The sequence below is a fragment of the Vicugna pacos genome, chromosome X (genome assembly GCF_048564905.1).
Source record: "Vicugna pacos chromosome X, VicPac4, whole genome shotgun sequence".
In the NCBI taxonomy this organism is placed as follows: domain Eukaryota; kingdom Metazoa; phylum Chordata; class Mammalia; order Artiodactyla; family Camelidae; genus Vicugna; species Vicugna pacos.
The window spans coordinates 16,677,079-16,821,257 of NC_133023.1; the positions used below are offsets into that span (position 1 = coordinate 16,677,079).

Here is a 144,179-nt window from a genome sequence, read left to right on the forward strand (position 1 = left end):
GATCTGATTATTATAAAAAATTTTCCTGAGTGGTAAGTATAAATGTATTAATCCTTTTTTGTTTGTGTATCAGAAATATTCCATAATTTTAAAATAATTCTTATTACTGTGTACAGAACTAATTATTAGAGGGAAAGAGTGGAGATAGGGAGATGAGACAGGAAGCCACAGTATAATTCAGGTGATAAATGGAGCTAGAAGTAGAGTGGTAGCAGGTGTGCAGGAGAGAAGTCAACAAATTGAGGATGTGTTTTGAAGGTTGAGTTGATAAAAATTTGCTGATGGATTGAATATGGAGCATGAGAGAAAAAAAAGGAATCAAAGATGTGTTTTGAGCAATTGGTTTAGGAGATGATTCCATTTACTGAGATGGGGAAACTGGGGGAGCAGAGGTTTTGTTAGTGGTGGGGTGGTCAAAAGTTCTGTTATGGCCATCTTCAGCATGACATTCCTATCAGATCTTCAAGTGGAGATGTCAGGATTGGATACAATAGGCTGAAGATGGAGATCGGGGATCATCAGCTTATCAATGATCTTGAAAGCCATGGATGGGATGAGGTCTCTCAGCTAGAGTTCAGATACAGAAAGGGACCTGGGAGTGAGCCATGGACCACTCCAGTATCGAAGTCAAGAGGAAGAGGAGAAACCAGCGGAGGAGATTGCCAGTGAGATAGAGGGACAATCAGGAGAGCGTGAATCTGAGAAAAACACAACAAGAATATTTTTCAAGTTGCAGGGAAAAGTCAACTTTGTCTAAAGCTGCAGGTTTGAAACATTTTTATGCCATCATGTCTTTTGTAGGAAGTTGAGGCCTGTGGAACACCTCTCAGGAAAACATAGAATTACATAGAATTACAAAGGAGATCAATTATCTTGAAGTAGCATTGTAAAAATATTCAAAAAATAAATTTGATGGCAATATGTTTTTATTAACATATCTTACAACTTGACCGAGTGGTGAGTTAATAACTACTGTAATTTTGAAGTAGTGGTGAGCAGAGGCGATATTTGGAGATCTGCAACATCTTTAATGTAAGATGGAAGATGAAAATATAACACATAGAAGATGTGATATGAAAATATCTGTGATTTTGTGACAAAATCACAGGTACTGCTCATACTACTGTGGTCTGTTGGCTATGTTTAAAACTCGAAGGAATGCTAAATTTCAGTTAGTGATTAGTGAAAATAAAGATCTAATTTTTCCATGCAAGTTCCCAGGCTTCTGCCTTCAGAATTGCTGGTCTAATGTTAAAAAGTAAATCTTCAGAAATGGAACTAAGTGGTGTGGATTCTTGTAAAAAGTGACTTATTTTGCTATATTTGTTTAATTTTGAGCAATACCCATAGCATTGGCATGTCAGTGTCTTCATCTCACTGGTAGAAAATGACATTAAAAGGGCATAGAAGTGATGACAGAGCTAGTAGGTGGAGTGGGGAGAGGAATGCTGAATATTCTTTTCTCTCGTTACCTATGTTCAACAGCATTAATATTCATAAAGATGCCTAATATTAAAACAGATTTTGAACTGAATTCATTAGGGCAGAAAACGTTTAAATTTGCCTTTGCTCCCATTATTCAGTATTCAGAATACTTTACAGGGAAGAAGGGTAGACACTGGTACAAAGGTTCTCCCTTTGTTCTTTTGTTCTTTCTGTTGCCTCCTTTAAAGTTCTAGAATATCTATTCTGTTCCTCTCCTTCTAATTACATAATGATACACAAAATATTGGTAACTTGGGGTCTTTAAAATGCAATGCTCAATTTATGAGTGTGCTGTGAGCTTTAGAATTTCAGTGGTATGTGCTCAGAAAATATTTGTTGACTGCTGGATAGAAATGGTTTCCTTACTCCCCGGCTCTACCATGTACTTCCTCACTAGTGTAGTATTGTGAAAGTCCAAACACTTAGACCTGTATAAATATATCCAGCATATCACCAGTTCCACAGTGAATGGTCCTCCATATTCACTTTGCTTGCATTATACTGTAGCAGAGTGGTTGGCAAACGATGGCTCGTGGCTTGTTTTTGTACAGTCAGCAAGCTAAGAAAACTATTTAGGGTTGTAAAAACAAAACAAACAAAAAAAAACAAAAGAAGAATATGCCACTGGGACCTTATGTGGACTGCAAAAACTCAACTGTTTGCTCTTTGGCCCTCTACAGAAAACGTTTACTGATCCCTGTGTGGTGGCTTGCGCGCGCGCGCGTGTGTACACGTGTATGCCTAGGAAACTTTCTCAGTCCCCTTCTTTAAATAATAGATTTTGTCCCCTTGACCACCAGGGCAGACAGGTGATCTGACTTGGCCAATTCTAGTATGTCATCACCTTAATAACTGTGACTGGTCCAAGGGGTGACCTTGTGAAACCAGCAGAGGCCATCAGTGTCCCATAGGGGTGATATATAGATGTTGGTGAAAAGCTCTCTTTTCATTGGGGTTGCTGAGCTGACATGGGATAAGCCTGGCCATGCTGGTGGACATCATGGAAGCGCACCTGTAATGGGAGAGAATGGAGCCGACGTGCCAAGGAAGTGGGCCTGATAGATGGAGAGTAAGAGGGCACAGACCAAAGCACTGGAGCTCTGATGTTTGAGGCTCCATCCATTCTTGTCTCCCTGTGTGTTCTCTGAGTCAACAATTCCCCTCTGTTGTCTAAGCTCATTTGAGTGACCGTTCTACCACTTGTCAGCAAAACACCTCTTTGTAATTCAGGTCCATCACAGCTCTTCCAAAAGTTCAGTAAGAAACCCAACTTTTTCTTTTTTGCTTAACTGGAAAGCTGCAGTAATAATGTGTATAGCTAACAATTACTGAGCACTCTGGGTTCTAAGCACAGGACTGGATGCTTTACAACAGTATGGAGTATGTATTATTAGTGACACATGACAGAGGAGGGAATAAAAAATCAGAGAGTTTAAGTAATTTGATTAAGATCTCACAGCTAAGTAGGTGGCAAAGCTAAGGTACCATTCACATTCTCTGTAACCCCAAAATTCACATAAATTTTACTGTAGTCGTGGGATTTCAGTAATCAGGCAAAATCAACCTTATGCTCTTCCCTAGGAACAATGGCATAACAAGTCAATATCTAGGTCCTCATTGACATTTTAGAGTTTGAATGGAGTGACATTATTTTCTCATTACAAGTAAATATACACATTTCAAATACATGTTAATAACTTGACTCTTTTTGCTTTGGGGACTCAAAACATCAGAAAGATGTATGAAATGTACTTTGCCTCTTTCTTTGGCTGAGAAATGCATGCATCTGCAAATGCAGGGATGATTTCTAATGAGCTGTCTTAGCTCAGGTTCCCAAGAGCCTATGGCAAGGCTGAAGTACTGATACTAAATTGGAGAGGTACAAACCCAGGACAGTGAGAGTGAGGATAAAGGAGGTAAGGCAGGGAGGAGGGGAAGCGATGCGAGGTGATGTGACAGTGTTTTGCTATGAGCCCCAAAGAGACAAAGCAGATCACTTGGCAGATGTGACCTCTTAGAATGTCTGTGGATGTTGTGCACAAACTGTGTGGATAAACTGTGCCTCCAAACAGTTCATGGAAGAGAGGATCGAGGGAGAATTTATGTGCCAGTCTCCCCCACCCGCTCCTGTTTCCCACTGGTTAGTTTACCCCAAAGAGTGTGAACTCCCCCACACTTCTAGGTTGTATCATCCCGATCCTTTGGAGTCTAAGAGGATGCTGCATCCCATGCCCTGTGGAGGGTGTCCCATCCTACTTCAGGGTAGGAGGGGTCAGAAACACCAGGCAAAAGACTGGTCCACGGGCTGCATGGCAGAGGCCAAGGCAAAGCATCCAGGATTCCTGTGGCAAGTAGCTGACTGATCCCAGATGGCAACCACGCAGGCAGGAGAGGAGTTGATGGGCCAAGGAAGTGGTGGAGACAGGGTAAGCACCAGGTGGCAGTGGTACCGAGAGATTCCGAGTATGCCCGAAAATGTGGCATCAGAGAAACCTTAATAAACTCTGTAAATCATACAGTTTCAAGTTCTACTGTATTATGTCAAAAGATCACGAGCTCCTTAAGGAAATGAGTGCTAGCTCACTTTGCATATACAATAAGATAAGCAACTCAAATTTGATCTGGACCAGATATTAAAGAATTTTTCTTCAGTTCCAACAGTGATGATTTATCTAAGTCTGAACATTTACTAAAGCTTAATTTAGGCTGATGCGCTAGACTGGTATTTTTTCATATTTAATGTGGTGAACTGATATTATGAATTAGATCTTTCATCATGGAAACAGCAGCTTCCAATTCTTGAAGACAGCCAGTGAATGATTATTTAAATAGCGGCTCCACTAACAGTATAGATTGGATTCAGGGTGAGTGTGTGTGTGCATTTCTCCCATCTTTCCACTGCTAACGCAGTTGACAGCCACAGCACTTTCTATCTTCCGTCTCTGGCTTCTCACGAGGACACCCATAGACATCCACAGTGTCACACTGGTTTGACTCTTCGTATCTGGAAGGTTGAAAAAGTCATCGATTGTTTCAAATAACAAAAGCATATTCTCCCTCATAGTCTGAGGGGTGAAATCTGAAAAGCGAAACATTCACAAAGGCACGATTTGATCTTTCACATGAAGGCGTCTGAAGCCGCGGATACAGCCGGGAATGCACTCCTGTTGTTTTTATTTCCCCTTCCTGAGCGCTCTTCCAGCTCAGCTGCTGTGGGCATCCCTGGTGCTCCCTGAGCAGGGATTTTAAATGACTCCACAACAGATTGTTCTCAGGCTGGACTGTGTGCAACAGATCTTGGGAATTTTAGTTCATATCAAACAAATGGTAGCCCTTTAGGGTCAAGAAAAAAATCCCCATATTCACTTTTTAGAATATGTTCATTTCTCTTATAAATCAAATTGGATCCAAATGGTTTAGGATTATTTTCTGAGAAAACATGTTTTTGTGGACTTTTGGTTTATAGTCTTAATGATCCCTGCAGAGTCTAACATTTATAGTATTCTGCCCAGTGAAAAAGCAGCCAGTGTTTAGTGCTTTGATGACTGAAAATTCACAGCTGTATGTTCTTAAAGACTACTGGAGTGGGGCAAGGTGGGCGGAAGGCATTGAGATCTAGTGTGTGGCCTTGTCTTGAAAATCCCTCTCTGTCTCCTTTCAAATTAGACTTTTTAAAAAGGTTCAGCTCTAAAATAATGCTAACAGTCTTCTTCCAAAGCAGTGTCATTGCCTTCTCCTACTATAAACCTTGACTTAGTGACCCAAATGCTGGGAATTGCTTTGGCCTGGGCTCATAAGATAAAGAGGCCAATGGCCGGAAAATAAACTGCCATTGAGGATTTAGTGAATTCCAGGGAATGGTCCTGGGTCAGATCCATTAAAGTTGATTGTTCACATGCTTTTTCGCCTCTCCATCTCTATCTGAAGTATAGGCACCTTTGCAATGAGGACTTCAGGGCACTCTGTAGCCTTCTTTGATAAAGAGTAACTCATATTTATGAAGGTGAAAAAGGAGGAAAATCAGTTTTAAATGTTTGCAAATGGTGAATTAAAGTGGGTTTTCAGGTACATCTTTGTTTTCCGCAAACACTCCACTCCCAGGGCATTTTAGTTATTAAAGTCTTGTTATTAGTATTAACAATCCTATGCTTTATTTGCAAGATTCTACTTGTTAAACTTTGCCGCTGTGGCAGGCGAGGTCAGCCTTCTGGTTGGTAAAACATTACCTGTATTCCTTTGTAGCAGAGTGCGAATGTTCAGCCTCCCAGAAGCTCTATTCAAAACACATCACCCTGCTTTTAAGCCGCACATTTTGGCCAATACTTCCATTAGTGCAGGAATGATGACGTTACCGCGTACTTTCTAGAGGAAAAAATATATGGAAAATGGAAGAAGGCAAAAGACATTGCTTTTTTTTTTTTAAACACAAAATAAAGGAAGAATGAATTACCAGATAGTTCTTGCCTCTGCTGTGCCAATTTGGCCCCATTTGATATTAACATTCATGAAGAGCTACCTATAATTCTCAGGAGCCCAGGAGCAATATCCTTTTCCACTCAGGTAATCCATCACTCCGAAGGGTGGGCAGATAATAGGAACGTATGTTTCATTTATCGCTCCCTGCCAGTGGAGGAAATGACAGTCATATTGAAACTCTTTAATATCTTGCTTGATGTGCAGGAGTGGGTTATTTGCCCAGGTTCCCATTCTGCCCAGACACGGCCAGCATCCATCCTTTCTGAGAGGGAGAGCACAAGAAAGGGAGTCTCTATTTGAGCTATCTTGGGTTGGAGCCAAAATGAATCTGTCTAGATCTATGGTTATCAAGTGATGCATGTGCATGTGGTAGAGGGGTAGGTGGATGAGGGCCTAGGCTGTGTATAATTATCTGTGATGTGGGAAATGCTGTATATTTTGCAGAATCAGCACTACCACAAAAGATAAAAAATATGAATCAAGTTTGAGCAGGTATTGTTACTGGAAAAAACTTTTTCCATTGAAGTTCTAGTAGTAAAAAATCATGGGACATTTAGGAGTATCTTCCCTCTTTCCCCAAAACAACTGGTATGCGACATGGCAGACCAGAGTGATTGTGTTTTCATTCAACTACATGCCCAGAGTCTAGCATTTCATCTGTTGTGGGAGTTTGAAAGTCATACCCGGAATGATTAAAGTTAGAAATGTAATCACTGGGTCTCTGAATTATTGCAGTTCTTGTCACATGATGAAACTAGAGAAAGTGGTCTCATTGTACCACTTCTTTTTATTTGCCTCTCTTTTCTTTCCTGTTCACTTTTTAAAAATTGAAATACAGTTGATTGGCAATATTGTTAGTTTCTGGTGGACAGCAAAATGATTCAGTTACATATACGTATATTCTTTTTCATTATGGTTTGTTACAAGATACTACAGTTCCCTGTGCTACACAGGAGGCCTTGTTGTTTATCTATTTTATATATAGTAGTTTGCATCTGCTAATCCCAAACTCCTAATTTATTCCCCTCCACCCCCTTTCCCCTTTGGTAACCAGAAGTTTGTTTTCTATGTCCATGAATCTGTTTCTGTTTTGTAAATAAGTTCATTTGTGTCATTTTTTTTAGATCCTACATATGAGTGATACATGGCATTTTTCTTTCTCTTTCTGGCTTACTTCACTTAGTATGACGGTCTCCAGGTCCATCCGCGTTGCTGCAAATGGCATTATTTCATTCTTTTTTATGGCTGAGCAGTATTCCATTGTATCTGTATACCCTGTCTTCTTTATCCAGCCATCTGTCAGTGGACACTTAGGTTGCTTCCATGCCTTGGCTATTGTAAATTAGTGCTGCTGTGAACATTGGGGTGCATGTATCTTTTCCCATTGATTTTTTGATATTCACTGTTGGAAACTAGCCTTAACCATGTGGTTGTAGAAGAAATCCTTAGCAGGTAAGGAAGCAGAGGCTCAGTGAGGTGAAGTGGCTGATCCAAGGTGACTCAGTTACTGAGTGTCAGAACTGGGACTCAACCTGAGTCCTGTTTACCTTCTAGGCACTGTGTTCTTCTGCTTCCATATACTGCTGTGAAAGGATACTTACAGGATTTGTATTAAAAAAGTCATCATCTGTGAATTAATGAGGGTTCTGCTAAACATGCATAGAGCTCTTTGTCTCATGCTAAAGCACTGAGAATAAGATGAACAAGACATGGTTTTCCTGAGGCTTGGAAAACCACCTTCTAGCTAGGGCATCATTACCAGAACTAAAATACACAGTCATATCATAAAGAACTATAGGGTCACTGAGAATGGAGCCTTTGTTTGCCTGTGGAGTCTGGGAGGCTTCACAGAGGAGGTGATATGTAAAATTGGGCTTGAAAAATAAATAGGAATTTGTGAAAAAAATGAGTCCTTGCATTTAACTCTCCGGTGTGACCCTGGGCAAGACAGTTGTTCTCATTCTTAGTTTCCTCTCTGTCAAGACTGTGAGGAAGATGAAGTAAGATTTGGAAGCACTTTGAAAACTTCTCAGGTGTTATTCCAAGTAGTAGTTTCAAAAATTATGGCTCCCATGGATAAGAGGTGAGGCCTGGGGCATTGGAAAAATAGGATTCATACACTTTCTAGAAAAACATCAGGCTTTTGATGTTACTATTTGGAAAATTCATAGTCCCTGGTACAGCTGATATGTGTAATTGCCAGTTTTCTATAACATATAGATGGGCCTCTAAGCCACATTCAAATGACTTCTGGGAAAATTGCCTAGGAATCAGGAATAGACATCTTTACTAACGTGGGGTGGGTAAGGGCACACCTTGTGAGTCATTTCAGGCATCAGCTCTAGGGGAAGGGCTTTGCCTATTTTTCAGGGTAAATTCATCTGCCACTTTCACCTTCTTTTTGTCACCCAGAATAACTGATAGTTTAAAAAAAAAAAAGGGAGCAGAAAAATGACCCTGGGTCACATGAGTCAAGGATGTCACAGATGAGAGAATGTTTTAATAATGGTAAACTGTGAAGATGGTGGGAGCTGAAGTAGGCTGTTTGCAATCTCCGTAAAACAAAATAATAATTTAAAAGCTACCTTTTCATAAATTATGGGCAGTGTCCAAGCTTACCCTTTTCATGTTTGATAAATCACATAATAAAGGAACACAGTGTAGCAGGTTTTATATGTGCGCACGTAGTTTACTTAGTTATTCCTAGTATAAGAACACGTGTCTTTCTTCCAAGGGGCTGCTGTTTTTTTTGTATGTAGAGCTTGGGCTTTACATAGTGCTGGCTTGTTTATGATGAAGACCGAGCCCCACATCAGTTAGCCCCATATCAGCTGCTGTAAAACAAACTGCTCCAAACTTAGTGGCTTAAAATAACAGCTCTTTATTACTGTTCATGAATCTATAGGGCGGCTGGATGATTCTCCTGAAGTGAGCTAGGCTCTGTGGGACTGACTTATGCTTCTGTGGTCAGCTGTGTGCCAGCTGGAAAAAAAAGTTGAGGTTATTTTGATGTCTAAAAGGGAAATTAAAAGAGACCTAGTTGCCAGGGTTGAATTTTTTCCATTTTGGGGAGGAGCAATTTTCACTTTATATGAATCAGATATGATGAATGTGGTTAAATTTCTTACTAAAAGTTGCTACAAGTGCAGGCGTCTCCTCTGTTTACATACCCCGTCGGCGAACTAGATCACAGCCTCTGTGCGTCACTTTGAGAAGCTTCATCCTGACACGTGTCCTCGTGAGGCTGCCACACTGTCTTATCTCCTTTTCGGTTAAACGTTGTGGGGGTTTGGGTTTGTTTTGTTGTCACTGCTGCTGCTGCTTGGTCTCCTGTAAAAGGAAATGCCTTTGAGAGAGCTTCAAAACTTTAGTAATAATCAGTCATCAACACTGTCAGGTATGAGCACTTGAGAAGCTTGGTGGGGAAAGAGGAGGGCATTGAAAAGCTAAAGGACCACAAGAAAGGAAGGGAAAGATGGAATTCAATCTCCTTCCATAGTTTCGCCCTACGGCAGACCCCAGATAGAGCCATCCACCTCTGTCCGCCTTAGAGCAGTCCTGTTGGAGAGTTGAAGTTAAGAGGGTGGTTAGGATGTCTCAGGAGACAAGCTGGATGGATGTGTTTTCCTGGCGGAGAAACCATCATAGACAGAGGGATCCTGTAGGAGAGCAGAGGCGAGTTACACTAGAGTGCTAAGCTCTGGGAACATGTGCAATTCTACTTCTTTCTCTTCTTTTGAAAGAGAATTGAATGTTTAATGGGATAGGCTTGAGTATTATACAGGAAAAAGGAAATGGCTGCTTCTTACAACCTCCTACCCAACCCTTCTGATTGTAATTTGGTTTCGTAATTATATTAAATCAGGTTGTAATCCCTTAAAAACTCAGCACTCTTTACCTACTAATAGTGCAATCAGTCTAAATGCCATTTATAGTTAGTTTAAAGCAGAAAACAATATTTAAAACCAATTTTCAGTCTCAATTCATGAAAAAAATCCCACCACTCTATCTTATTTATAATAAACTCATTTGAGTAGATCCAGGCACAATATAAACAAGTGATGGAAAATCCCTAGGAGGTGTTGGCTCATACATTCTGAGCAGACATGCTCTGGAAAACACAGACATTCTCAGAAAACTGCAGTCTGCTGAAAATGCCAGGAGATTTCAGGAGACGAGATTCTTGATTAGGACTTGGCTTCGTTCACTGCTTTCGCATAGGAATGGGCCACCACTTTTTATCTGATCGCCTATATGTCCAACTCTTTCGTTGTTGCTGTTTCCGGATCCTGTTTCAAATGGGCAAGGTCTAAGAGTATAAGAAAAGAAGTATGCATGGGACTCAAGAACGTGGATGCAGACTGATCCAAACTGTGACCTGGCAGAGCTCAGCTCACTCTTGGTGAGTTGAAAAGGGAGGCGGGCAGTTTCCATGGAGGTCAGGCACGTGAAGGACAGCTCGGTGAGACAGAGTGCAGGAGGGCCAAGTGCAGAGGCTGTAAAGCTAGATGGACCTGTCTGAATTGGGGCTGTATTATTATAAGTTGCGTAACCTTAGGCAAACTCCTTAAACATTCTGAGCTTGAGTTCCCTGATCAGTCAATGGAGAAAAGCGTATCTATCTGCAAGGGTTGCCAGGAGATTTGGCTGAGGTAATATCACTAAGCACGTGGAAAACAGTAGTCTGCCCTTCTGCCCTTCCTCCTTTCTGTCTCTATTTCTTTCATTCAAGAAATACTTATTGAACCTGTGCCAGATGCTGTCAGTGCCCCGTCCGTGTTCCCATGGATCTTTTTGTAATTTTTGTGCCTTTGACTCCCTGAAGCCAGCATCTGTGTCTCTTTGTCAAAGGGTTGCCCTCAAGCTGCCAGAACCCACTTTGCCTGAAGAACCAAAAGGGCCTGGGAATTTACATCCCCTTGTGGGCATCCCTTAACCAGTAATTGATAGGTGAGAAGGAATAAATGTTCCAGCCATCATGCCCCCTCATGGGGACAACTCTGAAGTCAGACTGTCTCCCTGGTGGGACTGAGCCAGTTCCGATCCGTGGGAGTCACTGTCCTGCCCTTGCTTGGCCTCCTCCTCCTCTTAGTCTCATTTTCCTAGTCCCCTATGGATTTCCTGGGAACATCTCCTTATAAACCATTTTCACATGAATCCTTATCTCAGGGCTTGCTTTTGGGAAACCCAATGCAAGTCACACACCTTTTAGGTACCTAGGAGCATTCAGGGTGCTAGGCATGCAGCCGCGTGCAAGTCAGACACAGTCTTCCTCTCAAGGAGTGCTCTCAGGTCTTATGAACTGGAAACAATGCAGTGAGAACCCACGTGAAATAGGTTCCCACAATAAAGGCTGCGTTTCAGACATTCTGTACAATTCTGCACTTCCTCTCTGGGGGAAAGGATTATAGGCTTTAGAGTTAGAACTTCTGAATCTGTGTCCTGACTTGCTCACGTATTAGCCATAAAGCCTGGGGTCGCTGCAGCTGACTTACTGAGCCTCGCTTTTTCCACTGACAATGAATTTATTAATGCCTGCCCTGCTGAGCTCACAGGGCTGCTGTAGGGCTGACAAAAGTGGAATATAATGTGTGAGAGCCTCCACGGCGTGTAACCCACAACTTAGTCATTACCTGGTGCTATGATGTGAACAATCAGCAAGCAAGGGCTTTGAAACCTGAAAGTACGTCGTGTCATTTTGTAGAACATGTTACATATTTTATAAGGTGCTGCTTTAAAATTTAACTTTAATGGTTTTTATCCTGGCTGAATTAAACACGTGTGATTTGATAGGGTTAGTGTGTTCTAAGCTTGGTGTGGTTAAAATGAAGTTTAGGTTGATGCATAAAACAGGCAGTGCTACAGGTGACAGCAAAATGTAAACACAGCTCTTGGAGTTCTGCTAAGTATAAAGTGTTAACAGAGAACAGAGTAACGAACCAAGTCCCTTGAAAGCCCTGCCTCTGATATGTACCCTCCCCAGCTCTCCCACCTCCAGTGCTGGGGCATTCAGAGCTGCCTCAGGGTTACTCCATCCTCTGCTGAACAGCTGCCAATCCTCTTGTCTCTTCTGACTGTGCAGAGAAATTCCCTTTGATGTCCTCTGTCTTGCTATTAGAGAACCAGGCTGAACACTTCTGTGGGAATCTCTGTGCCTGCATGGTATTGCTGCTGGAGGCTAAAGCCCTGAGATACCTGATTGAGGTTTTTTCCAGAGTTAATTATCTCCTCAGGTAATTTTGCTGGTAAAATCCAAAGTGGGTTAAACTAAAAGGGGACATTCCCTGGAGGAATACAAGGGCATGTCGACAATGCCAAGGGCAAGGATGTATTCCCGCCTCACTAGGGACTGGAAACAGGACCTGGAAAGTCAACATAGATGGGAAGGCAGACCCCTCCTAGCTATACTCACTTCACTCTTTGGGACCATGTGGTCTTTTATATCTGCTAATCCCTGTTATTGGCTTCGTATTTCTCTCGCTCTTTAGGCTGATTCTTCCACCATGTTTACATATGGCATGTCATAGCTGCCTCTAAATGGTGGCCTTCAGTTGACTTTTTTTTAATTGAAGTATAATCAATTACAGTCTGTCAACGTCTGGTGTACAGCACAATGTCCCAGTCATGCATGTACATACATTTATTTGTTTTCATATTTTTTTCCATTAAAGGTTACTACAAAATACTGAACACGGTTCCCAGTGCTATACGAAAGAAACTTTTTTAAAAATCTATTTTTATACATAGTGGCTAACATTTGTAAATCTCAAACTCCCAAATTTATTCCCTCCCACCCCTTTTCCCCAGTAACCATAAGCTTGTTTTCTATGTCTGCGAGTCTCTTTCTGTTTTATAGATGAGGTCATAGGGTCCTATTTTCTTTTTTAGATTCCACATATGACTGATATCATATGGTATTTTTCTTTCTCTTTCTGGCTGACTTGACTTAGAATGACATTCTCCAGGGACATCCATGTTGCTGCAAATGGTGTTATGTTGTCGGTTGGTTTTATGGCAGAATTACATTCCATTGTATAAATATACCACATCTTCTTTATCCAGTCACCTGTTGATGGACATTTAGGCTGTTTCCATGTCTTGGCTATTGTAAATAGTGCTGCTACGAACATTGGGGTGCAAGTGTCTTTTGAAGTAGGGTTCCTTCTGGATATATGCCCAGGAGTGGGATTCCTGGGTCGTATGGTAAGTCTATTCCTAGTCTTTTGAGGAATCTCCACACTGTTTTCCACAGTGGCTGCACCAACCTGCATTCCCACCAGCAGTGTAGGAGGGTTCCCTTTTCTCCACAGCCTCTCCAGCATTTATTGTTTGTGGACTTTGGAATGATGGCCATTCTGACTGGTGTAAGGGGATACCTTATTGTAGTTTTGATATGCATTTCTCTGATAATTAGTGATATTGAGCATTTTTTCATATGTCTCTTGGCCATTCGTATGTCTTCCTTGGAGAGTTGCTTGTTTAGGTCTTCTGCCCATTTTTGGATTGGGTTGTTTGTCTTTTTTGCTATTAAGTTGTATAAACTGTTTATATATTCTGGAAATTAAGCCATTGTCAGTCGCATCATTTGAAAATATTTTCTCCCATCCTATAGGTTGTCTTTTTGTTTTGCTTGTGGTTTCCTTTGCTGTGCAAAAGCTTATGAGTTTAATTAGGTCCCATTTGTTTATTTTTGCTCTTATTTCCATTGCCTGGGTGGACTGCCCTAGAATATTGCTAAGATTTATGTCAGAATATTTTGCCTGTGTTTTCTTCTAGGAGATTTATCATGTCTTATCTTACACCTAAGTCTTTAAGCCATTTTGAGTTTATTTTTGTGTTTGGTGTGAGGGAGTGTTCTAACTTCACTGATTTACATGCTGCTCTCCAGCTATCCCAACACCACTTGCTGAAGAGACTATCTTTTCTCCATTGTGTATTCTTGCCTCCTTTGTTGGAGATTAATTGACTATAGGTCCTGCAGGTTTATTTCTGCGCTCTCTATTCTGTTCCATTGATCCATATGTCTGTTTTTATGCCAATACCATGCTGTTTTGAATTTAGCTCTGTAGTATTGTCTGCAGTCTGGGAGGGTTAGTCCTCCAGTTTCATTCTTTTTCTTCAATATTGCTTTGGCAATTCTGGGTCTTTTGTGATTCTATATAAACTTTAGGATTGTTTGTTCTAGTTGTGTGAAAAATGTCCTGGGTAATTTGATAGGGATTGCATTAAGTCTGCAGATTGCCTTGGGCAGTATGGCCATTTTAACGATATTGATTCTTCCAATCCAAGAGAATGGGATATCTTTCCATTTCTTTAAGTCTTCTTTAATTTCCTTAATAAATGTTTTATAGTTCTCTATAAGTCTTTCACCTCCTTGCTCAGATTTATTCCTAAGTATTTTATTGTTTTGGGTGCAATTTTAAAAGGGATTATTTCTTTATTTTCTTCAATCCACTTTACATCAGTTTACAAAATGAATGCCTACCATTATTTGTCCTGAGCTTTCTACGTCCCAACACCAAATGGTGAAAGACATTTTTCCTTGCCAATCTAGACTATGAATTGGTTTCCCTGAGTCAAGTGTCCACTTTTGGTCCAATTAGCTGGGGTCACTGCATGGTAAGAGCACCGCACTGACATGGCTTCAGAGTCTCACCTCTCAGAGGGGGAGAACTGTTAAAGAAGTAGAGCTCAGGATGGGCCCACATTTGAAAACATTTACTACCACGATTCAGATGGACTCCCGGGCTTGCTTGCTCTGTTTCAATCACCCACATCTATTTAGCTCTTAGGAAAAAAAAATTATCACAAACCAAGCAGCTGAAGACAAGTCTGACAGAACCATCTGGACTCCATGAAATTTGATATCATTCTGGCTTGTCTTAAATCCATCCTTCTTTTGAAACCTAGAATCTTTTGACAGTTTGCTCCCAAGCAAACAAGAAAGGGTACTATTTTACTTTTGCTAATAGAGAATCTGTGATTATTCTGGCATATTTTTCAAAGAGATTAAAAACATTTTTTTTTATTCCATTAGCTTCTTGGAAAGGGTTATTTTCCTACGAATTCTGGCGGAGCATTCCTTTCAGTGAAGAGTAAACAAGCCCACATTGCTGTCAGGGATTTCATCAGCACTGAAATTGGACTTCATTAAAGCCAAGATGGGACTTTAATTTCTACACTCTGATTCATGCTTTATGGCCAAAGCAAAATTAGACAAAAAAGGAGAAAAGAGGGAGAGAGAGTATCTGCTTTTGTGGCTCTGAGCGATCTTTCTAGCTTGTGTTCCCTCCTAAAGCCCTTTGGGGCAAAACCCTATTTCTTTCAAGCGAGAGGCACTTGCTAGACGCTACAGGAAGTTATAGTTCTCTGCCAGAATGCTTCCTCTTCAAAAGAGGAATCCAATCTGAGAAGACACCCAGGTTATTTTGTCTTCACAGAAGGAAGCCTGTAGACTTGAAACTCCACAGATTTGGTCATTGTAAGGAGTTTTCAAGCCAGCTGAGGTGTGACTGGGCTGTGGGCAAGAGCACGGACTCCAACGCCCACACGGCTCACGTCTGGAGCGCAGAGGCTTACTTATGCCGAACGGGCACCAGGGCTTTAAAGCGCAGGGCCTCCCACGTCAGGCCAGGCTCAAATGCGGTAGGGGTACTTCTCTGTGGCTTCAAAAGGAACAGACTCTGATTTTATCCTAGGCATGAGGACTCTGGCTCTTATTTTCTTGGAGGCCATTGTGTGGAGACGAGCGATGAACACAGGGTCCTGTGATGCAGGGGTCAGAACCGCGCTCTGCTGCCATAGCTGTGCGTGGGAGCTGTGCTGGGCATGAGTGGCCTGAGTAGTGGGCGGCATCTTCCCCATTGGTCACTCCAGGGCTCCTTTCTGCTTTTTCCAACCTACTCTGTCTCCGCAGGCTTATTTTCATAGATTGCCTCTATGGGCTCCCTTGCCCGTTGGTTTTGGCCAGGGTGAGGTCCCAGTAAGAGCTAGGTGGGCAGGAGGAGAACGAGACTCTGGGCTTTTGTTCTCCCAGATCCCTTCCTGCCCTGTCACTGGGGTTTGGCTTCCTCTGCTGAAGGCAACAACTCCTGTCAGGGGGCTAGGCCCCGGCCTTTTCCAGCCTGAGTGCTAATGGCTCCCTGCTGTGCTATTTCCAGAGTACTGGATTCTCCACTGTTGGATTTCCTTAAATAGACCTTTGTAAGACTCACCCCCATCTCTTTCCTGCCAGGAATCTGACTGACACAAGTAGGGATTGCCCTCAGTCTCCCAGGGGTTTCTCTTCCTAGATCTACTTCAGCTCTCTAACCTGCTTCATGGTTAGACCAAAATAAAATAAAATGAACCAATTTTTAGGCATACAGAAAGGATGCTATGTAATAAATATCCTCTATTCCCTAGTTCTCTTAAAATTTCTTTATTAGGAGATGAAATCTTTCATTCTATTTAGAGATAAGGTTTTAATTTAAAAGATGCTTGGGAGACACATCACATTCAGTAGTTAAAGAACTGAGAGGATGAGAGCTAGGGTCTAAACATTGAGAATACAAAGATTGTCTCTGATCTCGAAGCATTTATAGTGTAGGCCAATATCTGACAGTATCTTTCTTGATGGTATGTTTTGATAAATAGGAAGGCTCTGGGCTTTTGATGACAGAGACAAGTTTAGGGAGAGTGGAAAGTAGGGGCAGTTTACAAGCTCCTGAGACAGATAAGCTAATTACCTCTCTTACTCTTTTCCCCCCTCTTTTATTTCAGCATCTTTGGTTCTTCTCAGATCTCAAGGGAACCTTGATGATAATTTACTCTATGTCCCTCCTTAACAGATTGGAAAACTGAGCTTCAGAGATGAACGAGCTTACCCAAGTCACACAACTGAACCCTCGACCCTCTATCTTTTTCAAAAGGCCTTGATGAAATTTCACAGCACAGCTATTGAGGGACTGGGCTGTAGCCGGGCTTGGAGATGTCTGTGAAGGAAGGATCAAGACTGATGATGAAGAGGGAACTGCGTTAGAAAGAAAGGCATAATTGGGTACTTCTCTGGGTGAGTCAGTGTACAGAGAGGCTTTTATGTGAATCATTTATGACAAATGATAAGGAAGAGGAAAGGAAAGAACTCATATTTAGTCTCTTGAACAGTATGTACTACATCTTTTTGGAACTGGGAAATTTTTAATACAGGACTATGACAATGTAGTTGGTACAGTTTGCCCAGAGCAGTCTTACTGACGTGTAAGTGACAAAACTGGTATTTCAGATCCTTGCCAGGGAGCCCAGCTATGTAGACGTATACAAATTGAATTTTGGTATCTGGCCCCATTTGGCCACATTGTTATGGGCCTTATCAATGAAATATCTTTATAGCAGGCTCTCATCTTCAATTATCCCCTCATTTGTCTGTCTAACCTCCATATTCATTAGTGGGGAAGGCTTTGAAGAGACAAATGAGAAGCTGGCAGCCTGGAGATGGGACTCTCAGTGAAAGCCAAAAGCATGCAAGAGGAACACTCCTAGAGTGACGTAACCTCACAGTGGGCAGACGTGAGGCTGGGAGACAGGCCAGATGAGATGATGTCTTGGATGAAGGCCACAGTGATAAGGGAAGGATGAGGCATGACTTCCAGGTGGTGTGTTTATTGCTTTTAATTTTGTTTAGAGAGAGTATCTTTCTGAGAGGTGAATTTTGGGAGAAGCCCCAGCTGCACATTATGTATTTTAGTTAGTATTTTGCAGTGTTGAGATCACAAAAATCCAGTGAATGGATTTATCCACACATGTGTGTAGATAGACACACATGTGTCATTGCTGTAGTTTTGCCGGATGATTACAAGATGCATAGTTTACATGAAATTGCTTAGGTTATACAATTTATAGGGGCATGACAACTGCTGATGGGAAGCAGTGAAAGCTCTCTGTACCTCAGCACCTCAGGTGATGCACTGGGATGGGGTGACCGTGGGGGATGATCTGGAGAAGGATCAGGGGGCTGGGCACTTACTTGACTAGGACATTTTTAGAGGGCACCCACTGTGCAACTTATCAAGGGTTTATGATCCTGTGTAACGAACTGTGTACTTACTAGCAGGCAGGACTTCTAGGATGTCCATGATTTATCTGAAAAACTACTAATCCTTTCAGGTGGTGACTGAGCCCAGCATTTAGCCCACTCTCACAAGGACTCCAGGTTGAGGGACAGACTTACACATCCTACCCCCACCCTGATCTCCCAGCTTTGAGAGATTCTGCCCAAAGACCCACAACACACAACCATTTTGTGCATTCATCACCAAGTTGCTGTGACATCCTTAGAAATGCATGATGTTCAACTTTTATGGCTGTCTCCTTAAATGGGCTCTTAATCTCCATAGCCCTTGAATTGTGACACGGTCTCAAGGGAAGAGAGCACCAAACCAGTGGCTTGAGCACCCTGATGTTTTGAAAGGAGTGCTTAGTTGTAGCCATTTGCTCCTCAGCAGGAAGCTGGTGGGCAGCCGTCATACGCAGCACCCTATTCCCAGCAAAGGTAGGTTGTCAGGGAGAGGCTAGGGAAACACTGGTCTTTGTAGGGCCCGGGACTGCTTTATGTGGTAAAGCGTGATAGAACCTGTGAAATGGATGATTAGAGGGTCTGAGATTCTTGTCTTTAAATCTTGAGAAACAGATGCTAACGGAGGCATTTACTTCTGAGTCATTTCACAGTCATTGCCTTAATTTTCTTCTCTGCCATTACCATTTCATGGCTGTTCTAAGTTCCCACCTTTGGTCAAGTGATTCAGTGGTTCCCTGCTACTTGCTGAAAACAAAAATACAATTCTGGATGCAGGGTCCCTTTCCTCTGACTGAAGGCATCCTTTTTATGGGGTTAGATCATCAAACTTTTCTTTGTTCCCGTTTGTCACCCCATCTCTGTTGACTCTGCCTTCTAAATTAATCCCTGCCCACGTGACCTAATCTCTTATTGTTAACTCGTCTCCCTACACAACCTCATCTGTTTGAATTTCCTGCCTAAGGAAGAGAGGAAATGGAAATGATTTCTTACATCTATTTCATTCCCTACTCCTGCAAGACTATGCTACCTAGGGGGCCTTTTGAGAAGGTTTTCGGCCTATTCAAAGGCACACAGTATTCACAGACATGTACAGAGTCTGCTGCCAGTACTGAATCTTTGAAATTACTCGTTGCATTCAACTCTAGCCAGTGATCTGAGATTTCCTCAGGCCACTTAAATGAAGCCAGCTCATCCGTGGGATCTGCTCTGAAATGCTCAGAGTTGCTGTCTGTTCCTGCTCAGCTGACTCAGTTTCTTCCACTGGAGTCTCAGCAGGAGCTTGAAGTTGCCTTCCTGACCTATCTCGTGACTCACTGCAATCTTGGGCAAGTCACTACTGGAACATTCCCAGAGGCTGGCGCACTGGAACCTGCAGTCTCAGAGTAGCCGTCGACCTGCACCCTAACCTTACATGTTATCAGATCTCTTATTTTGTTGTAGAGTCACACGGCAGCGTGTAACTTAACTGTTCTTGTGTCTTAAGGAGGCGGCAGCCTGAGGAGGCCTGGCGACAGTTTCCATGTTGCTGCTGAGTAGCTGGTGAGCTTGAGCAAGTGGCTTCTTTGAAAAGATAGTTGGTTGATACTCCTATGGAGAGAGATTGCAATACAATCAAATACTTCCTGTTTGTCAAGATTCTGTATTATTGTGAAAGATTAGATGCCATTCTGAGACGGGCATTAAAAATACTCATTTTTGGAATTATTTATGTGAAACATGTGAAAGTTCCAAGTAGGAGTATAATCTCCAACTGTTTGTCTCACATACCTAATTTCCCCTATACGTGTTGCCAAAGAGAGGCCCTCACATTTCTCAGTGCTTTCTCAGCTCTCTGCTAAGGGACAATCAGTTGTTAACTTTCTTCCTTCAGTATTTTCAGCAATCTCCACAGTGAACTGAAAAGGCAGACACACTCTCTTTAGATCAGAGTGTCTGGGTATTTTCTTATTCTTTCTCACTTATGAGCAAAGAGTTTTCTTTTTACTCATCTTCTTCTGACCCATCAGGATTTACAGTGGAGGCAGCATATTTATCCAATGTGGAATAAGCGGGTAACCCAGAATCCTTTTAAAATGTCATATGTTTAGATGAAATGTCAGCAGTTCCATGTCCTTCAGGGTTCATCTGTCTAGCATTTGAGGGGGACACTTCATTGAAGCTGTTGAGGCTAATGTGAGTCGGGGCCATGTGTACCATAGATAAGTAAATGCTGCAGGCTTAGAAGTGGTTTCAACAAGCTGATCTTAAAATTTGTTTCTAACAAGTGGACATTGGAAACATGATTACGGCTTTGGCATTGTACAGTGGGACACTACCTGGGACCTATGAAGCAGGTTGTGGGGAGAATGATGGACTTATTTGGTAAGGAAAAAGTGGGACAGGAGGGGATACTAGGATTTTAAGTTACTAGGATTTTAAAAGTTGGTGTTTGGTTCAGTTTAAGGCCTAGGGGGCAACAAATTCTGTGTTTGTGATTACTGTAAATAGTCACCTATTTCTCCCTTTTCCTATTTAACATTCATTTATTTCATTTTATTTATAATGTTTGAGATTTATTTTTCAGTGATAGGTACTATTTTCCACTATTGTTATTACTATACTTAGTATTACTAACAAGTGTGCAATGAATGCTGAGTATGTGCCAGGCACTGTTTTACGTGCTTTACGTATATTATTCTACACAATACTCACATTAACTTAATGAGAATAGGTATTATTATGTCCAATTTACAGATGAGCAAACTGGGGCTTGGAGATATTAAATAACTTGCCCAGTATCACCAGCCAGGAAGTAGTAGAGAGAGTATTTGAACCCCAAGTGATCCAGGACAAAACTAATAGTATTGAACTATTTATTTCATGAGTGTGACTTCTGAGGATTATTTTCGAGTGAATGCATATTCAAACTAATTTTAATTTGCATGTATTATTTTTAATTTTAAGCCTCAAAATCACCCTCAGATACACTCTTATGGACTCTACTTATTTATTCATTGCCTTACATGTCACTGAAAAACCACTTGCCAGTTATTCCCAAACTAAGAATCTAAGAAGTATCATTGCCTGACACAGATGGCAAAATATACAGATTTAAAAAAAAAGTATCATTATGTGTAAAGTTTTATTAGCTCCCAGTGATATTAGAAAGAAGGAGATGTGTTTAGGTTGAAACTTAAGAGTAGTTAGGAATTTGATATGAAATGGGATTCACTCCAACATACATGGAGGCATAGTTTGTTACAGGGAATCGAAAGGCATATTTGTAGAGCTGCAATAAATTCATCTGACTGGAAGATGGGGTGAGTCAGTGGTGTGCCTGAGCTGAATCAACTGGTATAGGGTAGATAGAGCCAACTGTTAAATATTCAGGGATTTTTGCAAGCCAGTTGAAAATCCTTGGTAGGTTGAAACTGGTCACAGTGGGAGTATTAACAACATGAAAACTGGCAAATACTGCAAATCAGATTTGTTTCTTAAACTCTTAAGACGTGATTTTCCACATCACTGATAGTGTGTGAAGGAAGAGATTGAAAGGTAGTTTTTGAATGGCCCTGAATTCCAGCCCAAGGTATGTAGCCATTATTCAGTAAGGGTAGTTATGGAAGGTCATTTAGCAAGACATCAAAATAACTAGTAAGGAGAATTGTGATACTTAGATGTGATTCATTGACTCTTAGGATCTCAGGTATAAAAGAGACTAATGGTCCAAATACTCAGCCACTGTTAGAACTGTCACTCTGCTTTCATTTTCCCTGAATCTTCCAAGTTCGCCAATTAGTTGGGAGATTTGGTTTTCAAAATATTTCAATATTTGAATGTGTATGCTTTTTCTTTGCATATAGGTATTTTGCTTAGGTTAAATGAAAACTGAGGAGTAATTTTAAGCAATAAGGTACAGCTGTCTTGCCAATGTTAGTGCCAACCTCCAAAATGGATACTCTGATCATGCACTTTAATTTGTTACAAGCATTCCTGATGTGATTTAAAATTTTACTTATAATGTGTACAAAGGTTGTTGAAACTTTTTTTTTAAACTGAAATATATATAGTCAGTTATAATGTATCAATTTCTGGTGTACAGCTTAATGTCCCAGTCATGCATATACATACATATATTCATTTTCATATTCTTTTTCATTAAAGGTTACTACACGATATTGAACATAGTTCCCTGTGCTATACAGAAGAAATTTTTTTAATCTATTTTTATATATAGTGGTTAACATTTGTAAATCTCAAACTCCCAAATTTATCCCTTCCCACTCCCTTTCCCCAGTAACCATAAGTTTGTTTAGTATGTCTGCAAATCTGTATCTGTTTTATAGATGAGTTCATTAGTGTCCTCTTTTCCTTTTTTTTTTTTTAGATTCCACATATAAGTGATATCATATGATATTTTTCTCTCTTTCTGGCTTACTTCACTTAGAATGACTATGTCCAGGTCCATCCATGTTACTGCAAATGGCATTTTATTCTTTTTTATGTCTGAGTAGTATTCCATTGTATAAATTCACCACAGCTGCTTTATCCAGTCATCTATCTATGGACTTTTAGGTTGCTTCCATGTCTTGGCTATTGTAAATAGTGCTGCTGTGAACATTGGGGTGCATGTATCTTTTCACATTACAGTTCCTTTCAGATATACACCCAGAAGTGGGATTGCTGGATCATATGGTAAGTCTATTTGTGGCTTTTTAAGGCATCTCCACACTGTTTTCCATAACAGCTGCATCAACCTGCATTCCCACCAGCAGTGTAGGAGGGTTCCCTTTTCTCCACATCCTCTCCAGCATTTGTCATTTGTGGACTTTAAAATGATGGCCATTCTGACTGGTGTGAGGGGATACCTCATTGTAGTTTTGATTTGCATTTCTCTGATAACTAGTGATAGTGAGCATTTTTTCATGTGCCTATTGGCCATTTGTATGTCTTCCTTGGAGAATTGCTTGTTTAGGTCTTCTGCCCATTTTTGGATTGGGTTGTTGGTTTTTTTGTTAAGTTGTATGAGCTGTTTATATATTCTGGAAATTAAGACCTTGTCAGTCTCATCTTTTGGAAATGTTTTCTCCCATTCCATAGGTTGTCTTTTTGTTTTGCTTATGGTTTCCTTTGCTGTGCCAAAGCTTTTGAGTTTAATTAGGTCCCATTTGTTTATTTTTGCTTTTATTTCTATTGCCTGGGTAGACTGTCCTATGAGAACATTGCTTAAATTTATGTTGGATAATGTTCTGACGATGTTGAAACATTCTGATGCTTTGAGGTGGCATTTGCACTGAAAACTCAGCACCCTTTTTCCACCCCATGGTTCCTTGCAATTACTATCTGTACTAAAATGAGTCTCATGTATAACAGTAACCGCCTGGGCTTTTTTCCCCTGCCATAATCAGATCACACTGTTTTGTTTCTATATTATCAAAATGATTTACTATGTTTAGCTATCTTGCTTCCTGAATCAAGTATATGAATATGCTTTAGAACAAATGTGGTTTAGGTTAAGTTTTGGCTAACAGTATGTTACAGAGCATATTGAAAAGGTGATGGAAGTTTCAGTTTGAAGATCTCAGTTTTACTCTTAGACAAACAACTCTTTCATTTTGTCATTTGTGAAGTCAGAGTAATAGTTAATGCTTGTGACGATAAATAACATATGAATTCTTTTAAAAATCTACAAATTTAATTACCTAGGAAAGTAAGTTGTTTGGTAGATTCCATTCCAGAAACATACTGATCAATTGTTATTTCATTCCACTCATCATCTTGTTGCTGTTTTCTGTTACATTCTTCATATGTCATCGTATCTCTGAACAAATCTCACCATTAGTTTTGGAATCAGACATAATTTCTTATGCATACAAAATTCCTATTTCCATGTGCTATAGTCTACTCTGTCGCTATATTTCTTATGGTTGTTGTCACAGTTCTTTCATGCAGTATCTAAATTTGTATGCGTGTGTGAGGCAAAGATAGTTATGAAAGCAAACGAGAAAGGGAAAAACTCACAGATAAGGAAACAAAAACAGCAGATGAATGCTAGTAAGTATTTCTCTCTGGAAGGTAATAAATGTATTCAATATACCTGTAAATGTCAGGCACTAGATTAGTCACAAATAAGATGAAAGACCCTAAGTTTAGTTTGAGAGGCCACTAGTCTATTCTGCCACTAGTCTATTCTATGAGATTTCCAAAATGTCTTCTATTTAGATCTTGGGGTTTGAGAAGATGCAATCATCTTAAAGGATATGTTATAGTTGATTTGTTTATGTTGTTGATTGAGTTTGTCCAAGGTTTGTGAGTTTTTACGAGACACCAGGTCGGGAAGGCCAATGATATGAATTAAAATTCTCTAAGGCTTTATTCCAAGTATCACTGTGGACTTTGAGCTCCACCTTGGGCAGCAGCCTTGCAAGGATGTTTCCTTGCTATGGAAGAGAGGCTAAGATAAGGACAGAAAAGTGTGCAGCGAACTTGAGGTTTGCATTATAACCTAGTTCAGATGGGTCAAGAGTCTTGTATGTGAAGGACACTTAAAATAGAACACAGAAGTGATCTTTAGAAAGGCCCACAGAGTAGCTTGATCCTAGGCAAGGAAACTGGCAAAAGAACCACTTCACTTATCTATTGGTCCAGAGGGGAAGGCTGAGAGGTTTAGAGGAAGAACCTCAGAAAGAATTAGAACATTTTACACCCAGAACACTCTCACTTTCTAAATGAGGGAACTAAGAAGAGTCAAATGGTTTACCAGCAGCTGGTGCCATTCATGGAGCTTTTCCAATTCCAGGTGAGGACTTTTCTATATAGAATATTAGACTTGGTTTCCTTTGTGATTCTCTTGTCATGTTTTGTGCCAGTGCAGTTCTGATTATCTCCATTTTGGTGTCTTCAGGATAACTTCTTTTTTAATCTAGAGTAACTAGAGTTTATTTATTTCACAAGTAGTTATTGAAGGCCTTCTTTATGCCAGGGCCTGTGCTAGTCACAGGTGATACAGTGGTAAGCAAGACATTGTAACACAAACATAGTGCAGTTAGAGACCATTTTTCCCTGAGTGTATTCAATTTATGTAAACTCAACAGGAAACCACATTTTGAGATTACAAAAAGTGATCCAATCATCTGCAGTGTGCCACTCCCCCACTTCAAATCATCCAAAGAGCAAAGGTAATCTCTGACTGCTCAGTGATAGAGAAGGGCCATAATTTCCCTTTTTAATCTCTTACTGCGGCTTCCTAAGGGGCTAAAAGTGATACTCAGTTTTCAATTTCATGAATTTATGTCTTTGAGGTTTGGATGCAAAATGGTTTCATTTTTTGCAGGACTTCCCTAGAGACTTGGCTGGTTCTAGCTTATGTTCCAAATAGATTTATTTAAGAATCTCAAAACATAATGAAACTGTCCTATTCATGGCCATGCCACCTGACTCCCCCATTCATACCCGCCTGGGCCAAAAGTAGAACAAAATACAAATGCATTTTCCACACATAAGTAGCATACTGATGCCCACTGTAGAGTCGGAATATCTAAAGTGAAACTGTAATTTGCATATCAGCCCAGGAGAGCCCTGAAACGCTTTTGTAAGATTTAAAACAGCTTGACATTTGAAACCTTTAGAAAATGTAAGGGTGCTAGAGAAATGCTGTTTTGAAAGCAGCAAAGAAAGAAAATGATGAAGATGTCTTAGAAAAAAATCAACTTTCACTTGGTTTTCCACTAGAAAGACTATGGCTTGAAAGATTTTGAAAAGCATTTTTTTTTGTTTTTCAGAACTTGTGGTAACAGAATTATCAATGGGCTATATGATCCCAGATTTCCAATAAGGGGCTCATGGCATTAGAGAGCATTAAACATACCTCTTCTGTATACACCTGGTAATGTGAGGTACAAGACTTCTTCAAAGAAGGTATTCCAGCTCTGGGTTAAGAGGGCTCTTGTTTGGAACCAAAGTTCCTCTAGAAATGATAGTGACACTAGGGAATGCTCAGTGAAGAGCACTGTGCTGTCCAGGGGTGAGATCTGCCAGAAGACTGAAGTAGTCCTGAGGCGCTGCTCACCAGTGGGGCAGTCTAAATATGACAGACTTTGTTGAACTATTCTCATGTCATAATTCTGCATATTGCAGAAGGGTCAGATCAAAAAGAAATATTTCATATTCCTACAGTATATAAGAGAGGGGAGAGTATAGATTATTTACTAGATATTGCCTGATCACAAAATAATAAATTTATATACAGTAACTTTAAAAATGAGTACAAGAAGGACAAATGTCTATAATCCTATACCACCCAAAGGCAAATGTTGTTAACATTTTGTTATATGTCTAGTCACACTATTTTCTAAGCATATTCTTACCTATTTGAAATTGTCCCATAGGTCTAATTTTGTTATCTTCATTTGTTCCAGTTGTTATGCAAATACAAGTTGCTGCCAGCCTCCACTGAGGAGAGATTTAGTCATCGTCCTCTTCCTGGTACAGAGAAGGAGACAGTTACAAGATTCCCCTTGTAAATGTGTTTCTCTCTTTCACAAAGAGGTAACTTCTGCTTGGTTTTCAGAGTTTTTCCTATGACTGCTGTTTCTAAAACACAGTTGGCCTAAAATAGTCCTTATGCCAAAGAGGCATAGTTTAGGGTGACCGGTTCTACTCCCCTTCAGCTCTGCCTTTGAAATTTCCCCAGGCAGTTTCACAGTCCAGAAGCTAAGTTTACAGATTGCTCCATATGTCACTGACCAGTCTCTGACTGAACTGACCTATTGTCAAGATTAAAACAAACAGTATGTCTCATTTCAGGAGGTGGGCTCCCAAAGTTAGGCCTATATGGTATGAGCAATCAGGTATTTAATAAGGCATTTCTACGGAAACAAAAGGAAAAGAAAGGTTGGTGCACACTGAAAACCCAGTCTGAGTCCCGAGGGCAGCTAGCAGGGAAGAGAAGATACCTAGATGTGGGGGTTAAGCATTCTTTGCAGTTTGGGTCATCAGGTGTTCAGGTAAGTTTTCTGAGTGGCCCACACAGCAAAAGGCACAGAGATTATCTAAAAGCTATTACAGTGATTTCTCTGAACTTTACATCAAGTTCACATTCAGTTAGATATTGGATCCCACCATCACCCCTCCTTCTATCAGAGATAATTCAAGTTAACACTAATTGGTTTACAGAATATGCCCCATTTCAATAAACTTGGCCTTATTATTTACGTAAGTATAGCAAGAATAGTGATTGATCATATAGGCTGCACCGAAGCTAAACCAAGGATCCACCATCCCAGTTTCGGGTGAATTCCTTGAAGCATTAATTCTTTAGGCCTGTCAAGACTGGCGAAAAGGTGGCATGCCCATGAAAGCACCCAAATTAAAGTACCCGTCAGGCCGTGGGCTGGATGATTTGTGGAGCTCAGAGGATCATGGCAGAAGGACAGAAGTGCTTTTACCAGTGTCTGAGTTGGGCTAAGAGATAACTTGCCAAAGTAAAATGGATAGGCTCTGTTGTCAGTAAGTTTGTTCTCTGAGAAGACTGAATTCAAAGGTGAGTTTTTTCTAACTGTACAAGCCAGCTGCACTTAAGAAGGGAAAAGAACCCACCATCTTCTTGAAGGATGCACACAGGTGTGTAAAAAATGCAGTGTGCATCCTCATGTGATAAGGCTGGGGGTTGCTGAACCATTTTCCGGTAGAGTTGCATTCTTTTTGTAACCCCAATATCTTTTTAAACTTTTTTTTTGAGTTAGTATAGTCATTTTACAATGTTGTATCAAATTCCAGTGTAGAGCAAAATTTTTCAGTTATACATGAACATACATACATTCATTGTCACCCAATAACTTTTTAAAGAGAAGTATGAGTGAAGTCATATTGGGTGATCTGTGTAACCATGAAATACTCATCACTGGTAAAGTCTCTCTGTCCCATGTCTTGTATACATTTTTAAAAGGGGACAGTGTCCTAAGTTTTGTTTAAAAAGACAAAGAAATGAGCAGTCTAATCTTTTAGCTCACTGAGTTGCACACACTTCCTAACAGTTAATCTCTGACTCCTTCACTTCTACCCAATCACTCTGTAAAGAATATTTTATATTGTACTTATTTAACTTACCCAATGTTAAAAGGGTCCTTGGCTTCTTATTGTAGAATAATTTCAGACTTAGGGCAGAACTGCAATTAATGTAACATTTTGCCACATTTGCTTTATTTTCAGTAACATGTTTATCTATGTGTTAACATCTTTATAAATGAATATATATATTTTTTTATGTGTATTTTATCTCAGTAATGATTAAGTTTCATATAGCCTGCTCCGATTTGTCATGACGCTGACATTTTAGGAGAGGTCAGGCCAGTTGCTCTGTAGAATGTTTCTCAGTTTGGATTTGCCTGCTTGTCTAGGCATGATCAGATTCAGGCTAAGTATTTTATGCCACATTACTTACCCCATGGCGATGATGGTGATGTTGTGTCCATCACGTTCAGGCCGTCCTCAAGATTGCCAGCCCAGAACTCTCTCCCGAATGTCTTCTGGAAGAAGACAAATAAGGTATATAGATCCATATGATAAGTATAATAGCCCGGGGAGGGGTAAATGGACCTTATCATTGTAAGACTTCTACATTTTACATGAAGTAGTACAGTATCACCTCTAAGTGGACTGTGACCCCTTAATGATGTATATTGTAATACTTAGAGGAAGACACAACAAATGCCAGTAGATACACTGAAATGGAATTCTAAAAAATACTGGAATAATCCAAAGAAAGCAAGAGCAGGGAACAAAATAAAGCAAGCCAGAGGTACTAAATAGACAATACATAATAAAGTAGCAGACCTACAATAGACTGTACACTCCAATATAAGTCAGAGAACATCAGAATGTATAAAAAAGCCAGATCTAACCCTGTACTGTTTATAAGAGGTGTACTTTAAATAAATTAGGGAGTGGGGGAGGGGAGAAAGACATCACACAACATCACGATAATCAACAGACGTTGAAAACGAGATCTCCGGTTTGGGCACGGGTAAGCCTCTCTCCCATACTGGGAACGATGTATTGAATCCCGTCTCTCCCTTCCTGAATTAAACCCAGGACCTCCTGCATGCTAGGCCTACACTCTGACCCTGACCTACAGCCTCTCTATACCTACCTTACTTTCCCCAAACGCACCTTTATCTTTCCTGCCCCCCGTGCCGGTAATCAAAAGAGAACCGCACGAAGAAACCAAGTTTATGTCTAATTAAACTGTCAAGAGTTAATCTTAAAACAAACATACATCACGAGAAAACCTTGTTACATCCAAAGGAACCCCCTAGGTGCATCAGCAGATTTTTTTTACCAGAAACTTTGAAGCTATCACAAAACTCCCTTCTGGCCTACAAACCTACAAAGTAGGAACAGAAAAAAAAAAATTACCAACCAAAATACTCTATCCAGCAAAGTTGTCCCTCAGAATTGAAAGATAAAGAGGTTTCCAGACAAACAAAGCTGAAGAAATGTAGCACTCGTAGACCAGCTTTATTATAGGAAATGTACTTCTTTAAACTGTAACAAAAGGGTGTTAACTAGTAACAGTAAAGTTTCACCATTAAAGGGATTATATACTTACATTCAGAATATTCCACTGTTTTAACAGTGATGGGCTAATAATAGCTTATAAATCTAGTATGAAGGATAAAAAACAAAAGTAGAAAAAATAACAATAACCAAAGTAATGTCTTCACGGATATGCAAGATAAAAAGATGTAAACTGTGACATCACAAAACGGGGAGAGTAAAAATGTGTTCCAACTTACCAACTTAAAAATAGGCTGCTATAAATATACTTTATCTAAGCCTCACAGTAACCACATAGCAAAAGCCTATAGTAAATATACATACACAAAAGAGAAATAAATCTAACCATAACACTACAGACAACCTTCAAATCACCAAGGGAGAGAGCAAGAGAAGAAAAGCACAGATAAACTACAAAACAGCGAGGAAAACAATTTCTTAAGTGGCAGTAAGCACATACCTATCAAGAGTTACTCCCAAGGAAAAAATTATATATGGTCAATTCAGTGACCTCCTTATTAGGCAGGCAACAGGCCTTCATTAGAATTTACTGGGGGTGGAAAAAAACAGCAACTAAAAAATAACATAGGGAAAATAAAGTCTGTCAATCAGATTTATGTATTGTAATTATGTCTATTGATCTACTATATGTTTACATTTACAAATACTTCAGGCATTTTCTTGTACTAGTTAACTAGAAAAATCATCCTGTTAAAAAGTACTTAGAAATGTTGCAAAAGGGGACCGCGATAGCCTTTTAAGTGGATAGTTGAGCTTTTATGAAATTAGGGAAATTCTCAAGGGGAAAAAATCCAAAAGAAAACTGAAAACCAGGATCTAAGTACCTGAACTGAGGCTGAGTACCCTAGATGAAGACAGGATGAATGCTGGTCTTAGTAACTTAGCAAGCTGGTGTTTAGCACCACCTTGGGGACAGGCGACAAGGCTGTAGGCTTGGATAGCATGGCGGCTGGAAATGAAACATACATACATAATGTTGGTCTCGCAAAAGACTACTTCCTCAGTTAAAGGAACAGGAAGAGGGAGACAGAAAACAAGCTTGCTGGCCTGGATTCATGGGAGGAACTCTCCCATGGTATCCTGCAAATTTCATAGGTACTGCCAAAATACCCTTCGTAGTGATGATTCTGTTTTGCATTCTGACTACCAATATATCAGAATTTCTGTTACTCCATTGATGAAGAAGCCATTCCATTATAAAATCCTACATTCACAGTGACAGACAGGATCCAGAGGTAGCTATGGAAAAAAAAGACCCCAACTTGTGATTCTCATCAAGATTCTGGAGGCCTAAAAAAACAGTTCAGCAGCAGCCCTTAAACTGATGGCTTAAAAAAGCTTTATTAATTTTATGGAATGGAAGCCTTAATATTGTTCAGATGGCAGTACTCCCCAAATTGACCTACAGATTCAGTACCTATCAAAACTCTTAACTGCCATTTTTTTTTTTTTGCAGACACTGATACACTGATCCTGAAATTCTTAAGGAAATGTTACAGACTGAGGTGAGCTAAAAACAATCTTGAAAGAACAATGCTGATGGACTCATTCAGAATTCCCAATTACACTGTTAGTACAAACCTATAATAAAGACAGTATGTAGTTCTGGCATAAGGATAGATAGAGATCAGTGAAACCCAGAAATAAACTCAGACATCTATGGACAAGTGAGTTTTGACAAGGGCACCAAGACATTCAATGGGGGGAAAGAATGGTCTTTTCATTTAGAAACTGTAGTCAATATGAAATAACTGAATATCCACAGGCAGAAGAATGAACTTGGATCCCTACTTCACATCACATATAAAAATTAACTCAAATGGATCAAAGATTTAAATGTAAGGGCTGAAACTACAAAAATCCTAGAAGACAGTAATCTTGTAACCTTGGATTAGGTATCCATTTCTTAGATATGACACCAAAACCCAAGGAACAAAGGAAAAACAGACGAATTAGACTTCATTAAAATTAGAAGCTTTTCTGCTTCAAAGGAGAGCATCACCGTGAAAAAGACTAATAGCATGAAAAACAACAAAATACTTGGGAATAAATTTAACCATGGAGGTGAAATATCTGTCCACTGACAACTGTAAAACACTGATAAAGAAACTGAAAAATGCACAAAGAGGTGGAAAGATATCCTGTGTTCACAGATCAGAAAATATTGTTAAAATTTCCACACTACCCAAAGCCATCTTAATGCAATCCCTATCAAAATTCCAGTGGCATACTGTACAGAAAGAGGAAAAAAAGTCCTAAATTTCATATGGAACCACAAAAGACCCTGAATGGCCATAGTCCTGAGAAATAAGAACAAAGCTGGAGGTATCATATGTCCTGATTTAAAATGATACTACAAAATCTATAGTAATTAAGGGAGTTCCGGGCAAGATGGCAGAGTGGTAGGACCATGAGCTCGCCTCTCCTCGTGGCTACAACGAAACCACAACTGACTGCTAAACAACCATCGGAAAAAAGACTGGAACCTAGCAAAGATCTTCTGCAACTGGAAACATAAAGAGGGAACCACAGCAGGACGGTAGGAGGAGTGCTCTGGTGACATAATTGGGCCACATACCCCCAAAGGTGGGTGACCCACCACCTGAAGATTAGTTAAGTTGCAGAGGCCCTCCCACAGGAGTGAGAGCTCTAAGCCCCACGTCAGGCTCCCCAGCTCGGGTCCTGGCATTGGGAAGAGAAGGAGACCCCAGGACATCTGGTTTTGAAGGACTGGGGGACTTGGCTCTGGGAGCCTGACGGGACGGGGGGAAACGGAGAGTCCCATTCGCTTGAGAAGCGTACACGGAAACTCACGTGCACCAGGTCCAAGGGCAGAGGCAGTGATTTCATACGAACCTGGGCCAGGCCTGCCTGCTAGATTTGGAGGATCTCCTGGGGACATGGAGGACGGCTGTGGCTCACCCAGGGGACATAAAAGCTGGTGGTGGATATTCTGGCAGTATTAATCTACATGAGCTTTCCTAGAGGCTGACATTTTGATTGCATCATTAGCACCCAACAGCCTGTAGGGAAGCCTCAGGCCAACCTCCAAGGTGGGAACACAACCCCACCCAGCAGCAGACCTCCTGAACCACAAAGGCCTCCAGACACAGACCCACCCACCAGAGGTCCAGGACCAAACTTTACCTAGCAGTGGGCAGGCACTGCTCCTCCTGCCAGGAAACCTGCATAAGCCTCTAGTCCAGCTTCATCCAGAAGGGGCAGATACCAGAAATAAGAACACAATAATCCCAAAGCCTGTGGAAGGAGTCCACAAACATCTCCCAGGCCAAGGCCCATGATAAAATCCCAGAAGAACAAATAAGTGATGAGGAGATAGGTAAATTATCTGAGGAAGAGTTTAAAGTAAAGATGGCCAAGATGGTCAGAGAACTCAAGAGGAGTATAGATGCACAGAGCAAAGTCTTTACCACAGAGTTGGAAAAGATAAATACCCAGAGTTGAAGAATAAAATCACTGAAATGAACAATACACTAGAAGGAACCTAGAATAGACTACATGAGGCAGAAGAACGATCAGTGAGCTAGAAGACAGATCAGTGGAAATCACTACTGCAGAACAGAAAAAAGAAAAAAGAAAAAGGAATGAGGATAGTTTAAGAGAACTCTGGGACAACCTGAAGCGCTCTAATACTCGCATTACAGGGGTCTCAGAACGAGAAGAGAGAAAGGACCTGAGAAAATTTTGCGGGAGATAATAATCAAAAATGTCCCCAACTTGGGAAAGGAAACAGTCACCCAAGTCCTGGAAACACAAAGTACCACACAGAATGAACGCAAAGAGGTTCATTAATTGACAACAATTAAGGATAAGGAGACAATATTAAAATTAGCAAGAGAAAAGCAACAAATAACATACAAGGGAACTCCCATAAGAATCAGCAGATTTTCAAGCAGAAACTCTACAGGCCAGAAGGGAGTGGCATGGATATATTCAAAGTGATGCAAAGGGGAAACTTACAACCAAGAATACTCTATCCAGCAAGGCTCTCGTTCAGACTCGATGGAGAAATCAAAACCTTCACAGATAAACAAACACTAAAAGATTTCAGCACCACCAAACCAGCTTTACAACAAATGTTAAATGACCTTCTCTAGCCATCAAACCATACGAAAAGAGAAGAAGAAAAAGAAAAAAGAGAGACCTACAAGATTGCTTTGGCTGTTAGGGGTCTTTTGTGATTCTTTATACATTTTGGAATTGTTTGTTCTAGTTCTGTGAGGAGTGTTGTGAGTATTTTTTGATAGGGGTTGCGTTGGATCTGTGGATTGCTTTGGGTAGTGTGGCCATTTTGCCACTATTGATTCTTCCAATCCAGGAGCACAAGAAATCTTTCCATTTCTTTGTGTCATTTTGGTTTTCAGAGTATAGGTAACCTCCTTGGTTAAGTTTATTTCCAGGTATTTTGTTGTTTTTGGTGTAACGGAAAATGTCTCTGCCAGTTATAAAATTCTGGTTTTTGAAGTGAAAAAAAAAAAGTGAATGAAGGGCTGCAAATGGCAAAATGTCCTCCTTTTTTAATGGGTGACTTGTATTCCATTATGTATATGTGTATGTATATATGTGTGTGTGTATGTGTATGTATATATATGCTGCCTCTTCATTATCTATTCACCTATTGATGTGCACTTAGGATGCTTCAGTATCTTGGCAATTACAAATGATGTTGCTGTTAACAGCAGGGTGTATGTATCTTTTTGAGTTAATTCTTATTTTCTGCTTGTCTTTATTCCTTTGATAACTATGTAAGTTTAAAAAGCTAAAGATCTAAACGTTCTTAGAAACAAGGAACAGTACATATATGTAAATTAAAAAATATATGTGTAGTAAAAAAAAATGACCTATCAAGCCATGAAAGACATGGAAGAAGCTTAAAAGACATATTACTAAATGAAAGAAGCCAGCCTGAAAAGGCTACAAACTGTATGATTCCAACCAAATGACATTCTGGAAAAGGCACAGCTACAGAAACAATAAAAAGATCATGGTTTCCAGGGGTTTGGGGACAGGGAGGGAGGGAGGGAGGGATGAACAGATGGAGCACAAGGGATTTTTAGGGCAATGAAATTATTCTGTATGATACTACAGTGGTGGCTACGTGTCAATATGCATTTGTCAAACACATAGAATGTACAACATCAAGAGTGAACCCTAATGTGAACTATGGACTTGGGTTAATAATAATGTGCCCATGTTGGTTCATCAATTGTACCAAATCTGCCACACTGATGAGGGATGTTGAGGGTAGGGGAGTATGTATGTGTGGGTGGGGAGGGCTGTGTGCAAACTCTCTGTATTTTCTGTTCAATTCTGTTGTGAACCTGAAACTGCTCTAAAAGAATAAAGTCTATTTTGAAAAACTATAGTAATCAAAACAGAATGCTAGTGGCATAAAACAGACACAAAGATCACTGAAACAGAATTGACAGCCCATAAATAAACCCATGCATGTATGGTCAACTAATATTTGATAGGGGAACCAAGAATACACAATGGGGAAAAGATAGTCTAAGTAGGACTGGGAAAACTGGATATCCATGTGCAAAAGAATGAAACTGCACCCCTATCTTACACCACGCACAAAAATTAACTTGAAGTGGATTAAAGACTTAAATGTAAGGCCTGAAACCATACAACTCCTGGAAGAAAACATAGGAAAAAAGCTCCTTCACATGGGTCTTGGCAATGATTTTTTGGATATGATACCTTAAGCACAGCAACAAATTAAAAAAAAACAACCAGGTGGGACTACATCAAATTAAAAAGCAACATATGAAAAGAAACAATCAATAGAATGAGAAGGCAACCTACAAAGTAGGAGAAAATAATTTGCAATCCAGCTTTCTGATAAGGAGCTAGTATCTAAAATATATAAAGAACACATACAATTCAACAGCAAAAATAAAAATAATCCAATTAAAAATAGGCAAAAGGCCTGAATAGACACTCTCCCAAAGAAGATATTCAGTGGCCAACAGGTACATGGTAAGGTGCTCACCATCACCATCAGGGAAATGCAGATCAAAACTACAGTGCGCTATCACCTCACATCTGTTAAAATGGTTATTATCAAAAACACAAGAGTTAACAAATACTGATAAGGATATGGAGAAAAGGAAACTCTTGTGCACTGTTGGTGGGACTGTCAATTGGTGTGGTCCCTATGGAAGACAGTATGGAGATTCCTCGAAAACTTAAAAATAGAACTACCATACTATCCAGCACTTTTACTTCTGGGTGTACATCATAAGGAAAAGAAGGAACATATCTCTTCACTATGTTCAAGAGATATATGCACCTCTATGTTCACTGCAGTATTGTTTACTAGCCAAGACATGAAAACAACTTAAGTGTTTCCATCAAGAGATGAATGGGTAAAGGAAGTGGGTGAAGGTGGTCAAACAGCCCAAACTTCCAGTTATAAAATGAATGAGTTCTGGGGATCTAATGTACAGAATGATGATTATAGTTAACAATATTTTATTGTACACCCGAAAGTTGCTAAGAGAGTACATTTCAAAAGTTCTTACCACACACACAAAAATGCTAACTATGTGACGTGAGAGATGTGTTAACCTAGTATATACTGTGTTAATCATCTCACTGTGTATGTGTGTGTATATAAATAAATAAAATCATCAAATTGTACACTTTACACTTATACAGTGTTCTATGTTAATACAATAAAGTTGGAAAAATAGGAAAGTAAAAAGATAACCCAGAGTGAAAGAAATATATGCAAAGTATTTATCTGTTAAGAGTATGGTATCCAGAATATATAAAGAACTCCTATGTCTCAACAATTAAAAAGACAACCCAATTAAAAAATGGCACAGGGCTTGAATAGACATTTGTTCAGAGATATACAGATGGCAATTCAGCATATTAAATGATGCTCAATATCATTAATCATTAGGGAAATGAAACTCAAAACTACAGTGGGGTACCACTTCACACCCATGAGGATAGCAATAATAGTAGTAGTAATAGGAATAATAATAATAAAATAACAGAAAATACATGTGTTGGTGAGAATCTGGAGAACTGGGAACAGCATGCATTGCTGGTAGGACCAGGAGCAGAGGAACCAGCCATGCATACCATACCTGGACATCTGACCTACAAAGCCATGAAATAGTAATTTTGTGTTGTTTAAACCACTAAATCTGTGATGATTTGCTATGGCAGCAGTAGAGAATAGGCACAGTAATACTACAGGACTACCAAGGCTAGGTTATAAAAAGCAGACAGGCAGTATAATCTTGACCTGGCATGCTCTCTTTCTCTAGATTCAGACCTTTGGCACACAGAGCAACCATGTAAGAAGTATGGCTCACCTGAAGCCACCATGCTAGAGAGAGCACAGAGAGATAGAGATGTCCTGGCTGTTCCATTCCTAAGCTGTTTGAGTCTTTCAGTTTAGGTGACAGGCATCTCAGAGAATGCCTGTTATAGGGACTTAGCCCCAGCTACCACTGGACTCCTAGTAAGAACCACCTAGCTTAGCCCAATCAGCATCCATAACTATGAGACGACGAGGAGGAAGAGAAAATAATTGTTGTTTTATGAAGCTAAGTTTGTAGTGATCATTATGCAGCGATTAAAAAAAAAATCCAAACAGAGAAGAGGCAAGATGGCGGAGTAGAAGGACGCTCGTAAATCACCGTCTCCCACAAATACACCAAGACCCACATCTACAGACCCACTCAGCCAACCAGAGCACCTGCGGAACTCCGACAGAACATCGCCCTCTTCAAAAGATAAAGACGCCAAAAATCTGGTAGGAGAAAAGGAAAAAAGAAAGAACAAAAGGCAAAGCAGCGCGGGACGGGTCCCGCGGGGAGGGAGCGGCAAAGGAGGACTGGCGCTCGCTCGCTGGGTCTCCCCTCTCCAACTGAGAGGCCAGCGGGACGGAGGGGGAGCCTCCGAGGCTCGGATCTGTACAGAGCAGCCCTTGTCTGACAGAACTAAGTTAAACGGGCACAGAGCGTCCCCCCGACACCCAGCCTGAGACGCGGGCCGGCAGCGGCGGGCAGGGCCAGGCTGCACAAGCCGGGCGGAGGACGGGGGCGGCGGCACGGAGGCAGCCCCGGGGGACTGCAAGGGGCTGGGCGCCGTGGCTGTGGGTGCACAGGACAGAACAACCTGGGCCCTCCATAAAACAGCAAGGTTGATGTGCTTTTGGGGGAAGGGTGCATACCCCCATCTCTGAAAACCCGCGGAAACTTTTCAGGGGAAGAGGGGCGGGGCCAGGCACAGCCGCCATGTTCTCCGGCGCTGAGCACCCAGGCGGGGGCAGGGGCGAAACCTGCATCCGCACCGAAGGGCTCAGCAGCCTCAAGGGCCAGACTGAGACGGGCCTACAGCCCGGGGCAGGTGGGATCCTTCCATCCTGGTCCCTCAGAGAACTTGCTCCACAAAGACAAACAAGCAGCTGGGTCTTGGGTCTGGCAGGGACAAGTCTGTCCCTCCGTCTTCCCTCAGCCCACCTGCGGAGCGCCGACCAGGGCGGAGCACGCAGCTGCACAGAGCAGCGGAGGCAGCGGAGCTACCGGCGCCCCCCCCCCCCCCCCCCCGCCTTTCGGAACACAGCCCCTGACTGAGGTGCTGGGAGGGGGCACGACCTGCCCTCCTGCCTGGCCAGTCTGCAACATCTGACTGTGGCATCCGGAGGGGCAATGACCCGCCCGCCCACAGCAGAGGAGAGCTGCACCTGACCCCATGTTAGGAGGAGGCGCGATCTGCTTGCTGACAGGTGCTGGGAGCAGCATAGAAGAGGGCGCCAACGGAGGGCCTCTGAAAACAAGCTGAGCTTCCAAAACAGGACGAAGACAGAAGGACTTCACATTAAAAACACACAGACTCCAGGAGAACACCCACAACCCTTTTTTTTTTTTAAATCTGTTTTTACCTGTTCTATTTTCTATTACTCTCTTAATTTTTACTTCTTAATTCATTTCTATTTCTCTTGGGTTTTGATGTCCTGTTATTGATTAGACACAGGCTTCAAATACATCTATTCATCTCCCCACCCCTTGTTTTCTTTTTCTTTTTTTTTAAAAAGGTTTTAAAAGGACGTCTCAACCCGATTAATACTCTGCTTCAACTCGCTCTTCTATTATTCATTATACACTGTTTTCAAACCCTTTTTCTCCCTTCTTTTAAAAATCTTTCTCTCTCTCTTATTATTTTTTTCTTTTTTTTTCCTAAGTTCTATTCCTAAATAGGCATTAGATAGATAAAATCCTTAAGATCCAAAATAGACAACTGATACTCCATAAACCACAGTGCCAGAGAGGTATGAGCAAGATGAAGAAGCAGAGAAACCTTTCCCAATTAAAAGAACAAGAGGAATCCCCTGAAAGAAAGATCAATGAAATAGACATCGATAGCCTACTAGATCAAGATTTCAAAAAAGGAGTGATCAAATTGCTGAAGGAATTAAAAGAGATAGTGCTTAGAGAGATAAAATATGTCAAAAATGAAATTGAAGCTATAAAGAAGAGCCAAGCAGAATGGGTAAACTCATTGACAGAGATGAGGAATGATCTAATAACTGTGCAAAGCCAAATAGTTAATGCAGAGGAACGAAATTAGTGATCTAGAAGACAGGGCCGTAGAAAGCACCCATTCAGAAGAACTACAAGATAAGCAAATAAAAAATAATGATAATAGCATAAGGGACCTATGGGATAATATAAAGCGTCCCAATCTTTGCATAATAGGGGTCCCAGAAGGGGAAGAAGGATCAAAGGGGATTGAAAAGGTTTTTGAAGAAATCATGACTGAAAACTTCCCAAACTTAAAGAAGGAATCAGATATCCAAGTACAGGAAGCTCAGAGGGTCCCAAACAGGAAGAACCCAAATAGACCCACACCAAGACATATCATAATCAACATGGCCAGAGTCAAGGATAAAGAAATGATTCTAAAGGCAGCAAGAGAAAAGCAAAGAGTGAATTACAAGGGAACCCCATAAGGCTCTCAGCTGATTTCTCTACACAAACACTACAGGCCAGAAGGGAGTGGCAAGATATATTCAAAGCCCTGAATGAAAAAAAGATGCAGCCTAGGATACTTTATCCAGCAAGGCTATCCTTTAGGATAGAAGGAGAAATAAAGAGTTTCACAGACAAAAAAAAGCTGCAGGAGTTTGGCAACACTAAACCCATGCTAAAAGAAATATTGAAAGGGCTATTCTAAATAGAAAAGCAGCAGGATGCTACAGAAGTGAGAAACTCACAACTGGAAAGGTGATAACTCATGAATTACAAATAAAGAAAACACGAAATTATAAAAGAAGACATACAAATCACTGAGAGTGGGAGAGGGAGGCAGGGAAATATAGAAATTTTTTTCTTTCTTTTTAAAATTTTTTTAACAGTAGGATGGGTTTGAGATCATGTTACTATCAGTTTAATAAAAACAGGTATAGGTTAATAGATTTACAAAAAAGGGTAACCACAAGTCAAAAATTTACAAGGGAGTCACAAAAATTAAATAAAATCCATGATAATACAAAGGAAAATTACCAAACCACAAAAGGAAGAAGAAAGGAACAAAGAGGATATACCAATTCAACTGCAAAGATAAGTTCAAAATGGCAATAAACACACATCTATCACTAATTACTGTGAATGTTAATGGACTAAATGCTCCAGTCAAAAGACATAGAGTGGCAGAGTGGATAATAAAACAAGAACCTTCAATATGCTGCATACAAGAGACCCACTTTAGGGAGAAGGACACATATAGATTGAGAGTGAAAGGATGGAAAAGGATATTCCATGCAAATGGAAAAGCCAAAAAAGCAGGTGTTGCAGTACTGATTTCAGACAAAATAGACTTTAAAACAAAGGCCGTAAAGAAAGATAAAGAGGGACATTTTATAATGATTAAAGGAGTGATACAAGATGAAGATATTACACTCGTTAATATATATGCACCCAATATAGGAGCACCTAAGTACATACAAGAATTACTAACAGAGATAAAGGGCGATATTGATGGGAATACAATCATAGTTGGAGATTTTAACACTGCATTAACATCACTAGACAGATCTTCCAGACAGAATATAAACAAGGCAACAGAGAAATTAAATACTACAATAGAAAAACTAGATTTGGTGGATATTTTCAGAGCATTACACCCCCAAAAAATAGAATATACATTCTTTTCAAGTGCACATGGAACATTTTCCAGGATCGATCATGTACTTGGACACAAAAGAAACCTCAACAAATTTAAGAAGATAGAAATTATCTCAAGCACTTTTACTGACCACAATGCCATGAAACTGGAAATCAACAACAGAGAAACAAAGGAGAAAAAAAGGAAAGCATGGAGATTAAACAATATGTTATTCAAAAAACAATGGATCAATGAGGAAATCAAAGCTGAAATTAAAAAATACCTTGAGACAAATGATAATGAAAGCACAACCACTCAAAACCTATGGGACACAGCAAAGGCAGTGCTAAGAGGGAAGTTCATAGCGATACAGGCCTTCCTCAAAAAAGAAGAACAATCTCAAATACACAAGTTAACCCACCACCTGAATGAATTAGAAAAAGGAGAACAAAAAGCCCCAAAAAGCAGCAGAAGGAAGGAAATAATAAAGATCAGAGAGGAATTAAATACAATAGAGATTAACAAGACCATAGAAAAAAATCAACCAAACCAAAAGCTGGTTTTTTGAAAAAGTAAATAAAATCGACAAACCTCTGGCCAAACTCACAAAGAAGAAAAAAGAGAGAGCACAAATTAGCAAAATAAGAAAGGAAAATGGAGAAATTACAACAAACAAAATAGAAATACAGAATATCATACGAGAATATTATGAAAAACTATATGGAACCAAACTGGATAACCTAGAGGAGATGGACAAGTTTCTGGAAACATACTGTCCACCAAAACTGAATCAAGAAGAAACTGAACACTTGAACAATCCGATCACTAGAAAGGAAATAGAAATAGCAATTAAAAACCTCCCTACAAATAAAAGTCCAGGACCGGACGGCTTCACCGGGGAATTCTACCAAACATACAAAGAAGAACTCATACCAGTCCTTCTCAAACTCTTCCAGACGATTGAAAAGGAGGGAATACTCCCAAACTCATTCTATGAAGCCACCATCACCCTGATACCAAAACCAGGCAAAGACACTACAAAAAAAGAGAATTATAGGCCAATATCACTGATGAACATAGACGCCAAAATCCTCACCAAAATTTTAGCAAATAGAATCCAACAACACATAAAAAAGATTATACATCATGACCAACTGGGGTTCATCCCAGGGACACAAGGCTGGTTCAACATACGCAAATCAATCAATGTAATACATCACATCAACAAGAGAAAGGACAAAAACCACATGATCATCTCAATCGATGCAGAAAAAGCATTTGATAAAATTCAACACCCATTTATGATAAAAACTCTCGCCAAAGTGGGTATAGAGGGATCATATCTCAACATAATAAAAGCTATATATGACAAACCTACAGCCAGCATAGTTCTCAATGGTGAAAAACTCAAAAGCTTCCCACTAAAATCTGGGACAAGACAAGGATGCCCACTATCACCACTCCTATTCAACATAGTCCTGGAAGTCCTAGCCACAGCAATCAGGCAAGAGAAAGAAATAAAAGGGATCCAAATTGGCAAAGAAGAGGTAAAAGTGTCATTATATGCTGATGACATGTTACTATATATAGAAAACCCTAAAAGGTCCACACAAAAGCTACTAGAGCTGATTGAAGAATTCAGCAAGGTAGCAGGTTACAAAATTAATGTTCAAAAATCAGTTGCATTTCTTTACACTAATGATAAATCAACAGAAAAAGAAAGTAAAGAAACAATCCCCTTTAAAATAGCACCCAAAGTAATAAAATATCTGGGAATAAATCCAACCAAGGAGGTGAAAGAATTATACGCAGAAAACTATAAACCATTGATGAAGGAAATTAAAGAAGACTTTAAAAAATGGAAAGATATTCCATGCTCCTGGATTGGAAGAATCAATATTGTTAAAATGGTCACACTGCCCAAGGCAATCTACAGATTTAATGCAATCCCTATCCAATTACCCAGGACATATTTCACAGAACTAGAACAAATCATAATAAAATTTATATGGAACCATCAAAGACCTAGAATTGCCAAAGCATTACTGAAGAGAAAGAAAGAGGCTGGAGGAATAACTCTCCCAGACTTCAGACAATACTATAGAGCTACAGTCATCAAGACAGCATGGTATTGGTACCAAAACAGACATATGGACCAATGGAACAGAATAGAGAGCCCAGAAATGAACCCACAAACCTTTAGTCAACTCATCTTCGACAAAGGAGGCAAGAATATACAATGGAATAAAGACAGTCTCTTCAGCAAATGGTGTTGGGAAAACTGGACAGCAGCATGTAAAACAATGAAGCTAGAACACACCCTTACACCATATACAAAAATCAACTCAAAATGGATTAAAGACTTAAACATAAGACAAGATACAATGAACCTCCTAGAGGAAAACACAGGCAAAACATTATCTGACATACATTTCAAAAATTTTCTCCTAGAAGAAATAAAAGCAAGAATAAACAAATGGGACCTAATGAAACTTACAAGCTTCTGCAGAGCAAAGGAAACCAGAAATAAAACAAGAAGAAAACCTACGGAATGGGAGAAAATTTTTGCAAGTGAAACCGACAAAGGCTTGATCTCCAGAATATATAAGCAGCTCATACAACTCAGTAAGAAAAAAATAAACAACCCAATCCAAAAATGGGCAGAAGACCTAAACAAGCAATTCTCCAAGGAAGACAAATGATCAAAAAGCACATGAAAAAATGCTCAATATCACTAATTATCAGAGAAATGCAAATCAAAACTACAATGAGGTATCACCTCACACCAGTCAGAATGGCCGTCATTCAAAAATCCAAAAATGACAAATGCTGGAGAGGCTGTGGAGAAAGGGGAACCCTCCTACACTGCTGATGGGAATGCAGTTTGGTGCAGCCACTATGGAAAACAGTGTGGAGATTCCTCAAAAGAGTAGGAATAGACTTACCATATGACCCAGGAATCCCACTCCTGGGCTTGTACCCAGAAGGAAATCTACTTCAGGATGACACCTGCACCCCAATGTTCATAGCAGCACTATTTACAATAGCCAAAACATGGAAACAGCCTAAATGTCCATCAACAGGTGACTGGATCAAGAAGAGGTGGTATATTTATACAATGGAATACTACTCAGCCATAAAAACCGAGAACATAATGCCACTTGCAGCAACATGGATGCTCCTAGAGAATGTCATTCTAAGTGAAGTAAGCCAGAAAGAGAAAGAAAAATACCATATGAGATCGCTCATATGTGGAATCTAAAGACTCATGGACAGAGAATACAGACTTGTGGTTACCAGGGGGGTAGAGGGTGGGAAGGGATAGACTGGGATTTCAAAATTGTAGAATAGATAAACAAGATTACACTGTATAGCACAGGGAAATATACACAAAATGTTATGATAACTCACAGAGAAAAAAATGTGACAATGAGTGTGTATATGTCCATGAATGACTGAAAAATTCTGCTGAACACTGGAATTTGACACAACATTGTAAAATGATTATAAATCAATAAAAAATGTTAAAAAAAAAATCCAAACACTTCTTTAGCTTTCTGTTCCTCCACAGAGAGGAGACTAAAACCTCTCTGTATGAAGAAAGGAGGAAGTGAATCACAGAGAAGGAGACAGGAAGTCACAGTGAGACACAGATTTAGGCCTTCAATCCTCATTCCTCTGGTAGGGCTGAAGGGAAAACATCTCTCTGTTAGTACCTCACTTTTCATCTAAAAAAGAAATTGGCAAATGTTTACTTAAAGGGCAAGATAGTAAATATTTTAGGCTTCTCAGGCTAAGAAGCAAAATCAAGGTTATGATGTAACAGCTTACATAACCATTTAAGATACAACCATTTATTTTAATTGGCTAAATATATGTACTGCACTTTCTATTTTGTTCAAAACAATCATGCTTCTTTGCTTCCAAATACCCTGCTGCAAGCAGGGTGCTCCTCAATGGAGGCTGTGTTTCTAAGTTCTGAAACGTGAGTGCACTTGACTCTGATGTAGGTGAGGACTGTGTGGGCTGTGATTTGAGCCACTCAGTGGGTGGCCTGCCTGTCTTTGTAGTTGTCTTCCTTGACTTGAAAGTTGCCAGATACCTTGACTCAAACTGAGCAGAAAAATGCTACATTGAATTTGAAACAGAAATGCTGGATTTTTCCAGTGCCTTCCCAATACTTTTGCACCTGATGTCATTTCAAGCGTAGCAGAAAGAAAACTAGGTTTCAAGTTGTGAGATTTGAATATGAGCCACTTTCTACTTGCAGTGCAATAAGCATGACAGGTAACATCTCTGAGCCTCAGTTTCTGTAAGCTGATGGGATTAATATCTGTCTGCTTACTTAATATGAATGGTTCAAGTTCAAGTGAGCTAAAAGATATGAAGGGGAACTGCAGCTTCAAAGTGCAAGACACCTGCTGATTGTTATGGATGTGCCCATTACAGAGCGCTTGCTCTTCCTTTTCTCTCCTCCCTCTGCACGCATCCCCCCCCTTTACAGATCTTCACTATTCTTTGTTCTGCATGGGTCTGTTGTACTGTTTGCCTAACTGATCAATTAATTTCGGTGACCGCTCATTCAATATGCTCTTCTGTTTTGATCTGATGTCTCCCAGTTGTGATTTTCTAGAAATATGATGCAAGAAATGATGACTTCCTGTGGTGGAGACTGTAGACAGGCAGCACGTGATTGTGGAAGATATATTGCATTAGAAGGGCCTCTTGGAGCTAATTGTTAGCCTTTTATCCTTAAACTCATTACTTCTCAAATAATTAAGAATGCCTGCTCTTCGAGAGGAACTATGCTAGGTCCTGTAGATAAAATAGTGGATGAGACAAATATGGTTCCTCCCACATAGACCTTACATGCTAGTGGAGACTGTATCAGTTTCCTATTGCTGCTGTAACAAAATACCACAAACTTACTGGCTTAAAAATCACCAACTTATCTTTCAGTTATGCAGGTCAGAAGTCTAAAATGGGTCTACAGGGCTGTATTCCTTCTGGGGACTCCAGGGAAGTACATTTCCTTGCCCCTTCTAGCTTGTATAAGTCGCCTTCATCCTATGTCTCATGTCCCCATTCCTCTACCTTCAAATCTGTCCCTCTCCTTCCATCATCACACCACCTTGTCTCTGACCCTCGTGACTCCCTCTTATAAGGACCCCTGTGATTACACTGGGCCTGCCTAGATCATCTCCCCAACTCAAGATCCTTAACTCAGTTACATCTGCAAAGTCCCTTTTTTTCATGAACAGTAACATTTACAAGTTCTGAGAATTAGGATGTGTGTCTCTCTAGCGGGGGTCATTCAGTCTACCACAGGGGGAGAGAACAAGTAAATATGTGGGCAAATACATAAGATGATTTTAGAGTGTGATCTATGTTATGAAGGTAATAAATGGGGTGATATGATAGAGCTGCACTGCCCAGCGTGGTAACCACAAGCCGTATTTAATGACTGCATTCTTTAAATGGGGCTAGTGTAATTGAGGAGGTACATTTTAAACTTTATTTCATTTTAAATAGTTTAAATTCAGGCAGCCACAAATGGCTAGTGGCTACCATGCTGGATAGTACAGCTCTAGGCTTTTTAGAGACCATAGAAGAAAACATTCCCTCTCTTTTTCAACTCGCTAAGTTGTAAGAAAATCCAGGAAAGCAGTCAGACCCCACTGACCTTAATAGATGGAGTGAGGCTAGTCAGGTGAGCAACTAGATTATTTCTTCTTAAATGAGCAAAAGAGAAACATTCCCTATTACTATGGCAACCTTCCAGTTCCAACCAGAGAAAATCCTTTCCATTTGGGCGGTTAAGGGAGGGCACTGCTCATAATACTTCATTTCCTTCCTTATATATCCACATACTTGCCCTGGCTTCATGGTGAACTGGGTCTGTTTCCTCACCTCTTGACTTTGGCCTTAGCCATGTAACTTGCTTCAGCCAAGAAAGCATTAACAGGCTATAAACTACTTGCATGGTCAGGTTTAGCCTCTTGCATTCCTGTGATTGCCATGAGAACAGCCTATTATGGGAAGCCACTGGTCCAAGGAGAATGTCGAGACATGTGGGAATAGGCCTTATTCCAACTTAGAGACTGAAACCTTGAGCCTGGAGTTCAACTTGGCCCAGCTGAGGGACAGCCAACCTGCAGGTCTGTTTAAAGACACAGAATTTTGGGTCAATTTGTTATTCACCATTGTTGTAGCATAGCTGACTCACACAGGGAAAACATGAGAAGGATTTCTCCTTTCTTGGAATACTCTGTACATTAGCCTCCATAGTTCTTCCAGGCTCCCTCTAGATTTTAATGTTGGGGAGACCAGAGGGGAGGGTACAGCTCACTGGTTTAGTGCTTAGCATGCACGAGGTCCTGGGTTCAGTCCCCAGTACCTCCATTAATGAATAAATAAACCTACTTACTCCCCCCACCCCCAAAAAAGCTTAAAGAATGTAATGCTGGGGAGACCAGACAGGGATTATTTGCTTTCAAGGCAGTTTCTATTAGTAGTTTTAATAGGGAGACCTTCAAAGTCTAAGGGTTTGTGTAACAGAAACTGTACAACTCAGTGGGCAAGGCAGCTGAATGGAACCATTCACTTTTAACAAGGTCTATTTCTGGCCTCAATGATGCAAATTTCTCCTCCTCGAACGCATCATTTCTCAACTCTTGTTACTAGGAAAGCAAGTACTCCCTAGCTTTCTTTCCGAACTAAGTGTGATGAAAGACAAAGATGGCCAAGACTTCTAAAAGCCCACGGTACTTTAAATATGTGGCTCTTCTTTCAGTACCTAGAGTAGCTACAAGTAAACCTGGCAATGCCTCTCAAATGGACATTCTCTTCTGAGTGAATGAGGGTAAGCTTAGCTACCTCTCCTGTTGTTTCTCTGCATGGCCAAAGTTGAGTGCATTTTTCTCCTTGTATTTTTTGCTGCCTCCTGAGCATTAATGTTGGACTGCTATTGTATTCTCCCCCACTCCGATGCATCGATTTTCCTGCTTGAACTGACGGAGTCCCACAAAGAGAACACCTCACTGTGACTGTCCTTTTGGATGCTCTATTTGCCGGCTCAGCCATTCCACTCAGCTTAATCAAAAGTAGGCTGTGTCAATGGAAGAAAAGACAGCCTTTCAGAAATGGAAAACTCCTTGAGCTTGAAGCATGAGAATAGGCATCTACTCACAGATTAAGGGAACCAGATTTCAAAAATTTATTGTAGCAACTGAGGAAACTATCAATGGAACGGCAATCTACAGACTGCAAGGTTTTGACCTCTACTTGCTTATATATATATATAGGGAAAAATCACAGAGGCCAAAAATCATGATTATTGCCGATATTTCCTCTGTTTTGGAGGAGGAGATTTATGCTCTGAGGAAGCTATTAAACCAAGACAATTACTAATATCTGAACAGGGATATTTGGCTCAGTCCTCTGTGCCCTTGCTGCAGTTGTTCCACTCAGTTATATTATGCCTATTTGTGGTGTATGCCCGGAAACTTCTCCCCAGGCCAGAGGTCAGCCGGGCTATCACAGTCCTTTGGGTACAGGACTAATGGAGCAGTTCTTTTCCCTGAAGCTTCAGCAGGGCTGGAATCAAGGAGGATGCATAGCTGAGTTGAATAGGAAGTTGACTCTATAAGCCAAAGAGTTCAAATCAAAGCAGATAGTTAAAGTCACAAGGCCAGAAGCAGACAGTAGAAGGGAGCTGGTGCCAAGGAGAAGAGAAATTCAATTCAAGAAAGCAGTGTATTATCCCAGGCAATGCTTGGAATAAGCACTGTTGTCAGGAGCTGGTACCTATGTGCCTGTGGGAGTGTATTCAGCAGGAGCCAGCTATAAAGGATCGGGATGGGACCTATCCACCAAGTCTCTCGCACAAGGCTGTGAACTCCCTCTGGAAGCTCTTATTTAATTACTCCTTATTCCTGTAGTGCTCATCACATATGATCTCAATAAATTTTGGCAGCATGGAAAAACAACTATCCAGATTAAGCAGATACACAATATTTTTGTTAATGTTACTATTCCAGGAAGTCAAGCTATAAAAACAGACTATTGGGTTAGGTGAGGAAACTTTCATTTATATAATTGATTGCAATTTGTGCCACGGAAGAACAAAAGAGACAAAAATAAAAAAGTGAAATGCACAGCTTTTGAAGGAAAAATGCTGGTCACAGCCAGAACTTTCTGGTAGCAAACTAAGTACATATTTTCAAAAAGGCTACAGTGATTCTCTGGAGTTACTAAAAAGTGTGGCTTCTACTGCTGTGAAAAGAAGATTGATTTAAAATGTACCCTTTAGGTTCTTTTTAGAGAGAAGAACTTTGAAAGGAGAAAACACCATATAAATGGCAAGTCGTATTATTATCATCACTGCCACGAACAGCTCCAAGCCACACACACACACACACACACACACACACACACACACACACACGTTCATAAAACAAGTCTGCTTTGGAGATGGGCTGGTGAAGAAAGTTCATCTGAGACATTCCATGCACAAGCTGCCTGCATTTAGTGACATCCCCGAAATCCCAAATTACTACTGTCATCACTGTTGCAAAGTTTCAGGTAAATAAAAAGCACAGAGGGAAGAAAATGTTAAATGCTTATACTGTGGTCTCATGATAACAATTCCAGAGCATTATTTACTTTCACGGTAAATCATTGTGTGAACATAACCATATTCATTCCTGTTACTGACCACTGTCACCAGTTAGCATGGAACACTGGCTCTTTTTATCTTTCCCTACAATTGCAGAAAGCCTGAAATAAATCTTACACGCATGAATGTCCAGTTCATTTGGCCTTCGACTATTCCAGAATTGCTCACGTTCTCTTGCCCATATTCGTCTATACATTCCTGGTGTGTTTAGACACAAGCACACGTAGAACAGGGGTTGGCAAACTGCAGCCTGTGGTCCAAATGAAGTCCCACATGGCCACGGCCTGTTTTTGTATGTCTCATGAGCTAAGACTGGTTTTCACATTTTTTAAATAGTTGAAAAAAAGTGCAAAGAATAAGATTTTGTGACAGAAATTATATCAAACTGAAATCTATTTATCGACCTCAAAAGTTTTATCACCACACAGTCATACTCATGAGTTTATGCACCATCCGTGGCTGCTTTTGCACTGTAACAGCAGTAAGGAGCTGTGACAGACTCTATGACCCATAAAGCTTAAAAACATTTGCTATCTGGCTCCTTACAGAAAAACTTTGCCAACTCCTGATCTAGAGCATACTTGTTGCTTCTTTTTAAAAATTACTTTTTCGTTGAAGCATAGTGTAATACTTCAATAAAGGGTGAAGGGTATAAATTCTATAAAATTTTACATAGGTATTCACCTGTGTGATCACCACTTGAGAAAAAATAGAAAAGATTTCCAGCATCCCAGAAAGGCTCCCTCCCAGTCACCACTCCTTCCCAAAGTGATCCATTTTTCTCAAGGCTACTACCATGACTTGATTCTGCCTCTTTCTGAAATTTACATAAATAGGGTAAAACACAGTATATATATTTTTCTTTGATTTGTTATTCAACATTGTATCTGTGAAATTCACTCATGCTGTTGCACGTGGCAGTAATTCTGTTGTATGAATATACTGTCCTTCATTTATATTGTCTATTCCTGTTGGATACTGGGTAGTTTTAAACTTCTGACTATTGTGAATATAGCTACTATGAACATTCCGTACATGCATTTTGGTGAACATACGCATTCAATTCTCTTGAGTGCATGCCCGGAATGGAACTTCTGGGATGCTGATGCTTTTCTGAAAAGTAGAGTTCTAGTTTGATCTGAGTGACATACATTCAGTAGAACCTTTTAAAAGTATGAAGCAAAAGTAATTTTACTTTTAAAGATGCAAACTGAAGTATTTAGGGGGTAAACTCTACGATATTGTTTAAAAGGCCATAGCAAAGGAGAAGATAAAGGGGGATAGATTTTTAAAATAAAAAATATTTATGGTGACTGAAACTGTGTCATATATCCATTATGGTTCACTGTATCCTATATTCTTTAGTACATCTGGAAACTTTTCCAATAAAAATTAGAAAAAAGAAGAAACAGGTTGAAGTAAATACAGCACATCAACTATTACCCAAGCATAATGCTAGGCACTGAAGAAAGTTTCAACTTCTCTAACTGTGACTAGAGCTGCACTTTCTAGTATGTGAAGGATAAAAACCCAAACTTGTCTCATTTATTATTAAATAACTGCAGATATCTAGCATAAGTTGTGAGGACAGAGATAACTGCTAAATGTATGTAATTCCACATCTGGAAACTGCTAAGTATACAGTCCTAGGCAGTGTCTTTACCTTCATCTGTAAAATGGTAATTCTTGAACTCAGAGTTACTATGAGGATTATCATACAAACAAGTATGAGCCTTTTGTTTAGCGCCCAGCACTTAGGAAGCACTCAATAAATGTGGTGTACACCTATGTCTACTGTGCACAGATTGAGAGGGAGATCAAATTTTGGCAATGTAACATGTCTTTCACTAAGAACAACTAGAAAATCAGAACAAAATATTAAAAAAAAAGAATCTATTTGAAGGTACAGGAGACCTATCAAGGTGCAAGGATTAAATTAGTCACACTAAGATCCTATAGAGAAGAAAAAGCCAGAGAAGTGAGCCTGGCATTTGGCATTGCTTTTTACCTCAAGATATTTGACAATTCCAAAAGCAGTTGCTGACAGGCTTATAAGTAGGATAGAGCTTTCAACAGACTCAGAAGCATCCTAGGGTGAAAATCTGAGTTCAAAACCATCAAGAGGGAGGAATCCTAACATATACTCAAGGATTTCTGTTGGAACTCTAAAGGCATCTAAATATATAAAGCAGATATTAACAGTCCTAAATGGAAAAGCAGACCACAACAGAATAAAAGTAAGGAACTTCATTACTTATATCAATGGATAGAACATCCAGGCAAAAAAATCAGTAAGGAAATATCGACCTTAAATGGCATATTATACCAGATGGACTCAACAGATATCTCTCTCTCTCTCTATCTCTATATATCTATATCTATATCTATATCTATATCTATATCTATATATCTATAGAACATTCTATCCAAAGGCAGATTCTATCCATTCTTCCTAAGGACACATGGAACATTCTATAGGATAGATCACATTAGGCCACAAAACAAAACTTACTAAATTTAAGAAGACTGAAATCATATCAAGCATCTTTTCCAACCACAATGCTGTGAAACCAGAAATCAATTACAAGAAGAAAACTGGAAAATTCACAAATATGTGGAGAGTAAACAACACGCTACTGAACAACCAAGGAGTAAAAAAAGAAACGGAGACATCCCAAAAGGCCTTAGGACAGATGAAAATGGAAATACAACATACCAAAAGTTATCTGATAAAGCAAAAGCAGTTCTAAGAGGGAAGTTCATAGCAATAAATGCCTATCTTAAGAAACAAGAAAGATCTCAAGCAAACAATCTAACTTCATACCTCAAGAACTAGAAAAAGAAGAACAAATGAAGCTCAAAGTTAGGAGATGGAAGGAAATAACAAAGATCAGAGTAGAATTAAATGAATAGAAACTAAAAAGAAAATAGAAAAGATCAATAAAACCAAGAGCTGGTTCTGAAAAAAAATAAACAAAATTGACAAACTTTAGCTAGACTCACCAAGAAAACAGAGAGGGCTCAAATAATTAAAATCAGAAATGGAAGAGGAGATGTTACAACTGATACCACAGACATATGAAACATCATAAGAGACTACTAAGAATAATTGTATGCCAACAAATTGGACAAACCAGAAGTAAACGGATACATTTCTATAAATATACAACCTTCCAAGACTGAATCATGAAGAAATAGAAACAGATCAATAACTAGTAAGGAGACTGAACCAAAAAAATAAAAAACAACAACAACAACAACAAAAACTCCCAATAAACAAAAGTCCAAAACTGGTGAATTCTACATTCAAAGAATTATACCAATCCTTCTCAAACTCTTCCAAGAACAGCAAAGGAGGGACTGCTTCCCAACTAGTTCTATGGGAGCAGCATTATCCTGATACCCAAACCAAAGACACTACAAGAAAAGAAAATTGTAGGCCAGTATCACTGATGAACATAGATACAGAAATCCTCCGCAAAATACTTGTAAGCCAAATTCGATAATATATTAAAAAGATCATACATCATGATCAAGTGGGATTTATTCCAGTGATGCATGACGGTTAATGTCTATTAATCAATCAAAGTGATACAACACATTAAAAAACGAATAAAAATCATATGGTCATCTCAAAAGACACAGAAAAAACATCTGACAAAATTCAACATCCATTTATGATAAAAACTCACAACAAGGAATACACCTCAACACAATAAAGGCTATCTATGTCAAGCCCAGCTAACATCATATTCTGTGGTGAAATGCTTTTCTTCTGAGATCAGGAGCAAGATAAGGATGCCCACTCTCACCGCTTTTATTTAACATAGTATTGGAAACCCTAATCACAGCAATTAGGCAAGGAAAAGAAAGAAAAGGCATTCAAATTGGGAAGAAGTAAATCTGTCACTGTCTGTGAACAATATGATTTTATATATAGAAAACACCAAAAAAAACCTGTTAGAACTACTGAACAAATTCACTGAAGTTACAGGATACAAAATCTGTTGTGTTTCTACATACTAATAATTAACTATCAGAAAGAGAAATTAAGAAAATAATCCTATTTACAATTGCATCAAAGAGAACAAAATTCCTAGAAATAAATTTAACCAAGGAAGTGAAAGACCTGTACACAGAAAACTGTAAGACATTCATGGAAAAAATATAAATAAATGGAGAGATATTCTATGCTCATGGACTGGAAGAACTGATAACATTAAAATGTCCACACCACCCAAAGCAATCTACAGATTCAATGCAATCCCTATCAAAACTCCAATTTTTCACAGATATAAAATAAAGAGTCCAAAATTCTGTATGGAACCAAAAAAGACCCTGAATAGCCACAGTAGTCTTGAGAAATAAGAACAAAGCTGGAGGCATCAAGCTCTCTGTTTTCAAATGTATCACAACTATAGCAATGAAAACAGTATGGTATTGGCATAAAAATAGACATATGGATCACTGGAATAGAATAAAAAGCCCAGAAATAAACCTATCATGAGGTGAATTAACTTACAACAAAGGAGCCAAGAATATACAATGGGAAAAAGATAGTTTTTTCAACATATGGTGTTAGAAAAACTGGATAGCCACGTGCAAAAGAATTAAACTTAACCACTATCGTACACCATACACAAAAATTAACTCAAAATGAACTGAAGACTTGAAAGACTTCCATAAGTCCTGAAACTGTAAAACTCTTAAGAAGAAAACATAGGCATTAAGCACCTTGATATTGGTGTTGGTGATGATTTTTTGGATCCAACTCCTAAAGCAAAGGCAACAAAAGCAAAAATAAACGTTGGTACTCATCAAACTAAAAACCATCTGTATAGCAAACGAAACATCAACAAAAAGGCAGCTTACTGAATGAAAGAAAATATTTGCAAATCTTACCTTTGATGAGAGGTTAATATCTAAAATATGTAAAGAATTCATATAACTCAATAGCAACAAGCAATCTGATTAAAAATAGGCAGAAGATGTGAACAGACATTTTTCCAAAGACATACAGATACCCAACAGGTACGTGAAAAGATATTCAACATCACTCATCATCAGGGAAATGCAAATGAAAGCTTTGATGAGATATCACTTAACATCTGTTAGAACGGTTGTTTTGCTATCTTGATCTGAGTGGTAGTTACTTCAGTGTGTTCACTTTCTGATAATTCACAGATTATGATTTTGGGTATATGTTATATTTCAATAAAAGTTTAAAAAATAGCTTATTTTCTTATAAAATGAAGGCAAGTAAATAATCATGCATATTCTATCATCCTTTGTTTTTCTGCAATCACAATGATATTCATGATTTTCTATATTTATGTGCCAGCTAATGAATATGTCCTAGTGACATATCATCTCCATATAGGCTGAAATGGTTAGACTTTTTTTATTGCAGTAAAAAACACACGTAAGATTTATTCTATTAACAAATTTTTAAGTGTACAGCACAGTAATGTTAAATATAGGCACAATGTTGTACAGCAGATCTAAAGAACGTACTCGTCTCGCATAACTGAAATTTTATACCCACTGAACAGCAATTCCCCATTTCTCCCCAGCTCTTGGCAACCATCATTCTGTGTTCTTCTGAGCCCGACATTTCAGATACCTCAAATAAGTGGAATCAAGCAGTGTTTATCGCTCTGTGACTGACTTATTACACTTAGCATATGTCTTCAAGGTTCATCCATGCTTTTGCATATGATAGGATCTCCTTCATTTTTAATGCCTAATAATAGTCCTGTGTGTGTGTGTATGTGTGTGTATGTGTGTGTGTATCTCCCACATTTTATTTATCCATTCATCTGTCGGTAGACATTTAGGTTGCTTACATATCTTGGCTATTGTGAATAATGCTGCAGTGAACATGGGAATCCAAATACTTCTTCAAAATAATGATTTCAGTTCTTTTGGATAAATACCCAGAAGTGGAATTGTTGGATCATATGGTGGTTCCATTTTTAATTTTTTAAGGATCCTCCATACTGTTTTTCATAGTGGCTACATAATTTTTCATTCCCATTAACAGTGCACAAGGTTTCCAATTTCTCTACATCCTTTCCAACACTTGTTAAGTTTTGATAATGGCCATCCTAACAGGTGTGAGGTGTTATCTCATTGTGGTTTTATTTGTATTTCCCTAATGATTAGTGAGGTTAAGCACTTTTTCATATACCTGCTGGTCGTGTGTATGTCTTCTTTGGAGAAATGTTTACTCAGTTCCTTCACCCATATTAAAATTAGGCTATTTATTTACTTCTGCTACGGAGTTGGAGGAGTGCCTTATATATTCTGGGTATTAACCTCTCATCAGATGTGTGATTTGCTAGTATTTTTTCCATTCTGTAGTTGGCCTTTTCACTCTGTTGATTGTTTCCTTAATAATATTTGTTTAGTGTGTAAAAATGACAATGCTACATTAGTTTAATTTGGATTTAGTTTTCCTGCAGTTAAACACAGGACTAATTTTCATCTTATGATTCATAGCTGCTGTGGAAATTCTTTTCACAGAATGGATGTGTAGTTCTTCCGTTTTATATAGATGCATTTGACTGCTTTATCTCCTTTAGAAGCTCCAGCTCAGATATGTTTGGACACTTCAATGAATTTCTGAGACATAACACAGCCTAATTTTACAAAGCATTCTATAACTCAGAAATGGAAAAAGGCTGACCTGGAATATCCACCTTCATCACAGGCTTCTGTTGCTTGTGATTTGGGCCAAATCACTGAACACTGTCTCAAATTCAGACTTCCAGTTTCTAATGGAGGATTTTATACTCATTCTTTGACTCTAATTTTCCCACTCTTTGTGGTCTACTCTAGGTGAAACAGTTTCTTCTGGTGGGATTGGCATATCTTTTCCTTCTTAATGCTTAAGACTTACAGTACTATATTTTCCTTTTGGTTATAGAGTTGAATGATAAATATTAAATAGTATTCATTCTCAGCTCACTAGAACCAGTCACACGTTTCTGGGTTTGCTTGGTCACATCTCTGCTTGAATTTTTTATATATAATTATATTGCTTTTGAGAAAAATAGGATGATGTAACTGGTGATGCTGTTAACATGACTGTAATTAAAGTAACACATGAGAAAAGAATCCAATTTTGTGGATAGTTGCTTACATTTTACCTTTCAGAACAATTAAGTCATTGTTATACACCTGCATGCTCACAGGGAATATATGCAATATGATTTTAAAATGGGGCAAATTAGTATTTTATATTAGCCTATTAGAGATACAAGCAAAGAATCTAATCCCCTGCTATTAGGTGAGGCAGATGCTGGTCTCAGGAGATGGCTACCCTTTTATTTTCTCTAATAACTAAGGAACTGTTGGAGGATGTCGCAACATCATGCTCAGGCCTGTGAGACTACTAGGATTGATGGTTAGAGGGCCACACTTTGGTTTGAGCTTCTCTTATCCATTGAGGTACCTACTGATGATGGCTTAAGCAATTCTGCAATCTTGCTCCAACCTTAGCCCACTAGCCACTCCTTCCTGATAACAGGAAATTGCCTTGCCATGGAAGTAGTGTATTGGGGTGTCTGGCAGACTTGATAGTTCTGCCGTTTTTCAATTTAATGAAAACCCACAATGAAATTACATTCTAAATGTCTTTCACAAAGTTTGGATAATTATTCATTACTCTGTTTGAGTAGCTCCATAGCCTTTAGTTTTCATCTAATTGGTAATGACCTTCAGCCAACTTCCTTCTCTCTCAAATTCCCTAATCACATTTCACAGCAGTACCATCAGACAATCCTGGAAAAGCCACATGCGGCGATGCCAAGGAAATCCAAGCTGGCTTGAAACACTTAAAGAGAACTGGATTGGACAAGGAAAGGAAAAACCATTCAACCTCTTCAAGTTTATAAAATGCAATAGCTGGCAATGCATCTCATTAGATGGTCCAAAAGAATTCTGCAAATTATTTTCTGAAAATAAGAGAGACTTCATATTTCCGGAAAACCCAAGTTTGACATTACTTTGCACTGTTTAATATAATTTCAGAATAGTCACAAAGCTCTGTTTTAAACATTTCTTCATCTTTAACTGAGCCTGGAATTATTTTTCCTATGATCAAGTAACACAGACATGTAACATAGTCAAGGTCTATGCCAATCATTATGGAAATGGCAGAAAAGTTGCTCGAAGATAGCTCTGTTGTCAGAAATAAATACATTTTCAGGGAGTCAGTGGGGTTCCAGGGTTTTACTGCCATGAAGCCAAGTCAACAGACCAAATGTGAAAACAATGTAATCAAGTACCTAAATGATTTCTCTGTACACTGGATGCTTGGTTTAATGGAGCTGAAACAACCTGCCTAACCACCTGAGTGTTTCATACGTCATGGGTTGTTAGAGGATCATGTAGACACTAACTATATGACTCTAAGATCTATTTTTATTCAATAAGAATTGTGCATAGTATTGTACATGCCTTGAATTTATATAATGCTGTCTTGGCATTTTATAAGAGGAGATGACTTAAAATGTGCCATCTGACTTGCAAGTAAAAAGAGCATCTCTAAAATGATACTAGTTACTGAAAATACAACAGTGGACAACTTGCTTCTGAGAAACAAAAGAATGATTATAAAAAACTAGTTTGAAAGCTCTGTCCTGCAAGAAAGGGCTTATTTGGTAGATAGAGCTCTGCATCTAAGCCCTTCCCTTTAGTATCTCCTCCCGGTATTGGCCCACCCAGGGTACAGGTGTTTAGGTAAGTTTAAAGAAGAATCAGAGTGTAGTGACATACAATGAAGCAGTTTCTTGGAGCATCTATTCTAAGAGTTGGCCTAAGACTGACTCAAAGAAGGTGAGAGAAAGCAACAGAAAAAAACCAGCAGCATCCTAAAAGAATCAAGAATCTGATCAAAGTGGAAATGGACCTAAAAAACTTCATTTAAAGTGAAAATGCAGCAAAAGTGTACAGGTGTGAGTGAATGTTTCATCTGTCTTGTGCTTTATAATTTCAGCATCGGTTCTGGTTCTGTTCAATTTTGAAATGGCTGCATATTTAAGGATTTCCTTAACTCTGAGACAAGAAAGATTAAGGACAGTTATTAAGGATAGTTGTGCAGAGATAAGCTCCTCAGAGAGTAAAGAACATTTTAAAAAGTTTATCTTCTGAATTCATATGAATATTTTTTTCCCTTGAACTCTTTGAGGTTTCAGGGTAGACCAAAAAAGTGTTGACAACTTATAAATGATTCTAGCAATCACAGGCCTTCCTTCACCTCTTAGCTTGACTATAATTAATAGTTTAAAAATCAGCCTGAGAATGAAATAGTTGTCTAGTATTATTGCCTCTGCACACTTTGATCAGCTGCCAGCTGAGAAACCTTTGGGGCAAAACTTTATAAGCTTATCTCTCAGTTCATTAGGGTTACTGGGGGAAGAAAGAAAAGACAGTCTTCAAGTTGCTGCTAATTAAAATGATTGCCAAGACTTCTCTCCAAGGGCCACTCTTTCAGTTAGAAAGTGCATGTGTAAATGAAGCACCCCAGGACATCAGCAAATTGACAAAAGCAAGTCAGAACCAGTGAGGTTTTCTGTTTAAACTGAGATAGCATACAACAGCCTTGGCTGGAAAAATGGTGTGGGAATCAATTTACAAGGGTTCTGTAGATTTTCCTGTATGAGCAGTTTTGAGGAATATCAGGAAAATACTGGTTTCCTTTTTTTTTTTTTAAACAGCAGTTAACTGGAATTGGATTTCACATTTCTGATCCCAAACTCGAACCCATTTGAACTTTTCATTTAGGGGCTTCATGTTGATATTTTAGGGAATACTAGTGCCATCACAGATGCTGTCTGTGTCCCACTCAAGGGCCAAGGGCATCTTACTACAAGCTTCTGTGTGTCTCTGCCAGAGGGCAGTCTCCAACCCCAGGAGCTTGTTCAAGCTGCGCATAGGACAGGCCACCTCCGGTGACTTCTGCCTCTGCGGGCAGTCGTCCATAAAGGACAGCCAGAATTGACAGATATATACCATTAGCCTCCTTGGCTCTTGGGTGGGTCAGCTCAGAGGCATCTCCTCCACTGTCTCCTGGAAGTTTCCAGTGTTGGGACTGTTCCATTTGCTCTCAGTGGGAACCTGTTCATCATGCAGCCTGTACTGGCTTCCTTCCCTTGCCTATTCTGGCTCCTCCTTGCCCTCTCAGTCACTGCTGGAACCATCTTCCACATAAAGTATCAGTGCTTAAATCCCTGTCTCAGGGCTTGCTTTTGGGAGAACTCAACCCAAGACGATATTTGCTATGATAGAGGTACAGAGATAGTCCAATTTGTATTGATCCAAATAACTCACCTCTGATTTTATTTATGTCCTTATCTTCCTCAATCATAACCCAAAAAGGAGCCCCCATAGAATATGAGAATTTTGGTAACAGTGAATCAACACATAGCATTATCATGTCTCTGATGCCTAAATATTCACAGATACTTGTGACATCTGTTAAACCAATCTGAATTCTAAAAACTCACTTGTTAGCATCTCATCTTGCTTGGGATATTTTGATATAGTCAAAGGGAATTCTGGAAGTTGACTGAGATACTTACTAATAAGAAAATGATTAGTTCATTGGATACTAAACATAGCTCAAATCATTATCTCCATGACTTCTTTCAGTTAAAAATGTGCAAACCTTGAATTTAAAACCAGAATATTTAGTATTTCACCCCCAACTTCACATACATTTAACTATTTGGGAAATGATCATTCTTTTCCCAGTTTCTACTAGATGTCTGTCATGACATTTTCAATACTGGGCTTTCATATCATTACATAATGTTTACAAGGCTCTTTCCTTAACCCTCCTGAGTCTTTTAAACAAACATGTGTTCTGTTGATAAGCATAGTAAAGTAGTAAACAGAAACCTTTAAGGGTGCAAAATCAACCTACCTCTCTCATTCCCTAAATTCTGTCCTGGCAATCTGGATGCCAAAAGGAAATGTGTCATTTTAGCACTTGCTATTCAGTTGTTTTAAGTTACTTTCATGCGCCTACACATGCAAACCAGGAAAAGGAAACAGATGGAATTCAATCAACTCACAGGTTATTTACAAAATATTTGATCAGTAATCCAGTTATTAAATAGTTTGCAGCTGGTCAGAGAAATGTGTTTATGAAACATATGCCACATACATAGACCACCAGTATTTGAATGAACTTTGTTCCATATGAGACTTGTGGTGTCACACTCAATTTACCCAAACATCTTACAAATGCATTATTTTGGTCACCCCTAAAAAAAAAACCTTATTAATCCAGCAGATGTCCCTTAGTACTTTACAGTCCAGTTGTAGTTTTGTTCTTTGGCTTATTTGGCATTCTCTAAAACCTGTGACTTTCATTCTGTTACATCTGCAGTGTTGACCTCAAGACAGAGTGATTAGAGTCACCAGAGGGGAAAAATGAGAATCTATTTTTTTTTTCTGTCAGCTTAGTGTTTTCTGTGAAGTCTGTTAGGCTACATTTTAAAAGATGGACTAACATTGAATTTTGTCCTTCTTTTCCTCTGAAACCATTTGACCCATTGCTGAACTCTTAAAATCTAAATCAGGTTTCTCACTGAAGCTAGTAAGTATAAACAAGGATTTCAAGAATTAATATTGTTAAAATGGCCCATACCACCCAAAGCAATCTACAGATTAATGTGATCCCTATCAAATTACTCAGGATATTCTTCACAGAGCTAGAACAAATAATCCTAAAATTTATATGGAATTACAAAAGACACAGAATTGCCAGAGCAATACTCAAGAAAAAGAATGAAGCTGGAGGAATAACCCTCCTACACTTTAGACAATACTACAGAGCTACATTAATCAAAACAGCATGGTATTGGCACAAAAACAGACATAAGGATCAATGGAACAGAACAGAGCACTCAGAAATAAACCCACAAACTTCTGGTCAATTAATTTTTGGCAAAGGAGGCAAGAACATACAATGGAGTAACGACAGTATCTTCAGCAAATGTTCTTGGGAAAACTGGACAGCTGCATATAAATCCATGAAGTTAGAATACTCCCTCACACAATACACAAAAATAAACTCAAAATGGCTTAAAGACTTAAACATAACACAAGACACTGTAAACCTTTTAGAAGAAAACAGGCAAAACATTATCTGACATAAATCTCACAGTGGTCTCCTAGGGCAATCTACCCAGGCAACAGAAATAAAGCAAAAATAAACAAGCAGGACCTAATGAAACTTACAAGCTTCTGCACAGCAAAGGAAACCATAAGCAAAACAAAACGACAACCTATAGAATGGGAGAAAATATTTGCAAAAGATGAGACTGACAAAGGCTTAATTTCCAGAATATATAAACAGCTCATGAAACTTAATAAGAAAAAAACAAACAACCCAATCCAAAAATGGGCATAAGACCTAAACAAACAATTCTCCAAGGAAGACATACAAGTAGTCAATAGGCACGTGAAAAAATGCTCAATATTGCTAATTATTAGAGAAATGCAAATCAAAACTACAATGAGGTATCACCTCACACCAGTCAGAATGGCCATCATTCAGAAGTCCACAAATGATAAATACTGGAGAGGCTGTGGAGAAAAGGGAACCCTTGTACACTGATGGTGGGAATGCAGTTTGCTGCAGCCATTATGGAATACAGTATGGACATTTCTCAGAAGACTGAAAATAGACCTACCACATGATCTAGCAATCCCACTCCTGGGCATATATCCAGAGGGAACCTTAATTCAAAAAGACACATGCACCCCAATGTTCATAGCAGCACTAATTACAACAGCCAAGACATGGAAGCAGCCTACATGTCCATGGACAGATGACTGGTTAAAGAAGTTGTGGAATATTTAGACAATGGACTACTACTCAGCCATAAAAAAGAACAAAATAATGCCATTTGCAGCAACATGGATGGACCTGGAGATCGTCATTCTAAGTAAGCCAGAAAGAGAAAGAAAAATACCATACAATATCACTTATATGTGGAATCTAAACAAATAAAGCCAAGTGAACTTATTTACTAAACAGAAACAGACTCCTAGACATAGAAAACAAACTTATGGTTACTAGGGCAGGAAAGGGGTGGTAAGGGATAAATTGGGAGTTCGAGATTTGCAGATATTAACTAATATATATAAAATAAACAAGTTCATACTGTATAGCACAGGGAACTATACTCACAATATCTTGTAGTAACTTATGGTGAAAAAGGATATGAAAACGAATATATGTATGTTCATGTATGACTGAAGCATTATGCTGTACACCAGAAATTGACACAGCATTATAAACTGACTATACTTCAATAAAGATATATATATTAAAAAAAAAAAGGATCTGAAGCCTAGGTATAAATCATATACAGTTGACCCCTGAACAACACAGGTTTGAGCTGCGCAGGTCCACTTATACGCAGATTTTTTAAAATAAAAATAATTTCATATTACAGATCTTTAAATTAACTAAGTGTGTGGGTAAGTTTGTGTTCAATTAGAGATCACAATATGTGGGATCCAAAGAACTAGAGCTGGAGTCAGGATCCTACCCGAACTGTTTCAGTTTCCTGCCCTTGGGTGAGTCATTTATCAATCCCTTTGTTTTTGAGGCAGAGGTCACAGCACAGGGATTTTTGACTGTGCGGGGAGTTGGCATCCATAATTCTTGTGTTGTTCAAGGGTCAACTATATTTCATAGTCTTCATTTGTGTTGAGTAAGACTGAGTTCAAACTGCATTTTGTAGTGTTTAGATAATTTTCCTAAGGCATATGCCTCTAGGAGATGAAGGAATACAGCCTTTTCCTGTGACTGCTGCTGCTGCTACTGTCACACTGCTTACCTGTTCATTATCCTTTTCTTCTGCTTTTCCTCAGCACCTGATCCCATCTTTATGGAAAACTGGGATGCTATGAATTAGGTGGGATCAATGCATTGTAAACTGTCAAAAATCCAATAGAAAGCTATTTTGGGAAGAGACATGTAATGGAGTATGCCATCCAGAATAGCAAATATTTTATTGATGTAATAGAGGAAGGACTAATGAAATTTGTGGACTAGGCAAGCGGGGAGGGATCCCACATTCTTTAGAAGTCAAAATTAAAACAAAATGAGCTCTTGATAGTTCAGGTAAGTCATCCTAGCTTCAGAAAAGACAGTGATAAAGTACTGATTAATAACAATACAAAAAAAAGATCCTCACACAGCAGTAGAGGGAATTATTTCCCTCTAAGGTAGGAGATTTAAAAGTTCAGATGAAATAGAAAAATAAATAAGAAGAAAAACTGAAGAAATGTGAAGAAGAATAAATGCCACTCAACTCAAATGTGATAAAAGTATTTCAGCAAAACTAACTTTATGAACATACTACTGAAGTAAGTTTGTACTGACAGGAGGAAAATCATCAGCTTTGAAGTCAGAAGAGGGGCTCGAATCTTGGCTTCTCCATTTGCTCACCGTATGACTCTAGATAAAATTTTTTTATCCTCCTTTAATCTTACTTTCTTCAGCTATAAAATTGTGATAATAACATTTGTTTTACAAGGATTTTGTAAGAGATCATGTAAGTCACTGGTTCTCAGGAGCAATTTTGCTCCCCAGGGAACATCTGGGGACAGTTTTGGTTGTTACAACTTGGGGGTGCTACTGGCAACATCTAGCAGATAGGAGCCAGGGATACTGTTCACCATCTTATAGTGGACAGTCCCCTACAATAAGGAATTAATCCAACCCGTGAAGTCAGCTGTGCCGAGACGAGGAAGTCTCGTAATGTAGCCCACCACCTGATTTGTAGTAAACACAGAGTAAATTACAGGCACTACTTTAATTACTGCTACCTAAATAAGGATATAGAGAACTAACTTAATTTGATGGGAGGGGACAAAAGAAGAAAGCTGTAGGATTAAGCTGAGAAAAGAACGCTGCAAGTGATCCTGGTTGTGACCATGGAAGGCCTTTGTAGGACAAACTAAAAAGCTCATTCCAAACCTTTTTTTTGGCACTAAAAATAAAAGGTAAAAGTTTAAGCAATAAAAAAAGTCTTGAGACCATTGAAAAATTCCAATTGCTAGGGTGACAAGAGGCCCTTGGGAAATTTTAACCTATAGAAACAAATAAGACTGGATTAAACACATTCCACGGCTATTAAAGCTATTAAGATTATTAGACTGTGAAATATGCTGCCAAGAAGTGCCAGATTCACCACCTCTTGAGACACTTAAAACTCAACTAACAAAACATTACGAAGTATGTATCTGGGAAAAGAGAACTAGAACAGAAAGGGATCAAGCTACTGATTCAAGAGGTCTCTTTACTTTCCTTCTGATATTCATGTTTCAGCAGCTACTTTTAAAATGGTTGGAGGAAACAAGCTCCCTGCTGTCAAGCAATAAAGTCAGGTACTTGATCAGTGTGGCAAAGGTTGGAAATTGGCAAAAGCTTATCTACCGTGAAAAAAAAAAACTTAGGCTTTTAAAGAGAAGGAGCTATCATAATCTACTAAATTAGCTTTAGCATCTACAAAGTAGACAGCAGACAGCAGACTTGACTTTGGGCAAAAACAAAACAAAACAAAACAAAACAACAACCAAAAAAACCATCATCAGACATTAACAAAACAACCTGGAATGGTTACACAGAAAATAATGATGAAAAATCACTGTAATAATTTTCAAATTGACTGCCTATCCCATCTCAGCTGCCATTTCTTTCCCTCCCAAGTGAAGTAAGGGTTCACAAATCTTTGAAAATATTTAAGGATATATATAATGTTTGAGAAGCAACTTTGTAAAGTGTAAATACAGCAAATACAGATTATTATTATATCTGTATTTATTCCTTCTCTTTAACAGAAATACAAGCATCTTCTCAACTGATTACAACAAAATGCATGCAAATTGATGAGGTTGGTGCAACATTGAAAATGGCAGCCGAATCAGGCTCAGTGACTGGGTGAAGGCCATTTGATATATTTACAAGGCAGAGCTGGACTTACAAAATTAGATTTTACCTCTCTGAAACTAGATTAGTGCCCTTTCTGTTGCTTCGAACCCCCAAGCTCTACCCCACCACTGCCTGTGGCGCCACTTTTAAATGAGCACTCATGAAAGGGCAGTGCTTAAGATTTGTATTATAACAGGTATCTAAATGTTTTTCTAGATCTTAAGCTTCTTACTCATGATTGTGTCCCTCCATGTAGCAATCGGACATTTAATAAATAAGCTGAATTACTGAATAAACTTTGAGCTTTTAGCAAAGAGATTCGATAGACCACTGAACATTAGACGAAATGGATATATTTTCTTAAAAACCCTCTTTAGTCAAGATAATCTTTGCTACAGGTTAAGTCTCCTTGAATTACCAACTATGAATTGTCAACCTTTCATTGTCTAAATTAAGAATAATAATATGGGCAAGTGTTTTGAAGTAGAAGAAATTTATAATGATTTGTTCTATTTTCATCACCACAAGCTGAAAGCCAGAATATGTTAGTTAAAAGAAAGTATTTCTGAATACACAATGGTGATGACAAGGGGAAATGCCCTAGTAATTTTCCAGTCTTGGGAAAGCTGTCATGTAAAGAGATATTAGGTTTACTCCTTGTGGTCCAAGAGGGCAGGACTAGAGCCACATGATAAAAGATACAGGAAGTGTGTATGAGTCAGTGCTGTCCCAGAGTGGGAATGGCTTCCTTTCAAAGAAATGATGATCTCCTTTTTGAAAGTGCTGTAATGGAGGGTGGACTATCATGTACTGGGAAAGCTGTGCAATGATCCAGACATTGGGTAGAAGTAGAGCTTAAACTAAATAGTTCATCTTTGAGATTCTAATACCATGATGGATAAATGGATATAAATTCATGAAATTGGTACCCAGCTCTTTACCTCAAAAATTTGTATCAGCCAACCAAGTTGTACTTAAAGAATATTGCATGGACTATGTTATCAGTGGGGTCACACTTTATCAAAACAGTACAGTCAAAATGCACTCATGTTTAGCCAGACTCTTCCTATCTGGGCACACTGTTTCTAATTGAAAGTAAGATAGATGGGGTACTGAAATCTAAACAGCGCCAGTAATGGCTTCTAATTATTTTGTTGTAAAAACACAGGCATTCTTTCTCTTTTAATGGCTGTGTTTTCCTGCTGTTTGCAATTGAAACAGCTTCTTTCAGAAACTGCGAAATATTTCCTAGGTGATCATTTGGCTAGCCCCAAATGAGCAATTTATGCAGGATATGCAAAATAAAATTACTAAAAGTCACTGGTACTGCCCAGTCACGGGAGTGAGTGTGGAATACACTGCCATTTAACTCTCTACAGGATCATGAGTGTAACCTCGCTGTTGGAGAGAACTCTGACTTTGTGAACAGGTTTGCAAATAACCTAATGACCAAAAGGAGTGATAAATTAAATCAGTCACATTAAAATGTAAACACAAAGTGGGGGATGCTGGGGAGGATTAGAAATGATTTTTTTTCCCCAAAAAGGCATTTTTTCAAATAGTATGTATGCATAAGCATCATCAGCGGATTTGTTAAAATGCCCAGTCATGGGTTCCATTCAAATATTCTGATTCACTAACTCTGGGATAAGGCACAGAAATCTGTATGTTTAATAAACAATAGTGGGGCTGGAGAGGAGAGGGGGGAGTCCAAAGCAAGTGGTACATAAAGTATATTTTGAGAAATACTGGTAAGCCTTCTATTACTACACCTTAGTTTCCCCTCCAATTATGAGTTCTAACATAGTTGTTTTTCATGTGTAAGGATTTTTATTTAGAATTATGCTCCTTAGGATACTGAAACATAATTGTATAACCTTTCCTTTGGAGTCAAGCATTATTTTCATATCCATTTGTCAGAGGAGAACACTGAGGCCCATAGACTTTATGTACTATAGGGCTCCGAAAGAACAGGAAATTACCTTTGGTTAGCAAGTAAGTTTAACTTTAACACTGCTAAGACTCCAGTGAGACCCTGTCCAGTACTTTCTGTGATGATGGAAATATTCTTTGCTATCCAGTATGGTAGCCAACACCCACATATAGTTATCAAGCATGTGAAATGTGGCCAGTGGGACAAAAGAACTAAATTTTGAATTTTAGTTAATTTAATTTTAAATTTATATAGGCACATGTGGCTAGTAGCTACTGTTTGGGGCATCACAGCTCCAGATAGGACTTGTAAGAGGTGTAATTTCTGGGAGTAAACTCTTACTGCTTCTAAGACAATGGGAAGAATGGCCAAGACTTGAAGATGTTGGGGGTGAATGTACTGCCTCTGGAAAAGATTTTTTTTTTTTTGCCCATCAGATACTGGCCATTTGCCCAATTTTTTGTTGGGCTAAGCTACCATGCTCCCAACAACTTTATATAATAAAACAGATGCCTTTAGCCTCTCTCTAACTAAATTTAGTCTGTTTTCTTGTGTCTTCTCTTTCTCTCTCTCTCTCTTTTTTTTTTTTTTACAGATGCTGACAGTTTTACAGTGAATTGCCTTTAATATACACTTACTGAAAGCACACATCCTCACAGCTGTAAAAATTAAAATAAAATATATTCCATTACAGTTTCAGTGACATCTCTCTTAGCAATAGATCTTGTAAATTCCATTTCCCAAGTAATACTGCTTTTGATCACTTTCTCAATTTTTCAAATGAAATATTCATTGGTAATGAAATGTCTCAGTAAGACAGGTTCAAAAGAGAAGAGAGAAAACAGATGCTGAACCATGATCTAAGACTGTGGTAAAAGTGAAAAAATCAGTAATAGGTGGAAAAGGTACTATGAGTTTTTAATTAACCTATAAAAGTGTTAGTGATTTTTACCCCGTTTTTTTCAACTTCAAAGACTTTATTCTGTCCTTTTTCTCATTCCACATAAAACTGCACTGTAGCATGTTCTTCAAGTCTAACTGCTACCAATGCTGACTGAATATTAGAATTCCTTGGGAGCACTTAAAAAATACTGACATCCACACTCCACTCCTGGAAGTTCTTTCTGATTTAACTGGTTTGAGGAGGGGCCCTGGCACAGCATGTTTTAATCCTTCTGTATTTTAGAAACCACAAAATTTTAGAAGACAAAGGGAATTGGAAATCAATGAATTAAGTCCTCTTATTTTGTAGATGAGGTGAATGAGGTCCAGATAAGGATAATGACTGGTCCATGTTTATGTAAGTATTTGTGCTTGAGTCCCTGTATAATTCTCCTTCAAGAACAGCAAACTGCCTCCACCGGTGTGTTTCCAACGCATGGATTCAACCTACCTTCAGTTTGGTATGTTTCCTACTAGTCCTATTCTTCCTAATGCCCCTCTGACTTTCACTATATGGTATCTATTTCACACATTCTTAGGTTATGTGATGCAACTGTACTGATTAACCAGTTCAGGGGATGTTACAATTACCTCTGGGCACCTTATCTCTACTTAGCATATCTCAAATGAAGAGGTATATATTTGTTTAGAACAATGGTTCTCAACCCCAGCTACACATTAGAATCATCTGGGGATTTTTAAAAATACTGATGCCTACGTTTCACCTACATTAAAGCAGTATCTCTACAGATGGGCCCTTGGCATTTTTAAAAGTTTTCATGAGATTCTAACATGCAGCCAAGCTTGAGGACTCCTGGATCAGAGGAAGATGTTAAGAAATGCCTCAGAGATCACTAACTACTAGATAGTCAAGGGACATAAACAGTTATGCTGATTACACCCCCCTTGTCATTTACTCCAGCTAATTTAGTATGAATCTGCCATGTTGGCTTTACCAAGGCCTCACAACTTAGGCAGTTTCCATGGTTACCACAAAGGCAAGGTCATGGTTGGAAATACAGAAAATCAGTATTTCCTTTACAGCAAAATGTAAGCTATTCTGAACTTAGAGACCCCATGACTTTTTTTCAGTACCTTTAAGTGAACTGCTTTATGTTTAGTTTTGTTCAAGAAGTATTGTTCAGACTCGGGGGTCAAACCTAGGAAATTATTTTTAGTTCTCTTTTAAAAAGTATCTTTTTAAGAAAAATACTTCAGAGAGTGACACCACCAAGATGGTGACAGGTCACTCCTGACTTAGCTCCCCTCCCAAGAACAACAACTAACAACTATTCATGGATAACACAGAGAGAATCCTAGAATGTGGGAGTGAGGCTGAAGCACCCCTGCACCCCAGAAACCAAGGCAGAGTGCATTAGAAAGTTAAGAGAAGTGGCTATATGCTGATCACACTGCACCTCCCCCAAGGCCAGAGCAGCACCACCTGGAGAGGTCTCCCTTGAACCTCTGGCTCCTCCAGTGAGAAAAGCCCAGGGGTGAAATCCAGCCCCCTCAGCATTGTGGGTTACTTCATGGGAACCCCTAGTTTGGTTTTGCCCCACAGGGATCAGAGGGGGAATCTGTAGGACCCAACTACTAGGAATCTCATCATGACAGGGAAGGGAGGAGTGGTTTACACTCAGATCTTGGTAGACTAAGTTTCTACCCGCAGAGCCAAGTAGTAGTCCCCGTCAGTAGCTTTGTTCATCTGCAGAACCAAGTTGGTGGTGCAGTCTGACCAGGGAACTCAGTGGGCTGCAGGTCTGCCTGATTTGGGCCCTCAAAGGAGTTCTGCCAGCCCTGGAACCTGGTCTGTTCACACCCAGGCAGAAGAGGTGAGTCACAGCCACACCTGCCGACACAAAGGGCTGGTGAGAACACCTGGAAGCTGCATAACCCAACAACGCTCAAGCTGAGAAGCAGGTGGACAGAGCTGATCACCCTCAGAGCAAAGCCACTGGCCCTGTTTGGCCAGGGAACCTGAGGCATGAGTCAGCTGGAATCAAGACCACAAACAAAGAGCCTTAGTGGCTTTGGAGCTGCTTCTCTAAGCAAGTCCTATCTTGCTGCCCTGCCTGGACAGGAAAGCTAATGCAAGGTCCCACCTGTTGCTCAGTATAGTACCTAGTCCTGAATGCCTAGTAAGCCTGATCAGAGAATCCAACAGTGGAGCCCATCCTACAGCCTTATTTAGGGAGGGAACCAAGCTATCAGTCCTACCTAGCTGTTCTCAGCCAGTGGCAACCTCTTAACTCACCTCAGAGCTTGAATAGTTGCCTCAATATATCAAAACACAAGAGTTAGTGGGATATGAAGCAAGGAACAATGGATCTAAAAAGTAATCAGAAAACAACAATAATCCTTATTTATCAATAATTAAACAAAAATGGATTGTATTCTCTGATCAAGAGCCGTAAAATGGCTAAATGGATAAAAAACCAAACACACAAAAAAACAAGATACAAAGAAATGCTGCCTACAAGAAACTCACTTTAGCTTTGAAGACACGTAGACTGAGAGTGAAGAGATGGAAAAAGGTATTTGAAGTAAGTGGTATCCAAATAAAAAGTAGGAGTATCTATACTTATATCAGACAAAATAGAATTTAAATTAAAAATGGTAAAAAGAGACAAAGAAGGTCATTATATAATGATAAAGGGATCAATGCATCAAGAAGATGTTAACACTTGTAAATACTTCTGTGCCCAACACTGGAGCACCTAAATACATAAAGGAAAAAGAAACAGAGCTAAATGGAGAAATAAGCAGCAATACAATAACAGCTGGGGACTTTATTTAATACCCCACTGTCAACAACAGATTATGCAAACAGTGACTCAATAAGGAAACAGCAAAAAAACCACTATATGTCAAATGGCCTAACATACATATACAGAACACTCCATCCAATGACAGATATACATTCTTCACAAGTGCACGTGGAATAGTTTCTAAGATAGATCATATGTTAGGCCACAAAACACATCTTAGCAAATCCAAGAAGACTGATATCATACCAAGTATCTTCTCTGACTACAATGGTATTGAACAAAAATAGTAACATTAGGAAAACTGGAAAATGCACAAATACATGGAAATTAAATAATACTTTCCTGAACAAACAATAGATTAAAGAAGAAATTAAATGGGAAAAAAGTATCTTGAGATAAATGAAAATAGAAGTACAACATACTAAAACTTATGGGATAAAGCAAAAGCAGTCCTCAGAGGGAAGTTCATAGCAATAAACACCTACATTAAGAAGCAAGAAAGATCCCAAATAAACAATCTATGTCTTAAGGAACTAGAAAGAACAAACTGTGCCCAAAGTTAGCAGAAGGAAGGAAATAAAGATTAGAGCATAAATAAAATAGAGCACAGAAAAAACAACAGAAAAGATTAACTAAATTAAGAGTTGACTCTTAGAAAAGATACGCAAAATTGAGAAAACTTCAGCTAGACTAACCAAAGAAAAGAGACTCAAATCAACAAAAATATAAATGAAAAAGGAAACATTACAATTGATACCACAGAACTACAAAGGATCATACAAGGCTACTATGAACAAATATACATCAACAAGCTGGACAACCAAGACAAATGGAAAAATTCTTAGAAACATACAATCTATAAAGACTAAATCAGGAAGAATTATAAAGTCTGAATAGATCAGTTACTACTATGGAAATTGATGCAGTAATCAAGAATCTCCCAATGAAGAAAATTTCAGGACCAAATGGCTTTACAGGTGAATTTTACCAAACATTTAAAGAAGAATTAACACCGACCCTTCATGAATGCTTGTTAAAAACCAAAGGGGGGGGGGAGCACTCCCAAACTTATTTTATGAGATCAGAATTACCCTGATATCAAAGCCAGAAAAAAAATGCTACCAGAAAAGATAACTATAGACCAACATCCCTGATGAATATAGATGTAAAAATTCTCAATAAAATACTAGTAAACAAAATTTAGCAGCACATTAAAAGGATCATTCACTATGATCAAGTGGGATTTATCCCTGGGATGCAAGGATGGTTCAACTTAGGCAAATCAATCAATGTGATACATCAGATTAATACATTAAAAGGAAAAAAAAATCATATGATCAGCTCAAAAGATGCAGAAAAAGCATTTGACAAAATTCAACATCCATTTATGATAAAAACTCTTAACAAATCATGTATACAAAAAATGTACTTCAACATAGTAAGGGTATTAAATGATAAGCCCACAACTAACATATTCACTGGTGAAACATTGAAAACGTTGAAAGCTCTGCCCCTAAGATCAGGAATAAGAGAAGGGTGTCCAAGCTCACCTATTCAACATGGTAATGGAATTCCTTCCCAGAGAAATCAGGCAAGAAAAAAAAAAAGACAGCAGAATTGGAAAGAAGAAGTAAAAATGTTTCTACTTGCAGATAACATGATTTTATATATAGAAAATCCTAAACACTCCACCAAAAAACTGTTAGATTTAGTCAACTACTTCAGTAAACGTGCAGGATACAAAATTAACATACAAAAATCAATAGAGTTTCTACACACTAACAACAGATTTTATGAAAAAGAAATAAAGAAAACAATCCCATTTATACTAGCATCAAAAACAATAAAATATTTAGGAACACATTCAGCCAAGGAGGTGAAAGATCTGTATTCTGAAAACTACAAGACACTGATGAAAGAAACTGAAGAAGACACAAATAAATGGTATCTTGTTTCAAGGATTAGAAGAATTAATATTGTTAAAATGTCTATACTACCAAAAGCCGTCTATAGATTCAATGTAATCCCTATGAAGATTCCAATGTCATTTCTTAACAGATGCAGAAATACAATATTAAAATTAAAATTAATATGGAATTACAAAAGACCCCAAATAGCCAAAGCAATCCTGAGAAAGAAGAACTAAGTGGGGGGCATCACACTTCCTGATTTCAAACTATACTACAAAGTTATAGTAACCAAAACAGGCTGGTACTGGCATAAAACAGACAGAAAGACCAATGAAACAGAATTGAGAGTCCAGAAATAAATTCACATATACATGCTCTAATGGTCTACAACTAATAATTGACAAGGGAGTCAAAAATACTTAATGGACAAAAGACAGTCTTCCCAATAAATGGTGCTGGGAAAATTGGATATTCACATGTCAAGAATAAAACTAGACCCTTATCTTGCACCACTCACAAAATTATTTTGAAATGGATTAAAGACTAAAATGTAAGATCCGAAATCAAGAAAATCCTAAAGGAAAATATATGAGGAAAAAATTTCTTTACACGGGTCTTGGCAATTATTTTTTGGATATGACACCTAAAGCACAAGCAACAAAATAAAAAACAACTGAGACTACAGCAAACAAAAAGCTTCTGGACAGCAAAAGAAGCAATCACCAAAACGAAAAGCCAACCTATAAAATGGGAAAAAACTTTACAAACTATCTATCTGATAAGGGGTTAATACCTAAAGTTTATGAAGAACTCATACAACTCAAAAGCAAAAAAGCAAATAATCCAATTAACAAATGGGCAAATAACTCAAACAGTTTTCCAAAAAGATATACAAATAGCCAACAGATACACAAATAATTGCTCAACATCACTAATCATTAGGGAAATGCAAATCATAAACTGTAATGAGATATTACCTAAGCCTGTTACAATGGCTATCATTTAAAAAGACAAGCAATAACAAATGCTGGTGAGCATGTGGAGAAAATGCAACTCCTGTACACTGTTGGTGAGATTATAAACTAGTAAACCCACATCATGGAAGTTTCTCAAAAAATAAAAATAGAATTACCCTATGATCCAGAAATAATTCCACTTCTGGGAACATATCCATAGGAAACAGTAACACTAACTTGAAAAGATGCTGGCACTACTATGTTCATAGTGGTCTTATTTACAATAGCCTAGACATGGAAACAACCTAAGTGTCTATCAACATATGAATGGATAAAGAGGTTGTGGTATATAAATATATATATATAAATTACACACACACACACACACACACACACACACACACACACACACACAATGGAATATTACTTGGCCATAAAAAAGAATGAAATAATGCCATCTGCAGCAACGTGGATGTTCCTTGAGGGCACTACCCTAAATGAATTAAGCCAGACAAAGAAAGACAAACACTATATGATCTCACTTATATGTGGAACCAAAAAAAAAACATAGGAAAAGAGATCAGATTTGTGCTAACCAGATGCAGGGGGTGAGGTGAAGGGTAATTAAAGGAAGGTGGGCAAAAGGTACAAACTTCCAGTTATAAGATAAGTAAGTACTAGAGATGTAATGTACATTATGATAATTATAGTTAATTCTGCTGTATGAGATAGAGGAAAGTTGTTGAGTGAGTATATTCTAAGAGTGCTCATCAAAAGGCAAAAAAATGTCTTCTTTGCTTTTTATATTGTATCTATAGGAGACGATGGATACTAACTAAACTTATTGCAGTAATCATTTCACAATACATTAAGTGAAACCATTATGATGTACACTTTAAACTTACACAGTGGTGTATGTCAATTATAATAAAACTGGGGAAAAAAGAAAAATGCTTTAATGAGATCTTGACGAATATATTTCATGTAAAGTGAGCTGACTGAAGAATGAGTATAATAATCAGGAAGTAAATCCTAAAGAAAGAGTTGGAAAAGGGGAAAAAAGAGGGAGGGAGAAGAAGAAAATAAGAGAGAGAGAGATTAATAAAGAGAGGGAGAGAAAGAAAAATAATTATACATATGATATTTTGAATTCTTACCAACTACATGTGGTTGTGCTAAACAACTTTCAAGCATTACCTCATTTGATCCTAAAACAAGTCCTAGAGTTAGGTGTTACAACATTTGTCATTGTTTGGCTGGAAAGACTATATTCCTCAGAGAAATCAACTTGCTCAAAGTTACCTGATTAGTAAGTGGGTAAAGCAACTATTCAAGTCCTAGACTGGCTGTTAGTAAACCCTCGGCCTTTAATCACTTCAGTATCTTTCCTTCCTGATTGAGATGGCTGGCTTCTGAATCAGGTTAGGAATTATTCCTGTGGGACTTTTTCATGTGAATTACATCTGTTATACTCAGAAATGCAAGAGATATGTGGTAGATGTCATTATTTGTCCCAGCTCTTCACTGTCTTCCTTCCTCTATTCATGCCCTTTGATACATAACTTTGTAGCTCCTCCCCTCAAAGAGTCAAATTATATTTCCTTACTCTTTGAGTTTGGATTTGGTTGTATGACTTGCTTTGGTCAACAGAATGAGAAGGAAACAATGGCCTGCCAGTTCCAATCCTAGGCCTCAGGAGGACTTTTGTGCCTCTACCATTGCTGTAAGGAGGCCATACCCTGGTTGCACCCTTGGAACAGCTGGCTAGTGTTCCGACGAGGAGGATCAGAAATATCTGTAGCCAAATCACAGACCTGCAATGTGAAGTGGAGCTGCCAAAGACACCATATCCTTACTCAGTCAAACTGCAGCTGACCTATTGACCTTTACACACATGAGATCACCTAGTTGAATTCAACAAGCCACCCAACGCAACAACAGATGAGTGATCTGTGAGTAAGCCCAGCTGGAGTCTGTAGATCAAAAATGAAAGAAATGAAAATTGTGTATATACCCTGAGATCTTATTATTGTTTCTATGTCCAATAGCTCATACTACAGGATAAAAGGGAGCCAATACCACTGTAATCTTGAATATATAGACACATAAAAGTCCACAAGGGGCTGAGTCTTTGCTCCCGCTGAGCAACATCCATTCATAACCTTTAGGGACTAGAGACCTAGAAGAGCGGTGATTCTCAAGGTTGGGTAGGTAGGAAAGAAAGGTGAGGTGGCAGTTTTTGTAATGCACATGCCTAGTCTATCAGGATTGCTGGTGGGGAAGTGATATGAATATTTTGTAAAATAAAATCACCTAACATACTCTGGTATTTTTAACAGGAGTTCCATTTGAGAGACTTCACTAAGCAGTTTTAAAATTTTTGTCTATGAACCATCTTTATTACTTGTTTGTACTTTCTAAAGGAAAAATGATGATGATACTGACAATGACAACCATGATAATCAAAAACTGTAGGGAAACAAAACAAACAATTCGTAGTAAAACTGTTGTTGGCAACATGAGTCACTTATTAATTTTCCAAAAAATATGAGTTTTTAAGTATGATTTTTAGGTCCTTAAACATTTTTGAAGTTCAGGAATCCAGCTGCTCAAAAACTGAGACTCATATTTGAACTTCAGTGCACACACATCTAGTTATTAGAAAATTATACATCAAAAATATTGTTGATGCTAAACTGTATCCCTTCTCACTGTAAAGTGAACAAACAACCATTCCCAAGATAAATTAATAATGGAGCTAAATTGACAGTATTTGTAATTAAACTACAAGGATTAGAGTAATTGAAAACCACAATCAAATGAAGACAACACTGATGACAAACTCACTGATTACAAATCGCCTTTCTGGAATTTGGTGGCATTCCACCAGCCTATATACTTAGCATCATATGTAACAGTTAGATTTATTAGTAAAGTATGAATGAAAATCTTTAGTAAACTCTAGTAGTATGTTAGAAAAAATAAGGTTGAGTCTAGATTATTTTGTTGTAAGAAAGCAAGAATGCTTTCAAAAGTTCTGGGGTAGTAGTAAAGGGAGCCAACCTAAAGGCGTTCCCAGTGGTCAAACTGTGGCATTGGAGCGTGAAAAGAAAATAATAATTATAGTCAGTAGTGCTTCTGAGCATGAGATATATAATCAACAGAGAAATTAATGTTAATAAATATGATCGTAAGATTTTCTGCTGCAATGCAGCAGCCATCTACTTGGAAAATACTCATACATTAGATGGCATTTTTGCAATTATCACAAATATTAATGGCTTGTGACAAGGCATTCAATTCATGGCTGGAAGAATAGATGCTACTGGGCTACAGCTCAGAGACTGGATACAATTCAAGATTCAGCAGACAGGATATCACTGCAATTGCACTGGATGGAACCATACCAAGTCCTTCCAACCAATGACTCAATACCAGAGTTTCATACTCTCCAGTCATAAATCTTTGTTTTCCCTGTGAGATACCTGCCACTCTCACTAAGAGCTCCTTGCTCTTAGTTTCATGTATCATGTTCCAGCTATAAAAGTAAATTTGTATTTATTTCCTACTAGTCCCAAGTTTATCATTTAGAATGCCCACCTCAAAGATAAAAATCATTAAGATCAGAAACATAAAATTTCCCTTGTCTTCTGAGAGCGAGCAATCCATAGGAAAACTCTGCTTCCTTGAGCCTACCTCCAACATCACCGAACAGAAGCCCATATCCTATGAAAGGTCCCTTCTGATACCCTCTTGTTGAGATGCCTCATTTTCTGTCTTGTCACTACATCCTCATGATGTACTGTCTTTTCTGTTATAATAGCTAAGAAGCCCAACTTTGTTCAACTATAGGTGTGTTTCTGGTGGTCTTTGGCTGGAGGACACTGACATCACAAATAAGATTTAACCTAGACCATCTCAAAACAAAATCAAGGGTTAGTTTTAAGGTACTGACTGCAAGTTAAGACTCTTTTGTTGACAGAGATGAAAATAACAACCACTGACATAATTGAACTTTAAAAAATTACCCTGATATTTACTACTTACTATACCCATCTTCCATTTTAGGTTGTAGGTAAGTGTCAAAAAAAGATTAACTAACATCAAAAATGATATACCTTTTTCTACTTAGTATTCATTATTCAAATAATTCTAAATACTAGGTGTGTGCTCTTAATAATCATGGCTATAAAAGAGAAGTTCCTTTAACTGAGAAAAAAATTATGCATATATTTAAAATAATGCAGAAGGTATCCATAGTTTGATTTTTTACAGATACACTGCAGAGTCAAATGTAAGAAAGATGGTACTTGAAAGCAATAAAGGGGGGAGGGTGCATGTGGAAATGCTCCTTTTGAGAAAAAAAATAGGAAAATGGAAACAAGTATCTCTTTAATAAATCAGCTTTAATTAGAGAAAAACAAAACTACTCACTCTGACCTAAAATACCAAACATCAATTATTGAGATGGGATCTGCAAGTACCTGTGATGTTAAAAGTGAATTTATATCCTGGTAAACTAAGAAATAGCCTTGACTAGGTAACTAATCAGGATGAAGCAAACATCTTATGTAAGATTAGACTGCGCTCTGATGTATGTTTTAATTGATAAACTTCCTTGTTGAGCTTTCATTCTTTTGTTTGTAAAGAGATTTGCTTGTCAAATTATTTTCCAGTAAGAGCTTATATTACCCATGTGAACTTCAAATACACAGGATAGTGTGGGTATCACCTTTGGTGAAAAATTTTTTAAATAATTAATGGCTTCACCCATGAATTCTACCAAATATTTAAAGTATTAATATCAATCCTACCCAAACTCAAAATATTGAGGAGGGGACACTTCCAAACCCATTCTATGAGGCCAGTATAACCTTCATACCCAAACCAGATAAAGACATCACTAGAAAAGAAAACGATAGACCAATGTTCCTAATGAATACAGGTGCAAAATTTCTCAACAAAGTATCAGCAAACCAAATTCAAGAACACATTAAAAGGATTACACACCATGACCAAGTGGGATTTATCCTTGGGATGCAAGGATGGTTCAACTTAGGCAAATAAACTAGATCCCTATCTTACACCATTTCTAAAATTTAAATCAAAATTATTATTAGACTTAAATATAAGACCTGAAGCCATGAAACTAATAGAAGAAAACATGAAAAAAGCTTTTTAACGTGGCTCTTGATAATGATTTTTTGCTTACAACACCTAAAGCAAAAGTAACAAAGTAAAAAACAAAAAAGTAAGACTATGTCAAACACAGCAGAAGAAACAATCAACAAAGTGAAAAGACAACTTCAGAATGAGAAAAAATATCTGCAAACTATCTGATAAGGGTCAACATTCAAAATATATAAAGATGACACAACTCAATATCAAAGAAAAATACCAAAATATTCCAATTAAAAATGGACAAATTACCTGAATAAATTATTTTCTAAAGAAGATATACAAATGGCCAATAGGTACGTGAAAATATGTTCAGCATCACCTGTCATAAGGGAAATGTCAATCAAAACCACAATGAGGTATCACTTCATATCTGTTAGAATAGCTTTCATCAATAAGATACTAGATAACAAATGCTGGTAAGGACGTGGACAAAAGGGAACCTTTGTGCACTTTTGAAGGGACTGTAAACTGGGACAGCCACTGTGGAAAAGAATATGGATGAGCCCCCAAAATTAAAAATAGAACTAAACACTACCATATGATCAGCAATTCCTCTCCTGGGAACATATCCAGAGGAAATGAAAATACTAACTCCAAAAAATACATCACATTTTCATAGCAGCATCATGTACAATAGCCAAGACATGGAAACAAAGATCGATAGATGAATGGATAGAGAAGTTGTGGTATATATGTGTAACAGAATATTATTTAGCCATTTTAAAAATGAGGAAATCTTACCATTTGCAACAACATGGATGGACACTGATAGTATTATGCTAAGTGAAATAAGTCAGACAAAGAAAGACAAATACTGTATGATCTCATTTATAAATGGAATCAAAAACCAAAAAAAAAAAAGCTCATAGAAACAGAAGAGATTAGTGGTTGCTGGAGGTAGAGAGTGGGTGTGGGTACAATTGGTGAAGAGGGTCAAAAGGTACGAACTTCCTGTTATAAAATAAATAAGACATGGGGATGTAATGTACAACATGGTCACTACAGTTAATAATACTGTATCTCATTTGAAAGTTGCTGAGAGAGTAGACCTTAAAAGTCCTTATCACAAAAAAATGTTTTTTGCCTAAATATATACAGTAATGGATGTTAACTTCACTTACTGTGGTGATCATTTCACAGTATATACGAATGTCAAACCATGTTGTACACCTGAAAATTATATAATGTTATATGTCATTTCTACCTCAATAAAAAATTCTGAATTCTTATTTTTGAAAGCTTTAAAAAATAAGCATATGTAAAGCTACAAATTCACTTAAGTATTATTTTATTTGCCTTTTACAACTGTTACTATGGAGGATTTTCATTGTGATTTGGTTGTATACATTTACAGACTTCTTATTCTGATTTTCTCTTAATTTAAATGACTTTAGAATGCACAGTTTAGTTTCCAAATATGTCAGTCTTTTTTGTGACTATTTTTTATTGTTATTTTTAAAGTTAAGTGACTTATAGTCAGAGATTTTATTTTGTTTTATAATATTTTGTTTTTATAATTTGGGGTAAAATTCTCAAGACTTTCTTTGGCTTCAAATGTTCAACGTATTTTGGAAATAAACTTGGTCAAAATATACATCTAGACTCCATTCAGGGCTCTACATGTATAATTTAAATCAAATCTTAAATTTCTAGTCAAATATTTTATGTGTTTATTAATTTTATTATCTTCAGCTACCAGTTTCTTATAGTTGTGTTAAATATCCTGATATGATGGTATATTTATTTTGCTTCATATTCTATTAAGAATTTCTGTGTGTTTTCAGTCAGGGGCAGAGGGATATTAGCTCAGTGCCATGATACTGAATCTGAACTAGATCATTTACTCTTTCAGGAGACAGAGAAATGAAAACCTCATTAATCCCATAGAAATCTGAATTCTATTAGGTAAAAAGATGGAGCTTAGCATTTGATCCTGGACCCTGATTGTTACAGTTAGAAAGGATCTTACAGATGATTAGATTTCCAGTTATACGTTCAGTGCAGTGGGCTGAATTACTGTTCCCTGAAATGAACGACAGATTCAAACCCTGGCTGTTTGACTTATTTTATGTGGATATTGAGACAAAGAAATATTTTCCTCAGGAATTACAAAATTGCTGTTTTTATTAATTTAAAATAGTCTTAAAAGAAACTTTTAATTAAAGGTCTTTTTAATAATCCATTAATAGAAACCAGAGGGGAAGGCAAGTGAAACAAGTTTATTTCAGAGAAAGGAGAGGGAAGGAGGATGAGAGGGAGAGGGAGCAGGGAGAGGGGAGGAAGAGAGAGAAAGAGACAGAGAAAGAGACAGAGAGACAGAGAAAGAGACAGAGAGACAGAGAGAGAGACAGAGAGAGAGTGTGCGCTCAAGTCTAATGGTCCTAAGGTCAAAGTAAAATTTCTACTCAATTAAAAAAAAAATTCTATTCAATTAAACCTGCCCTCTATCCCTACCTCTATTGCATTACAGCATGAGAATTGATCTTCTGAATGACCCTAGTGAAAATCCTAAATGATCTATGATTCAATTATATATCCTATACTCAACTTACTAAGGTAAGAAAATATTTCATTTTATTTCAAAAGACATTTCAACAATAAGAAAATTAGAATAAAGGGGGACTAGATTTAAATTTTAATTAGCAGGAAAATTAAATTAACTAAATCCTCCATTCTTGAGGTACTTCGGTACTGCAGTACATAAAATTCAGATGTATTTTTACTCAGTAGGAGATTTCTCCTGTACTCTAATTCAAAGCGTTGAATAAATGCTATTTAATTTGTTTTTAATTTTTTCAGACACATCTAATAAATAACAGCCATGAAGACCGCTTTCACTTCATCTTTTTATCAAGTGATTTTGCCCAAGAAATTTCACTTATTTGGGGTTCTGCTAGGATATAAATATACACAAATATACACACATACACATGTACAATTTTTATTTCTACACATATTCAGTATTCCTAAACTGTGCCTCCAAGTCAAAAATCTAAAAGACTTGGTCAAAGAGCACCTAGCTTCACTATTTCTATACGTCACACAAAACAGTATTTTGCATAGAAGTTTTAGTCTCTGAAGGGAAGAATCAAATAATGACAAAAGAAACAAAATATTTTATAGACTGAATGGAAAAAAAATTTTCTTGTTTTATAATTTACCTTCACAAAGCATTTTTCAAGTGTGTCCTTTCCAGAGCTATAGATGGTCTTTGCCATTTAGCATCCTCAACCCTGTTAGAAGAAGCCAATTAATATCATATCCCTATACTTCAAACCAAGGCTGACCTATTAGTGCTCTGTTGAATGAACTGTTGCTGAAAATTAGTCAACGAAGCTAACGATTTTCTCTCCAGACCCTGTAGGCCCATAAAATGTTCATCAGAATTAAGGACAGTTAATTATGGTGTATGATTTGCCAGTAGAACGAACTTACCGAGTCAGTATGAGGAGCCCAGGTTGGGGGTGGCTGATTTGATGCAGGATGGCAGATCTCTTTTTCAAAGTTTGCTGCTTTTCTCTTACCAGGCATTTCCAGGAGATGGTGTCTGGCAGCTCTTTCACTCACTCAGAAATAATCTCCCCAGTGTATCATGCAAGGAAGAGTAAAATAAGAGTCCTTCATCACTGGTAATGCATTCTTCAGTAAGCAGCAGAATATCTGGGGGTGACAAAGATAATTATAATTTTAATATGCTTTTAAGCTGCTGAAATACACTGCAATCAAGATGGAGATGATGTATATGAGTATTTGCCACCCAGGTTATGCTGGTCATACTACATCTGTGACATTATCATGAACAGATATGAAGAAGATGCCCTTCTGAAAGTTTGTGGGTTCACTTCTGGGCTCTATTCTGTTCCACTGGTCCATATGTCTGTTTTTGTACCAATACTATGCTGTTTTGATTACTGTAGCTCTGCAGTATTGTCTAAAGTCTGGGAGGGTTATTCTTCCAGCTTCTTTCTTTTTCTTCAGTAATGCTTTGGCAATTCTGGGTCTTTTGTGATTCCATATAAATTTTGTTATGATTTGTTCTAGTTCTGTGAAATATGTCCTGGGTAATTTGACAGGGATTGCATTAAATCTGTAGATTGCCTTGGGCAGTGTGACCATTTTAACAATATTGATTCTTCCAATCCAGGAGCATGGGTTATCTTTTCATTTTTTTTTAAGTCTTCTTTAATTTCCTTAATCAATGTTTTATAGTTCTCCGTGTATAAGTCTTTGACCTCGTTGGTTAGATTTATTCCTAGGTATTTTATTACTTTGGGAGCTTTTTAAAAAGGGATTGTTTCTTTACTTTCTTTTCCTATTGATTCATCATTAGTGTAAAGAAATGCAACTGATTTTTGTACGTTAATCTTGTAACCTGTTACCTTGCTGAATTCTTTTATTAGTTCTAGTAGTTTTTGTCAATTAATCTTTGACAAAGGAGGCAAGAATAAAGACAGTTTTTCAGCAAATGGTGTTGGGAATGCTGGACAGCAGCATGTAAATCAATGAAGCTAGAACATTCCCTTACACCATACACAAAAATAAACTCAAAATGGATCAAACACCTAAACATAAGACAAGACACAATAAACCTCCTAGAAGAAAACATAGGCAAAACATTCTCTCACATACATCTCAAAAAATGTTCTCCTAGGGCAGTCTACCCAAGCAATAGAAATAAAAGCAAGAATAAACAAATGGGACCTACCTAATTAAACTTACAAGCTTTTGCACAGCAAAGGAAACCATAAGCAAAACAAAAAGACAACCTATAGAATGGGAGAAAATATTTGCAAAAGATGAAAACGACAAAGGCTTGATCTCCAGAATATATAAACAGCTCATATGACTTAATAAGAAAAAAACAAACAACCCAATCCAAAAATGGGCACAAGACCTAAACAAGCAATTCTCCAAGGAAAACATATGAATGACCAATAGGCACATGAAAAAATGCTCAATATCACTAATTATCAGAGAAATGCAAATCAAAACTACAATGAGGTATCCCCTCACACCAGTCAGAATGGCCATCATTCAAAAGTCCACAAATGACAAATGCTGGAGAGGATGTGGAGAAAAGGGAACCCTCCTACACTGCTGGTGGGAATGCAGTTTGGTGCAGCCATTGTGGGAAACAGTATGGAGATTCCTCAAAAGACTAGGAATAGACTTACCATATGACCCAGCAGTCCCAGTCCTGGGCATGGAAGGAACCCTAATTCAAAAGACACCTGCACCCCAATGTTCATAGCAGCACTGTTTACAATAGCCAAATCACGGGAACAGCCTAATGTCCATCGACAGATGACTGGATAAAGAAGTTGTGGTATACTTATACAATGGAATACTACTCAGCCATAAAAATGACACCATAATGCCATTTGCAGCAACATGGATGTCATTGGAGAATGTCATTCTAAGTGAAGTAAGCCAGAAAGAGAAAGAAAAATACCATATGATATTGCTCATATGTGGAATCCAAAAAAAAAAAAAGACAATGACAAATGAACTTAGATATAAAACAGAAACAGACTCACAGACATAGAATACAAACTTGTGGTTGCCAAGGGGGAGGCGGGTGGGAAGGGACAGACTGGGAGTTTGAAATTTGTAGATACTGACAGGTATACATAGAACAGACAAACAAGTTTATACTGTATAGAACATGGAAATATATACAAGATCTTGTGGTAGTTCATGGTGAAAAAGAATGTGACAACGAATATTTGTATGTTAATGTATGCCTGAAAAATTGTGCTCTACACTGGAAATTGACAAAACACTGTAAACTGACTATAACTCAAAAAAACAAATAAATAAAAGGGGATTTCCCAAAAGTTAAAAACAAAAAAAAGCTGCCCTTCTAAACTGTTAGTTCTTCAGCTCCCAACAGAAAGAAAAGAAGGTTGGGACAAAGTTTTCAGTAAGAGAAATAAGGAGCCCCCATTTAATAAGACAAAACAGTGGATATACAGTGAAATGTCAAAGACAGAAAATTTAAACATACTGACTATAAGATGTTGGAATTCAGATTGTCTCTTACCTCAGATCTCAAACTACAGTTTTATATATGGTATTGTTTCATAGTTATGTCATTTCGGTACTTCACTTATTAAAACCATTGAACAGAATTTAAGACGGATTTGCCTTTAAGAATTAGGATGTGAGGACTGGCAGACATAAAATATTTCTATTTAGATCCATTTATCACATTTCAAAATAAAGACTGCCTTGCATTTTCTCACATACACCACTAATGCATATGATTAAACAAAAGGGAAATAGAATTCATGTAAGTCTAAACAGTCTTCTGTTAGTGGAATCTTAGTAGTCTTCCATTAGTATTTACTGTACCTGCCTTTTCTAGATATAGATGAACCGAGGGTGGGACTGAAGTTTTCTATAAGACTGTCTCCCTGCATTTTATGTTTTAGTTCAGTAATCTGTACTAAAATGGACTGTCTGCTTATAAGGGTGTAACATCAGAATCTTGTTTTGAGCTGAGGAATTAATATTAAATGAAATTTCTCCACTTCAAAAAAGGTCATTGGTGAGAGAAAAATTCAACTGAAAATGTTCATTTTTTTTTTCTTTTTAAAAGATTTCTTCACATGAAGAACATGAAGGCTCAGAATTGGTTGCAGGTGTGAGTGAACCAGAAATTAGATGAACCAAAAAAATAATTTCAAGAGACCCTTGAATGCGATGTCTTTAATGATATGCTGAGATAATCACTGAGGTTGTATAATAAACAAGAGGCACTCAGGATTAAAAAAAACATAGCAGAGAAAATTGCTGAAATATTTGCTTCAGACTTAACCAACGTAAATGTGTGAGGCATGAATGAATGGTTCACTTAATCAGGATTTCAATCAACCTAGCTTGGTTCAAGTCCTGGCTTCACCACCAATGATCTAAGTATTTTGGCTGAGTCATGTATCTTCTCTATCAGATGAAAACACCGGCCAAAATCTGTGGGGTCCAGTGTGGTCAAATATGTTTAGCAATAAGGTGAGTGGCAAAACCCCTGGGTACCACTACTGTCTAGTTTATGCCCTTCCCCTCAAGTAGTCCAAATTTACAATTTTAAATTGTTCTTGTTCTTAGTCAACTAATCCTAGCATAGATATTAAATGATCAGGTTATTATTCGTACCTCCAGACCTTCATGCAACTTTCTTTTTAGCAACTATTATGTACCAGAAATTGACCTTTCCACAGCTCAATAGTTTTGGCTAATAAGGCTTAAAGTGACAGTAGACAGAGAGATGATGCCTCATTTCATAGTCTTTCCCCTTTCTTGACTTCTTTCACGCAGAAACAGCTATCTGGATAGTAGCTTTAAGGTGACTCCTTCCATTTCTTCCTATTTAGCATGAATGACAACAAACTGACTTTGGGCACCACTTTTAAAAACCTTGAAATCCCTAAAATATCCTGCTATTTAGAAATAAAAGTTTGTATTATGTGTTTTACTTCTGGTCACTGTTCTTGTAGAAAGATGTAAAAAAAAAGAGAAAAGTCCAAGAAAATGGCAACTAAAATGATCAAAGGGCATCCATAACATTTAAGTAAAATTCTTCAAAAGAATCATCAGATCTATAGATTCCTCCACACTTTGAGTATTTAAAGTGAGCATTTGTAGCTGAAAATTACTTCTTAAAGAGAGTTTCCACATATACAGTCTTTCAACAACCTTGAGAGAGACATCGGGATAGGTATTGTCTACATTTTATAGATTAAAAAAAAATGGAGGTCTGAGAGATATTATGACTTCTTCAAATTCTGATGGCCAATGGTAACTGGAAGAACTCAGCCTTGGAATCTGATCTCATACTTGTTCCACTTTTCCAAATTAACTGAACTAACATACATTCCCATTCAGTCTCGACAGAAAATAGCCAGAATTGTTTTTCCCAATCTCTACCCTGTCTCTAAACCTATTTTCTCTTCAAACTGCAATTGACGTTATATACTTCAATCTCCTTATTGTCCTGTTTCTAATCATTTCAAATGATGTAGACATATCTGGTATTAGTATACTTAACTTATCTGATTTTGAGTTGGGAGTCCTCAGAGAAAGAGGGCTATTTCCATGTGTTTTGCTCAACAAACTTGTATTAAAACAAATCAAATAATCCTTTTGTTACTGTCCTAAGAGAATGTCAGAGAGGATTTAAGGGGCTGCTTAGAGATCAGCAGACTATGGCTCAGTCCTTTACATCTTGTCTATGTCTGCTTTCGTACTACAGTGGTGGAGCTGGGTAGTTTGAACAGAGACTGGATGGCCTACAAAGCCTAAAATATTTACTCTCTGGCCTTTTACAGAAAAAGTGTGCCAACTCCAGGCCTAGATAACCGTATATAGAGTCATTTCCTGAAAACTGACTAAGGAAGAAGTAAAGCAGAATGGGTTGTCCTCTGTTTCTTTCTAGGAATTTGATACTTCATGAGCTTTATTATCTCAGGAAGAAAGGATGTTTTTTGGTACTTAAGGTAATAGAAGGTAGAAAGAGAGAATTATAAGAGAATCTGATGAAATTACACAGAGCACTTCAGAAGGGGAATTCTGTTTAGTAGAGTTATTCTTCAGTAATCCATTAAGCGAATGAGAGGGAGAATTGCATGAGGTAAAGGTATGAATTGGGATGGAACATTAAAAAGTGTTTGTGATAAACTGATTGGTTCCCTCTATAATACATAGTGAATTTACTAATGCCACTCAGAATCCAACTTGTTTAAGTTTAAAAATCATTTAAATTATTAGTTTATTGTTCTTTGCTTTTAGCAAAGAAAAAACTAGCAGGTTTTCTTTATTACATGAGTAAATCCTGAATCTTGGGACATGGATTCAGATTAAGCAGATGTTAACACAAATGATTGTGTATTAGCTAGTATAAAAACAAACTTTTAATATCCCATCTTTTGAGATTTATGGAGGTGACTTTCCTTTTCTTTGGAGATGATGAATGTGTGCCGACTGGCGCTGCTGTTTAATTATAGATGGCTAGCTGTGAGGAACGTGAAAATGATCTCAGCCATTTAAACCTCAAGGCAATCTCCTGATGTGACCTAAAAGGTGTGCATTTTATTTATGTAGCTATTTTACCTGCTCACCCAGATTTCTATTGCACTTAGAAATTCCCAAGTGAAGTATCTACAATTATTTTGTACAGGGTTTGAAATAATATTCCCTTCCTTCTCATTCTCAGTCCCAGGAAATTTTTGCTTAAAGCTGCATTTGGGAAATCATGCATGGGAGGCATCCTGGAGTAGGGGGAAACAGAACAGACTTCAGACTCAGGCATACTTGGTCCTGTCACCATGTGTTCAGGGAACTGCAAATGGCTCACTGTGCCTGGATGGCAGAATGAATGCTGAGTGTGGACAGAGACATGTCTGCAGAGGTGGTTGGGAGCCAGATAATGAAGAATGTTGTGTTCCATGTTAAAGAGTAGGGACAGTTCTCAAGGTGAGATAGGAGGGAAGGGGGCAAGGCAAAAACATTAAAAGAATGACACAGCAATTGAGGATAGGACATAAACTGGTTAGAAGCAACTTGGCCCAAGATGGTGGATGATTCGACTTCCGGTAGACCTTAAGCCTCATTATAGGCTCATTGTAATACATTAGCATGCTACATGACACACCTATAGGCACCATGACAGTTTCCAGACTGATCATTAAAGGCCAAAAAGTGGACGGGACTCCAATTCCTGGTAATCCCCATTCCTTTCCCAAAAGAATTAGAATAAACTTCCTACTCAGCTTATAAAATTACCCATCCCATAAAAACTAATCATCCCCACACCTCATGGCCACTTTCACTTTCCTAGATGACCCCATGTTCTGGGGCTGCCTCTCTTGCTATCTGAGGTGACCTGCACTCTGTCTATACGGAGTGTGTATTTCCCTAAAGAAATCTATTTTCACTTTACTATGGCTTGCTCTTGAATTCTTTCCTTCATGAGACAAGAACCTACAATCTCTGGTAAGAAAGGTAATACAGAACCCCTGAAGGATTCTAAGACAAAAATGTAACCCAATCAAATTTACAATATTGAAAAATACTCTGGCAGCAGGGTAGATGACAGACCAAAACAGAGAGAGTGAGGGTACACAGAGATTTGAGGGGCTGGTGTAGGAACTGAGGTTTTCAAGGAATGGTGAGGTCTAAAGCTGGGAGTCTGTCTGTGAAGGTAGGGGACTGAATTGTTTAGGACTTATTTGTGTGGCTTACCTGACAGAACTTAATTTTAACACAGACAAGTGTGAGGGAAGGGTCAGTTTCAGGGGTGAGCTGATTATAATAGGAAAAATAAGGAGGACAACAAGGACTCATGCCTATCTTATCACTGTATGCCCAGAAATCTAGGCCTGCCAAGTAGCGCTCCTGTGATTTGAGTCAGACAAAAGAAGATTTTTTTTTAAGTAGAGAAAACAAAGAAAAATTTGCATTGTAATGACAGATGACCCCAAGAGAGAGGACACACCTATAAAGATAATACACATAGTCACAAATATGTTACCAAGTGCCAGGAAGAAAAACTGAGATGGCATTGTCTCCAAGGGCAGTGGTCTCTCTAGATAACTCTGCCTATATGGCGCTTCCTTGTGTAAAAAGAGTATCTGCCTGGATTCCCCATTAACTAAGACCGTCAGACAAGGGTTTGAGCACACATTTAGGAGGTGATTACCAGGAAGGAGTAGAGAGGTGAGAAAGAAAAGTGAAAGCAGCCAATACATAACATGTTAATGAGTGATTACCACTGTGGGCAACTGGGGGCTCAATCCTACAGAGGACCTCTGGGAGACAGTGTAGAACATGTCTCAGCATTTCCCCACCTGAGCAGCAAAGAACATATTTATCCACCAATTCTAGTTTGTTACTGGTTAAGAGGTTAATCAATGACAACTTCCCAGCCCTTCCAACTAACCGTGTACTTGAGCTAAGCATACTACTGTGGGCAGAGAAATCCCTGAAATAGAGTTGTGGTTTCAGGAACTGTAAACACAAAGGCATATGAGAAGGGTTCTGACAGAGCCTACTGCATATACACACACCCTAACATGAGCAGTGTGCCCACTGTACCAGTATTTTGAGTTTGAGAGGGTAGAATCTTACTTAAAATTAGACAAATTACTTCTTTCAGTGAATGAGACTGTCTACCTTTTTGGAACCTATCTCAGTATATTGCTATACTGGGATTTAGAAGATTCAAACTTCAAGACTATCTCCAATGTATATCGATGATTTAAAACATTAGAAAATGGTGATGTCCTTTTTTGCACAAATGCTGACACTTTATAGAGATAGGGATGAAAATGCAAATGTAACCATTAAAACTGACTCAGATATATCTGGAGAAAGAACATATTCTATGCTCTAAAACATCATTTCCTAAAATGAAACTACTAAGATATAAGGTTTTTGCGTAATATAAGTATTTAATTATTGATTTTGAAAAAAAAAAGAGAGACTAATGCACAAGATGCCTAAAACACAGTAAAGCAGCATGCCCAATGCTCTGTTATTCTGGAGTCAGATATAAGAAATTAAACAGAAATATCACTCGAAAGACAACAAAGTTATGAAGTCATATATAAAGTGGAAGAATGAGATTAATTGTAACCTGAAAATGAGAAATAGAGCACTAAGGTCAATTTTTGAAAATCCACTGATGGATTTTTCTAGTTTCAGTGTTTTCCTCTCTTTCTATCTGCTGGTTCCCTATTTAAATGCAAAGACACTTGAAATGGGTCAGTCAAGAAGTCATTTGTATTGGAGTTTGCTATCTTGAAGGTCCAACTCTATCATTCACTGGCTATGTAACCTTGGCTAAGTTACTTAACCTCTTTGTACCTCAGTTTCCTCATTTGAAAACATGGTGATTATGATAGTACCTACCTCATAGAAAGGTTGTGAGGATTAATAAATTAGTATATGTAAATTAGAGTGCCTGACACATTAAAAAAATATATGTGTTTGTTAATGTTTATATGAAGCATACATACTTCCCTTCTGGCTGAAGAGCAAATTGTCATAGGTTATGGAATTTGACTGTCATAAATCACATGAGTGTGTCAGAGTATTCTTTTTAATCACTTTCAACCTTCAAAAGAATTGACTTAGAAAAAGGACTCTTTGGTATTCCAGAGGCAAAACTAAGACCAATGGTAGAAGTTTCAGTTCTGACACAAGGAAGACATTTTAGTCATTGCAGCTGTCAAACAAAGAAGGCTTTGAAGTCATGCAGTCGCTGACATGGGAGGTGTAACAGACTAGATGATTGCTTATTAGTGCTGCTGGAGAGGGAGTTTGTGCACCAGAGAAAAGGTATAAATAAATGATCTTTCAGAGTCTTTGAATTTTGAAAGTCAATGATTTCACAGTTTGTCTCTAAATTCTCTTTATAATCTTCCACCTGTTCCTCATGCAAATCCTCTGCCCTAGACAGACAAGCATACTCATAAACACTCAACAAGGTTTATGCTTTCTCACCATTTGCATTTTGTCATTCTTTCCACACCAAATGCCATTTTCTTAACAGAATAGGGCAAGTATTTTAAAAGTATAAATCTAATTAAAAGTTCTAGAGAATATGGTATATTAAAGCTTAATTTCTAAGTACAATATAACTGGGACTTGCTTTTTTTATTAGCCATGTTATACTTGATCCTGAAATATTTAAATGCATATGAAGGTTGAAGAGACAAATCACCAACCCCCTAACCTATACATACTCATCATTTAGCCAGTGTTCATAGAAGCTCTATATATAGTAGCCAAGACATGGAAGCAGCCCAAATGTCCATAGACATGGCTGGATAAAGAAGTTGTGTATTTATGCAATGGAATACTACTCAGCCATAAAAAAGAATAAAATAATGCCATTTGCAGCAACATGGATGGACCTGGAGATCATCATTCTAAGTGAAGTAAGCCAGAAAGAGAAAAAAAAATATCATGTGGTATCACTCATATGTGTAATCTAGAGAAAAAAAACAGGGCACTAATGAACTCATCTATAAAACAGAAACAGACTTGAAGACATAGTAAACAAACTTACGGTTATTGGGGAAAGGAGGTGGGAGGGGACACATTGGGAGTTTGAGATTTGTAAATATTAACAACTGTATATAAATATAGATAAGAAACAAATGTCTTCTGTATAGCACAGGGAACTATATTCAATATCTTATAATAATCTTTAATGAAAAAGAATATGAAAATGAATATATGTATATATACATGCATGACTGGGATGGTATGCTGTGCACCAGAAATTGACACATTGTAAGTGACAATACTTCAATAAAAAAATTTAAAGAAATAAGCCTTTGTGAGCTAACTTATATTTGAAGTAATAAAAATAGTCTTTTAGATTTTTAATTTATATTGTAATTTACCTCTGAAAGTATATATACTTCAACATTGAAATTATATAAGGTAAATGAAAGAGTGTCTTTATACAATGTTTCATAAATATGTATCTGTTAGTAAGTTCAAGGTAAGATTTCTGGGGAAAGAAGGCAAGGGAATGAGCTGCTAGCCATTCACTGGTCCAATAGTTTTACATATTTTCTGGTCAGACTCCATTATTTAAATCAAAGTTTACTAGGAAGGGGAGTATGAAAATTCTGAGCTGCTTTAATTGAGGAGGTGGTGGGAGAAGACACTGCCTGGGATACTGACAGGGTGATGGGAGTACTCTTTGAAGCTGTGCCAATGAAGTGAACAATCTTTCTTGCCCTGAAAATCAGGACCATTTTCCTGGCCCAAAGGCAGCACAAGCTTGCACTTATAGGTAGATTCAGAAGGGCAAATGTGAAGTTTTGTGTGTTTATAATGAGTTAAATAAGCATTTGAAACAGGCTCTGTGGATTATAACATCATTTCCTGACATGATTTGAGAATCTACACTGGCTTCTCCATGTGGGTTTGAAACCCCCAAATTATGTTCTGCCATTTTGTTTTCCTAGTGTTATATATAAAATCATTTATCCTTCTTCTTTTTCCATTTTTTTTTATTACACAGAACTTTAGGTATTCCTGGGGAAAAAGTATTAAAGCTAAAATGCGTGCTTTCATATCAGAAGTAATAAAATAAACCATAGCTCTTTCCCTTTTTCCATAAAATTCTAAGAGGACATTTAGAAAATGTACTCTGTGACTGAAGGATTCTACTGAGCACACATGATAAAAAGAAATCAAATAATACTTGGGTAGGAATATGTTGTCTTGAGATCATTGTCCGGTTACAATTCTTGTTATTTCAGGGTGAAAAAGATGAGTTGCTATGGTTTCTTGCTCTGCTCAAACTGAGTTTCATTTGGCCACATTAATATTTGTACAGTTATTTTTCCATTACTCATGAAGCACCGCAGACACTCAGCAATAATTGCACCTGCTTTTTTTATGAGCATACATCTCCCCTGACAGGTTTTATGGAATCACATATGTTCTTAGAAACTATTTATGATGCATTAATAATATGTTTGACAAAGCACATGCTTTCAGTATAATTATCTACAGAAACACTCCTTTTCTACAGCTCGCCTCATATTGCTTACCTAGATGACTCATTAAAAATAACTGAGATAAGCAGATGACGATGCATGAATGCAGAATGGTCTCAAGAGTGTAATATATATATTAGAATCTCTTAATGACCCAAAGACTACCTTGATCCCTCCACCTCTAACTCACAGGCAGGGTAGACCCTATTTAACTTGTGGCTTGTACATAACCCGCCATGATGTATTTAACCTGGGAACCTACATAACAGAATTCAACAGGGAAAAAAAGTTTGGTTCCAAATTAGGAAACAAACAAAAAAACCCTGTTTTATCTAAATGATTAAGAAATGTAGTCTTTTATTAAAAAATTTAAAATATTTTTGTTACATTTATGTAATAATAATTTCTTACCTGAATTAAGAACAAAAGTCTTTGATTCATTATATGAATATATTTGAATAAGCAAATCAATTAATACCAATACTAAATTTATTTTAATTCTTGTAGAATATTACTAGAATTACATAGGATGGGATTCTCAACTTAAAAAATGCTTTAGGAGAAACTGATGGGAACACAATCATTGTAGGAGACTTTAATACCCCATTAACATCACTGGACAGATTTTCTAGACAGAAAATAAATAAGGCAACAGAGAAATTAAATGATACAATAGAACAACTAAATTTGGTTGATATTTTCAGAACATTACATCCCCCCAAAATAGAATATATATTATTTTCAAGTGCACATGGAACATTTTCTAGGATAGATCATGTACTTGGGCACAAAAGAAGCCTCAAGAATTTAAAGAAGACAGAAATTATTTCAAGCATGTTTTCTGACCACAATCCATGAAACTAGAAATCAACTACAGAAAAACAAAGGAGAAAAAAATGACAGTATGGAGATTAAACAACATGTTATTAAAAAAACAATAGGTCGATGATGAAATCAAAGAAGAAATTAAAAAATACTTTGAGACAAATGATAATGAAAACACAACCACACAGAATCTACGGGATGCAGCAAAGGTAGTGCTAAGAGGGAAGTTTATAGCGATACAGGCCTTCCTTAAAAAAAGAACAATCTCAAATAAACAATCTAACTTACCAGTAAAAGAATTAGAAAAAGAAGAGAAAAAAAAAAACCCAAAAGTCAGCAGAAGGAAGGAAATAATAAAGATCAAGGAGGAAATAAATAAAATAGAAATTTTAAAAAAACATAGAAAAAAATCAACCAAACCAAGAGCTGGTCTTTCGAAAGAGTAAACAAAATTGACAAACCTCTGGCCAAACTCACGAAGAAGAGAAAAGAGAGAGCACAAATAAACAAAATAAGAAAGGAAAATGGAGAAATTACACTCAATACCACAGAAATACAAAGTATCATACGAGAATACTATGAACAACTATGTGGAAACAAAATGGATAACCTAGAAGAAATGGACAGGTTTCTGGAAATATACAGCACACCAAGACTGAATCAATAAGAAATTGACTACTTGAACAAACCAATCACTAGAAATTAAATTGAATTTGCAATAAAAAAAAACCTCCCTACAAATAAAAATCCAGAACCGGATGGCTTCACTGGGGAATTCTACCAAACATACAAAGAAGAACTCATACCAGTCCTTCTAACACTCTTCCAGAAGTTTGAAAAGGAGGGAGTACTCCCAAACTCATTCTATGAAGTCACCATCACCCTGATACTAAAACCAGACAAAGACACTACCAAAAAAGAAAATTACAGACCAGTATCACTGATGAACATAGATGCAAAAATCCTCAACAAAATATTAGCAAACAGAATCTAACAGCACATTAAAAAAGATCATACACCATGACCAAGTTGAGTTCATCCCAGGGACACTAGGATGTTTCAACATATACAAATCAATCAATGTAATACACCATATCAACAAGAGAAAGGACAAAAATCACATGATCATCTCAATAGATGCAGAAAAAGCACTTGATAAAATTCAACACCCATTTATGATAAAAACTCTCACCAAAGTGGGTATAGAGGGAACATATCTCAACATAACAAAAGCTATTTATGACAAACCTACAGCCAGCATAGTACTCAACAGTGAAAAACTGAAAACCTTCCCACTAAAATCTCGGACAAGACAAGGTTGTCCGCTCTCACCACTCCTACTCAACAAAAGTCTTGGAAGTCCTAGCCACAGCAATCAGGCAAGAGAAAGAAATAAAAGGGATCCAAATTGGAAAAGAGGTAAGATTGTCACTATAGGCAGACAACATGATAGTATATATAGAAAACCCTAAAAGCTCCACACAAACTACTAGAACTAATCAAAGAATTTAGCAAGGTAGCATGATACAAGATTAACATACAAAAATCAGTTGCATTTCTTTACACTACCGATGAATCAACAGGAAAAGAAGGTAAAGAAACAGTTCCTTTTAAAATAGCACCCAAAGTAATAAAATACCTAGGAATAAATCTAACGAAGTGGGTGAAAAACTTACATACAGAGAACTATAGAACACTGATTAAGGAAATAAAAGGCTTAAAAAAAATGGAAAGATATCCCATGCTTTTGGACTGGACAAAACAGTATTGTTAAATTGTCATACTGCCCAAGGCAATCTACAGATTTAATGCAATCCCTATCAAATTACCCAGGACATTTTTCACAAACTAGAACAAATCATAATGAAATTTATATGGAACCACAAAAGACCTAGAATTGCCAAAGCATTACTGAAGAGAAAGAAAGAGGCTGGAGGAATAATCCTCACAGACTTCAGACTATACTAGAGCTACAGTAATCAAAACAGCATGGTATTGGTACAAACACAGACATATGGACCAATGGAACAGAATAGAGAGCCCAGAAATAAACTCACAAACTTTTGGTCAATTAATCTTTGGAGGCAAGAATATACAATGGAATAAAGACAATCTCTTCAGCAAATGGTGTTGGGAATGCTGGACAGCAGCATGTAAATCAATGAAGCTAGAATACTCCCTTACACCATACACAAAAATAAACTCAAAATGGATCAAACACCTAAACATAAGACAAGACACAATAAACCTCCTAGAAGAAAACATAGGCAAAACATTCTCTCACATACATCTCAAAAAATGTTCTCCTAGGGCAGTCTACCCAAGCAATAGAAATAAAAGCAAGAATAAACAAATGGGACCTACCTAATTAAACTTACAAGCTTTTGCACAGCAAAGGAAACCATAAGCAAAACAAAAAGACAACCTATAGAATGGGAGAAAATATTTGCAAAAGATGAAAACGACAAAGGCTTGATCTCCAGAATATATAAACAGCTCATATGACTTAATAAGAAAAAAACAAACAACCCAATCCAAAAATGGGCACAAGACCTAAACAAGCAATTCTCCAAGGAAAACATATGAATGACCAATAGGCACATGAAAAAATGCTCAATATCACTAATTATCAGAGAAATGCAAATCAAAACTACAATGAGGTATCCCCTCACACCAGTCAGAATGGCCATCATTCAAAAGTCCACAAATGACAAATGCTGGAGAGGATGTGGAGAAAAGGGAACCCTCCTACACTGCTGGTGGGAATGCAGTTTGGTGCAGCCATTGTGGGAAACAGTATGGAGATTCCTCAAAAGACTAGGAATAGACTTACCATATGACCCAGCAGTCCCAGTCCTGGGCATGGAAGGAACCCTAATTCAAAAGACACCTGCACCCCAATGTTCATAGCAGCACTGTTTACAATAGCCAAATCACGGGAACAGCCTAATGTCCATCGACAGATGACTGGATAAAGAAGTTGTGGTATACTTATACAATGGAATACTACTCAGCCATAAAAATGACACCATAATGCCATTTGCAGCAACATGGATGTCATTGGAGAATGTCATTCTAAGTGAAGTAAGCCAGAAAGAGAAAGAAAAATACCATATGATATTGCTCATATGTGGAATCAAAAAAACAAAAAACAAAAAACAAATGAACTTAAATATAAAACAGAAACAGACTCACAGACATAGAATACAAACTTGTGGTTGCCAAGGGGGAGGTGGGTGGGAAAGGACAGATTGGGAGTTCGACATTGGTAGATACTGACAGGCATATATAGAATAGATAAACAAGATTAGACTGTATAGCATAGTGAAATATATACAAGATCTTGTGGTAACTCATGGGGAGAAATAATATGAAAATGAAAATATGTACATTCATGTATGACTGAAAAATTGTGCTGTACACCAGAAACTAACACAGCATTGTAAACCAACTATAACTCAATAAAAATAAGCAATACATAAATAAAAAATGCTTTACTCTTTTCTTTTTCCCCTCTCATAGCACAATCTGTTTTAATGATATTACTGAAGGAATAAAATACATGGAATTTTTTTCCTAGTATGAAGTAAACTTTTAAAATATATACAAAAATATATATGATAAATACTTGCTGATTTTCAATGGGTGTGTTTGAAAATATACTCTGAGTATATTTTAATTTTTGCAATATATCTTAAATAAGTAAAATCATGCATATTGCAAAAATTTGTCAAAACTTTGAACGGTTAGTGTATAGATTTCAATATAACTCACTGAAAAATCATGAGATTTAGATTTCATGCTTGACTTATTATAAATAAAGATATTCAAAATAGAAACGGGTAGGCCCTATAACTTCTGCTCAATGGTTTTATGTATTAAATACAATTGTGAATTAAAATAAAAAACAGAGGCTAGAATACAAACTGGTTCTTAGTCATTCTCTCTAGTTTTGACAAATTGGGACAGATAATTTTACAGGGTCCCTCCTTTGGAAACCAGGTATTCAGTGTCCCAATGACTCAGAATGGTGGGGGTACAGATGAGAAAACAGAAAAGAAAGCATTACTGTAAGAGAATACAATTCATCAATTCATAACCAGACCCTGATCCTCATTACCCCAGCACTATAGTCATCATCTCTCTCAACCTTATCCTCGTCATTATTGCCCTTGGTGCTAATTTTAACAGATTTTACCTCTTTGGGGTGGAGTAGTGAGCAGGCAACACACTGAATCACTGTGATGTATTATGAGTTTTCCTAGGAAGGGCCCCAGGTACCTCCCACTTGAGTGTAACAAATCCCTATATGAATATCTCACTTTGTGTGTGGGTACGCGTGAGCACGCACACACACACACAGCAATAATTTGGCATGTTGCAAATTTCTCAACCTGATAGATTTCCCTTGGTTATCAAGGTTGCCTCTACCTCATGACAAAAATTTGGAGAAGGTTTGAAGACTTTATGCAAAATCTTAGCTATTCATAAATGTCTTATATTTTAGGCTATATGAAAAGGAAGCAAGAGCAGTTCTGAAAAACTAATTATAGGTTTTGTCAAACCAACAATATAAAGAAATAGCTTCATTTGAGTAATAGGTACTTCCAAGATTTGACCAGTTGTGGTGTTCTACAGATTACACCATTAATTAGTCAGATCAAAAGTTACAGCAGGAGAAATCCTAGAATGTTTTTGCCATTGGGTTTGCATTTATCTATAAAGACAAAACCATTGTGGATAGTTCCACCCTTTTCATAGCTTTGCAACTTTGGCTATTGTCTCTGTTGGATGAGGACTAGGTACACTGGTATAGCTCCATAAAATCTAATACTGGAAATAATTTAAAAACCTCAAAGTCGATGTCTCCTTAGGTACTTTACTTGCCTAATGATTTCTTCTCTTTTCATACAACCCAAACAGGTATGTAGTCACATTACTGGGAAGAAGAAACTCTCCCTATACTTACACAATGGAGTAATTTTTGCTCTTCTAATTAACCAGCATAAGCCAAATGTTTAAAAGATTTCTTCTGAAACCATGCCTTTAATCAACATTCACATTTTCTAAATTAATCGTTGCTGACCTTAACATGCAGGATGTCTTAAAGACATGTCTCATACAGAAAAAAAAAAAGATAATTTCATTCAGAGAAGTCTACTAACTTATATTTTATAAGTCTTTGGTCATTGTTTTTTTCCTATCACTGCAAAATATGTCCTAGAATTTAGAGCATTGATTCATCACATCTCTGGATAAAAGTCCTACAAGCTTTCTTGAACATCGTCCCCGTATCTCTACAATATAAAAATTAATAGTGACTCATTAACAACATAACAGTGTGCAAAATCTGTAACATTCCATATATCATACAACTTGGGTTTTCCAAGAAAACAGTGGCATACTGTATTTCAGAATATTCTTATGACTTTCTTTTCAAAAATGGGATCATTATAATTATTAAAGGAACCCAAATGTGGGTGGTTTATATTGAAAAATCAAAGGAGTTCCCAATGGGAAATACTTTGCAATGTACTTCAAGAATTCAGTGAAAATAATGTCTTCTTTAAGAAACTGTAACTCTGGGGAAACTCAAAGATAGAATCTAGCCCAATTTTACAATGAGAAACAAAAGCTTTTCTAACAGATAAAAAAGAACACTGTCTACGATATGTACAGCCAGGGACTTAAAGGGACTTATGAACTACCTCTTTGTGAGGGAAATAACTTTATCATCTACAAAGTTCTATCACTCAACATCTTCTCACCTAAGGTGCTGAAGGTAAATGCTCTTCTAGGAGCAACCCAGAGCTCTAGCATCAGACCAGTGATGCACAGGCCAGCTGCCAGGTGGGCCAAGCGGTTCACCTTGAAACTTTGGTCCTGTATGTCTGACTCTGCTTCTTGAACTCCCTTATTCTGTGACTTGTACTTCTGTATTCAATGGTAGAATCCTAATTATGTTCACTTTTTTTCTCCCTATGTCAATTTGGATTCTATGCTCCCTATATTTATTTTCCTTCCTATATTTATTTCATGTTAAACTGATTGTAGAATTTAAAAAATGTTACTGCTTCAGACAGATGGTCAACAGGCACATGAAAGATGCTCAAATCGCTAATTACCAGAGAAATGCAAATCAAAACTACAATGAGGTGTCACCTCACTCCAGTGGGAATGGCCATGATTTAAAAGTTCACAAACAATAAATGCAGAAGAGGGTGTGGAGAAAAGGGAACCCTCTTACACTGTTGATGGGAATATAATTTAGTGTAGCCACTGTGGAAACAGTATAGAGATTCATCAAAAAAAAAAAATAAAAACAGAGTTATCATATGATCCAGCAATCCCACTCCTGGGCATGTAACTGGAGAAAACTCTTTGCACCCCAATGTTCATAGCTACACTATTCACAAATGTCAAGACATGGAAGCAACCTAAATGTCAATCGATAGATGACTGGATAAAGAATATGTTTTACACACACACACACACACAAGGAATACTACTCAGCCATAAAAAAGAATGAAGTAGTGCCATTTGCAACACAGATAGACCTAGAGATTTTCATACTAAGTGAAGTCAGTCAGACTGAGAAAGACAAACATCCTAGATCACTTATATGTGGAATCTAAAAAAGTGATACAAATTAACTTATTTACAAAACAGAAATATACTCAGACACAGAAAACAAACTTATGGTTACCAAAGGGGAAGAGGGTGGGAGGGATGAATTAGGAGTTTGGGATTAACAGATACAAACTACTATATATATAACAGATAAACAAGGTCCCACTGTATAGCATAGGGAACTATATTCACTATGTTGTAATAACCTATAATGAAAAATATGAAAATGAATAGATATATGTGTAAGTGAATCACTATGTTGTACACCAGAAATTAACACAACATTGTAAATCAACTGTATTTCAATAAAAAAAGTTACTGCTTCAGCTTGAAAGAACCAACACTAAAATTCTGAAGTCCACCTAGTTCAACCCTTAAAAAACAAACAAAAACTCAGGGAAAAAACTGTGCGGCAGAGAATGTCTTTCCCAGAGTACTATAGCTAGTTACAGAGAAAATTGGAATTCCTTACAATAAAATTTCATATATTGGTGTCCCAATTCTATATTCAAATGTTCTCTTCTCGTTCATGAATTTTAATTGGTCATCCAGATGAATGAATCTAGATGAATGAATTTAAAGGGAAGAGTGAGAGCTTTGCTCCACATCCTCCTTCCATACATACTCACTATGAACTGCAGGCTGGAGACTTATTAACCCCTTTTAGGGATGTGTGCTTAAGTGGAGACAAGCTAAATACGTGACAACAACAGAGAAATATTCCACTATGTAACCATCCCTGGACATGCTATTCAGACTGTATCAAGTGAAAATACATTTCAGGGAGGACCGACTTAGAGGGCCAGAATGGCAGTGAACAGAAGACAAATTTTAACACAGAGGGAGTACAAGTTGGAGGCTGGCTGTGACAATCAGCAACCTCTTCTTAATGGGGTTCATGAACAGCTTAAAGTGTCAGCAAACTTCTCCATAAAAAATATCAAAATACTAATTTTATGATGGAAGAATAAGTTTCTTTTTCTAATAGGTCCTGGTTTAGAAGACTTACTGCATTCCCCACCCCCTTGCCATTTAAGATGAGAAAACTGTAACTTACCTTGTTGCTGAACGAACCATGAAAAATTTTATAGAAAAGTTTACAGATAGGCCTTGAGTCTATTACCGTAACTGCCCAGAAGGCACCTACATTTTTTCAAAACTCCTGCTGTAACCCACCTACCATACAGATTCCTCTAGTCTTTCATGTCACTTCTGTACTGAAAAAAATCAAGAACTGTGGTAGATGAGGGTTATTTCTTCAGTAATTATCACTCCTGCCCCTCCCTACTTTATAGGGGGAGTACACTTTCATGCCATGCCCCATTGCTATTGGACTCAGTCATGTGATTTGCTTTAGCCAATGTTATGTTGGCACAGCTGACTGTGTGCTACTTCAAGACAATGCCTTAAGAGGCACTGCCTGCTTTACTCTGTTCTCTGGGAGCTTCTGACCTCTACCACCTTTAGAAGAGCAGACCCAGGTAGCCCTTTGGTACAAGCATGACACGCAAGTGGACCAGGTCTGAATCAAACTCAAGGCCTGCAGTCAAGCCCGGCTGAGCTCTGCCTGTATCAGCTAAACTTCAGCAGAATCACAGAGAAATCAATTCTTATTATAACCACCGAGACTTTTGTGGTGGTCAGTAGCACTAGCTCACTGACACAATGATTATTACATATATTATTCTATTTGTTGCTCTGTAAATCTCTGCTGTTTTTCCATTTGTATATATTTTGCCTTCCCACCAGATTGGCAGACACTTGTGCAGTTTGATACATGTATTTACCTTCTGTGGCACCCCCATAATGCAAACCACTGGAACTACATAATATATCCTAGTTTCCAAAGCCAGTGTTTTCCTTGTACTGCACACCGGAGTTAAGTCTTTACTGTACCAGTGATAACTCTCAGCAACAAGTATATTTCAGTAGCAATTTCAGGGTATGTTTTAGAAGCAGAGGTTAAGCAATTCAACAGGATAATCAGAAGAACCCCGCAAGGGGAGAATCCTTCATGGGGGGGCATCACTGGCATTTCAGACACTTTTCCATTTGTGGTAGAACAATTTTTGCACGTAAATGAAAAGGCCATCTTGTTCTCAAGACAAAATAGCTGATTTTAGTAGTACAAGGCCTGAAAACCCCTTTACGGAGAGAGTACTGTTTTCCCACTGGATTTCTCTAAGAATCCGGTATTTAGACCAGGCTAAGAGCTGATATATTTACTATTACTGTTCACAAAAGGGCACAGATCAAGTGGGGCAGCCGCAAGGTGACCTTTACTTGTGCCCAGTCCAGCCTTTCCCACACATTTATAGTAAGACACACAGTCCCGGAATTTATTCTGTCTTCCCTGAGGTACGAAGGTCAGAGATCTATGACAGAGCTCAAGGAAACTCAGGGTGTGATGAGAGAAAGAGAAACAAGGGAGCAAGTGAGAAGAGATGGCATCTGCGCACAGGTCAGCTCTGTAGGTCACAGCAGGCAGGGGATCCAATAACAGAGCTATAGACAGAGCACTGAGTCCCCGCAACACTGTGACAGTGACTTCCCTGCCTGAAACGGTGTTCTCGCCCCCTAATCTGAACTGAAGTTTCCAGTTCCACTGAATTTGCAACGTCTAGGCAAAGAATCAGGGGAAAACAATCTAGAATTACTTACTTTGATAGATAATCTCATCTTTGCCATTTCCACTCTGTATCAACCCAAAATGGAAGGCAATAATATATACCAATGTACGTAAGTCATAGTTGCCACACATTGTTAGTGTCAGGAAAAAGTATCCAGCTAGTTTTTTGAGGTGAACTTTCTTTACTCATCTAACTGGGAAACAGTTTAACGTTCCCAAGTAACACGAAGTCTACTACTGGCTGACAGGCATTTACAGCATTACAGATCATTTAAAAATATATTCAGGGCGAGGGTAAAGAAATCACAGCAACTCCCAAATTGTATCTATCGCTGGCAGGAGATGAGTGCTTAGCCAGTGTGTTGAAAAGATTTAATTACATCTCTTTCTTACCTTGAATGTCTGAATCAATTTGACAGGCTGCTTAAAGCAACGGGTGTCTAAAGAACAAACTCTTCCTGAGGCTGGCGAAGTGAGTCTCTCTAACAGTAAGAATTATTAATAGCAAATTAATGATTGTCAAATCTAGGGCTCAACCATGACAGAGCTCTGTTGGAACTTATCATAGTCTTTCTGTGTGACATTTTTAGCTTTAGATGTTTGCCTGTTCTGCTCCTCGAAACCCTCACATGTAGAATCTTGGTATGTCATTTGGGGAGCACCCCTAGTTAAGATCCCTGCAACCTGCCTAAGCAGGGAAGAAAGATGAGGAAATAAAAGACATAACTTGTTTTGGTTTTGGAGCTTTTCCTAATTTATCCAGTGTTAGCAAGATGCCTCCCCTTTGCAAAAGAGCTAAACAAACTGGCACAGATTCTCCAGGGCTTCAAAGAAAAATGAGAACAAATCCTAAGGAATTTAGGTTACAGAAGGTAGTTTTAACAACAACAACAAAAAAATCAAAACCTTTGGTATTCGACAGTGTTTTAATCCTTGGCTTTTCACAGTCATTTGTCATGCTCGCCTCAAGACACTTTTAAGGGCAGGAATGTTTTAGGATATTTTCGAGGCTATGGAAAATACTTCCCTATTAACGGATTGCTGCAAAGTCTGTACAAGATTCTTTAAGAATATCTGTACCTTTTCTAGAATCCTATTGTTCTCGAAATAAGAAGTCTTTTCCTCGTCATTCCTCCCGTAGGCACTTGGAATTAGAATTTGTTGAAAAGAAAGGCATCAGAGCTTCTTTTCGTTTTTCCAAGCTCAGGAAGGAGGGGAAGTATGGAAACCGTGGCTAGGCTGGAAATCAATGGAAAATGTGTTATGGTTTTACAACAAATCAAGTAGCACAGATTTGCTTTGTGTTTGGGAGTTAATCTACACTCTCTAAAAATGCCCCAGAAGCCAGTTAGAGCAACTGAAAGACAAGTCTTTGCTGGAACCCCCTAGAGAGAACACACTGCAGTGTCACACAGCTCCCATCAATGAGTGGGAGACATCATCTTAAACCTTAAACCGTGTGTTTTGAAACACATGCCAATTGCTCTAATTCTTGCCATTAACAACTTCAGAATTAGCTTACAGATGGTCATCTCCATAAAGTAGTGGGAAACAGGCAAGAATGGTAGCTTTTCCACTTTTTTTTCCTTTTTGCAGCTGAACGCAAGTGAACTGGGAGCCTCGGCATCACGTGGGAAATACAACTATACTGATGGAAGTGTATGTCTGGCATTAATAATTCAGACAAAGTGATACACATTCAAGGGTTTGAGAGAAGCTGGAAATAAACTTTGAAAGGATGAAAGCTGGAAGCTAAAATGTTGAAAATTTCCATGGCCGTTTAAAAATTCATATAAACCAGTACATAACTTCAAATCAACAACTTGGGGTCCAAATTCTAAAGACTGGATTTTTTGCCCCAGTTCCAAACAACAGTCCTGGATATAAAACTGGAATAGGCCTCAAATCTAAGAAATTGAGATTGAAAGATAGTGGAGCTGTTTCTTTTAAAGCTGAGACAATAAAGAATTAGCCATTTCTTGTTATATTACATACTGCCCCCTCTAAAACCAAAACCTAACAGTGAGGACTGCTATATTTCTTCCTATTGTTCTAAGTGGTATAGTGTTTTACAGCAGAATAAGATTCTGCCCAGAAATAAAGGAGAAGGGAAGGACCACAGCAAACACTAAGTTGGCTAGAAAGAAATGCCCTGCTACCTCTCTACAGCGGAAGAGGTGAGGTAGATAATTCCCACTAGAGACTGGGCCCCAAATCCTTTTTATTTGGCTCGGAGGTACACTGCAGGCAGTTTACAGTTTTATATCTTCTCAGCCCTACTTCTTTCAGGCCAATATTCACATGGAGGAGTACCCAATTACATGGGGGAGGGGAAACATTAGAGGGGACCAAACAGCTCAGAAAGCAGGGAAATGATCAACAGGAATTAAATATCTGCTGTCATGACCCCAGTGGCAGATAACCCACGAAAAAATATTTAGAGGTCAACTTGTTTACGCCATATGCTCCTGGATCGCTCATTGAGTACCTGCCCCCACGCCCCAAATGTGAAGGAATGTGGCTTTCTATGACTAAGAAAAACCAGCTCTAGGAAAGATTTTCATCATAATAATGGTTAGGAAGCATGGACATAGAACAAATGCTGGGTCACATGTTATTTCCGAAAAATCTAGCGCTTTAAATTACAGCACTCGAAATTCAGGCACCGCATGGGAAGCTTAACAGAAGAAATTTCCTTGGAGACAGTCCTTCCTTGACTACTTCTTAAATGAAATAAGCCCCATTTCACCCACCTGGCAAAATAATGCGATGTCTTGGCTTATACTTAATTTTCTTCCTCTCTAGGTTCTGGACAGCCACACAACTCTTGTCATCACTCAGAAGGGCTCCATTTTCAAAGTCTCTAAACCTGAAATCAGTCTCTCACTAGAGACTTCTCTTTCTCCACCCATTTCACTTCTTTACCCACTTCTTCACAGACAGTTCTCATCAAGTATCTCCTCCCACTCCTACCAGATGTCCTTGATTAGAACTTTTCAGCAACTGCCAAACTCCTTAACAAGGTACACAAGGCTCTCCACTGATCTGGTCCCACCAACCTTTCTATTCTCACCCCTGCCTCCTATTGAGTTACATTACTCATATCTTGTTTATGCTGAATGCTGTTGCTAATGTTCCAAAAGCATGTCTCACTCTCTACAATAACATGCTAAAAAGCATCGTTTCCTTAGTGCCTAGCCAATGGAAACTGACCTCTCTGCCTTGGCATCTAATGTCCTCCATATCAATTTCAGGATTTTGCTACCCTATAATAGAGAATTTAGTAAATATTAAATATTAACTCTGAACTTGGGAATCAAGGGCAGGGATGAGCACACATAGGCTCAAGTGGCCTCAGCTGTGAGAAGGGGAAAAGGCAAACTGCAGGGTCAAGGAATCTGTTTAGACTGACGCTGAAAATGTTTTCACATATATATCTCATGCATACTTTGTCACACAGACATTTTTACACTGAGCAAACCAAGAACGAGAAAGTTAAAGTAACTCCTCCAGAATTACAAAGCTTGTAAATGTCAGAGGCAGGTTTCAATGCCAGGCATCTTTAGTCCAGAGCCCCCTCTATTTCTGAAGCACAAAGTCGGGTTCTAGTATTTATTTCCACATTGATTGTTTCTTTCATCACAATCCTACTTTTATTTCCAGGTCCACACAAAATTCACAAAGACTTCCTTGAACTGCCCAACAATATACTGTCATTTATTTCTTGGAGAACTATCTGCATATGATAGAAATATCCTCTATCTTTGTTGTCCAGTATGGTAGCCACTAGCCACATGTGGCTATTAAGAACTTGAAATGTAGCCAGTGAGACAGAGGAGCTAAAGTTTACATTTAAATGTAATTACATTAACTAGCCACAGGTGACTAGTGCGTGTGTGGCTCTAGGTATCTGCTCTTCGAAAGTGGTCAGTCAGCATTGGCAACACCTGATTACCGTATCGTTCCACATGTTGAATCTCAAGCCCCACCTCAGGACTGCTAAATCAGAATTTCAAACCATCTCTCCAGTTGATTCATCTGCACTTTAAAGTAAGATAAACACTGCCCTAGAGCATTTGTTAGCAATCACATGGCTTAAAAAAAAATCACACTTTGTATCGTTTCATCACACAGGCTCCTGGAGGGAAAGAAACATCCTATTCACATAGCTAAGCAACTATTTGTTCAGTGGAAGGTAGCACAAGTCCTTAAAGACGCTATTTGGTATTCCTTCTGGCCACAAGCCTTCCTGCTTGCTGGAGAACGGACAGCACTTTTGGTCACGCTCCCTCCAGTGTGGCGGAGCCCCGGGAGCCCTTCGGGTTACTTGCCTGTCTGGTTGTTTGGTTATCCGCTGCAGCAGACCACCAGATAGCTTCCGCGCTAGGGACACCAGAGTCCTTTTGGCCACCCTTGCAGTGTGGACTGATGGAATCTTTTGCCCACATGCCACCTGACCTTTCAAGGTTCTGGATGTCTTCTGGCCATCACTCTGCCTCAGCTCCGGCTATAGGGTCTCATGTGGGACTCTACCTGTATGCTCACGAAGGAAACTTGGGGCTTTTTGTATGCATCGGCCTGAGAGCCTGGGAAATATTGGTTCTCTCTGGCCACCGGCGATGCCTTGCACTGGTGCCCTGGGGGTCCTTCTGGGTGCCTTCCAGGGACTAGCCAACTGTAGCACCTGGGTTCTAGACTCCTTTGGGCGGCTAGCTTTCTGGCTTGCAAAACAAGTGAGCGAGGTTTTGGCCACCTTTACTCAATGGCACTGGTGCCTCAGGAACCTGTCAGTCATTAGCTTGCCCTCCCCTGGGACGGTGTGAGCCACAAGCCTGCTAGCGTACTTGGAAGGTATGGTTCCTTTTGCTTACCGTGTTACCGCCCTGGTCCTCCAGGAGAAGCCGGCTGGACACGAGCCTGAGCACGCGCGGTACGGTTCTCTTCTGGCCGTCACGGGCTTTCCCTCTGCTGTGGAATGGAGAGCACTTTAGGTCATTTCCCATGAGCACTGTCGCACCAGGGGCCTATTTGGTCACTACCCTGTCCGCCTTTCTGGGATTCTTCAGTCCCCACGCTTGCCTTCATGCTGGGAAACTATCACTCCTGTCGCTCACTGCAGTTTTCTAAAGGTGTTGCCGCACGGTACCTTCCGGGCACCTGGGCTAAAGTTCCGGTGGTCCTTCAGGCTTTCAGCTCCCCTTTTGCTGGGGAAATGGAAAACTTCATCCACTTTCCCCACAGTGCTTAACCACACGGTAGGGTTCTGGGGATACTTTAGGCCATAAGCCTACTGGCGTTCTGGGAGAAACGTGGCTCCTTTCGTCCACCCTAATACCTTGATGGTGGGGCCTTCTGTGACTTTCCCGGCGTCAGTTAGCCCTAGTGCTGGGGTGCCGGTATGCTTCATGCCGTCAGCCTCCCATTTTCCTGGGGAACTTAAGCACTTTCAGTCACCTTCCCTGCAGTGCGGAGAGTCTCAAGAAGGCCTATGTTCTCAGTAGCCTACTCTGCCGCGGAGGTTTCAGCGATCTTTTCGAACACAATTTTGCCTGCGAGCTGCGGAAGTTTGGCTGCTGTAGGCTACCGTAGAATCCTCTCACTGGTGCTTCTGAAGAACTATCCGGGTACCATCCTGTCCTCGTGATAGCGTTCCGGTAGCTCTTAGGCTCACCTTCCTTCCCTCCGCTGGGGAAAGGGGTGGACTTTCAGCCCTCTCCCCTACACCATGCTGATTCTCCAAGGGCCCATCTGGTCACTAGTCTGCCCATACCCTGGGATTTCTGAGATCTTTTGGACTACAAGCCTGCCTGAGGAACCGTGGCTCCTTAAGGTTACACCCATTACTTGCGATGGTGCCGTAGGGCAACCGTCCGGGCATCAGCCTACCTACGTACTATGGTTTCTCATGTCCTTCGGGCCCTCAGTTATACCCATTGCTGAGGAACCGAGGTCACTTTGGACTACCTTCCCTGTAGTGTGCTGATTCCCCGTGGGGGTGAAAGGAGAGAGGGACACCTGGTCATCTCCCTACCTGCCACCTGGGGTCTCGGAGATTTCTATGCGCTTAAGTTTCCCCACATGTTGGGAAAACCTGATTCCTATTAGCCACTGCCCTGCCCTCATACTGGTGCCTCCGGAGAATTAATGCTTGCCAGTGTGCTAGGGAACCTCTAGTTCTTAGGCTTACCAGGCTTCTCCCTTGCTGGAGAAATGGGTGAACTATTTGGCCACCTGCCCTGCGTGTGCTGATGCTTGGGGAGGGGCGGGAAGGGAATTCAGTTACTAGCCTTCCCTCCTCCCGAGATTCCTTGGGCCGCAGGCCTGCCTACGTGCTGGGGAACTGTGGTTCCTCTCGTCCAGAATCTTATGCTTGCCCTAGTCTCCCTGGCAAACCTTCCAGCTGCCAGCCTGCCCCTGTGCTATGTTTCTAGTTGTCCTTTCAGCTATCAGCCCGTCACTGGTGAACTGAGATCACCTTCAGCTGCCTTACTTGCAGCGCACAGCTGTCCTGAGTGCCCATCTGGTCACTAACTTGCCTGCCCTCTAGATTTTCTGGGATACTTTAGGTCACAGGCCTGCCTATAATCGTGTCCTTATGCTGGTGCCTTTGGGGAAATTTCCCTGTGTCAGTCTGTGGGTGGGCCTTCCCCTTTGCTGCGGAACACAGATCACTTTAGGTCACCTTCCCTGCATAGCACTGATGCCCTGGGGCCCATCTGGTCACTAGCCTACTTGCCCCCTGAGATTCCTGGGATCCTTAGGGACACAAGGCTCCTTACATGCTGCGAAACTGTGGCTCCTTTTGTCTACATCACTTCCTCCTAATGGTGTCCTGGAGGGACCCTCTGAACACCTACCTGCCCAGTGCTATGGTTCTGGTGGTCCTTGGGCCACCTGTCTTCCTGCTTACTGGAGAACCAAAGGTACTGTGGGCTACTTTCCTTTAGATACAGTGGTGCCTTGGTGACCCTTCGGTTTTCTTACCTGTTCTGTGCCATGTGCTGCAGTTCCAGTGTTCCTTCTGGCCATCAGGATTCCCTCTTGCTGGGGAATGGAGAACACTTTCAGCCATCTTTCCTGATGCCCTGGGGGAATGTAAAATGGTGCAGCAAGAGTCGAAAACAGTTTGGCAGTTCCTCAAAAAGTTAAGCATAGAGTTACCATATGACTTAATAATTCTACTCCTAGGTATATACCCAAGAGAATTGAAAACATGTCCACGCAAAAACTTGTACACAGTCATAGCAACATTACTCACGATAGGCAAAAAAATGGAAACAACCCAAAGGAAAACTAATGAATGCATAAACAAAATACAGTAGATTGATACAATGAATATTATTCAGCCATCAAAAGGAGTGAAATACTGATACATGCTAGAGCATGGATAAACCTTGAAAACTTTACACTAAGTGAAAGAAGCCAGGCACAAAAGATCACATATTATGATTCCATTTATGGTAAACTCAAGAATAGGCAAATCTATACAGTACAGGCAGAAGTGAAATAGTGATTACTAGGGAATCTGGGGAAGGGGACATTTGGAAGTATATAGTATCTTTTAGAGCGGATGAAAATATTCCAGAATTAGATAGTGGTAATGGTTGCCAACATTGTAAACAGCAAAAACCTGTACTCAGTTGGATAGTTTAAAATGGTGAATTTTAAGAGTGTGTGTGTGTATGTCTATGTATGTATATTCATTCCAGGATCCCAGCTCAGAAATCCATTGTTTTCAATAGCTTTCTATGTGATTTAGATAGAGATGTTCCATGGGCTAGTGTCTGAGAATCAGAGTGAAAAACCATGGGTCCTAGGGATAATTGCTTTAAACTTATTTTCTAAACATAAAACTTGCTATTTACCAAGGAAACAAATCAGTTTTTCAAAGATGTGGGTGAAACATAATGATTTTCACAAGATCATTTTGGAATTTCTTTTTAAAAGGATTTTATAGGATTGAACTCTGCACAGTGTCAGGGAGTCCCTTGGAACAATGTGCAGTACAGTCTACTGGAGCTCTCCTACTGACCACTTGGTAAAGTGATACTAGTGGAGTGATCTTTGTGTATAGAACTAAAATCAATCCCACTGTAGTTTCTTGCCTGATGAGAAACTAAATGAAACACTAGTGGACTAGAGCAGGAGAAAGCCAAAAGAAAAAGAGCAGGGTTAAGGAACACCTTTGCAAATCCTCTTCCACAACCTTGGGCTTGGCCTGTGAGCAACAGCTCTTCCAACAGTGCTCATTCTGAAATATTACTTCAAAGTCACAGCTGTAATCAGATAATGAGATCATGCAACTGAAGTCCCCATGGTTTATATCAGCAAAAGAGATGTTATCCCTGCAACTTCAATTGCCAAAAGGACTGCATTTGAATTCTTAAAACAAAAAACATTTCTGAATTATTATCAGTATAAGAAAATGGACACAAACACTGGCTAAATCTAATAAAGTAACATTACAGCACAAAAATCATATTTCCCCCATTTTATTTCATTTTACAGGATGAAAAAAATGTTCTCCAATTGCTTCACTTGCTGTCATATTGTGTTTCAAGTCCCATTTTGTTGCTCCTTAGCCGCCTTTTATGGCCCCATTTTTCTCTTAATTTATTCAGGTAGTTATAAAATTGCTTAAAGTGTCCTTGGCTCTGGGAATATGAAGACAAAAACAAAACAACCAAAAAAATACAATTCCTATTTCCAATAAAGTGATACAGAATAATAGGAAAGCGTGGAAGGTGGTAGGTAGTGAATGAAGAGATAGGATTGTTTAGTTTTTCACTTTCAGGGAAACTTTTCTATAACCTTATGTTGTTTTTATGAACCTTAATTTTGAGATAGTAGTTTTAAAATGGGTATTCTAAGGTTTAAAACAATTTCTTACCATTGCTTCCCCCTCCACCGAGACTATATGGACAGGTCGATGTTGGGATTACAGAGGGGAGTCTGTTACTGTCCTAAAAATGGATTTAATGCTTTTTTTAATTGAAGTATAGTTGATTTACAATGTTGTGTTAGTTTCAGGTGTACAGCAAAGTGATTCAGTTATACAAACATATCCTTTTTCAGATTCTTTTCCATTATAGGTTACTATGCCTTTTTTTTTTTTTTTTTTAATGGCTGTAGGAACAGCAAGAAGATGTCTGGGTAGAAGAACCTGTTTTCAGTTATTTAACCTGTTTCCTATTTTTCAGCGAGACCTTTTATTTTCCAGCTGTAGTAATGTTAATCACCAACCTTTTAAGGAATCCAACCTCTTAGGCCTACGGTAAAAAAAATCCTGCCAAAAACCCCTTGTCTTTTGCGATTTAATAAGGCCACCACACATTTTTTTTTTCTTATGGATTTTCCCCCATCAAGACTAGCTGTGGAGTAGCAGGAGGTTCTCTGCTTCTTTGCATCTTAGAATACCTAAAACCAATAATGCACGTTAACTAACTCCTGAAAGAAGATACTAACACAGAGCATGTAACAATATAATAGAAGAATAACCCACCACAGTAAAGTAGGGCTTATCTCAGGAATGCAGGACTGATAAAGGACATGCATTACTATAATTATGTCGATAACACAATAGCTGCAGGAAGACATTTGCTAAAATTAAACATTTAAAGGTATTTTTAAAAAAGGAATGGAAGGTTTTTCCGTTAATGTATATAATTGATAGTCCTTATCATAAATCTGTCATCATTATAGTCAATAGCAGATCTCTTAGGGAAAGTCCCTGTAAACTCAGGAACAACAATAACAAATATCTATGTTCGCTGGTTTTATATAGTGGCATTTTGGAAATTTTAATTAATGTAGTAAGTCACGTCAAAGAAATAGGAGTAAAAGAAAATAATACCTAAAATTATTATTTTGAGATGACTTGATTATATTCCTAGAAATCCAAGGCATTCAGTTAAGAAGAACAATCTCTAGCATTAATGGAAGCTAATCAAGGTAATAGTGTATAAGTATTCCTAAGTAACTAGTACTCTGTACCTTCATGAAAAAGAGAAATAAAACATCATTTTAAGATTTAAGATAATTTTAAGATATTTCCATTTAATAGAAATATAATGCTCTTAAAAGCAGAAGAAATAAACATAAGAAAAGATGTATAGAAGTTGAATAAATAAAAACCTGCAAAATTTTATTTGTGTATTGAAAAGAGGACCTGAATAAATGGCAAATTGTGACATATTACTAGATGGAAAGACTGAATATTTTCTCATTGTTCTCTCCAAGTTATGTTTTAGGTGACCTGGAACTCCAATTTTAATCTTAAATGATTTTTTCTGAAGTTGACAATTTTATCCTATAGTTCAACTGTGAGAACAAATAGCTAACATTTGTAAATATACATTTGGAAATAGGGACCTTCACAAAGGGATGAAGAACTCCAGAGATGTTAACTTCATGGGAAATATACAAAAATTTAAAATTTAAATCATAATTTTAATTTTTACTTAAATCTTTAAAAAAGAAAATTAGCTATTTTTCATAGGATTACCATATAATCCAGCAACTCTATTTCTAGATATATCCCCAAAGTTATTGAAAACAAGAACTCAAACAGATATTTATACACCAATGCTCACAGCAGCATTATTCACAAGAGCTAAAAGGTAGAAACAACTAAAATGCCCATTGTTACATGAATGAGTAAACAACACAGGGTATACACATATAATGGAATATTATTAAGCCTTAAAAAGAAGGAAGTTTTGATACATGCTACAACATGGACGAACCCTGAAAACAGTATGGGAAGGTAAGTGAAATAGGACACACAAAAAGGACCAATACTGTATGATTCCACTTATATGAGGAATCTAGGGTAGTCAAATCTATAGAGACAGAAAAAAGAATAGTCATTACCAGGCACTGAGGAGTGGGGTAATGGGTAGTTATCTTTTAATAGGTACTGAGTTTCAGTTTGGGATGATTAGAAAAAAGTTCTGGACATGGATGGTGGTGATTACTGCCCAACAGTGTGAATGTACTTAATGCCACTGAATTGTATATGTAAAATGGTTAAGACAGTAAATTTGATACTATATGTATTTTCCACAATAAAAAAGAGTACTGTTTTAAAAATAATGACAATGTAGTATGGAAACACACACACACATACAGACCTGAAGGGGAGAAATGGAAGTAAACTGTGGTAAAGGTTTTATTCTGTGTGTGAGGCTCTGCACAGTTATGTGTGAGTGGTATACAGTTGAAAGTAAACAGAGATAAGTGAAAGATCTATACTACGAACATAATCACTAAAATAAGTAAAGAGTTATAAGCAAATAATCTAAGAAAGAAGAGAAACTAGAATAAAAATATTTGATTAATCCAAAAGAAAGCAGAAAAAGAGAACAAAGAATAGTTTGGACAAACAAAACACACAGCAAGATAATAGGCTTCAACATAACTACACCAATAATTATATTAAATATAAAAGCTCTAATTGTCCCAATTAGAAGTTAGAGATTGTTAGAGCAGATAAAGATTCAAAAGTCTACAAGAAACACACTGTAAATATAAAGACACAAGTAGGTTAACAAGTAAAAGAATGGAAAAATACACCATGCTAACACTACTCAAATAAAACCTGAGTGACTATATTCATATCAAAGATTTCAGAAGAAAGAATACTATCAAGGAAAAAGATGGTTATTTCATAATCATAACAGTATAAATTCATCCAGAGAGCATTATTATTCTAAACTTTGATACAAAGATGGCAAATTAGCACATGAAAGGATGTGCAATGTCATTAATTATTGGCCACAATGAGATACCATTCCACATCCACTAAGAATGGCTAAAATTAAAAAGACTGATCACACCACATGTTAGTGAGAGTGTAGAAGAACTAGAACTCTCAGACAGTGCTAGTGGGAATATAATATGAGACAACTGATTTGGAAAACAGTTTGACAGCTTTTTAAAAATTTAAAACACTGATGATATGATTCAGCCATCCCACTCTTAGATATTTACCTGAGAGAAATGAAAGCATATGGCCACACAAAGACTTGTACACAAATGTAATAGCCAAAAACATGAAATGAACTATCAACAGAAGAATGGATAAACAATCTAGGGTATATCCCTCTAAGAGAATGCTAGTCAGCAATAAAATGAATGAACCATTGATACACACTGCAACATGGATGAATCTCAAAATACTTATGCTAAGTGAAATAAGCCAGACCAAAAGGGTACCTTCTTTATGATGCCATTTATACAGAATTCTAAAAAGTGAGATCTAATCTACAGTGGCTAGTGATTGCCTGGAGTTGGGAGGAAGGGGTTGTAAAGGGCAGGAAGGACAAGAGGGAGGGAATACAAAAGGGCACGAGAAAACTTTTGGGGGGTGATGGATATATTCATTATTTTGATTATGGTGGTGGAATACTTCAAGTATGTGACATGTATTGTGTGTCAAGTATATTTCAGTAAAGCTACTAAAATATATAGAACATATTGCATATACATTTATATATAAATAAAGTCATTTTGTATCTTAAGATAGGAAAAGGACAATGATAGACAACATATAAAATTGGGATACTCATTAGCAAATGGACAATGATAAAATGAATGTACATCATGCTAAATACGAATGAAAAGTTATGTATAAATAAACTTGTAAATAAAGGAACAAAATCTAAAAAACATAAAATGGAAAGAAATTGAATTGTATTGATTATTTATTGAAAACTTTGCAGAGGATGCTGACTTTCTAAGTATAGGAAAGATAGAAATAGTCACAAAGAAAAAGGTGGACAAATAGTTCTGTATATTCTTGACAAAAGAAAATAAAAAGCCATCTGGGAAAAATACTTGCAGCAAAAAAATGAGAGATCAAGATGAACATTTCTAATTTATAAAGGGTCCAAGCAAATGGATCAATTCTAAGATCAGCAAGTAAACAGGAAAACGATGTGAACAGATAATTCACAAAAGAGAAAACGGAACAAGTAAATGCTCAATAAAAAACAGGAAACATTTTTTATTAACCTAATTAGTAAAGCCTTAAAAATGAATGCTGGTAAATATGTGTTAAATCTGATACCCTTCTGTATTACTGCTGCTTTGAATGTTAACCTACGTTTTATACAATGTAACAGCTTTAGTTTTTAAGAACTATACAACTATTCAAATCCTTTGATATTGTAATTTTCCTTCTGGGACTTTAGCCTAAGGAAATAATCCAAATTCTGGAACAGTCTTATGCATTAAGATATTTTTCAAATAACAATGAAAATTAAAAGCAGTCCAAATAGCTAAAAGAGGAGACTTGCTAATTAAATTAGCGTATAACTGCTCAATGGAATATTTTATAGGCATTAAACAAAACACAGACACTATATAACACTATGGAAAAGGCATATAATATAATGCTAGGTTTAAGAGCATGATACTAAATTTTATGCACTCTGTGGTTAAAATAAAGTATTTGAATGCACCCAATGTGACTGATAAATATAAAACTGATAGCAGTAGATTGGTGGGTAGTTTATCTTCCTGTTTTTTTTTAACCTAAATGTTCTCATATTATTTTTATATTAAAAATTGAAACAGTTCATGATAAACTATTTTATAGTAAGTGACATATAAATGCCAGGAATCTTTGAAAGGCATTTATGGGTAAGTAGCCATATAAACATGAGAGCTTTTGGTGTACAAGCTGAGCATTTTGGGGTTAGTTTTCTGGAACTCATTTTCTTCCTGAGTATACTGATTTCGAAGGGCCCTCTAAATCTCAGATTTTTACGATTCTCAGTACTCTATCAATATTAATTAAGTTAAGCTTGGTTTCCACTGATTTTCTTTGTCTATTTGTGGACTACAAAGTGCTAAACCAATCAGTTTATACAAACTGATGTAATTGATCAATTCAATGAAAAAAGTCAAAGTGCTAATTGTGCATTATATTGTCTCAAAGAAAGTTAAATGGACCTTGGTTCTTTAAGGGATTCTTTCACACTTTGTTTAAACCTTGAGGTGACATATAGGCACCAGTGAGGATCTGGCTATTCCTAACAGATTAAAAATGAAAATTTTCAGAGGTCTAAGGGCCACCTTGTATTGCAAATCACACTAATTTCTAATCCTATTATAATTCTAGATAGCTCAGATGGAAAGAATTATTAGATCTTTGCTTAGTGTGCTTCTTATTAACCCTCAAAGTGGCTTTCTTTGACCACTTTTTCCAAAATAGCCAGCCCCCTGTTCTAATGCCACATCCCATAATCTTATTTCATTTTTGTGCCGCACTTACTGCTATTTGAAATTATTTATCAATTTGTTCAATGTTTAATCACATGATCTTATCTGTTTTATTGACTGAAATATCCTCTGGGTCTACAACACCATTTAGTACACAGAAGGTATTCGATGAATAATTGTTGAATAAGTGAGTGAATGAATTTGACACCAGTAATGGTAAGGAACTGCCATAGCAGGACTGAAACCTATTATCTAGGACAAGATGAAGGTTAGGAAAGACTCACCCAAATCCAGAGTTGGGACCAAAGAGGACGGCCCAATGGCATGAAACAATCCCAATCCTCGTTGTGGAAAATGGTTAGCATCAGGGTATTCAACAAGATAGTCTTGTGCATAATGGGAAATCTTTACTATTCTGTGATTAAGAACTAGGGTGAGAAGGTCAGGCAGTTTGATCATCACAATTCTTAGGCTCATTTTGGAAACTCAGGAATCACCAAATCTTAGAGGTAGGTGAGGGCTGGCATCTCTCCTACAACTTGGTAATAAAAGAAAGTCTAAGACCAAATCCTGCTACCCATTCATAGCTTATTAACAGACATTTATTAATAAGCAGGCAAGAAAAGCCATATAATCCCAAACTAAAGAAACCCTAGGTTCTGTCATTTCTGGTAGTCCACAAGTAACATACATAAAAGGTTCACCTGAGAGAAATACAAAATTACTGTAGTGGTGGGGCTGACTAACCATCAACTATACAAAGATGATCAGGAATATTCCAGAACAACTGGGTTCTGTGCCAAAACTAATGATAAATATAAAGGGCTTGCTGGATTCTCATACTTTGTTTACTCAAAGATGGATGGTATCTTTAAAGTATTTTAGCCAATAAATACATCTTGAATACCACCAACTGCACCTATGAGAGCCCATTTCTAACATTGCTTAGCCTAATTAGCAAGCTATAAATTTCACTAATGAAAATCCATTTCTACCATTGATTAAACTAATTAGCAAAACTTCTAGTGTTGATGGAAGATAAAGATAGTGAGGTTATTTGTAGCAGCCATCCCTGGAATGACCTTTCTTATTGTTACCTCATCATTTCTGGGATATGGATTCTTGATTAGGATCATTGCTCCTAAGGGTAGATTAAAACTGACACATTTGTATCATGTAGCCTTTGCTGGTGTATTTTAAAGAAAATTACAGACATTGTAAATGGTATCTCTGTTCAAAAGCAAGGGGGCCTTAGGAGGAAATATTGAAAGATATGAAGCTACAAGGAGCAAGAAGGGATTTAGGGCAGTTAGCAATCTCATGTCAGGGCAGAAAGCTAGCCAGGTAACTGACCAGTCCATAGGGGTGGCACTAATATAAGAGGGTCCTACCTAGAAGAGGGAAAAAAGGCAGAGGTGAGACATTAAATCAGGGCCAACAATGATAAGCAGAAAATCTTTACTCTGATCTTGGCACTGGAGAGTCTGAAGGGTCCTGGAAGTCAAAAATTATGTGAAATCATGAATTAATAAGTCTCACTGCTTTATGAAGGAAATGATGAGAAATGATAAGGGTTAAAATTCTTTGAGCTTATATGTATGTACATAGGAATTACTCTTATCTGAAGTCCAGGTTATAAATCATATTTCATTGTAACTTTTTTCCTTTGTAATCTGATATATTTAATTTTATGACTTTAAAAACATTCTTAGATGTGTCCACAGGCTGTCAAAGGATTTCATAGCATAAAAAATGTTAAGAACTCCGTGTGTGTGTGTGTGTGTGTGTGTGTGTGTGTGTGTGTGTGTTGAAAGACCACTATGAGGTCTCAGAAGTTGAGTGAAACTAAATCTATGGGTATGTTAGGGTGATTATCAAAAGATCCATCAACCTGGAACAGAGGGAGATGAAGCAGATGTTGGGGTAAGAGGCAGGAACCAGCCCTGCCATTTATATCCAAATGAAATCAAATGAAGTTTAATCATAGCGGGGGGAAAGCTGCCATAAGAGGCTAATATTCTTTGGGGGAGGTATGTAAGAGAGACTGGAATGTCTGTAGCTGAACCTCACCTAACAAAGCAGCTCATCTTCTTCTTTTAGAGTCCACATCCAGAAACTGTGTCTTAGAAGCCAACCCATGGACACACATTCAACCGCAAGTGGTTTATTCCGGGTGTGATCTCAGTAGAGGACACTGTAGAGGAGCTGGGAACAGACAAAAAAGTTGTATTATTACTACTGTGGACAACTGGAACTTAATCTCACTGGGGAACTCTGGGACTCAGAGTAGGACAATACCTGAGAGATAATCCCACCTGAGGGACAAGGGCACTGAGATATTTATGTACCAACTTCAGTCTGTCACTAGTCAAAGGCTGTTCTTATAGGGAGGCATTTATTTGGGGGCATTTCTGGCCTCATGTTTATATGGGGGAATAGAAGCATGGAGGAGTTTAAGTCCAGAGAAAGCCCAAGGGCAAAGAAAGGCAGATGCTGCCAGTTGGCAGGCCCTGAAATGGTAAAGGCTGAGGAGATCTGGGTGTGGTGGTTGGAGGCGTGGAGATCGGCCATACTTGATAAGTAACAGTTGCAATTAACTGTACATAATAGAATGTTAGAAGTCAGATTAAGGGTGCATTCAGATTTTGTGCACCTTCTCTCCTTGTTTCAGCTTTCTTAACCACTGCTGTGGCCCTCCTCCTCTGGGGCAAAGATAAAGAAGAGGTAGGGAGTCAAAAATTTCTTCTCCAAAATGATTTTTATAGTTCCCAGAGTCTGAGCCGTAGATCCTTGGCTGTAAGCAGAAGTAAACATTGAGGCTGTACCCAAAGACTGCAGTGCTATTTGTCTTCATTACCAGTGGGGGTAGAGTGGGAGTGGAATTAACTACAGGTTGAACATATAAGGCACTTAGAGAGCCACTTCTCACCAGGCAGAGGAGGGACAGTCTCCCGTTCAGCTGAAAGCTCACCGTGTTCTCCGTCCTCTTGGATGACTCAGGAGAATGGATCTTTTCAAACGCATTACAGGGGCCTGTGGAAAGAAAAATGGTTTTAAAAGCATGATGAAATTAAAAGGAAAACAAAAGAAAACTCCTGGCATCTGTGCTCTGAAACATCATCCAACTCCTATGGTAAGTGCGTCAAGCACGGCCTTTCACTTGGGAGTGCTTGTGGTCCTGGCAGTCTTCCCGCCTTGAAACCAGAGAGAACCAGCCCTATGCCCAGGTCACTGAGTAATGAAGCTTATGTTGCTGCTACCGACAGTGATTTTGCCCTGACCACGAAACGTTATAAGAAAGAACCAGATTTCTATGAGAAGCCACAAAGACTTGAATTTCAGAAGGTGAAAGTTTTTTTTTCCTTTGGAGGATACCTTATTATTATTACTCCAACTGTTCTTTTCTAGACAAGTGTATGAAGCCTAGAAAACATTTTAAAGCTGTAATTATAGGCGGCTAGCCCATGCTAAATGGAGTATGATAATCTTCTTGCTATAGCTGGGCCTCCAAAGTTGTGATCGGGTCAGAAGAGAAGGAATTAACCTTTTATAATCTGAAAATTGGGTTCTGAAGCTGATTTTTGCCTTTTAAAAGGATTTTTTTTTTTTTTTTTGGTCTTCAAGTCTTTAGAACATAGACGAGCTCAGATGTAAGATTTCTTGTGACTATGTGTCTAAGTATTTCTACTGACCTTTTTCAGTCAAGAATCACTAGAGAGAAGAACATCTTAATCAGCAGTGACAGTGATGATTCACAAACACAAATAGAGGGTTTTTTCTCATTAAGTAATTGAAAATATTTTTTATAGTGATCAGTGAAACTCATGTCTCAGTTCTAGAGGTCAGAATTTACCTGCTATTCTTCCCTAATCTAATGCACCTCTGTAGGAAAGTACCTAGTATTTTCAGTAGGCTCTCTGGTTTGAAATGATAATAAGACCTGCCATTTTAAAGAGAAAAGTCACTGATGATTTATTGGGGATTAGGTAGGTTCCATTTATCTGGGTGGTGATGCTGAAATGCGGAAGGAATATGAGATATATTTCAGCCAAAATGGCCTCTGATAATGTTCAACAAAGTATCCACCTGTCTTTCTGGTGGTCCAACAAAGGATGTCACCATGTTTTTAGTTTTAAATTTTTGTTGTAGTTTTGATTTGGCTCAGCTTCTAACTACAAGCACATGTGGATTTGACTCAATTGGCGGCTCAACCTGGCCTTGGAGTCACCTGGTAACCAAGAAAATGTTTGCTTATCTGTACAGTGAGGGCTTTTCTGAGGTCCTTTCCTCAGTTTCAGCCAGTGTTCTGTCTCCTGCTGAATAAGCTAGTCAGAGGCATAAAGGAGAAGGAGAAAGAAAGGAAAGTAGAAATGAGGAATATCTTACTGCTTTCTTCTTTTTTTCTTTTAAGCTCAATTCTGATTGACAGTAAAAAAGAGGTGGCTAATCTACTTCATTATTTCTTTTACACCTAAGAAGGCTATATGAACATTGTTTCTTGGGCTCATGAAGGAAAAATGTCTCAAACGCTCTCTCATTTCCCTCAACAGCGGAAACACTGTCTCTAGGATTATAGACCAGCATACAAATGGTAAGTTGAGAGAAAGATGTATTGGGGTGGGATACCAGCAACTTTACTACAGGACTAGACCTGCAGGGATGTGTATCTCTTTTTTAATTTCCTCAAAAACTAGAGTGCTGTACATTGAAGACAAATTACCGGTATACTGCATCGGTGTGGTAATGATTCAGCTGACTGGGTCAATAGAAATTTCTTCCAATAGAATAGGAAGGTACTTTCAGAACTACTAGTTAAATGGTTTTCTTTTTTATTAACTCAGTGCCGGAAGGTTATATGCAATGGCCCTTAAGTTAGTTGCACATAAGCACACATGCCTCTTTAATATGGATTTCTTATTTACAAGTAAAATTTTGGTAGGTATAAGCCTACAGATTGTGTTTAAAAAGTTACATAATTGGAATTTGGCACAGTTGAGAGTTGCTCACTCCTTGAACAACAGAAAAACAACTTTTATCATATTTTCAGAATTCACAGAGAAATATAATTTTAAATATTGGGCCCTGGTTAAGTTTTTCAACATTAAAACTCAACACAGTTGAAAATAGTACCCCATTAAGGTTTTAAACGGTCAGTCTTGATCCTTTTTAATTTGAAATGTTTTACTTTCAGCATATAATACGCAAACAACCTTATCATTAATACTCAATCTGACACCTTTAGTGTGGCCAGATGCGAGCAGAGCAGCATCTCTGTAGAACTTAATACTCTCTGAATTAAGAAAACTGTCCATAATCAGTCTAGCTACGTTGTAGATAAAATGTAACCCCATCTCTCACGGCCTTAGCATTTACAGGAAAATTCATTAAATTAGCTCCAGAAAGAAAGGCAAAAGGGCATATTTCTCTACATTGATGGAAATCATAGATTTTTTTTTTAAACCGACACTCTAAGAGCCAGGGATGGATGGGATCCCACTTTCTAAATGTCTATACATTGGAGACAGGATTGATAGTCTTATTAGTCTGTCCCTTGTGCACTTAAAACATCCCAAGTTTCTGGTGCTAAAAGATTTATACATCATTTTATATTTATAACTCATTTCTATTCATTACTCTTCAGGGTAGTTCAAGAAGGTTGTTCTGCTACTGGCTCCAGGTTTAAGAGAAGACAACAGCCACTGAGAGATTATGTGATGGGATAAAGGCTTGAAAGTGGCAGCAGTAGGATTATAAGTAGCTGAGTTTTCATTGTCCCTTAAAATATATGGTCAGAAGTGAAAGAGAAACTTTGGAGATTAAGACGATTTTTCTCAGATTAAATTTCCCCAAACCTTGGTAGCTAGAAGTTTAGCCACTATTGTTAGACCCTTAGGAGCCTACACTTGCCATTGGAGGTCTCCGTGGGGCTATGTGTTGTGGCTACTAAATTAGGGGAGTAGGTAGACGAGATGGTTGCTGTTTATCAGCCCTGAACCCTCTCTCCATGTCATCATTCCCTGATGCCGTATATTTAAAGATGGAAAGAAGAGGCCAACATAATAATAGAATATTAAGAGCTAACTATCAGGAAACAAAATGTAACTGATTTTCATCCACTCTCAAGTAAGAGAAAACACGTGGGTGCTACATTACACTGATTACCTTAAAACTTACTATGCTGGAAATTTCACAGAAAAGGAAAGTTAACCATCACCATTTCTTCCAGTAAGAATGGCTTTGCTCCCATGTATGTGCTTTTGGGAGCAAAACACCATGAAATTGTCTTGGCATTGTTTCTAAAAATATTTTTTCTGAGGATACTGTTCTGTGAAGTTGAAAAAACTTTAATTGCAGTAAAATACACATAACATAAAATTTACTATCTTCACCATTTTTAAGTGTACAGTTCAGTTGTGTCAAGTAAATTCATATTGTTGTGCAACCAATCACCAGAATGTTCATTTTGTAAAACTGAAACTCTGTATCTATTAAACTACAAGTCCCCATTCCTCTCTCCTCCCAGTCCCTGACCACCACCATTCTATTTTTTGTATCTATAATTTTGATTACTCTAGATACCACATGTAAATGGAATCATACATTATTTGTGGTTTTTTTGACTGGCTTATTTCACTTAGCATAATGTTATCAAGGTTCATTCATGTTGTAATATGTGTCAAAATTTCCTTCCTTTTTAAGGCTAAATAACAATCCACTGTATGTTTGTAACACGTTTTGTTTATCCATTCATCCGCAGATGGACAGTTGGGTTGCTTCCACCTTTTGGCTATTGCGCACAATACTGCTATGGACAGGGTTGTACAAATATCTATTTGAGAGTCTGCTTTCAGTTATTTTGGGTATATACTTAGAAGTGGAATTGCTGGATCATATGGTAATTCTATTTTTAATTTTTTGAGAAACTGAAAATCTGTTTTCCATAGTGGCTGTACCATTCTACATTGCTACCAGTGGTGCACAAAGGTTCCAATTTCTCTACATCCTTACCAATGTTATGTACTTTAAAAAAATAGTAGCCATCCTAATGGGTGGGAGGTAGTATTCCACTGTGGCTTTGATTTGTATTTAACTAATGATTAGTGATATTGAGCATCTTTTTATGTGCTTGCTGGCTTTTTAAAAAAAGTATCTTCTTCGGAAAAATGTCTATTCTAGTCCTTTGCCTGTTGTTAACTCAGGGTTGCTGTTGTTGTTGAGTTCTGTGTAGTTATGTGGTAAAATGATCTCATGGCCAAAGAGTTTGGGAAATCTTGATTGTTTTATCACCTTCTTAAAAACTTGTAGTATATCTGTATCATGTTAAAAGCTCTGAAAATTACTTTGGTAAAGAAAGCTGCTAACTCTGTGTAACACAGTATTTTACATACATAACTACTGTGGAACCATTTTGCACTGAACACTTACTCTTATCTTGAGCCAGTGGGTAGCCACTGAATGCAATTTGTGAACGGCTCTTCTAAGGACTTAAAAAAATAGTTCCTAAAGAAACATTTCCATATGAGAAGGAATAGCTGTTGTAGCAGGCTTCATCATGCTGTGTCTCCTACCCAGACAAGCTTTTCTCTTTCATCACTTTGCAGATATTTACTGAGTGCTGACTCAGTGATGGGGATATGGAAAAAATTAGCTTTAGCCACTTACTTCAAGAATCTTGATGGGGAGGTAAATAATTACAGCAGAATTTGGTAAAGATGCTGTGATAATGGTAACACACATTATCTTAGGTTGTTTGGTCACAAGAAACAGAAAGCAAATCAAATGAGCTTTAGCAAAAGAGAGCACTGTGTTATAAGGATACAGAGATGTCTCATGAAACTCAAGGGCAGGAATGCAGCCAGTTTAAGGAAAGACCTGGAAAACAGCCAGAACTCTCTATCTGTCCTGTCTTTCTCTCTGAGGGTCTGTATAAATCTTCTACTATGCACAATATTCTTTTTAAATGACTGCCACAAAGCTTTTTACTTTACATACTATAGTTGTTTGCACTTGCAGGGAATATTTTGTTTTTTTAAGTTCTAGTTTTAAATTCCAAGGAAAGAGAGTGGCTGACTCCACATGTATCAAGTTTCTATACATGGTTCAGTCAATCGTGGTCAGTGGGATGGAGTCACTTATCAAAAGACGGCTGCTATGCACCTCACATCCTCTCCACTTTCATCTCCTGTCACTTCCTGCTCATACCAATAATGACTGTCTATTGAGAAAACCAAATATAATAAACATAAAAGCTTGATATTGACAAGGTCATTCTGAATTAACATTCAAAGCCTTACCTACAATACCAGCAATAAATAATTACAATATATAATGGAAACGTACAATCCATTCACATTCATAATACAAATACAATGTAAATAAGTATTCTTAATAAGAATTCTTAATAAGAATGTAAGACTGAAATTAAAAAAATTTAAATGACAAGCCAACGTATCCTGGCCAAAATATCTAACTTGGGTTTTCTACAATTTGAATTTTGAAACTCAGTTACTGCCATCCGTAAAGGCTCTCTTACATCAACTTGGATAAAAAGTGAGAGTAGTCATTGAAGTGAACCGCCTAGCCTCAGTGAGACAGATAACAGATATTCATTTCCTGACTTACGCTGTCACCTGCCTTTATGTATGTTAGCAACCTGAACTAATTGTTGAGGTAATGAATAAGTAAGAGAGGACTTAGGCAATTTCAGGAAAGACAGATTAGCTCCCAGAAGCCAGACAACAATAAATCAAAGTGGAATCCAGGGCTAAGAAGTTGGCAGAGAGCAAATTTATCACATGCACAAAATATTTTACTTAAATACTATTCACCTGAGGTTCTGTCTTTTCCTGATTTGCAGTTTGAGAGGAAATTTGTAGATTCAGAGAGGGAAATGTTTGGGAATATTGTTTTACATACTTCACAGAGAAACATTTTCATTTTATGGATTTTTAGAAAATTTATTCTATGGATGATTTCCCCAAGTAGTATATTTTTACTATAGACATTAGACAGTTTTAACTTAGGTAACAAAAATCCTAACTTGGTTATATTACTTTGGTCTGCTAAAATTTATGCTGTTGATTCACATAACTCTCCCTCTTCAAATAGTTTAAATACATGAGGCTAGGTAGTACTGTTTTTCTCTTTTATCCTGTGAAGCTTTAACTCTTTAACCCTGTGAAGGCCTCTTATTTTCTAAAGATGCTAATTTCTTGAGGAATACAATTTCTTGAATCCTAGGTGCTTTAGGTTTCATTACATTTCTTATTACAGGCATTGGAAAATTATCATTTTTGAATGGTAATTAAGTGGAAATATCTCATTGTTTGCCTTGTATTATTTAGAGTCAAATATTATAATTTGGCAAAATAGAAAATAAAAGTAATTTCAAGAGTAAACTAAGTGGCTTTTTCCCCTTTTCATTTGAACTTGGGTATATATATATAATATATATATATATATATATATATTATATATATATATATGAATGATTAAGGTTGTAATAGCAGAAGCACATGGGTTATTAAAACTTCTCTAATTGATAGTTTTAATAGAGAAGCATATTCATGGCATCATCAAATCTCTTGAAGACATTTTAACATGCAGAGAGATTCACTCATTTATTGATCCATTCAACAAATTAAACTGTCAATTGATTTCCAGCTTTCAGGATTTTCCATCTGTGCTTTAAATCAGGGGTCAGCAAACTATGGCCTGCAGGTCAAATCCACCCAGTTTCCTGTTTTTGTAAATAAAGGTTTACTGGAACACAATGAACATCACCAAACTCATTCATTTACATATTTTCTCTGGTTGCTTTGATGCTGCAACAACAGGGTTGATTAGTTACAACAGAGACCGCATGGCCTGCAAAGCTGAAAATATTTACTATCTGGCCTTTTACAGAAAAACTTTGCAGGGAATTCCAGTTTCAGGACCAAAATGCAAAGACCTTAGAAATTGTCATTCATGTCCTTATAACTCCTGTCCTTTCACCTAAGCAAACTGAAAGTCAGTTACTTTTCATTATTTATCAGAGAACGAAGGCAACACAGCAAACTGCCACCCCCAATCTGGGGGAACAGTTGGATGCAGAGAGTTACTGTCAAGATTTGCCTACCTGGATCAGAAACCACTGGGTCATTAACTGGAAGGAACACTTAAATGACAATCTTCATTAATTGCTGGAGCTTGAGTATGAGCTAGCATGAGTGAGGGAAAATCCTGGAGTCTTTGAGCACCCCCCCCCCCACTTTTATGGAATTTATCTCCAGAAACATCACCAGTGTGAAATGGTGAGAAAGATGCCCTCAAAGCTCTGGCAGGGCAAGGAGAAGAGTAACCATTTTGAAATACACCCAGCGTGTTCTCCATAAGAAAAGCCTGGTCCCACAAGGGGGAAGGATAGTCTCTCATTCCAGCTACTTTTAGCCTTCCTGTCCCACCCAAGGCGGGCGAGCTAAGGAACACTTGTGAAGGTCACAGCCTAGGGAACAGGTCCAATAAAAGAGTAAGATCTAATCATGAGGTAATAGCATGCTTTCCGTCCCCCCACACTTTAATCACCATACCAAACAGGAATCCAATGTAATAGCAGTGAGTCAAGCCGAATGAACTATAAGACATAGACTCTCTCCGAGGAGAAGTATTTAGGGAAACTTAAAGTCTACAGGAGAGACAAAGACAAGGAGACAGGAAGAATTTGAATCCTGTGGTCTCTACTGCTGCCAAAAACATTAAACACACCCAAAAGATTAACATAAAACACACTAAAGGCCTATTTCACTCAGTATTACTTGAGAAGTCATGTCCAGCTTCGAGGGCATCTTTCTCACCATTTCACACTGGTGATGTTTCTGGAGATAAATTCCATAATAGTGGGGGGGGGTGCTCAAAGACTCCAGGATTTTCCCTCACTCATGCTAGCTCATACTCAAGCTCCAGCAATTAATGAAGATTGTCATTTAAGTGTCATTTAAGTAAAGGCCATTCTAAAAGGCAAAAAAAAAGTTCTGAAGAGACTGGGCAAGTATCAGAACCACACTCAGAGATGACATAGATGTTAGAATTATCAGACAGGAAATTTAAATTGATATTTAAAGGTTGATTGATATCTTAAAGGTTCTAATGAAAAGAGTAGATAACATGCAGGAACATGGATAATGTAAGCAGAGAGATGGAAATGCTAAGAAAGAATCAAAAGAGAACACTAGAAATTAAAATGAAACACTGTAATGGAAATAAATGTCTTTGACAGGGCTGAGTAGAGAATCAGTGAACTTGAAGATAGGTCCAAATAAACTTCCCTAATGGAAACAGAATACTCAAGAACTGTGGGACAATTTCAAAATGTGTAACGTGTGTAATTAGAAAACCAAAAGGAGAAGAGAGAACAAAGAAAAAGAAATATTTAAAGTAAGAAGACCAAGAATTATCTAAAATTAATGACAGAAACCAAATCACAGATCCAGGAAGCTCAGAGACCATCAAGCAGATGAATACTAAAAATACCATACCTATTTATATTATATTTAAACTGCAGAAAACCAAAAAAGAAGAAAATGTGAAAAAAAACCAGAGAGAAAAAACATTTCATCCGTAGAGAAACAAGGATAAGAGTTATAGTATATACTTTTGTAAAAACCATGTAAGCAAGAAGCAAGTGGAATAAAATATTTAGTGTTGAAGGAATAAAACACCAAACCAGAATTCTATGTCCAGTGAAATTATTTTTCAAAAGTGAAAGAGAAATACTTTCTCATACAAACAATAATTGAGAGACTTTATCACCAGCAGACCTGCCTTGCAAGAAATATTACAAGAAGTTCTTCAGGGAGAAGGAAGATGATATAGATTACAAACCAGGATCAAAATAAAGAAGGAAGAATGTCAAAGAAGGAATAAATGAAGAAAAAATAAAGTATTTTAATTTTTAATTCTTTATTGAACTAAAATATAACTCTGTGTAAAGTACTACTAGTAACAATGGATAAGTGAACTGAATGACAGTAATAGCATAAGGGATGATGTGAGGGAGAAACTGGGAATATTCAGTTATAGTGTACGTACACTACAACTCAAGCATTATAGTGTAATTTGAAGGAGGATTTATATTACATAAAAATACATATTGCAAACTCTAGAAATACTGCTAGAATTTATATGAGTAAGTATAATAGATGAGCAAAGAGTGGAGAAAAGATGGAATCATGAAATAATCAATTAAAACCAGAGAAGGCAGAAAAAAGTGGAGCAAAAAAACAAATCAATAAATATCAATTACATGGTCGGTATTAATCCAACTGTATCAATAATCACTTTAAACGTGAATGGTATAAATACAACCAACTACCAAATACCTACAGCTAATATCATACTTAATGGTGATAAACTGGACACTCTTCCCCTAAGATTGGGAACAAAGCTCTCATTTCTCCTATTCAAAATCATACTGGAAGTCCTAATCAGTGCAAAAAGACAAGAAAATTGATTAAGTGTTTTATGTGTTTGGAAGAAAGAAATAAAACTGTCTTTGTTTACAGATGACATGATTGTCTGTATAGAAAATTCCAAAGAATTAAAAAACCAAAAAACTCCTGGATCTAAAAGTGAGTACATATCAAGGTTGCAGGATACAAGTTTAATATACAAAAGTCAATTGCTTTCCTATGTGTTAGCAATGAGCACTTAGAATTTGAAATTTAAAAAAACACCATTTCCAATAGCACTAGGAAAAAAATGGAATAGTCAGGCAATAGTCTGAAAAAAGTTGTATATGCAGAAAACTACAAAACTCTAAAGAAAGAAACAAAAATTATCTCAATAAATGGAGAGATATTCCATGTACATGGATTGAAAGACTTAGGATTATTAAGATGTAACTTCTTCCTAAATTGATCTATAGATTCAATACAATCCCCATCCAAATCCCAAAAAGCCATTTTGTAGATATTGACAGTTTCATTCTAAAGTTTATGTAGAAATACAAATGACCTAGAATAGCCAACATAATACTGAAGAACAAGAACAACCTGGAGGACTCACAATACCCAACTTCAGGGCTTACTATAAAGCTACAATAATCAAGACAGCATGGTACTAGTAAAATAACAAGCAGATAGATGAATGGAGCAGAATAGAGACCCCAGAAATATACCCATACAAATACAGTCAACTGATCTTTGACGTAGGTTAAAGGCAATTCAATGAATAAAAAATAGTTTTTTAAACAAACGGTGATGGAATAACTGGGCATCCATCTGTATCATCATCATCGTCGTCATCAATCATCTAGCGAAAGACCCAATAACTTTCACAAAAATTAAATAAAAGTGGATCATAGACTTGAATATAAAACAGAGAACTATAAAACTTATAGAAGGAAATATGGGAGAAACTCAAGGTGATCTTGCGTTTGGTGACACATTTTTAGATACAACATTAAAGTACAATCTACAAAAGAAAAAAATTGCAAAGTTGGACTTAATTGAAATTAAAAAACTTCTGCTGGACTAAAGATCTGAAGGACATCTTAACAAAGAAGATATACAGTTGGTAAATAAGCACATGAAAAGATGCTCACTCTCATTAGTCATTAGGGATCTGCATATTAAAACAAAAATGTGATACTACTACACACCTATTAGAATGACTAGATGAGTAAATTCTGGGGACCCAATGTACAGTATGGTTAAATAGTTAACAATACTGTATCGTACACTTGAAAGTTACTCAGAGAGTAGATCTTAAATGTTTCCACCACACACAAAAAAGGTAACAATGTGAGGTAATGGATATGTTAACTAACCTTATTGTGATAATCCTTTCACAATATAAATGTGTATCAAATCATCACGCTGTATACCTTTAACTTTCACAGTATGTCAAATATATCTCAATAAAGCTGGAAAAAATGGCTAGAATAAAAAAATTGACAATACCAACAGCTGGTGAGGATGTGGAATAACAGGAAGTCTCAGTCATTGCTGAGTAATGTTATAGCTACTTTGAAGACAGTGTCTTGCAAAGCTAAGCATAGTCTTATCATATGATCCAGCCATCATACTCCTAGGTATTTACCAACTTAATTTGAAAACTTATGTCTACATAAAAATGGGCATGAGAAGGTTTACAGCAGCTTTATTTATATTTGCTGAAAAACTGCAAACAATCAGGATCATCAATAGGTGAATGGATAAACAAACCTTCATACATTGATATAATAGAATATTATTCAATGATAAAAAGATATGAGCTATCAAGCCATGAAAAGACATGGATGAATCTTAAATGCATACTGGAAACTAAAGGAGCCAAACTTATTTCAATACTATATAGTTCCCAATTATGTAACTTTCTGAAAAAGGCAAAACTATAGAGAGATTAAATTGTCCTATGGCTTCCAGGGTTGAACAGATGAAGCACAGGGAAAGTTTTTTTTAGGGAAGTGAAACTATTCTATGTGATATTATAATAGTGGAAATATGACACGTGAATTTGTCAAAATCCATGGAAATCTGCAGCACAGAGTGAAACTTAATGTATCCAAATTGAAAACAAAATCATTTAGAAGGTCAAGGAATGTCAGGAGAGAATGCATAATGTGACAAGATAATCTAAATGCATTACAAATGTATGAAACAACTTCACTGAAGTGGGTGGGGGAGCAAGTAGTGACCTGAGTAACTTGGGAATGAGTAGACTCCATAACACTCAAGGCATAAGAAACTACACATGCTCACTCCAATCTTGTTGACAGAATTTTTACTATAGAGGTATGTATTAAGAATTCTATACCACTGTATATTTATACTGAAAATGAACAATGAAGTAAACAGACAGGAGATGGTAGGAGCCAGGTTTCTCAATGTTGGAGTGGGAGTTTACAGTTAAGCAAGGGAAGGAGGCTAGAATGATTTTTCTGATAATTGATTAGAGATAGGGACATCAGTATTAACTCATGTTCAGGTTAATATAGATACAGAATAGTTACATATAGAAATAATTATAGATATGTGTATATGCCCAGATTAGGATACATACACATATTCCTTTCCTCTGTCAGTTAAGAGAACATAGGAGCACTAATACCTCAGTAGCAGTAAGCACACCTGGCACCTAGCTCTTGGTTTCTAATACCATTCTTCATAAGAAGGAACTAGGGCCCCTTAGAGAAATGGCTGATTCTAGGACTTGGGCAGGCAAAACAGAAGATGAGACTGGAGCATCTTATAATGCCAGAACGTAAGCAAGTTCTCAAAAAAGAAAAAAAAGCAGTCCATAATGATTTGGATATTTGAATATGTCAAACCAACATAGAAGCAAGAGTCCTTTTCAAAAGGAGATTTGAAAGAGCTTCAAATGACCAAAGCTGAAACAATTTGAGCAAATAAGCAAATACATAAAGACATAAATACTGGATTAGAACCCAAAATATAATATAAATATGCACAAGTTCATACTGATATGTATATACATACATATATAGAGAGAGATACGTATATAGATATAGAAATATGTATTTGAATAACTAAATGGAGGAGAAAAGACAAATTACCCATGCAGAATTCCAAATAACTTATGTAGATATTCTATCTTCAAATAATGTAGTCTTACTTCCTACTCCTTAAGTGTGGGCTGCACATGGTGATTTCCTTCTAAAAATCATAGTACAGAAAATTTAGAAAGAAGAAAAGAAGAGTAACTTTAGAGTGGACACAAACACTAGTCAAGTGATCATGGTCAACATCAAGAGTGAGGTCATATTGATAGTAAACTGTCACCAGGATACTACGTGATGAAAATAGCACTTCACCTCTGTGATCTTCCTTCCAAAAGCCTGAAGCCTCAGACTAATCATAAGAAAACATGAGACAAATCCCAATCAAGGAACATTATATATACGAAATATCTAATCAGTCATCCTCAAAATTCTCAAGGCCATCAAAAACAAGGGACTCTGAGCAACTGTCACAACTTACAGGAGTCCAAGGAGACATGATGACTAAATGTACTGTGGTATCTTTGATGGGATCTTGGAACTGAAAAAGGACATTAGGTACAAATTAAAGAAGTCTGAATGAAGTATGGACTTTAATTTATAATCATGTCAATATTGGTTCATTAATTGTAACAAAGGAATCGTGTAATGTAATACATTAATAATAGGGGAAGCTGGGTGTAGGGTATATGGGAACTCTCTGTACTCTCTTTGTAATTTTTCTGTACATCTAAAATTGTTCTAAAATAAAAACTTAAAAAAAACTTTGCTGACCCTACTTTAAGTAAATGAAAAAGGAAGTGATTGGTTTGCACATTGTTTTGTGGAAGGATAAAAAAAAGTGGATTTGTTAACGTAAGATAACAAGATGGTTTTCGATTATTCCCAATTATCAAAGAGTGAGTTTAAAGCCTGATTCCCCTCCATGCAAAATTAATATCTTTCGGCATGGGAAGACAGCGTATTTCATGGCATAGGAAACTGGAAAGAAATACATAAAATATTGTGATCTTCAACTCCAAACAGTTACTTGCAGATATTTGATAGGGATTCATTACATATATCTTTTGCTTTAAAAACTGCAATTTATTCCCAATTCTATTATACTTAAGGAAGAGAAGCATTTATTTATAGAAATGAATTCTTATCAAGAAATGGAATTAAATGAGAATAAGGGACCCTTCTGATAGCAGACAAAAATTAGAAAAAAATTTATTGCACAAGGTAAAAGCAATGGAAAATTCATTGCTTTTTTGAAGCAACCCCACAGAGTTAATTCCTTCATAGTGCTGAAGGCTTCTGCTTTGAAATTCATTTTATTGACCTAAAGCTTAAACTGCAGGGTGACTCAAGGATAACTGACAAGAGGGAGAGAACATCATGCCAGCATTGTTGCGTATGCCCTCACTCATTCTCTTGTTAAAAGACGCATTATGTAAATACACCTTCCACAGAATTTTGGTAGCATTTTTTGGGTCCCTGGTAAAGCATTACCCATGTTTGTCAAGGAGGAGGGGTAAAATTCACCCTTTCAAATGGCTCAGTGATTATATCCCTACACTTTAATTTCTGCCTGAAATTCAAGCCCACATAAAAGGTTCCAAAACCTAAAGGTAGTTTTACTTTGTACCTGACTTATGTATATAATGTGGGCTTAGAAAAATAAAGCATATTTAGAAGCAGGAAATAGATGTAATTGGACTCTGAAACATGTTTCTTTAGTGAATTACTTTTCCAAAGTTACTTGTGGCTGCAAAATCAATCTCCATCACACTAGCCGCAGAAATAATCAATTATCCATTCAGTTATATATATGTCAATCAAAACACATAAAAATCACAGATAGAGATAGGTGAAGGGTTGAAAGTAGTAACAGCATGTCAGGCTATTCATTAATCAGAATCCAGATTACTCCTCAATTAAACATGGTGGAAATGATAGGTGAAGCAGTGGTCCTCTATCTTTGATGGAGTGGTTAAAGTATTTCTCAATGAAACAGAGTATTCCTATGAATGGTTTTTACAAAGCACATAAGAAAGCTGCTGGAAGGAATAAAGAGTAGTGGGCTTTTATGAAAAATAGATACAAATGACAAATAAATTATAAATGTCTTTAGTTTACATCTGATGTTTTAATATCAGGCTTTACTAATGGGAGCCCCTGAGAATTTGATTCTCTGCTTTAAGGCTACAGAGAGAACCCAATTAGTACAGAGGGACACATTAAAACTCTTTTGAAAAAAATGCACTATGTCCTTGGGTTTTGGAGATAAAAGACCAAGCTTTTGGTTTTTTATTTGTGGTGTGTTTTCCTAGCATTAAGGAAAAAAAAATTGGATCTAGTTTTACAGTCTTAAAATCTTTCATATTTGCTTTCTTAGTACTGATGCATTCAAAGAGAAAGTAACTGGAGCAAAATAAATTATAGCTCTGATCTCAATTGACTTTTAACCTGTGTTTCCCAGAACCCAGAGCTATACTGCAAAGCTTGTTTTCTTTTAAACCTGAGCACGCTCCATGCACAGCATCTCATTATAAACGAATCAGAACTGTATCATTCTAGGACACACACGATTTGGGGAGGGACTTGAAATCCTGAATAAAACTTTTGTCAGTTTCATTTATATTTGAGCAGTAATTGGAAATGCTTTCTTATAGCAAGAGAGTAATTAAACCTCGTTATCTTCCTTTTTTTTTTTTTAAAAAAAGGAGGGATTGACTAAATGTAGGTACACATTCAGTGTCAAAACTTAGTCATGCAAGGAGGGTAGGGCTTTTTAACCAGAGGTAATCGATACAGGCATTAGTGTCACATAGCTGTGGAGTCAAGCGATGGTGCCTTTCTTGAGCAGCTTCTTCCCTCATCATTCAGCTCATTAGTATGCAGCTGGAAAATCCCAGCGCAGAGCATGCCAAGGCAGACAAAGAAACGACTCAAGGGAGATTTAAACTCCACAACTATACATATTCCCATAAAGTTTAAAGAACATAACTACTCACAGCAGGGTGAAACCCCACAGTTTTCTTTCAGTGAAACAATCCGTATTACCCCTGTGGCTAGAAAGATGAGAAAATGAATTTGAAAATATCTGCAGAATGGTGCAGGTATCTTTGGTCAAGACATGGGAACGGGGATCCCTTTCATCTTCCCAGATTTACAGCTTGTTCCTGATACATAGTGGCCTCAGGAGGTTGTGACTGTAACATCAGACTGGAGAGGCCTGGGTCGTAGGCATAAACCCCATTTCTTTTTTGTTGCTTTTATTTATTTTTTTAATAGCAGTATAGTCAGTTACAATGTGTCAATTTCTAGTGTACAGCATAATGTCCCAATCATGCATATATATACATATATTTGTTATCATATACTTTTTCATTAAAGGCTATTACATGATATTGAATTTAGTTCCCTGTGCTATACAGAAGAAATTTGTTTTTATCTATTTTTATATACAGTGGTTAACATTTGCAAATCTCAAACACCTAAATTTATCCCTTCCCACCCCCTTTCCCCTGGTAACCATAAGATTGTTTACTATGCCTGCGAGTCTGTTTCTGTTTTGTAGATGAGTTCATCAGTGTTCTCTTTTTTCTTTTTTTTTCAGATACCACATATGAGTGATATCATGCGGTATTTTTCTTTCTCTTTCTGGCTGACTTCACTTAGAATAACAATTTCCAGGTACATTCATGTTGCTGCAAATGGCATTATTTTATTCTTTTTCAAATGGCTGAGCAGCATTCCATTGTATAAATATACCACAACTTAAGAGGAAGATGTTGTGATCGACATTTTACAGATGAGGAAGCAGAGGCTCACAGGGGTTAACAGTCTTTGTCACATGTTTTATAGTTAGAAGGCACAGAACCTTACCAAATCCCAGATGCATGTGTGTATGTGTGTGTGTCTGTGCTTGCATCCAATATTCATTTTACAGATTTACCTAGTTGCCTAAATTCTTCACAGTTGCCCAATTATAGCACATCTGTGCAATAGTGAGAAATGCATTTGTTCTAACTTGGTCAAGTTAAAACATCCAGGTCTGGACGACAAAGTTACTATAGGTTGATAGTGGTAGCAACATGATTGATCTCCAGAAATAGTGATGGGAATGACTGGAGATAACCACTGGCAAAATCATTCAACTGCCTTTTGTGATACCATGATCTCATTTTTGAAGCTCATTTTACATTAGCCTTTTACTGACTGACTGCATTCAGAATGTAGCTCACATTACTTCACCTAACAATGAGCACAACCCTGACTTGTCTTCTCCTGTTTCACTTCCTTGGAATGACACTAGATTTGTTTATTTCCCTGGATTACAAAGAGAAAGGGACAAGGCATTTTTTATTGGAAGCCAACTCAATTACATTTAGAAATAAGTGAATAATACAAATATGAATCAATAAGGGCTGAGGGCCTTATTGGAACAATCAGCAAATAATTTCCAATTTAACAGGAAAAAAAACTTGGCTTTAGTTATCCAAGTTCATGACTAGGTTATTCTAATCAAATTCACTACATAATGACTTGCTGGTCCTCTATTTTGCTGGCAGCATTATTAGAGCAACTATCAATTGAAAACTCAGGAAAGCTACAAAACTAGCACTGAGATATTACAAGTTCACATGGAGAAATTCATTCATTCATTGTACAAATACCTGACTGCTTTCTGTGTAGCAGGCATTGTGTTAGGTGCTGAGGAGACACTGGTAAATAAAACAGAATAATCCCTGTCCTCATGGAGCTTACATTCTGATGAGGGAGGGCATATATATATAATATATAATAAAATACTTTGTAAAAAAATAAGCGAGAGAAGGGAGATAAGGGATGTCGAGGCTGAGAGTAATTTTAGATAGAATAGTCTGATAGTCTTAAAACATGGCTGCAAATTCTTTGACACATTTCCCATGGAGGGAAGGAACTGTATATCCCATCCCCTTGAATCTGGGCTAGTAGTCTCTGTGACTTGCTTATAGCCAAAAGAGTTCAATGAAAGTGAAGTTGCACAATTTTTGAGTGAGGCCATACATAAAAAGCAACAAAGCTCACAACAGAGTCACAGAGTGTTTCCCAACATACCCCAGGAGGTGGTAGAACCTACCCCACCTTTCAGAATCACTGGCGACGAACTTCTATTAGCTTGAATACACTGTAGGTGATTTCTTCTTGAGTAAGGACAGTTGTTTTTCACCCACTTAGTGCAACGGTATTATGGCTACATGTTCCTATCTATGCATTTTTATGTAGCTGGCAATCCTGGCAGAAGAGGATAAGGAAAACTTAGGTAGAACTGGCTGTGGTTAGTTATTGGGGGAAATTTGTGCTCTTACTCTCTTAATTATACCTTATTATGTATTCAGGGCTTCCTCCACCCAACCGGTCCAGTGTTCTTCTCTACTCCCATGGGATCTGGCTTATACTCCAGACGTAGATGTGCACCTTGAAAGATGTCAAGTCCCAACGGCACTTTCTTCTTTCCACTTACAGCCAGGAAAACAGAAGGTGCTCTATGTGTTTCAAGTATGAATGGATGTAATACAGAAAATGAAAAACTTATATAAACTTTGGATGATCTGGGAGCAAAGTTCAGGGAAGTGATCAGCAAAAGTCTTGATAGAAGAACCCAAGCAAGTGGTGCTTAAGAGCTAACTTGGAAACTGCTGCAATGTAAAGAATCCCTGGAAGATGCCAGCAACCACCTTAATCTGCTGCAGTGAGGTGAGCAATCCTCAAGGGATCCCCCCTAGAAGCTCTGTGAACTTTATGTCTGTTCACACATCTCTTCAGATCTCCTTTTGGCAGACTCAACACTGAAACCAAGTACAAAGAGGGCATTCTGGAAAATGACGTTCCCATTTTCTCCTCTGCAATGCACTAGGAGAAGTTAGAAAAGGATGGTGATGGACAAGCTGACAAAAGACAATCTAGCTCACTTGCCTCATAGAGTCTTTGCGGTGATTAAATGAACTGATGCATTTAAAGTGATGGAAGTGCATGCAACTGGAATAAATGTTATCTATTATCAGTATTCGTATATTATTATTGGCATTTGTATGCCTGAGGAGGAAGATGATACGATCCTGTTATGCTCTGATATCTTTACTTGGAAGTAGAAATTTTGGCCCCAAACTCAGATTCGTTCTCCCTTAGAATTATACCTTTCCCTTTAGCCCAGATTGAGGTTCCTTTCCAGAAGAGGATTATGAGGTACATATATACACGAATTAAATGTAACTCTCACAGGAAATTAAAATACCACCATCCAAAACTCTAAGCTGATACAGCTTAGGACTTTGCATACTAATTCAAAAAGATGGAAACCTTTCAAGAATCTCCAAAAAAGAGAGGCAGTTGGAAAATTATAATTGGAAAATTGTATCACTTTAACTGACACTGAAAATATTTTCTAGCATCTCTTTCAAACTAACAAACATGTATTTGGTATAAAGTGTTTAAACTCTTTTAAGAATTTTATTTATTTTTTTTAAGTTGGGGAAATTAAAGAAACAAACAAATGTTACTTTTCAGTTATAAAGGAGAAGATAATGAATGAATAGGTCATGCATCTGAAACTGGACACTTTTTATGCTTGAGAATATATTTTATATTTCCCCATTCGTATGAGGTAAGAATTAACTGTGGATTTAATTGGAGCTTTCAGAATGGTTCAGTGAACACTTCGTACATAATTTAAAGATATTTATGTAATCAAGCTTTGCACCAGAATTGCTCCCTTTGAGCGCTAACAAGGGCATGAACTGACATTTAGTTTGGAGAATATGACCAGAATGGACAATACAGTTGTTGCCACTTCTGCTCTTTTGAATCACTTTGTTACTTTTTAAAAGTATTCAAAGCAGTTATAAAATAAAACAAATGAAGACAGTTTGGGAGTTACAGGAAACTCTTCTACTTCGGCAGTTGAAAGCAGAGTGCTGTTTTTCCTTAAGGCAGTCTCTTGCAGAAATGTTCTATGTCTTTAAAGGATGGAAAACACAGACTAGATTTCGTCAGTCTTCTGGGATTAAAAAACTTCACTGGTACCACTACAACTGTATCAAGACAGTCTTAAAGGTTATTCTGTAGGATGGCCAAAGAGTCATTTTGTGTTACTTTTCCATCTTGAAAAAATATCTGTATTTGATATATAAAATAAAAGGTGATGCAAAATGCTGCATTTATTTTCTAAACTCTTTAAAAATACTGGAACTTAATGTTCTTCATTCAGGTGCAGAAATATCACTTTAAGGGAAATACATTCTAAGGCTACTTATGTTTAGTTCAATTGCTTTCACAAATTATACCTCTTTCAAGTTGGTGATTACTTCCAGAGCTAAAAGAAGGGAATGTCTGTGAAAAGGGATAGACATGCAGGGAGCTTCACTTATTTCATAATATTCATTTTATTAGGCTGGGTCATGGGTGTATGGGTGTTTTTTATTATTGTATTCTTACTATATATATATATATACATGTAATTTTCCATGTTTGAAGTATTTTTTATGATAAAGTTTCTGGGCTATTGATTATAGACATCTCTCAATTTAATCCTGTTTCCTAAAGCAGTAATGCTAATTAATATTAATATTTATATACTAATACATATTAGTCTACTAAATTACATGTATATCTATACCAATTTATACTTCCATCAGCAGTATATAAATGTTCCAATTGTTTCACACTTTCACCAAAACTGGGCATAATCACACTTTAATTTCTTTGTGCCAGTTTGGAGACTGGAAAATTGTATCTCCAGATGTCTTGGTAAAGTGGCAGATTGAACATATGCATTTACATCTACTTTTCCCCCAAAGCCAACTTAAACAGCAGTAAAGGAGTTTTAAAGGCATAGACCTACAAAGAAAAAGGGAATTAAAGAGAAGACAACAGAAACGAAATCTTAAAGTGTGAAACCACATAGATGAGTAGAATCTTTCCCAGCAGACCTAGGAAAGCTGAATCCTAAGCTGATAGTGGGAAAAGCTAAGAAGCAACAGACTTTTACTGAGTAATCAGCAATGCTGGTATTTCTGGAACCAGGAGTGTGAGTGAGACTGAAGGGTATGTGAAAAAAAAATTACCCTAATACCAAAACTAGACAAAAATATTACAAGAAAAGAAAACTAAAGACAAATATCTCTCATGAACATAGAAGTAAACGTCCTCAACAAAATATTACAAACTGAATCCAACAATGAATATAAAGAATTATGCACCATGACCAAATGGGATTTATTCCAGGTATGCAAAGCTCACTGAACAGTTGAAAATTAATTAATGTAATCAATCACATCAACAGGCTAGAGAGAAGCCACATGATTATATCAATAGATTCAGAAAAATTATTTTAAAAGCTGAATTTGCAGATGTTAGTCCCTGTCTACAGTTAAAAGTACTAGACAGAATCTTTGAAGAGAAATATATGAAATAAATGTATTTGTTCAGTAGAAATATGCAAAAGAAACTTCAAAGTAATAAGGGGGAATACTTTAGAAAATAAAAAATAGTTCTTTTTCATTGTAACATAGTATTCCACCGTGTGGCCAAACCTTGGTTTGTTTATCTAATCCCAAGCTGAAAGACTTTAATAACATTATTTTCAGTTTTGATAATGACAAACTTAAAAACCCAACACTCATTTGTGATAAAACCCTCAGTAAAACAGTAATAGAGGAGAACTTCCTCAACTTGATAAAGAATATCTACAAAAAACCTACAGCTAATATCATAATTAATGTTGAGAAATGAGAAACTTTCTCATTAAGATCAGGAACAAAGCAAGGATATTCCCTCTCATCACTCCTTTTTCATATCATAATGAGAACTCTAGCTAATGCAATAAGGTAATAAAGGTAAATAAAAGATACAATGATTGGGACGGAAGACATGAAATTATCTTTGTTCACAGATACACAATTGTGTATGTAGAAAATCTAAAAGAATCAATTAAAAAGCTCCTGGAACAAATAAGCAATTATAGTGAGGCTGAAGAACATAAAGTTAATAATATACAAAAGTCAATCTCCTTCATATATATCAGCATGGGGAAGTAAAAACCTACATTATTGAAAAAGAATAAAGTTGGAGGATTGACACTACTCAACCTTTATATTATAAAGCTACAGTAATCAAGACTGTGTGGAATTGGTGAAAGAACAGACAGATCTATGGAACAGAATAAAGAGCCCAGAAAGAGACCCAGAACAAATGAGCAAAGGCAGTACAATGAAACAAAGATAGATTTTTCAACAAATGGTGCTGGAAAAACTGGACATCTGCATGCAAAAAAAATCTAGACACCAATCTTACACCCTTCACAAAAAGTAACTCAAAATGAATCACAGATCTAAATAAAAATGCAGAACTATAAAACTCCTAGAATATAACATAGGAGAAAACTAGATGACCTTAGGTTTAGTGATGACATTTTAGATAAAACACCAAAGGCATGATCCATAAAAAAAAGAATTGATAAACTGGATTTCATTAAAATTAAAAATTTCTGCTCTGCAAAAGACATTGGTAAGAGAATAAAAATATAGGCCACAGACTGGGAGAAAATATGCAAGAAATATATGTGGAAAAAAAAAACTGTTATCCAGTATGTACAAAGAATTCTTAAAATTCAATAATAAAAAACAAACCACCTGATTACGAAGTGGGCCAAAGTCCTTGGCAGACACCTCACCAAAGAAGATACACAGATGGAAAATAAGCTTATGAAAAAAATGCTTCATATCATATGTCATCAGGGAAATGCAAGTTAAAAGAACAATGAGATTCCACTACACAACTATTAGAATGGTCAAAATCTAGAACACTGACAACACCAAATGCTGGCAAGAATGTAATGCAACAGGAACCCTCATTCATAACTGGTAGAAAGGCAAAATCGTACAGCTACTTTGGAAGACAGCTTGGAGGTTTCTTACAAAACTAAACATATTCCTACCATGTGACCTGGAAATCACGCTACTTGGTACACTTCCTAAAGGAGTTGTAAACTTACATCCACACAAAAACCTGTTTGTGGATGTTGAAAGCAGCTTTATTTTTAATTGCAAAAAATGTGATGTCCTTTAGTAGGTAAAAGGATAAACTGTGGTATATTCAATGAAATATTAATCAATAGTAAAAAGAAACGAGCTATCAAGTCACAAAAAGCCATGGAGGAAACTTTAATATATATTACAAAGCGAAAGAAGCCTGAAAAGGCTACATAATGTAGGGTCCCAATTATATGACATTCTGGAAAAGGCAAAACTATGGAGACAATAAAATGATCAGTGGTTGCCAAGGGTTAGCAGGGAGGGAGGGATGAATAGGCGGAACACAGTGAACTTTTAGAGCAGAAAAATGACTCCATATGATACAAAAATGGTGGATACACGTAATTATACATTTGTCTAAACCCAGAGACTGTGCACCACCAAGAATGAAATCTAACGTGAACTATGGGCTTGAGGCAGTCATGACGTGTCTGTGTAGGTTCATCAACAGCAGCAAGTGCACCGCCCTGGTGAGGGTTTTTGATGAGCAGGAAAGCCATGCATGTGTAGGGGCCAGGGGCTTATAGGAAATCTCTGTACCTTCTTTATTTTGCTGTGAACTTAAAACCATTCTAAAAATGGCTTAATACGTAGCAAAAAAAAAAAAAGAGACACTTTATGACATGAACAGTCTCAAGAAAATTTACCTTCTATGCACTGTTTATCAGACAGCAATTATAGGATATGGCCCATCAAAATGATGGTAAAGAAGAAATGGTTCAGAAAATGGGTA

General features: G+C 37.7%; 2 long non-coding RNA genes across 2 annotated transcripts; both read right to left on the reverse strand.

Annotated features, from left to right (window-relative positions):
- Positions 1-4,252: 4,252 nt before the first annotated feature.
- LOC140691931 (uncharacterized) lies at positions 4,253-6,022 on the reverse strand. The gene is made up of 3 exons (XR_012067545.1): positions 5,936-6,022; positions 5,712-5,847; positions 4,253-4,489 (listed from the first exon to the last, which is right to left on the reverse strand). It is a non-coding gene; the product is annotated as an uncharacterized lncRNA (long non-coding RNA).
- Positions 6,023-8,840: 2,818 nt separating this feature from the next.
- On the reverse strand, positions 8,841-82,597 carry LOC140692056 (uncharacterized). Its single transcript, XR_012067637.1, has 6 exons — positions 82,493-82,597; positions 30,397-30,521; positions 28,437-28,521; positions 26,362-26,476; positions 9,132-9,291; positions 8,841-8,943 (listed from the first exon to the last, which is right to left on the reverse strand). It is a non-coding gene; the product is annotated as an uncharacterized lncRNA (long non-coding RNA).
- Positions 82,598-144,179: the final 61,582 nt, after the last annotated feature.